Source organism: Vairimorpha necatrix, chromosome 9 (assembly GCF_036630325.1).
Source record: "Vairimorpha necatrix chromosome 9, complete sequence".
Lineage (NCBI taxonomy): Eukaryota > Fungi > Microsporidia > Nosematidae > Vairimorpha > Vairimorpha necatrix.
Genome location: NC_088824.1, coordinates 1,922 through 118,718, shown reverse-complemented (window position 1 = coordinate 118,718; position 116,797 = coordinate 1,922). Strand labels below are relative to the sequence as shown.

At 26.0% G+C, this 116,797-nt stretch overlaps 25 protein-coding genes across 25 annotated transcripts; 13 read left to right on the top strand and 12 right to left on the bottom strand.

The window, feature by feature from the left end:
* Positions 1–1,102: 1,102 nt before the first annotated feature.
* Positions 1,103–1,951, bottom strand: VNE69_09025 (exopolyphosphatase; the record flags this gene model as incomplete). The annotated part of the gene is made up of 1 exon (XM_065474543.1): positions 1,103–1,951. The coding sequence occupies one exon, from the start codon at positions 1,949–1,951 to the stop codon at positions 1,103–1,105; it is 849 nt and encodes a 282-aa protein (XP_065330615.1).
* Positions 1,952–3,520: 1,569 nt separating this feature from the next.
* VNE69_09024 (uncharacterized protein) lies at positions 3,521–4,216 on the bottom strand (the record flags this gene model as incomplete). The annotated part of the gene is made up of 1 exon (XM_065474542.1): positions 3,521–4,216. One exon carries the CDS (start codon positions 4,214–4,216, stop codon positions 3,521–3,523), a length of 696 nt encoding a protein of 231 aa, XP_065330614.1.
* Positions 4,217–9,367: 5,151 nt separating this feature from the next.
* VNE69_09023 (putative SP-containing protein) lies at positions 9,368–9,997 on the top strand (the record flags this gene model as incomplete). The annotated part of the gene is made up of 1 exon (XM_065474541.1): positions 9,368–9,997. One exon carries the CDS (start codon positions 9,368–9,370, stop codon positions 9,995–9,997), a length of 630 nt encoding a protein of 209 aa, XP_065330613.1.
* A 345-nt stretch (positions 9,998–10,342) lies between these two features.
* On the bottom strand, positions 10,343–11,077 carry VNE69_09022 (uncharacterized protein; the record flags this gene model as incomplete). The annotated part of the gene is made up of 1 exon (XM_065474540.1): positions 10,343–11,077. The coding sequence occupies one exon, from the start codon at positions 11,075–11,077 to the stop codon at positions 10,343–10,345; it is 735 nt and encodes a 244-aa protein (XP_065330612.1).
* A 139-nt stretch (positions 11,078–11,216) lies between these two features.
* VNE69_09021 (NAD kinase) lies at positions 11,217–11,951 on the top strand (the record flags this gene model as incomplete). Its single annotated transcript, XM_065474539.1, has 1 exon — positions 11,217–11,951. One exon carries the CDS (start codon positions 11,217–11,219, stop codon positions 11,949–11,951), a length of 735 nt encoding a protein of 244 aa, XP_065330611.1.
* Positions 11,952–12,162: 211 nt separating this feature from the next.
* Positions 12,163–12,840, top strand: VNE69_09020 (proteasome subunit PSA4 (PSA4); the record flags this gene model as incomplete). Its single annotated transcript, XM_065474538.1, has 1 exon — positions 12,163–12,840. One exon carries the CDS (start codon positions 12,163–12,165, stop codon positions 12,838–12,840), a length of 678 nt encoding a protein of 225 aa, XP_065330610.1.
* A 5,003-nt stretch (positions 12,841–17,843) lies between these two features.
* Positions 17,844–18,983, top strand: VNE69_09019 (putative SP-containing protein; the record flags this gene model as incomplete). Its single annotated transcript, XM_065474537.1, has 1 exon — positions 17,844–18,983. One exon carries the CDS (start codon positions 17,844–17,846, stop codon positions 18,981–18,983), a length of 1,140 nt encoding a protein of 379 aa, XP_065330609.1.
* A 1,801-nt stretch (positions 18,984–20,784) lies between these two features.
* On the top strand, positions 20,785–21,873 carry VNE69_09018 (putative SP-containing protein; the record flags this gene model as incomplete). Its single annotated transcript, XM_065474536.1, has 1 exon — positions 20,785–21,873. One exon carries the CDS (start codon positions 20,785–20,787, stop codon positions 21,871–21,873), a length of 1,089 nt encoding a protein of 362 aa, XP_065330608.1.
* Positions 21,874–23,820: 1,947 nt separating this feature from the next.
* On the top strand, positions 23,821–25,203 carry VNE69_09017 (ricin B Lectin (RBL9); the record flags this gene model as incomplete). The annotated part of the gene is made up of 1 exon (XM_065474535.1): positions 23,821–25,203. The coding sequence occupies one exon, from the start codon at positions 23,821–23,823 to the stop codon at positions 25,201–25,203; it is 1,383 nt and encodes a 460-aa protein (XP_065330607.1).
* A 612-nt stretch (positions 25,204–25,815) lies between these two features.
* Positions 25,816–26,403, bottom strand: VNE69_09016 (ricin B lectin (RBL1); the record flags this gene model as incomplete). The annotated part of the gene is made up of 1 exon (XM_065474534.1): positions 25,816–26,403. One exon carries the CDS (start codon positions 26,401–26,403, stop codon positions 25,816–25,818), a length of 588 nt encoding a protein of 195 aa, XP_065330606.1.
* A 168-nt stretch (positions 26,404–26,571) lies between these two features.
* On the bottom strand, positions 26,572–26,841 carry VNE69_09015 (ribosomal protein eL43; the record flags this gene model as incomplete). The annotated part of the gene is made up of 1 exon (XM_065474533.1): positions 26,572–26,841. The coding sequence occupies one exon, from the start codon at positions 26,839–26,841 to the stop codon at positions 26,572–26,574; it is 270 nt and encodes an 89-aa protein (XP_065330605.1).
* A 325-nt stretch (positions 26,842–27,166) lies between these two features.
* VNE69_09014 (ricin B lectin (RBL7)) lies at positions 27,167–27,787 on the top strand (the record flags this gene model as incomplete). The annotated part of the gene is made up of 1 exon (XM_065474532.1): positions 27,167–27,787. One exon carries the CDS (start codon positions 27,167–27,169, stop codon positions 27,785–27,787), a length of 621 nt encoding a protein of 206 aa, XP_065330604.1.
* A 225-nt stretch (positions 27,788–28,012) lies between these two features.
* On the bottom strand, positions 28,013–28,618 carry VNE69_09013 (putative SP-containing protein; the record flags this gene model as incomplete). The annotated part of the gene is made up of 1 exon (XM_065474531.1): positions 28,013–28,618. One exon carries the CDS (start codon positions 28,616–28,618, stop codon positions 28,013–28,015), a length of 606 nt encoding a protein of 201 aa, XP_065330603.1.
* Positions 28,619–29,036: 418 nt separating this feature from the next.
* On the bottom strand, positions 29,037–29,831 carry VNE69_09012 (polar tube protein 5 (PTP5); the record flags this gene model as incomplete). Its single annotated transcript, XM_065474530.1, has 1 exon — positions 29,037–29,831. The coding sequence occupies one exon, from the start codon at positions 29,829–29,831 to the stop codon at positions 29,037–29,039; it is 795 nt and encodes a 264-aa protein (XP_065330602.1).
* Positions 29,832–30,296: 465 nt separating this feature from the next.
* VNE69_09011 (polar tube protein 4 (PTP4)) lies at positions 30,297–30,866 on the bottom strand (the record flags this gene model as incomplete). The annotated part of the gene is made up of 1 exon (XM_065474529.1): positions 30,297–30,866. One exon carries the CDS (start codon positions 30,864–30,866, stop codon positions 30,297–30,299), a length of 570 nt encoding a protein of 189 aa, XP_065330601.1.
* Positions 30,867–31,278: 412 nt separating this feature from the next.
* Positions 31,279–31,482, bottom strand: VNE69_09010 (uncharacterized protein; the record flags this gene model as incomplete). The annotated part of the gene is made up of 1 exon (XM_065474528.1): positions 31,279–31,482. The coding sequence occupies one exon, from the start codon at positions 31,480–31,482 to the stop codon at positions 31,279–31,281; it is 204 nt and encodes a 67-aa protein (XP_065330600.1).
* Positions 31,483–32,581: 1,099 nt separating this feature from the next.
* Positions 32,582–33,322, top strand: VNE69_09009 (putative SP-containing protein; the record flags this gene model as incomplete). Its single annotated transcript, XM_065474527.1, has 1 exon — positions 32,582–33,322. The coding sequence occupies one exon, from the start codon at positions 32,582–32,584 to the stop codon at positions 33,320–33,322; it is 741 nt and encodes a 246-aa protein (XP_065330599.1).
* A 367-nt stretch (positions 33,323–33,689) lies between these two features.
* Positions 33,690–34,190, top strand: VNE69_09008 (cytidine deaminase (CDA); the record flags this gene model as incomplete). The annotated part of the gene is made up of 1 exon (XM_065474526.1): positions 33,690–34,190. The coding sequence occupies one exon, from the start codon at positions 33,690–33,692 to the stop codon at positions 34,188–34,190; it is 501 nt and encodes a 166-aa protein (XP_065330598.1).
* Positions 34,191–36,415: 2,225 nt separating this feature from the next.
* On the bottom strand, positions 36,416–37,729 carry VNE69_09007 (E3 ubiquitin-protein ligase NEDD4-like; the record flags this gene model as incomplete). The annotated part of the gene is made up of 1 exon (XM_065474525.1): positions 36,416–37,729. The coding sequence occupies one exon, from the start codon at positions 37,727–37,729 to the stop codon at positions 36,416–36,418; it is 1,314 nt and encodes a 437-aa protein (XP_065330597.1).
* A 3,666-nt stretch (positions 37,730–41,395) lies between these two features.
* Positions 41,396–42,139, bottom strand: VNE69_09006 (uncharacterized protein; the record flags this gene model as incomplete). Its single annotated transcript, XM_065474524.1, has 1 exon — positions 41,396–42,139. One exon carries the CDS (start codon positions 42,137–42,139, stop codon positions 41,396–41,398), a length of 744 nt encoding a protein of 247 aa, XP_065330596.1.
* A 3,207-nt stretch (positions 42,140–45,346) lies between these two features.
* On the bottom strand, positions 45,347–45,616 carry VNE69_09005 (uncharacterized protein; the record flags this gene model as incomplete). Its single annotated transcript, XM_065474523.1, has 1 exon — positions 45,347–45,616. One exon carries the CDS (start codon positions 45,614–45,616, stop codon positions 45,347–45,349), a length of 270 nt encoding a protein of 89 aa, XP_065330595.1.
* A 2,458-nt stretch (positions 45,617–48,074) lies between these two features.
* VNE69_09004 (uncharacterized protein) lies at positions 48,075–48,542 on the top strand (the record flags this gene model as incomplete). The annotated part of the gene is made up of 1 exon (XM_065474522.1): positions 48,075–48,542. The coding sequence occupies one exon, from the start codon at positions 48,075–48,077 to the stop codon at positions 48,540–48,542; it is 468 nt and encodes a 155-aa protein (XP_065330594.1).
* Positions 48,543–57,058: 8,516 nt separating this feature from the next.
* On the top strand, positions 57,059–59,290 carry VNE69_09003 (uncharacterized protein; the record flags this gene model as incomplete). Its single annotated transcript, XM_065474521.1, has 1 exon — positions 57,059–59,290. One exon carries the CDS (start codon positions 57,059–57,061, stop codon positions 59,288–59,290), a length of 2,232 nt encoding a protein of 743 aa, XP_065330593.1.
* Positions 59,291–67,080: 7,790 nt separating this feature from the next.
* Positions 67,081–68,302, top strand: VNE69_09002 (uncharacterized protein; the record flags this gene model as incomplete). The annotated part of the gene is made up of 3 exons (XM_065474520.1): positions 67,081–67,407; positions 67,805–67,940; positions 68,052–68,302. 3 exons carry the CDS (start codon positions 67,081–67,083, stop codon positions 68,300–68,302), a joined length of 714 nt encoding a protein of 237 aa, XP_065330592.1.
* Positions 68,303–70,331: 2,029 nt separating this feature from the next.
* VNE69_09001 (uncharacterized protein) lies at positions 70,332–72,496 on the top strand (the record flags this gene model as incomplete). The annotated part of the gene is made up of 2 exons (XM_065474519.1): positions 70,332–70,955; positions 71,027–72,496. 2 exons carry the CDS (start codon positions 70,332–70,334, stop codon positions 72,494–72,496), a joined length of 2,094 nt encoding a protein of 697 aa, XP_065330591.1.
* Positions 72,497–116,797: the final 44,301 nt, after the last annotated feature.

The following is a 116,797-nucleotide window of genomic DNA, read 5'->3' as shown; positions in this document are numbered from 1 at the left end:
TTTACCTCTGAATTCATCTAAAACTCTGTTCATTACTCTCTGCATTATATGAGGCGAATTCTTAAACCCCATAACCATACTATTCCATTCGTATACTCGACCATTCACTTCAAATGCTGTTTTGTGCTTATGGTGCTCCTCAATCTCAATATGATAAAACCCTTCTTTTAAGTCGATAACCGTAAATACTTTTGACCCCTGTGTGGCTCTCATAATATCCTTAATTAACGGTAGTGAGTACGGGTCCTTGTCAACCAAATCGTTTAACGCCATCAAATTGCTTACCAATCTTACGTCCCCATTTGGTTTTTCAAGTGCTCTTATTGGACTCCTCCACTCACTTTTGGAACGTCTTATAACCCCTCTATTTTCCAACTTATTCAAGTACTCCTCAAATTTCACCCTAAGGTAGTATGGCACATTCTGCCCTCTTTTCACAACCTTTTCACCTTGCTTAGTATTTATTGGACACTTCTCTCCTGTGAGATATTTTATCTTTTCTTCTGATTCTTTAAAAACTTCCGGATACTTTTCAATTAAATTTTCTAACTTATTTACTGTTTTACATCTTTTCCCTTCATTGTTGATAATTGGTTCTTTCTGTAAAACTTGTTCCTTTTTAATTTTATATTTTTCCCTACCAGCTACACTTTCATGACATTCTCTAGCGTAATGCCCTTCTTTCTTACATATAAAACATTTTGTAGTTTCTCTGATTTCTCTTCTTTTCCTATACATCCTAAGATTTTCTTTTCTTTCTTCCCTAAACTCTTTCAACACTTTATCCATAATCTCTTTAATCATTTCTTGTCTTTCTTCTGACTCTCTCTCAAATTCTGCTCCTTTTTGTAAGCCTTTATAAATTTCCTCCCAACTGCTCCTTCCGTCACAAAAATTTTCAAAAATATAATCCTGCAAGTTCGCAGATGCCAAATCCATAACATCTTTCCACTCAACTTTCTCAACTTTCAATATTAACTTTAGTCTCTTATCTATCCTAATTGCCTCTTTCTCTAATGTTCTAGCCTCTTGACTACGGGACTCTCTTGTTTCCCTGTTCATCCTTGTGTTCGCCATGTTAACCATTTATTTATTAAGGGTTCTAAACCCTACATTTTATAACAGAGATACCGTAGTTATAAATGTGCTCACTGCGATATTTATAATTTTTTAATAAAATAATGCTTGTACTTTGAAATTGATCATTTCTTCGTGCTTTTTTTATACTTTTTATGTTGTTTTTTAATTCTTTTTTAGACAAACAAGCAATTCTTTTTAATTTTTTATATTGTTCAATATCATTAAAACTAATCCTTTTTTTTAAAAAATTTGTGTCGACTATAATTGGGATTATAAGTAATGAAGCTATCTGAGAGCATAGTTTATTTGTGTTAATTTGATATCTTTTAGGTTTTTCTTTTACTTTTTTTGATAAATCATTTGATAGGTACATTGATACTAATGTAGCCGTTGATCCTACTTCAGGGTCAATATAAATAGTCTTAGATTTTGATATTTGAGGAACTAATCTATGACGATCTATTATCATTTTTATTGGATAACGATTTATTTCAACAGTAATTTCATTATGATTAACAAGTATTAAGCTTAAGTAATTTAAACCTATTTTTTGATCGCCCATTTTAAAATATATATACTCATTAAAAGTTCTTTTAAAAGGCCATCCTATAGGACTTTCTAGGAATATTAAATCGTCGATATTTATTTGAAATTTTTCGCAGACCCAAATCAATTCTCCTTTACTTTCAAATACATCTTTTTTCATGTTTACTACAAAGATTACATTCATAGCGTGGGCTAGTACTAATGAACTTATAAACGAGCTGAGATCGCATGACTGGTCGCCCATACAAATATCTATAGGATAACCAGTAATTTTTTTCTTATTTTCTTTCAAAAAAATCCCTATACTTTCTTTTATTTCAATCATTAGGGTAAATTTTTTTTATTTTTTTTATTTCTAGTTTATCATCAAAAAACGAATAAGTCTTGTATAATACTGACTAGAAAGTCTATTAAATGTTAAATATTGTTTAGACCATATTAGTGAATATTATTATTACTTTTTACGGCTAAAGTTAGCTTTAGGACGCAAATTTCGATATAGGTTTTTTTTGTTTTTTTTTGCCCCTTTTTTTTAAAAATGGAAGAAAGAAAAATGACAAGAGCAGAATTAGAAATAGTGTTTGAAAATTTAATTACTAAAAGACAAAATCAGATTTGCAGTGTGTGTGTGATAATAGAATGAGGTTTATGAGAGAACATGGTTGTATTTTGATTTGTACCTGGAAAGATTGTAAGAAGCAAACATCGATATGGACGAATACTTTCTTTGAAAACTCTAAACTCGATCATATCACAATTTTGCAGGTACTAAATTTGTGAATTTTTGGCTATTCTCGTAAATTTATTTGCCAAATTATCTGTTGTTCAAAACCTTCGATATCTTATTACTTAAAAAATTAAAGAAATTAAACCTCTATGATAAATATTTATCATCTTTAAGCAAGATAGGAGGAAAAGATATCATTGTTGAAATAGATGAAACTTAAATCGGAAAAAATAAAATTACCGAGGAAAATTAGTGATGGGGGTTTGGTATTTCGGCATGATAGAACGTACTATCGAACGTAAGATTGTGGTTTATACATTAAGAAAAGAGATAAGAAACTCTTACAGATCTCTTATTGAAATTCGTTAATACAAAAAGCACTATACATAGTGATATGTGGAGGGCTTATCATTCTTTGGGAACCTTATTTAAAAAATATAATATGGATAACCACTCATTAAACTTTCGAGATTCAAATACTGGAGTACATACCGATACCATTGAAGGTAATTGGCGTTCACTCAAAAATTCTATACCTAACAGAAATAGGTCTAAAACCAGCGCCAAACTTTATTTACTTAGGTATATGCTCCAGAGAAATTCCTATAATTCTGTTTTCGATGCATTATTAAATTTATTGTTCTACTTTTAATTTTTGTTCCTTCCTCCACATTTTCTTTCTTCCATTTTTAAAAAAAAGGGGCAAAAAAAAACAAAAAAAACCTATATCGAAATTTGCGTCCTAAAGCTAACTTTAGCCCTTTTTACAATTATAATATGTTGGAAATATTTAATATGTAGGAAATATGATAAAAAACAAATGTCAAAGAATAATTCATTGACATATTGACCCTTTAGTTTACTTGTGAACAAATTGTATGTTGAAAGGTCTCATTAAAATATTTGAATTTTGACGGGGCAAAAATCACGGGGCTACTTATGTGAAAGCTGCCTGTAGACAATTTTTGCCAACTGTTAAACAGATGTCAAATATCTCTAATGTGTCACCAGCATTTTTAAACAAATACTCCGTTGAAGGCGAAACTAAAGAAGGAATTAAGCAGAAAGTCTTAAAAAGAATAAAACAATAAGAAACACTTATCATCTTTAGAATGATCAGCTACTTGCTAATGACTAAAATTGTAAATATTTATATTTTAATTATTTTTACCTTTTTAATATCTCAAGTACGATTTTGTTTAGTTTAATACAATCTTCAAGTTTAGTAAATATCTTTTCCATGCTTTCATCTGCTTGTTCTATTAATTCCCTTATTGCTCTTTCATTATGGCTTTGACCTTTATTAGCGATTTGTACTATATACTCTCTTTTAAAGACTATATATTTTTCGTCTTTCAATCGAAATGCTTTTTCATCAACATATTGATGAAATGCTAATGCTTTCTTATAATTGTTTTTTTGATAGTTTTCTTCTAAATCGAAAAAATTAAAAAATTTTACAACATTGCAATATTTCTCGTATAGAATTGACGAGACGTAATTCTTATTAGCCTCGTAATAAATTATATTACCAAGCTCGAATAACTCCCGAGATATTAAAAGGCAGTAAAACGCTGCCCAGTTTTTTAGAAAAAATCCTTTTTTCTCGTCTTCGTTTTTAAATTTTAGTTTTATATTACCAAAATCATCATATAAAATCTTCTTGCTACCATTTTCGTTATGTTCCCAATTAAAAGTTTCAAATGAGCCAACAAATGTTAAACCTCCATGGGTTTTATCATATGACCTTAACATTTCTTTATAACAATCACTGTAAATTGGTCTAGTTTTAGGAAACAAACTGGAATCTTGTTCACTACTCAAATATCTTGAACAAGTTACTAATAAAATACATCGAAACATATTTAGGTCTAAAAACAATAGTAAAAATTTAATATGATCAATATATTAAAAACATTATTAGAAATTACATAATAAATAAGACAAGTTGTATTTATAAAGGATTCTAGCGAGTACTTTTTTCTATACGGTTCAATGTGAAAAGAAATTGTAAATTAGATAAAAGGTTTTGTAACTGTCATGCCCACGGGGATAACACCCGTCTTTAATATAGTTCTCTAATATACTTAAAATACTTTTATTTTTTAAATTGTTAAATTCATTATATCTTGACCCTTGTCCTGGTCTAGGCCTCTCTTGATTAATTTCATTTCTTCTCATTTCGTCTTACCCTTCTTTTTAAATTTTTATTTAAATATTTTTTGTAAAAAATGGTTAATGAAATTTTTGATAAAAATTAAATATCAAAAATTCTTGACATAGCATCAGGCTATGACAGTAACATTTTAAATTACATCTATAATCATCGTTTTAAATAGTTTTTGTTGTATTATGACGAAAATAAATTAAATATGCCGCAATGCTTACGTTTTTTGTATCAATTGAACCCTATAATCTCTTATTATATGTTAACCATTTATTTATTGAGTGTTCTAAACACTACATCCCCTGCCAGGCAAGTAGCCTTTTTATTTGTAATCAAAGCTTCCTCTTCTCTCTTTCAAATCATATTGGTTTTTTACTATTTTACCATCCCGTAGTTTCACAATATTATTTTTATCTCGTGCTACGATCCTGAGACCTGTAAATCTTCCCTTGTCTGTATTCACTCGTGTGCCTAAATTTTCTTTCTTAGCGAATCTTACCTCATGAGCTTCTCTGAATGTCGTCTCTTAATTGACCAGCATATTCATCATTTTACAACTTTAGCAGTTTGGCCAGCTTCGCTTACATCGGCGTACGTTTTATTGCTGTATGTAGTGTTTAATATGTCCTCTGATTGCTCTTTCTATCTTCTCAGCAATATTTCCATCATTTTGCTTTATATTGCATTTCTCGATTCCTACTCTTTTCTTTAAATCTTTACTTACAAAGTCTTTTCCGTTGTCTATCAAATATTTCTTTATAATTATATCTTCAAGTATACACTTTTGTAAAACCTCTATAATTTCACTACCCTTTTTGCATCTCAATTTCGAACTCTAAAAATTATATTAAAGTGATCAATGCCCTGTAAACAAGCCTATCCTCTCCACCTATGTCCATAAAATCTATTTCCACTTTCTTTAGTACTACTTAATCACAATTCTTAATATGATCTTTCATACCAGCCCAATACTGTCTCTGTTTACAATCCATTAATGCCTTTGACACTCTATCTTTTAGCTACTCGTGTAATCTCACGTTCTCTTCTATCTTGGCTCAGTATCTCTTTCACTTCCTGTGGAAAGATTCACAGTACTGTTTACCGTACTTTTCTTTAATATTTTATTAGTTTTTAGATCACTTCTTTTCTCTTGTTGTCCCTTTCTTTTTTTTTTTATTTACCTTCTACCTGATCTTTTGTCTACTTGACGCATCTGCCATCATTCTCCTTTTACATTCTTAATTGTAAAGTCAAATTCTTGTATTTGTTCTACACGGCGGGGTTTTCTGTTATTGTTAAAGTATGGCTCATATCTGATCTTGGCCAACGCGTCTTGATTCGTCTTCAATTTGAAATTTCCTTCCTCTCAAATCACTTTCAAACTTCTTTATAAAAAACAAAAATGACATCTTCTTACTTTTATCCCCTCACAGTAGGTGTCGATATTTTTGATGCTCATTGTATAGGAATCCATTTATTTTTTGTAATAGAAGTGCTCCTATCCCTGTATCACACGGATCAGTTCTTACTTTAAAAGCTTTTTCATATCCTAGAAAGTGCTTTCCATATCCACTTACATCTTTCTTTGAAGCCTCAGTATCCTTGCTGTTCTATACTCAAAGTTAGGAATGAAGTCTTTAAACCAATGTCAGTCCTAAAGATCTTCTTAGCACTCTAACATTCTCAAGTTTGCTCTCTAAAATTCTCATGTTTGCCTTCTAAGATTCTCAGGTTTGCTCTCTAACATTCTCAGGTTTGCTCTATTTCAGTGTCTCCTAAATCGTCAATTTATTCTGTCCCATGACTTCACCATTGAGATTGCTACTCCCAACAACATCACTTCTTTTTTTTTGTATTGTATTTTTCTTTGGTTGACTCTACACTCTTCAAACTTTCTAATTATCCTCTCTAGGAACTCTTCATGCACTCTTCCATATATACTTCCTCGTCTTTACCTCTGAATTCATCTAAAACTTTGTTCATTTACTTTCTGCATCATATGAGAGAAATTTATAGACCCTTTGATCATACTATTCCATTCTTATACTCGTCCATTCACTTCAAATGCTCCTCAATCTCAATATAGTAGAACCCTTTCTTTCTAGCGATAATTGTAAATACTTTCAACCCCGTGAGCCAATATCTTTAAATAACGGAAATCCGTACATGTCCTTTTCAACCAAGCTATCAAATTACTTATCTTACAGACTCTTTGGGGGTTCAAGTGCTCTTATTAGATTCACTTCTGGAATGTCTTATAAACCCTCTTTTTTCCAGGGGTTTCAAGTACTTCCCATATTTCTCCCTAAGGTAATATGTCCCGTTCTGCCCTTATTTCACACTATTCTCTTCTGAGATAATATATCATTTCTTCGGATTCCATAAAATCTTCCTTATAGTTTTCAATAAATTTTTTCAACTTATTTACCAAATTTATATTTTTTCCTTCGTCGTTGATAGCTAATTTTTTTCTTTAAAAAATTGTTCCTTTTTAATTTTCTCTTTTTCCTTACCAGTTAGATTTCATGACAATTCTCTAGCGTAATGCCTTTCTTTCTACATACGAAAGATTTTGTAATTTCTCATCTTTTCTTACATTTCTTATAAATTCATACAGCTTTTAGCTTTATGTACTATTTTTCACATACAACCCCTGCTTTCCTTCTCTTCTTTTTTATATTGATATTGTTTTTTTCTTACCAGTTCTCTTTTAATCTCATTTCTTAGTTTTCACTCTATTCTGTTAAAGGTAAGGTAAGTTAATGGCTAAATTTATCTATGTTATTCTCAAAATCTCCGCGCTAAATTTAGTACTGGGTGATCTAATTATCTTTACTACTTCCTACAATATGGCTCTCAAAATAAATTTATAAGTAAACTGAATAAAGGTTGCGCTTTACTCTTTCAAGCTTATCTTCATTATTGTATTGGTCTTTACGGTACTTTCGTCCCCTGTTATAATACATAAAGTTTTCGGGAATTTGTGTATTCTTTATACATGTCCTCCAAACAATGTGACTAGATTTCATCCGTCGTTCTCATTCTTAAACTACGACACAATTTCTTTTTTAAGCTCTCTGGATTTTTGAACACTGGTGGTTGAGCTATCTTGCCACAATAGCTTTAAATGTGAATGGTGGGATTACCACTACACTCAATCTCGACAACTCTTATGCTAGATCTTGTAAGGTCAATACTGTTTCTTCTAGCTTCTCTACGTCTTTTCCCTATCCGGATCCCTCGACCGATGCAGGCCATCGCCTTATCTTCTGTTAGACAACCAAATATTCCCATTCTAACATATACTACATTTTTTCGTCTCATGCCTTAACGGAACTTACAACCTCTTCTTTTGTTTATGTTTAGATTCAATAATTTTTATTCTCCACCAAGTTAAAGATAATTGTATGTTAAGTGTAAAATTTATTGAATATATATTCTCAACAAGTACTATAACTTTTTTAGAACTATGGATGTAAAACTAATTTATTTTTTATAATTAAAAATATTCAGGTATAAAATTTTTTGTAAATTGCGTTTTATATTTTCACATACAAATTTTTAATTGCATTCGTTTTTTGTTAATATTACATAATAAAATGTATTTTTATATAATCTGCAAATTTTGTAAAAATTTTTATAAACAATATTATTAATTACTACAAAATTATTTTAAGTGGTTATATTGTTTTAATTCGAGATATTATAATATGAACCAGAAAATTGTTATTAATTTATGGGAAACAGGTATTGAAGTCTAAATTATTTGTTATATAAAAGTTTTACTGTACATATTGAATTTTCATATACAATAAGCCTGATATTTACACAGTATACAAATTTGAAAAGTATAAATATCGCGGAGAAATTTAAAGTTTTATAGTTTTATTAACAGAAACATAAATGCGTACTCTTAAAAAATCAGACGGCTTTTATGTACAATACATGTTTATATTTATATGTATTTTTAATTTATCAAAATGAGCCAAATCTAGATAAAAACATTTGAATTTTTTTAGTTAGAATAATTAATGAGTGTATAAGTCCAATTATTTTAAGTCGTAAAAAGGCACTAAGCATGATTATAAGGAATGTATGTACAAAGAAAATCATGTAGGTGAATGAAGGCTTGTGAATTCTCTAACTCTTTTATGATTCTATAATTGATTTTTTTTATTATATAAAGTATGATATTAATGAATTATAAGCTATTATAATATTATATTTTTAAGTGTGTTATATAATTTTAAGCTATGTAAATTGTAATCATAAGCTATCTACTTAAAAAAATACATTCAAGTTTAAATACATTATTTATCTCAATAATAAATGAGTTAAATTTCCCTATTTATATTTTACTGACATAGTTCAGAAAGGTATAATCTTGCTCTACGATATCTCTTTCTTGTACTAAAATAGTCTGTCTATACGTGTAAAGAATGTTTCAAAGATATCAATAAAAGCGATTTTTGATCATTGTAGAAGTACATCAATCTTCCAAATTAAAATCATTTAATTGACTATAAATGCCGTTTTTGATGTTCTCATATATAATCCTTTATTTAGTTTTATATTTATTGTTTACATGTCGAACTAACTAATATTACTTTGTTATTATTACTTTAATAAATGTGATATTACACTACTAAATGTGATATTACTTTGTTATTATTACTTTACTAAATGGAATGTTACTTTGTTATTATTACTCTGCTATAGTAAGATTACACTTATAAATATGACATCATATTTCTATATAAATATCACATATAAAACATGTTACAGTGATCTGTTAATGTATCATACATTTATAAAATACATATAAATACTTCTTATACACAAATCATATGTATTTGATTATTCTTAGCTTTACTATTTGTTCATCTCTATCCACTAATATACATCCACTTTCTACTAATTATGAGTGGGATTACAACCAAGACGGCAGTAAGAAGATATTTCCCGGTCAGTTTGGTAATTTAATATTGAAATTTAAAAATGAAAATGAAAAAAGTTTATTTTTTAATATTCAGTCATTTGTCCTCAATTGGGCTGAATCTTTCGATAAGTTGACTAATAACATGAAGTCTTTTGTAAATGTTATTGACGAAGAAGTTAGAAATAATAGAGCTGATAAAGTTTTATATGATAAAATTTTTAATGTATTAAAAGTTTTTAGATCTTTTAATGTACACCAGTTTGTATCAAGTAAAGAAGTACAGTTTAATATTGATTTTAAGACAGTACTCAGTTTTCATGAGTATATTAAAGAGAAGATTGAGATGTTGAGTGATGAGATGTTTAGATATTTTAAGAATGAGTTAATGAGAGAATATTCCTTAAGGGAGATAAGTAAGGAAGAGATAAGGATTTTGAATATTGTGAAAAGACTAGAGGGAGATATGGAGAGGATATTTGGGAGTATTAAAGAAGTAAGTGACTTGAATGAGAATATACTTGAAATATTAAAGAGGTAAATAAAACTTAAATATATTACATATATTATATTATATTATATTATATTATATTATATTATATTATATTATATTATATTATATTATATTATATTATATTATATTATATTATATTATATTATATTATATTATATTATATTATATTATATTATATTATATTATATTATATTATATTATATTATATTATATTATACTTATATTATACTTACATTATACTTATATATTTTGTCTTAAATTAATTTACCCCATATTATATAATATATAGTATCTTCTCTATATTATAATCTCAACTTAAATATATTGTATTTTACATAGTATCTAAACTATATCAAATAAATATTCTTTATCTCAATTATTTGTCATTTCTTCTATGTCTTTGTCTATGGTCACTTTGTCCCTTATTTTCTTGATGAGCTCTTTGACTTGTTCTTTCTCCTCCTGCGTGTACACGCTGAAGATAGTCAAGTCGTCTCTCCACTGTATCCTCCCTAGTATTTTACTCATGTCTGTTAAGTCGTAGAATATGAATCTTCTACAGGAGTACATTTCCTCACTAGAGTCGTCTACTATTTTTATATTCCCAAATCTCTTTACTAATTTGTCCCTGTCTCGTGCGTATATGACAGTACTATTTGGATCTATTAATTGATCCAGGACTAGATGTTTAATATTCTCCCTAGTGCCATTTATAAATTTATGTCTATAAATAAACTTAATCTTACTAGTACTACTAGTCAGATTAGTATTATTTAATATTATGTGAGGTATGTCTGTTTTTATATAACATGCATCAAATATTAAATAATCTGAACTAGAAATAGTGGTAGTATCATTAGTGATTGTCTTTATGTCTTTATATTTGAGATATTCTAGTACTTCTCTGGTCTCTTTTACTCTGTCTACTGATAAATAATTCTCTATGACCACACTCTTCTTGTCTTTTACAAGTGGGTAGATAATATTCTGGTATTCCTTGTCAAATAGTCTCACTGGTCTGAGATTATCAAGATTGGATATTTTATAAGATCTGGCCTTACTGGGTTTAGATTTGAGATCTAGTCCTTTAAAGAGTATTTTATCCATAAGGGGGATAAGAAAACAACAACATATAAAATTAAGTAAACAAGTTCTTATAGTACTATAACGCTATTTTAGTATAAGAATAACAGTACTTTACTATGTTGATACTACTATGTTGTTTTTCTTATCCCTCTCTTTTTGTATGTTCTTGATAGTAACAAAGTCTGAAGAAACTGATCACTCTAAATTCAGGCATCTTACTAGTCATATTAGTACTCTACAAGACATAGAGTCCTCCATGCCTCTACTAGATAAATACAGAGCCATCATAGTACTAGGAGGAGACGGGACTATCCTGAGACTCTGTCAACTCTACAAGTCTCTACCTTGTATCATACCAGTAAATCATGGGACACTGGGATTTCTTACAACATATAATAAAGATCATACAGTAGAAGACTTATCTGATAGATCTATGATGAAGATAGAGAGAAGGCGCTTAGTAATAAATAGTACTCATTATTTCTTGAATGAGATCGTAGTCACTTCCAGAGTCAGGAGACTCAATACATTTGAGATTTCTATAAAGGACAAGATTGATAAATTAGTCCTCAAGGGAGATAGTCTGATAATCTCCACTATGACTGGGTCATCAGCCTACAATCACTCTATCCATGGGCCACTGCTCCTGACTGATGATGTCTACTTGATAAATCTAGTCGCCCCCTGTAAGAGTCTCTTCAGGCCACTAGTGGTGAATATCAAGGATACAGTAGAAGTGTCCTGTGAGGGGGGACTAGTCCTTATAGACGGGAAGGAGCATGAGATGAGCAGAGTCAAAGTAGAATATGATGGGAACAGTGTGTGCTTCTTAGCAGATGAGACTTATAAGAAGAATAAGAAGATAATAGACTTATTAAACAACACTAACTTATAACAACCATATCTCTATTATATCAATGTAGTGTGTTATTATATCTAATTGTATTGTATTATTATATCTAAATGTAGTGTGTTATTTTATCTTAATGTAGTGTGATATTATATAAGTAATATATACCATATCTTATTATCTAATACCATATCTTATTATCTACATTATTCTTATATTTCATACATATTGTCAATTTTTTATCCCCTTAAATCTCATGGAATATGAAAATGCTCTAGGAATATTCAGCCCAGATGGCAGACTCATCCAAGTAGAATACGCCCAACAGGCAAGTGAACAGGGATCCCTGGTAGTATTCAGCAGTGACACTAATGAAATATGTCTTAGTATAGAAACCAAGACACATAACAAAATGCTCATTGACCAGAACAAACTACTCCCTGTAGACAAAGATCTAAACATCTGGTACACTTTCTCAGGTATAAAACCAGACTCCTACAAAGTACTAAACGAGGCAAGGCTCATCTGCCGGAATTATAAAATCAAGACTGGTACAAATATTTCCTTTGATGAACTGGCCTATGAACTCAGTCTCTATAAACAGAAATTTACCCTTGATTCGTCTATGAGGCCTTTTGGAATACGGAGCATTTTACTACAAGTCAAGGATATGGCGAAAATATATGTACTGGAGCCTGATGGGAATTATTCGGAATATAAATGCGGGGCTGTGGGCCAGAAGAGCGTGAGTGTCTGCGAGTACTTAGAAAAATGTGAGGAAGAAGACATAATATTCAGGAGTGTGAGTGGACTGGGGACAGTAGTCCAGAGTGACAAGAATAAAGTCATGTCACATGTGATAAGCAAGGATGAGATAAGGCGAGTAGAAGATGAAACAGTGAGTCAAATAATATCTACTGTATCTGTCAAATAAACCATTGGGATATAAAAATCTGATATCATGTTTTCATGCTGTTTTTTTCTCTATTTATACTTTTAAAAAAGAGTTTGTTTGTTTTAGATTTATGCAAATAAAATATGGACAATTCTAAAATATAGTAAACCATAAGGTTTTAATTTTGAATCTTGTTTTTAAAGGACAAATTAAGCATACTGTAAAGAAAGAGTTCTTTTCTTTGGGCGGTATATAGTCTTAATAATTATAAATAAAGCTAAGTACTGTACATATACCAAGTGTGGTCGAAACAAACGAGGGTTTAAGCGCATATTGCTCTGTTTATTATTATAATATTGACAAAGAATAAACAAAATAAAAGAAAACTAATTCTAAGGGAAGTGCAACACATGTCAAATATAACGTGCCCTTATTTTTAAATATTTGACCCTATAATTTATTCATTAATAAATAAACTCATGTTTTCATTCCAACAATTACTAGTGAAATAAATAAACTAACTATAATCGAGAATTTAAAGATAGATAAAATATTCTAGTTAAGATTAGATTGTCATTTACATGGAACAAAATATATATATGGGATGGAGTGGTGACCAAATATCACAGAAAATACATCAACAGCAATAATCATTTAAAGACTTTTCAAGCCTATTGTACTAGATAATGCTTAATAGTCTAAATCTAAGACTAGAGGGGTTAAATTGAAAACTTTAAATATTGAATCGAGGCTCAGTGAGTCTTTATTTAAACCTAGAATACGACCAGGAAAAAGCTGGAGAGAAAGAAACACTACATAAAATGGCATGAGAATTGCAAAAGAATAAATGTGTATAGGATAAAATTCCGATTAATTATTAATCATTTTTCTGATTGTTGAGTGAAATAATAATTATTTATAGCCCCTATTCTAGAATAAATGTTTATGGTGGAGAATATGAAAACAGAGATTAGTAGTGAAAATATCTTGCAGGAGCTACAAAGAGCTTCTTTACTTTCCAGTTTTAATAAATTATCAAATGAGGAAAAAATTGATTATTTTATTCATAAAGCCAACATTGAGATACTAGATTGGCATAGTAAGTTAATGAAGGAGAAACGGAAATGTTCCTTAACATTTGAAATGTGGAAAGAGTTGGCAGAAACGAAATTTGACTGCGGTACTGGATTGTACGAATTATATACTTTAAAACAAAAAGAAAACCAAAGTATTGTGGAATTTATCAAAGATGTAGAAAAGAAATGTCTAAAGGAAAATATCAGAAATACGAATAAAAGGAAGATAATAAGAAATGGAATCCTATCAAGATATAAGGCTATAAAAATGGTATTAACGGGGCAATATGAAATTAATAAAGAATTCCTTGAAATAATTGATGAAATGGAAAAGGGAAATAACGATATAACAAAAATAAGACAACCTGCCTCCAATAACATCAACAAAAGATATTCATGTTATTTTTGCCACAAGGATGGGCATATCGCTAAAGACTGTTTTGCGAAGAAGAAAATAACTGATGGTAAACAACTACAGTATAAAAGGATAAATGAGATCCACCAAGAAGGCGGAATGTTGGATGCAAACTTTATTAACAATAAAGAAGATTTAATATATGTTTATAATGAAAAAATTAATGTAACTTTTGACTCGGGTTCTTACTATAATTTTATGAGTAAAAAGGCTGCTTCTGAACTAACTTTAAAAATTTATAGAAGTACAGAGGAAATATATTTTTTAACATGTTTAGAAGAAAGATTCGGGATTACAGAATATGTGATATTAGATTTCTCTTATGGTGGTAAAAGTTATCGTTCTAAATTTTTTATATTCCCTAAGGTGGAAAAATTTAAAATACTTGTAGGAAAAAAGACATTACAAGAAATATTGAAAAGGGTGTCTAGCAATAGAATTTGTGAAATAAATACGATAAAAGGAGAAAAAATTGTTGAAAAGGTCTATACACTACCAAAAAAGTTAGAAGAAGGAGTGGAAAAATCTATCAAAGAACTACTAAGGAAAAATTACATAAGAAAATCAAAATCAACGTGTTTGAATAATTTAAGACCAGTAATTAAACCAGATGGTTCTATAAGAGTTACTACAAATTTAGTTTCGTTAAACAAATTGGTAGAGCTAGATAATTACTCCTTACCACACATTGATAAGCTTTTATACGGGCTTCGTGGAAAAAAATATTTTAGTAAATTGGATTTAAAAGATGCATTTTTTTGTATAGAATTAGCGGAAAAAGATAGATATAAGACCGCTTTCAGATTTAAGCACCTATTATATGAATGGAACGTTATGCCAATGGGGTTTAAAAATGCTCCGGCAATTTTTCAAAGATTTATAGATGATGTTTTACAAGAAGAAATAGGGAAAAGTTGCTTCGTGTATGTGGATGACATACTGGTTTTTGGAGAAAACGAGGAAGAACATGATTTTAATTATGAGAAGATCATAACAAAGCTTAAAAGCTATAACTTAGGTATTAATGAGGATAAAACAATATATAAGGTTAAAGAACTTACCTTTTTGGGACATTTAATAGCATATAACGAAATTAAGCCAAAAATTACACGGGACCAAGCAATTAACGATATGAAAAGACCAATCAATAAAAAATCACTGCAAGAATTTCTGGGACTTATTAATTATTATAGAAAATTTATTCCTAATTGTTCAAAAATCGGAGGATGTTTATATGATCTTACAAAAAATGATATTCAATTTAATTGGGGGAAGGAACAGGATGCTGCTTTTAATACATTAAAGAAAATTGTATTGTCGAGCAGTGTGCTTAAACAGCCAGATTTTAGTAAACCTTACATATTAGAAACGGATGCATGTGACTCTGGTCTGGGAGCGATCTTGTCACAAGAAAATGAAGGGCATGTGTACCCAATCGCGTACGCTTCTAGAAGATTGGTTCCAGCGGAAAGAAATTACAGTATCAGCGAGAAAGAATGCTTGGGTGTCCTATGGGGAATGGAAAATTTTAGATATTTTTTATATGGAAATGAGTTTAAAGTAATAACTGATCACAAAGCTCTAGAGGTCCTAAATAAAGGCGAAATAAAATCGTTACGTATACAAAGGTGGCTTGATAAATTGAGTGAGTATAATTACACGATCGAGTACAAAAGGGGACAGATATTCCTCACGTCGATTGTTTGTCAAGATCTTATCTTAATGAGTTAAATACGGATGAAATAAATATGATTGAATTTAGCGAAGAAGAAAAAAGGTCTATCATAAGGAATAAACATATAGAATTAGTTCACAGAGGATCAAAAGTTATTGAAAATGAATTAAGGAAAAAATATCATTGGAAAGATATGTCGCATATGGTAAAAACGGAAATTAATAAATGTCTAAGATGTAAGATGTACAATCCACAAAGAGGAAAAAAATTTATATTTGTGACAGCATACGAACCTGGCGAAAAGGTAGCTGCCGATATTATAGGACCAATCAATGGAAGCTATATAATTGCGGCGATCGACTATTTTACAAGGAAAGCATGGGCTAAAGTCATTACTACTAGAGAGAGTAATAAGCTAGTGAAATTTTTTGATGAAGTTTATAATGACATAAAGATTAAAATACTAATTCTTGATCAGTCAAAAGAAAATTTGAGTATTGAGGTAAAACAATGGGCAACGAGAAATAATGTTCAAATTCATTATATTTCCCCTTTTCATCACCAATCAAACGGAAGAATAGAAAGATTTAATAGGACAATACAGGAAGGTATATATAAAGATAATAGTTTTGGAAATTTGAAGACAAAAACTAAGCGTGTACTAGATGTATACAATAATGTTAGACACTCCGCTCTTGGCATGTCGCCAGACGAAGCATGTAATCCTAAGAGAGCTCAGGAGATTAAACTAAAACAATTCGAAGAAATCGTAAAATTCAACCAACGACAGAAGAAAAGAGGAGCTGAATTTATTTTTAAAGAGGGAGATAGAGTTATAATTAGAAGAGAAACCGATTTAACAAAGGGAAAACCTAGATTTGAATCGCAAGGTATAATTATTAATATTTTAGGAAATAATTCTTATAACGTTAAGGTCCATAATAAAACTATAAAGCGACATGGCTCGCAACTTAAGCTAATAGTAGAGGATTATTTTGAATGAGGGGGATGTTGAGTGAAATAATAATTATTTATAGCCCCTATTCTAGAATAAATGTTTACTGATAAATAATATCACAGTATATATAAAAATGACATGCACCCCTTAGTAAAGATCTCAGATAATATATTTTGATAACATCTTTACTCGACAAAAATATCTGTATATATTTTTCTAGTATCGAGATTAATGTAAATATGACATTTACATGGTGTTAGTGCTCTATTTATATTTTCAATAAAGAGTTTGTTTGTTTCATATTTTATTTGTAAACTTTTTAAATAATAATTACAGTGTAAATTGTATTATTCCATGCTTCTATTTAGAGAAAGTCTCTGATAAATACGTGTAAAATGATACTCTTGTCTAAGACTTAAATGAAAAATAGACACATAGGAAGATACTATAAAAATGTTTATACCTAAGTTTTGTCGTGTATGTTTTTTAGATAGGTCGATATATTAACCAATACATTGTCTTTACTGGTGTTTTAAATCTACAACATTGATTTATGTGTTAAGGTGTAAAGGTATTAGAAATTTATAAAAATTGATTGGCATACTAAAAATAATAAAGCTTTTATTCGGCACATAACCGCGACATAAACTTTAAAGAATATATCTCGTAAAATATAAGGCATCTATCATGTCAAACTAAGATAATGCGGAACCTAAGTACCATCCATACTGGCTACCAAAAGATTAGAATTAAAATCATGATTAAATAATAATCTCGATCAAAATTAAATCATGTATTTCGATGTTTTTTACCTATGTTCTTAAACAAAAATCTTGATTATTTATTTATCATAATTTTTGAAACAAAAACATGTTTCATAACAAATATAAATTAATTAATTCAGTCTCATACAAGTTCATGTATTTGTTCTTTATCTCTAATATATTGTGCAATGTCCCTGCAAAGTTTAGTTTTAACAAAACTTTTGTCATTCCATACAATGAAGATGAAAAGAATGTTAAATTAAATGAGTATATACTTGTGTATTCCGATGATAATAGTCCGTATTTCGGCTTACTTACTAAAGATGGACAATCATTGACTTTTGATAAAACGACAAAAAAACTTAAACTCGAAAAAGTAGACAATAAATTAACTAATGAAGCTATATGTACTATAACCCACGACACTGAAAGTGCGAAGTGTAAAGATATTAAAAAGGCTAAAGAAGGCAAAGAGGAAAAAGAAAATAAGGAAGAGGAAGAAGAAAATGAAGAGAAAAATATAAACGAAGACGACAGATTAATATTTTATTTAAAAACTAATAATGCACACAGTGCTACGATAGGTATAAAAGGAACAAACTTCTGTCTACATGATAATAACGGAGAATTTGAGGCCAAGGAGTGTCCTAAACCTGGATTTGGAGGAGACAATTTCGGCGTAAAACTATATATTGAGCCTAATATTAGTGCACAAGAAGTACAAGAAAATGGACAACATAATAAAGATGATTTCGAGCATATAAAAAACATTGGTAAAGAAGAAGGTAGAGATTGGATGGAGAGACATGATAATCCACAAGCGAAATTTGTGGAAACAAATCCGCAATCTAACATTGTAGAAGAAAATCCACAGGCAATTGACATACCACCAAATCAAAGTCCTGGTCCGAAAACACGTAATCGATTTATGAGACGCTTTGATTCTTTTTCAAACTATGTGCAAAATAAGTTACCTACTATGAATCAACAACCAAATGAATATGTGCAGAACACTATACCTCCAGTTCAACCTAATGAACCTGTGCAAGGTCCCATTGTTGAAGATCCTGTGCAGGCAACTAATCCAAAGCCTTATAAAAAAGGCTTATTTAAAAATATCTTGCGTGTAGGCAAGAATTATTTTAGAAAACTAAACGAAGAAGATGTTTCTCAGACACCAGAAACTGTAAATCCAACAACTGCTGAGATGGCTCCTAGCAACAGAAATATTTTTGATCGTGCAAGTAATATTTATAATGATTATAGGCATCGTTTAAAGGTGTTGACCGCGTAAAGTAAATTAAAAAAAAATTATTTTATATCTGTAAAAACTAGCGTATCCCTTCCCGTTTAAAAAACGGAACTGGTTGATTTGTTTTTTTATTTTTTAATTTAGATTACATATGTAAAGTAAGAATATAGAAAAAAAATTACTATGTTTCGCAACAATAGTAGAAATTATTTCCTATGCAAATTTTTTTTATGTCTCCTAAACGCTTATAAAACACATTTACGAAATTATTTATAATTTTTAGATGATTAAATGTCTTGAAATTTCTCGGGGAGTTAAATGAATTCTAAAAAATTTTCTGACGATAATTTCGAATTAAGTTACACAAAACCAAAGCTGAAGGAAAATCTAGAGTCTATCTCTTTAAACGACGACGAGGTACGATCAAGAGAATGCAGTGGAGGAAGAAGGGGCTAGATTTTAAGCTCACTAGCAAATAAGGCTACTGCTGAAGAGGTGCTGTCGGCAATAGAGATTGTGCTGAAAATTTGGAGCTGAGAACAAAAAAATTCAAAAAAAAAACTTTAGTCTGTGAAGAGATAATTTCCACGAGCGGCACCAGGACGGGCTGTTCTACAAATATTAACTAATCGAAAAAAAACTCAATAAATCATTTATATTGAGAAAAAAATATTTAGTCTATGTATGAACATATAATACGATCTTATAATAGTCAGTGTTAGTAGAAGGAGAGATCGTTTTTTAGAATAGCTTTTTATTGGATTGAGAACTTTATTTATTTGGTATATTTATTCTATATAAGATTTCTTAAATAATTTTAGTTTCATTTCTAAACTAGCTAACTTTAGATCATTAACAAATGTTTCATCTTTCAGTTCCAGTCTTATTTTGGCGTGTGAAACACGGTTGGTAACAGTCAGAATCTTCCAATGGATCAATTTTATATTATATTGAGAAAATTAGATCAAATATTTATTTAAAAATTTCAAATCTCAAAAAAACAGATGGAAACATTTAAATAAGTTCTACTAAGAAAATGTGATTAATAATGAATTTTTTGACCAATACTTAACGATTGTTTTATATTATAATAAAACATTGGTTCTATATACCTGAAAATTAATTGAGGACACTTTATTCTTTATTTAGATGGTTTTTATCTTTAGATTTTAACCACAAAAATTATGCTTAAAAAAATCAAAGTTAAGACTATCACTTCTCACATTAAACCATAAAATCATATATATATTATGATAATTTTTTTTTTTGCATCATGTAATTACTATCATTCTCTACATTGTGTACATATTAACACTAATAAATTTTTTTTAATTTGTTTTGTTCATTTTAGAGATACCAGTTAGATATAGAACAATTAAATTCTTTTTTATTGTTGAAATTAGATATATCTACAGGAAATTTTAAAAAAAAAGTCAAATTTTTTTTTAATTCTTAATTAGCATATTATTTTTAAAATCAAATTTTAGGGTTTTCAATTTAATATATTTGTTACATTAAAAGTTTCTGTATTTTCTTCCAAAATGATCCTACTTTGACATTTCATTTTGAGTTGAAAAACTATATAAACACCTACAAAAAAAAGTCTGATGATACTTTTTACCTTTGTTTTCATAGTAATATTATTTTTTTAAATTTTTCTTTGCCTTACTTTTTTTTTAAAAAATTTTAACCTCTGTAGTTTTTTACACGATGATGATTTGTGCATTTGTGTTTCATAAAAATACATTTAATTTATTGAAAATTCATATTTATTTGATCATTATATTACATGTTACACAATGTTTCATAAAAAATATAAATAATATTTCCCATCAAATATAGTATGATTTTATTCATTATTTTTGGAATATTTGCCAAAGAGTTTAACAATAATTATAACGAGGCTTTTGTATTTCCATATAATGTAGATCAAAAAAATACTGAAGCCAATATCTATATTATTGTGTCTTCCAAAGACGACAATGCTCATTTCGCCTTAATTACCAAAACTGGGGAGTTATTGACCTTTGATAAGGAGACCAAAAAGCTTAAATTCATAAAAGTAGATATTAAATATTTTACTGAGTCCATGTGTACTATAAATAATGACACTAGTAGTGAGAAGTGTAAAGATGTTAAAAAAGCTGAAGAGGGCGAAGAGGGTAAGGACGAAGGAGAAAGCGAAGGCGAAGAGGAAAAAAAAAGCGAAGAGGACATTTTGAACCTTTTTTTAAGATTTAACAATGCCCACAGTTCTTCGATAGGTATAAAAGGGACAAACTTCTGTATTTTTGATGATAAGGGCGAATTTATCGCCAAAGAGTGTCCTAGGCCGGGATATGGAGGCGATAATTTCGGAATAATTTTGATTATAAAACCTAATGAAAATACACAAGAAGAACAAGAAAATGGACAACATAATAGCAATAAATTTGAGCAAATAAAAAATCTTTTATTAGAAGAGGGTAGAAATTTGCAAGTGAAAACTAATAATCCACAAGGTAATTATAGGAAGAAAATGATGCAATCTGATATCGTTGAAGAAAATCCACAGAAAACCTCCACATCTGTAGGAACTCAACATGGAGAACAGAACCCAATCCCCGGCAGGGAAACTAGCAGGGGTAGTTTTAACCGCCGTTACATTGATTTGTTAGAAGCTGAAAACTTACCACCTAATGATCCGTCTAATGAACTAACACGGGAGGAACTACAATTTTTAATGAAAAAAACTTTATTTGAGAAAGAGGCTGCTCACCTTAGGGAGGCTCATGAAACCCCAGAAGAATTAGGAGTTGGCACGCAAAGCTTTGTAAACCCCCAAGCAGTTGGTGAAAACGTGAATTATCCCAGCAAAGCAGTCGGATCTAAGCAACAATTATTTGGGCCATTTTCGCATAGGCAACAAATTAAAAAATTTATCGGAATTTAAATTTTTAAGACATATAATAAAAACTACAATAAAAAACAAATTACTAAAAATAATTATTTAAATATAAGGATTTAATAAACTCCTATTGCTTTAATATCTACTTTAATTTTGTTTCTTGTGAAAACGAATCTTACGTACTTTCCATTAAATAAACAAATGTTTAGATACGTTATATATGATGTAAAGGCCCTGAGTTTTATGCTTAAAATAACGACTACGTTAAAGATAATTTTGAAAAGCAGTCAAGCGTTTTTTTTGTAATATGAGGACTTAACAGAATAGGGGGTACGAGACTAAATACAACAAAGATAGTGTGACACAAGCTGCCTCCCTGGCTGCTCCGTAAGTCTAAATATGAGTTTTAATTAAATGTTTCAATGTTCTCTAATAACTCGGTGAGGGGCTAGAAATTTATCCTTAATGTTTTAATTTTAATAAATGTCAAACGCATCATTCATTTGAAGGAAATGATCTCTTGTATAGCATTACTTATTATGTTATTATTCACTAGAATAGACATTTTATTATTTTTCATTTGTTTGTTACCGATGGCGCGCTTGTTTGCGTCCATGACTTGGCCGAAATTAAGACATGACGGCCGCGGGGTTCAAGTCTTAGAGTCCTATTGGAACGTAATGGTTATAGGAAAGAAGTCGTGGGACATATAGTAATATATATCATTTATATATTTACTAGCGTAAATCCCGTTCAATAAACGATTTTATGTATTTGCGCATTGTATTTTTTTAGATCGACTATTTGTGGTGTTACCACCAGGGAGGCGGCCTTTTGTAAATAGAACTCTATAGTGCCCTCGATACAATATATTTTTAATTGTTTTTAATGTTTCTTGTTTATTTGCTCTTCAAAACTTCTCGTAGGTCCTCCTCATCTTAATTGTTATAAAATTTCCTTCTCTTCTCGTGCCTAAAATTCTAATGGGTAGAAATAAAACAAAATATTTATGTTGATATTTACAGAAAAGGCATTTGAAGGATGATTAAATGCAAATAAAATAATGTGGCGAATAATACCACACAATTTTTAGTTCGAAAAAAGACTAGAAGAGATCTTAATTTTGAAGCAGTAAAATTTAATTAGTAAATTTTGAGCACTAATTATGATTCAAAAAATTCTATGAATTCTAAAAGATGATTTTTATATATTTTAGGATTAATTTTTGACAATTATCTTTTAAAATCTAAATAATGTTTTTGGTTTTTTAGAGAAAGATGCAATAAAATCTAAATACTTTTCTGACGATATTTGAAATTAAGTTATACAAAAACAAATATTAATGTATTTAAACATATAACATACGCATTATATAGTAAGAATCTTCTATTATTTTTTATATTTAAAATTATATTGAAAAAAAATCTAATATTCCTTTAGAAATTGCAAATCGCAAAAAGAGGGGTAAAATTTTTAATATAATTCTTTTTTAATAAGAGATGTGGTGACGATCTTCAGTTCTTTTAGCATTACTAAGAACATTGATACTATATGTTCCCATTCAAGGCCCCCTTTAAGAGTCTCGATTTGACTTAAGTAGTCCAGCCACGATGCACTTAGGTCTCTTCGATTAGATAGCTTATTAAAAAAACTCATACTACAAAGAACAAAATATATTTTAAATACCTTGAATATGCACAAGTAATTTTCGAGAGCTAACTCAAATATTTTCAACCTCCGCATAAAATATTCTAGAAGTTGGAGATTGGCTGTTTTGTGATTGCGACCGCAACAAAATCCGTTTGATCTTAAAAGCTTTATTTTTAAGTTATGTTCTGTTTTAAATTTATATTACCAGATTGTAACTATGTTCAAAATATATTATATAATGTCAAACATAAACATATCAAAATATTTTTTTATGAATTTTGATACATGTTTCATGTTTTCTGAAACACAATAATAAAACTCCCGATTTTTTTTCTTTTATTAATGATTTTTTTACTAATAATCCACTCGGTCTTTTCTACCATATATAGAGCCAGAATAAAGAGTCTTTACAAAAATGACTACTTACAAAGGAGATCTAGTGATATAGGATTAACTAGTAACAAGAAATCCCCAAAAGTGGATTTTTTTATAGATTTGTCTGATACAAAAGGCCCTACCAAAGATGCTATAATATTCGAGCATGTTAAGAATAAAAGACCAAGATACTTGAAATACGATCTTAATATTCAAAATTTAGTGTTTACAGAAATGATGTACAAGTTCAGGCTTCATATGAAAAATGAGAAGAGTTTTAGCATTAGAGTTGTCGATGAAGGAAAGTGTCTTCATATAGAAGACAGAAAAATTTTACTGAGACCTTGTAGTAACCAGAAGAATCAAGAGTTCAAGATAGAACTTGTGGATAAAAGAAAGAGTAAAATGGAAGTAGAAGTAGAAGGAAAGGACAGTAAGGATAAAGACAGGAATATACACAGAGATGAAATATATGTAAATTTTTATAATGACTCATCGTCGTCATCATCTGAAGAAGATATGCCTCAAGGTAATATTTATAAAGATAATGCGGTAAGTACAGAGATTAAGAAGAATATTAAAGAAGAACCTGCCATTCTTTATAAAGAGAATATTAGTAATATTCTTCACTCTACATTGTACACTACTCTGATAATTAATTCTACAGAGACAGTGTTTACTACACTGTATAAGACAGTGACTAATACACTGCTTAATACAGTGGATAAGACCAATAGGCCATCCAAAGGGGATGCAGGGATAAATCCACTTATTAACATATCAGATCAAAATAAATATAGTCGAGATAGGTACGAAAAAGATAGGTATACTAATCGAGATAAAAATATGTACAACAAAGATCCCGGCATGTATGGTAATGATCCAGGTATGTATGGTAATGATCCAGGCATGTATGGTAATGATCCAGGTATGTATGGTAAAGGTATATACAGCGGCCGAGATAGGGATATCAACTATATGTACGATACTAATAAATATAACAAATATAATAAAGATTTATATAACAGAGGTCAATATATCAAAAATAACCCTAGTAAATATATGTATAATGAACAAGACTACACTTGTCAAAATCCTGATGACCCAGAGTGCGAATATTTCGAAAGAAAGAAAAAAAATAAACCAGTGAATCTTATAAATAGTGACGGACTACTAAATGAAGAATTTAAAAATACAAGAATGGATAATACAAGGAGGAACTTAAACATTAATACTAATCCAAAGAGCGCGGGACTATTACAATTTGTGGGGTTTAATGATTCTATAGGGAATGGACTACTAGACGAGAATGAAGAGGGTCTGTATTCCGGAATACGAATTGATATTTAATGCAATAAAATGTATAATTTGATGTAATTCATTATTATTATTTTTTATAACTATATTGTAAATGTTTTTTTAATGCTATATTAAATTTGAACTTAGTGAAATAATTATTATAGCGTACACTAAATGTTTTACCTATTTACTTAATTTTGTGACCAAAGTCGGCCTTAGTTACAAAATATGAGCAGAGGCATTTTCTAATTTTAGGCCACTTTAAAAAAATGCAAAAGTGTTTTACCTTCTGAAAATAAAAAAAGCGAAATTTTAAAATATAAAAAAAAAAACAGGTTTAGAATCATTTCATCGAGTTTACAATAGTTTTTGTTTGATTTTACTATTAGATAATAATTTAAGGTTTATTCTAAATTCATATAAATTCCTTTTGAAATCGCATCCCAATAATTTAAATGCAGCGTGCAAAAAAAAATCTCATTTTAAAAAAAAAGAAAGCTTTAGCTAGTCATACATTTACAAATATTACTGTAAGTAATATGCTGAAGGATTTAACAAGCATAAGGAGTTTATTTATTAAATATTATAAAGACACTAACATAATACAAATCAGGCATTTAAAAATAGTTTGTTACAAAACAGGCCTTTAAAATATATTTCGTTTTATTCTTCTTTAACATACGTGTGCGCAACATTCAACTCCTTATTTAGTCTTCTATACGCTTCATTGACTTCATCATCTCCTTCTGCAGATGCTCTTTCTTTATTATTATACTTCTCTACCAGTATCCTAGGTATAAATATAAACCCTTGATTGTCTGCCTGATTACATTTACTAAACTCTAATGGGTAGTATTCAACTTCATTTTTTTTATTAATTTCTCCTACTGTAAGACACAGTCCACCAGAAATAATTTTATAAGTATCCTCGGAGACATATTTTAATTTTAAATTAGTGTCACCTGGCAGCAAATTCTTCTTTGCTACTAAATGTTTTGATTCTTCAATTGATCTGTACAAAGGAGAATGAATGTTGACTAACCAGAAGTTTTTGGACATATTGAATCTTAACTGCCATAATTGAGACATTAAATTATCATTTGATATTTCTAGTAATCTGATGGGAAGAGTCAAGTCATTAGTGTGGTTTACGAGAGTGATGGCTTTATTGCCATGAAGTTTGTTGACTAAGACGAAAGATTCATTGAAGATGTCTTGGAATGTGTAGAGGAAAAGAAAATGAAGAAACATGTAAACAAAAACAAACAGAAAAAATAAATGGTATGTTTTAAGATAAAACACATTGTAAGAGGAATGATAAAATATATAAAAAAATCTAAATTCAGCTTAAAATACACTATTATTAAACTTATAAAGCACATTATTCTTAGATTCTTTTTTAAAATAATAAATATTTTTTTAATTGGCGTTAGATTGTTTTAACATGTTGTTAAATGTCGTCCCTGCTGGGGTAACATAAGCATAAGCTCCGCCTGCAAATTTAATCTTGCATGATCTACATGTCCATATTCCTACTACATCTCTCTTAACTGATGTCTTCCCGCATGCTCTACATTCATAAGTCTTCTTCTGTGTCTCTAAAACTTTCTTCATTCTTTTTCTTAGAGTTGAGCCATAACGTGCGCCGAATCTTCCGGAGATACCAACTTTCTTAGTTCCATTGGACATTTTAAGGGGTAGAAAAAAGAAATAAGAAGAAAGAAAAGGAAGAACAAAGTATGTGAAAGTGTAGAACTATGTACCATACATTTGTATAATAATAAACTTTTTATTTTTATTTTTACTCAATCAAAATGGCTATATAGGCAAAAAAATGCTAATATTGTTAGACAAGATACATTTTAACATAACAAAAACAAGAAGCAAAATAATATTGTACAAACAATGAATAATCGTCACATATATCAAAACATTTAAGACAATTTCGAAACATGAAGAAACAATGTTTGAAATTTATAAATATAATAAAAATTACTGATATAAACCACTCTATATGAGAAATATAAACACACAAATGTTCTTTACATTATTCATATCCTATATACTAACAAGTAAAATATACATAGAATCATATTCGGACACTACAAAAGCATTGACCCTCACAAAACTCAATAATGGTCAAAAAGTCTTTAACTTCCAAAGTATAAGACGAAAAGAAATGCAAGGAATTTACTGTCTATCGCCGATAATAGTGCCAATATCAAACACAGAATATAGATTTTACTATTGTGGCGACTTGATGTGCCTCAAAAATGGTAAACTGACCGTATGTGATAAAATCAGTAACGAGTCATCTTTCAATATAAAAAAAACAGATAATTATCATACTATAAGAAAAAATAATAAATGTTTACATGTGTACCAAGGGAAAATATTCTTGAGGGGATGTGATGACAAATCTGACGAACAAAAATTTATACTTGATCATGTACGTGTACCTACGGGAGATAATATAGACATTGAGTATGATAAAAGGGAACATTATGGAGGGAGAAAAGATATAGAATTTGATAATGTAATGAGACAATTATCAAAAATACATCGTAGTGAATTCATTGAGGATTTGTTTGAAAGCAGGAACAAAGAATTTTCATTATTAAAATCATCACAATAATTAATTTAAATATTGTTCATAAATACAATTTGCGCATTTTTTTTAAAATTTTTTTTTATTAATACTTATGCTTACACAATTCATATTTTATTAAAAAGATATAATATTTATGTCTAATTAATGAGTTTTACAATGACGCATTTTCATAAACTTTTCTAGTGATAGAAAGGCATTTTATTGTAATGTATAAAAAATGAATAACAGATATATTTAGAATAAATTTTATTAATCGGCTATAAAGTCCCTTAGTGGACCTTCTATTTCTGGATCTTTAGAATTAATTTGAATTCCATTTTTCGTTTGCTTAAAATGTCTCTTTAAATCAGTCTTCGATTTAGAATGAGTTCTTTTTATACTTTTAATACCCATTGGAATGCTTGGTTCATTGTCTGGTATAAATTTGAGACCACTAGATGGAAAAGGAAGATCTGTATCGTATTCTTTTTTAATTTTTGTAGCTTCTTCGGTTATATTAAACGGCATTGTCTCGACATTTTCAAGTCTGAATCTCTGTGTTAATGATCTAAAATCGTCATCATTATAACAATGGTCTAGTTGTATATTTTCAGGATCAACTGTTATGCATTCAGACATGTTGCTTATTTTATAACCATGTACCGTTTTTTCTAAAGCAAAAGTATCCTTGCCCAGTCTTTCTTTTACTTCTGGGTTTTTTATAATTAGTATAAACGAATCTGGGAATTCTTTGCTGTTAGTAACTATACCAATTGGAAGGTTGTGTTTAAGGAAGTCTGATGATAGATCTTTTGAAGCTAATTTTACTCGTGTAGTTTTTGTGAAGAATAAATACAATAGAAAGATGAATAACATAATTGTTTATGTAGTTTGAAAAAAATAATCTTCAGATGAAACAATAATAAATAAAGCAAATGCATATTTTATTTAAATTTACACGTATACTTAGCACTTGGGTTTACGTGTGTTAAAAGTATGTTTTAAATGTAAAGTAAAAAAAGAATGTAGTTATATTTTAACATACAATGTTGTTCGGCCAAATTTAGAATATTTAAAATTTTCTTTCAAAATATTTATTAGAATATGTTATTATAGTAACAGCAAAATTAACTTTGCAGACATATAATTTAACTTTTAGTGAATGTAATAAATCTGGGAGATAATTTAATGTAAATCTTCATAATCACGACTGTTAAACACAACACCGCTTAAAAAATTAGCTGTCTAACAAAAGACTATAAAATCGAGATTTTTCACTAATATAATCTATTTTTTACCACCATTTCGTACAAAACATTTTAAATTTGTACCCATTTGGTAAAGATATTCCTTTAAAACTATAATTCCACAAAGATCCCCACATTTTTTTCATTTTAGGTTTATCTTTAATACCAGGTACCAATTTCTCTAATACTTCATCTTCCGTTTTTTTATCATTTAAAATTTTTTTAACTTTTTCAGGATTTTTTTTCTCAACTTGTTTTAATAATTTCTTCATTTTTGCTAATTTAATCTCTTCTTTACGTGTAGTTGGTTTTTTATCAAAATTAAAATTTTCAAAACAACTCATTAATTCATAATCTTCAAACCCAAATATTTGATTTTTATGACCGTTACATTCTGATAATAATAATTTATATCCTAGAGTTAAACATTTATTTTTTTGTCTGATATTAAATCCAAAAAATGTTCTTTCTATTTCCCAGAGTTCGGGATCATTATTGCATACTTTTATAAATTTGTTTCTGCATACATCGCAATCTATTTGTTTGTATTCGTTGTCAGTACATTTGCCATCAGTAAAATTACATACAACAGTTGGATCATGGCAAAGATAGTAATTACCAATTTTTATTTTGTATTTATTGTCTTGTTGTTCTAACATAGAAATTTTATTAAACCCTTGTAGATCGTGTAAAATATTTTTTGTATGGAATACATTTGGGCTGAAATCGCTGATGTCTTCTGCTATAATATAATTGTCATATGGTATTGAGCGTATTAAGATTTTTTTATTGACTATTTTATTTATATTATAGCCGAAAATATAATATAAAAACAAAAACATGGTGATAAAAAAGTTATAATGTTATATAGTTTCATATCTAAAACATTTATTTAATTAGATTCACCTAGCAAAAAATCAAAAATTTTGTACTATGGTTTCATATCTAAAACATTTTTTTTTACACAGAACCAAGAAACAATTTAATGAGCAATAAATTTAAGGTTTCATATCTAAAACATTCATTACTATTAACTCATAACGCAAAGAACAAGCTTTGTCATAATTTAGTACCTAGAACATTTGTAAATGAACTAATTAAATTTATTGATTATAAAATACTATTTTGTTTCTCTTCAGACTACTAAAGCCGCGGAGTTTGTTTTTGATGTATTTATATTGAAAAATAAAAATGTTTTTTTACATTAAATTAATTATTTTAAAGTTTCATAACTATTAAAATGTAGAATATGCATTTATTTGTAATAAAAATTAACATATTGTATAGTTTTGAAATAAAACGTTTGTTTATTCATCCATGGTAAACTCTTCAGTAAATTCATCAGATACAGGGTTAATATTATTAATAGTATATTTTTGTACTCCATCTGATATTAAATTAACATGTACTGAATGTTCATCATTAAGTTTACTTTCAGGATTACAATCTGCAGCAACCGGTTTAAAAGAGAATAATTGATCATCCGTATCTACGCATTTCTGCATTTTTAATGTATCATCAATATCTTTTGTTATACAATAATCGTTTTTTGATATTGTATATCCAAAATTCTTTCTTGTAATTTCCCAATTTTCAGGCGTTGAACATTGAGCTATTCTGTTTCCTGTTTTACACATTTTCTTATTGCTAAATAATAATTCATAGTATGATCCTCGCTTTATTATTCTACATTTCGGATTAAATTTTATTTTTTCGAATGAGAGATATTTATTTTCAGCAAATAATTCTGATTTATCTTCTAGAATACCAAGAAATGTGGTAGGATAGCCCGCAAAATATATTTTTATATCTTTATTTATAAATTCATCCAGTTCTTTGTATTCACACAATGTGCGAAAAATAAATAAAAATATCATTTGTTTATTTTTTGTAAAGAAAATTATAAAAAAACAATCTGAAACTTATAATAAATTGAAAGCTCATAAAACTTATACAAAATTAAGTTTACAAAAATTAAAAAATTTAGATTTCAACAAATTATATTAACTTGAAAAACTATAATATGTGGAGATGCTAAAACAATTTGTATACAATTATGGAATGATGTATTCAGTATTGTGGTATAAATATTCACGTTTAATAGCTCTATTATAATTTTGTTGTGAGTAAGCTTCCGATATTAAACAATCTATCTAATATACATACTTTTTTTATAAAATTTAATAAATATATTGAATTTACAATAAAAGACGAAATAATATACAAGGAATGTGAATTAAAACAAACATTTTTTTTCAAAAAATAATATTAATACGTTAACATGTTTTTTTAATTAGGATTTTTCTCATCGTCCATAAATTTCAACTTTTCTATTTCAGTACTTAACTTCTTAATATCCATAAACAGATTTTCTACTATATTAGATTTCTTTTTTACGTCTTTCGTTTTGTCATCTTTCTTTTTTTCATCTTTAATTTTTGATTTAATTATTCCTAAGCTAAAAATTAAATTAAGCATATTGGTTAATTTCATTTGTTATTTATTATTTTGAAATTTTATAAGAATATGAAACGTTTTTTTATTAACAAGTTTGGGGCAATGGAATATATTAATTAATGTTGTAGTGTAAAGAATTTATAAAAACTTATTAACCTTTTATCAATGTATATATAAAATTATTTAGTTCCAAATGAATAAAAAAACTTATTTTGACATGTTTCAAAATCAACAATACAAATAAAATAGTTTATTTATTTTGGATGTTTCTGCAATTTTAAGAATTAGTTAGTCAATATAAATGTATATAGTATTAATTGTAATTAGACTTAAAAACTGTCAATATTAAAGGAGGTTTTTAAATTAAACTCCTATATTATCTAGAATATGGATATCTAAGTTAATAATCAAATTCTTTTTAATGCGGTAAATTATTTTAAGACGTGTCATCGTAAAAAACAATGTCTGTCATAAAAAAAAATAAAGCCAAAATGTAAAAAATTTTAGAGTAGAAAACTCAAAATCAATATTAACTATAGTATAAATATTTTGCAGTCCAAAACGGTCTGTTAAAAGATACGTTCCATGGTTTGAACACAATGTCAGATTTTTTATAAAAACATATATCAAAATCTACAAAAAATCTATGATCATTTTTCTGTCAATTTAAAGTGTTTATTTATAAAATCTGTTAGATTTTGAATTTTACAATGGAAGTGTTCTTTAAATATGGGGTCTGATTTTTATGATCAATGTTTTATTCGTTGACGAAAGGGATGATCAGAAAATAAACAATGATAAGATTTATTATAAAGTAAATCAATGAACTAAAATCATACTTTTTGACTATATCTCATCTTATTAGTCAAATAGTTTATTTATTTATTTTAGTACAATGTCAGTTAAGATACATAACTGACAAACAAAGTTGATTTGTTTACAGATCAATTTACTCTAAAAAACTACTTTTAAATATACATTTTTGGTAAATGAAAAATTATAGTCAATTCTATTTTATTTATATTGAAAAGTAAAATTTTCTTCTTTTTCAATTTTTGATTGTTTTTCTGTTTATTTTTTCTTCTCCTTTTTTTGACCGTTAACTATTTAAATAAATTTTTTCTTACCCCCCAAAATGGCCGGAAATAAGAAGTTAGTTTTTGGATTACTTGGATTAGCTGCTATTGGTGCTGGTGTTTATGGTGCTTTTCACTTTGGCTTTTTTAATTTTAATGGTAAACCATCTCTCAGTACAAAAGAATTCGGGAAAACCAATGTTAGTGAGCTGTATGCAGAATATAAAAAGTTGAATGAAACAGACACTGCTCTTAAAGAAGAAACATTTGGCAATTTGGTGAAATCTTTTTGGTATGTCAGCAAATTAGACAAAAATGGATTTATTAAGCTTTTTGGCGCAAAAGAGGAAACTACTGCTACTAAAGAAGCTGCTCCTGCAACAGTTGAAACAACCAAAGAAACTACTGAAGCTAAAGAAGCAAAGGAAAAACCTGCCAAGTCTGAAAAGAATGAGGAAATTTCTGATAAAGGCGAACAAGCAATGAAAAAGAATGAAGATTTTATTAAGAACTTCTTTGAATCAAAAGACAAGTCCAAGTCTTACTTTAAGGAAGGAGCTCTTTTCTCTAAGTTCACTGAAAAAGAAGGAAAGTTGGTTGTAAACGAGTCTGAACTTCAAAAGCTTAAAAGCGAATTCAATGAAGGAATGGAAATTTTGCACTCTGATAAACACGCTGACGAGCTCATTCAGAAAGATTTGAAAGAATTATTGACTAAGAAACAATTTGGAGACAAGAAAGAATATACACTAATTGATGTTGCTGCCAACGAATGGATAAAAATGATTACAGCTCAGTAAATAAATGGTTAGTTTATTTATTTTATAAGTATACTTAGAATTTTTACGTATTAATACACTTTTTAATTATTCTTTTATTGAATTCTAAAATATTAATTAATCAATTTTTTTATTTTATATGATATTTTTTAACAAGAGGTGGAAATAAAAAGAAGAGATTTTTGACACTTAACAGAAATGAGTTAAAGTCCATTTTATCTACCAAATAAATTACTTTTGATAAAATATTATCAAAAAGATTATTTTTTATACATCATATATTTGTATGGTTCATTTTTTACTCTTTTTGTTTCTTGAAATTTTATATATATTTATTGTATTATCCCGCCAAATTTTTATATTGTAATTTAAAAAATTTTAAGCCCTAATGAAGTTGTCTGTTAATATCGATAAATTTGAAAAATTAGATATTAAAAACAATGAAGAAGACATTCTTGATATCAAAAACAATGAACAAGACATTCTTGCTCTTATTTATGCTGCTAATGAAGTACGTAAAAATGCATACTGCCCTTACAGTAAATTTGCAGTCGGCGCGGCTATAAAAACAAGCACAGGTGAAATATTTACTGGTTGTAATATAGAAAATTCTTGTTTTTCTCCGTCAATATGTGCAGAACGATCTGCTATCGCCAAAGCTGTCAGTGCTGGGCACAGAGAAATTGTAGAATGTGCTGTGGTTGCATATCTACCAGATGCCTATGTTTATCCATGTGGAGTGTGTAGGCAGACATTGGCAGAATTTACTGATTATAAAAAAGATTGTTTAATATTTTTGGCTAAGCCAGATAGCCTCGATGGAGAATATCTCGCTACTAGTGTTAGTGAGATTTTACCCGGTATAGGGAAATTAAAACTAAGTAATTAAAAAGAATTTTTTGTATTGGGTTTTATGAAAAAAATTTCTATTGTGATGTTTTTATTTAAGGGTATAAAATAATTAAATATTTTTTAAATACAAAATATTGCCTAGAACAATGTAAAAAGATGTAGTTAAGATATTATAAACAAAGTACAAGTATATAGATTAATTTACATTATATAACTTTTTTAGTCATTTATTTCAATAAATGTAGAAAAATGATATATGAAATTTTTACGTGCTCAAAAATATTGTCAACATAAAATTCCTATTAAATTTTCTTTAGGCGTAATATATGACTTAGAAGTAATTATTTTGGTAATAAACATAAAAAGCTTTAGTTATATAATTTATTTATCTTATATTTAACACAATTAATTTCATAAAATAATGTAGTGGTAAGGAATCTGTATAAATAAGCTGTAATATTTTAACTTGTACAATAATTGCATAATAAATCATATGACCGGTCTTGTGTTCCAATAAATTGTCTAAAATATTTAAAAGGGATATAGGGAGAACATAAGAAAACCAGTGTTTTAGATAAAAATGTATTTACACGATGTTAGAAAACAGGGTTGCTTGTTGCCAAAGGCCTTTTTATATTGTCTAAAAGTTAAGAATTTTTTTTTTCACTTACATCTATATTTTAGTAGCTCCCTAGAAAAAATTGAAAAATTTGTATGTTTGTTAAATATTTATACTATTTATTATCATGTGCTTGAGATAATAATGAGTGTATTGAAATTAAAAGTTAAAAAAAACTTATTAATTTTGGTCATCTTTTACTTAAAAATGTGAATTAAAACAGCGTAAAAATAGAGGATATTAACAATTGCATTTAAAAAAAACTACCGTATGTTGTATTAGATGTCAAACTCAGCATTTTGACTTGTTTGCATCGTAAACATAATAAAAAAAGGTAAGTTGAAGTTTTTAACCCAAAGAGGGTGTAAATAAAAGGAATGTTATAATCAAGTTGATCTATTTTAGTTACAGTTATATTTCAATAGAAGATCACTATGATTCACTTGATGTTATTTCTAGATTTTTGAACATTTTACAGATGCAGTCTATTCTTCTAAAAAAAGAATCTTAAGATAAAGATGAAGGCTGTTGGGCAAGAGTCGGGCAACAAAATAGCAAAATTATTACTTAATTATGATTAATTAAAAAAAGCGCTGTAATACAAAAATATATAATCATGGGTTTACAGAATCGAGTTTCGCTAATTATATCAGACTCCTATTTCCGAAAAAATATTGTAATTTGATATTTGTCTTATATTTTGACCCGTTTTTTAGAACCCCTCTACTTTACTTCAAATTATATTAATTGTTTTCAACTTTACGAAAAGATTTAAATCTACTTTTTTAATGATAAGAGGTCATCAAATACGTGTTCTGTTAGATACCTAACATATCGGAAAGAATGTTTTTGATAAGTTTTTATATCCTTTATGCTTTTCTGGGCATTCGTTTCTTTTATGTAAATAGGAAAAATTATTATACATTTTCCTTTATAACGCATTTTAAAAGGGAAAAAATACTTATAGAATAGTATTCTCTGGTATTTTGGCTAGTCTTAGAACCGCAAGACATCCGTCATGTTATATTTTTGTCAAAGTATTCCACGTACTAAATTTACTTTTCGTGTTTATTCTTTACTTTTCTTTTTTTTTGAAAAAACTTTTGTTCTTTTTGTATTTTTAGTTTTTAAACGACATAAATGATGTAAAAAACCCAGATAAATATTTAGAAAAACAAATGGAAAGATAGCTGTTTTTATTTAGAAAATCAGCTATTCCTATTTCTAAAAAATAAAAAATCTTTATGTCGAGTGACAGATCTCCAGTGGTCCTAAGGGTACACCGTAGACCCGAGAATGCTCTTTAAGCATTCTCCTACTTTTCCCAAATATGTTTTTGGAGGGAAAATGTACAATAATTTCCCGTCTATAAACATAAAAAAAAAGCATATTCATAGGGCATTATGATGAAAATTAACAATTAATATTCTAAGTTTAATCCACATTCTCAGACTGATGAAAAACAACAATCCACATTTTACACTATAATTATTGGAATTTTATACTATTGCTAGGATGAATTTTTTTTTGAAAAGGGTAAATTTAACATTTTTTTATCATACAAACAGCATATTAAAGTTATAATTGAGTATAAAAAGAAAAAATACAAATTTTTTTTCCGCAATTTTTGTAATAAAGATTTATTAATCAACTACATAGTCGAAGGACCCTCCGTGTTCGACTATTATTGTCATCATTTTTTTTAGTATTTCTTCTGTAGGATACTTTGGAAGAATCAAAACATTAAAACATGTACTTGCCCATGGCAGTTTTGTTGAGTTCAATCCAGCCTCTAAGTCGAAATTTTCTGGTGATCTTATAGAAAAACGAATAATTTTGTTTTTATTGGTGAGTTTTGCAAATCCTCCTATTGGTGGTCTATAAGATCCAGTCACAGCATAAAGAATTTCACTTTTTTGTTTTTCATTAAGTTCTCCCATGAATTTCCAAAACCAAATGATTTGTTCGGATTTTTCATTATATTCACCTCTATATTCAGTATTTGCTTTCCAATCTTCAATGTCGATCTTAATTTCTCCCACAATCATTTCTTCAAGCGCGCTGGCTGATAATGTTTTTAATATTTTCCTAGGAATAACTTTATATAACTTCTTTTTTATCCAATTACATTCATTTTCTATACTAGTCACATACTTATATCTTAAATATCTAAAAACATAGTCTTCAATATTTGTCTCGTCAACTTTGATATTTTGTCCATTTGGTATTAAGTCTTCTCGTTCATCAGTCTCAAATCTCATATCACAGCTGTTTCGTGTATCTTCGTCTGACTGTGATCGCAACAAATCATTAAAATATTTAGGGTCAACTTTCTTGAGATCTATCATTGTAATTTCTTCTTCTAAAAGTATTTTGAAAATGAGTGGAGCAAAAAAAAAATTAGATGTAGCTCTATGCTGTATAAGTAATCCCAAAATCGTCCCCAACGCTTGAAATTTCAATCTTCTTTCATTTTTTTCCCTTATACTTATATTCTTTGGCATTTTAGTGGGTATAAATCTTGAATTATCTCCACCTGGTGAATAAAGTAAATTGTTATCTGCTGTAAAATACTCAATATTGGCCTTTGTAAAATATTCTCTTAAAAGACCTCCATAATCTTTTCCCCTCTCTTTTAAAAATTTTACTTGATGGTAATAAAATTCGGCATCACATGTATCAATAAGCCACATCGCCGGGACTATTGATAATATGCCATCTTCACGATTACAAAAAATATCATAGTTCTCGGTTCTCTTTAGTTTTATTTCTTCGTCGTTGTAATGTTCTTCCAATGTTTTATAAAATTTCGCAATTTCATTTTCAATTTTTTCTTTGTGTTGTTTTCTTGCAAGATTTTCGTCGATGGTCATATTTGTGCTGGATTGTTTTAAAACACAGAGAAAACACGACAAACTTATAAAAACAGTGCGGTTATATGAAGCCAAGAAATTCATTGGGGTTAGAAGTAAAATTTATTTCATCGTTTTTTATAAAAAAGTAGAATAAAAAAAAATTAATTTTATAAGTTTATTTGCGATTATTGTTTTCTAAATTAATAGCAAATTTTTTTTTTGAAATGTTATTAGCCGTAAAAAATTTACACAAAGTGAAAAAATACAAATAAAATTATTTTTTTTCTATCTTATGCTTTTCCGTTTATAAGCGGGATTCATTTCATGATTTAATATCTATCTCTTTTAATGTATTTTAGTTTAAATGTAGATGAAATAATTTTTAATGGAGAAATTATGATTTTAGAAGAAAACATTTTTTAAGATTTCACATAGAGTAAAATGAATCAAAACAGTTAAAAATTCCAATAAGATTATTACAAATATCTATAATTTTAATTTGTAACGCCTAAGTATATTTTAGAAAGGTCTATTGAGTTTTCAATTTTTTATTAAGGCGTTTTTAAATTTTAAAAAGCAATTCCGGGGATTTTTTAGTACTAAGTCTATCAAAAATAATATTTACAACGCAAACACATAAACATATAGTATATACACTTAAAATTACAAAAACAAAACATTAAATTACATTGGATATTTTTTTAAGAAAATGAGTTAGTGATGAATAGTTTAGAGCTTTAAATCATGTTAGAGGGGTAAAAAATAGTATAAAATTATTTTTATAATGTAACAGAGATATAAATAAATTTTTTTAATTTCCATAAATCGTAAATGGAAAGAAAAGAATTATTTTGATATGATTAAAAAAAGATTATATGCAAAAATATAGATATAAAAAAAAATGCTCTGTAATTTATTTTCATAAAAAAAGAAAGGGATTTTTCTTTTAATAATATTGCTGCAAGTAAAGATTGCCTTTTTTTACGAATGCGAGCATATTTTATGCAATGAAATAAAAGACGCTACTAATAACTTAATAAAAGAAAGGGATTATGAGTTGAAAATTCACTAGCAATGTATTAGCATAAATGTCTATACATATCTTGATGATAAAAGGATTATTTGAACGACGAATCTGAAAGCAATCAAATTTATAATTTTAAATTAGGATGTTCTGATGTTTATTTGTAGAGAAATTTATGACTATATTATGAAGTAAATGGTGCATTAACGTAGAAAAAATATTTATGACGAAATAAATATTTTATTATACTTTATACAAAACAAATTATATTTAAAACACACAATTTTTTAAAAGTTTGAAGATCGACACTGAAACTAAGCTAAAAAGAAAACTCTAAATGATTTATTGAAATTTTGTTCGAAAAAATCCACAGTATAAAATTTGCTACTCGATAATATTTGAAAAGTGAAAAAAATATATAAATCTAATAATTTAATGTTGCAGCCATATATAAAGTATTATAAAATAATTCAGACGTTAAAATTTTCAAGTCTCATATCAATATGTACAAAATACGTTTTCTACATTCTTTATTGGTATCTATTACTTAAATGATGTAAAATTGATATTGAGAATGTAATAACAACAAATATTTAACATATATATTCATATATACGATGTATCTTTTATAAATTTGTTATAAATAAATACGGAAGACATTTTATCATATAAATCTACTTAACAATATTAATATTACAGAGTACAATAAACTTTTCGAAATCATAGTAGAAAAAAAAACAGAATGTTTTAGATAAAATACTATGATACACATATTATAAGTCAAAAAAAAAATTTTAAATAAATTTTATCGGCAATTATTGTATAAAAATTTAAAAATTCTTCGACCATAACCAAAAAATACTAAAAGGATTAAATAAAACTGTATTAAAATAGCATATTTTTTTGAAGAATTAGCTAACATTAGATTCATTTATTTCTGTAATATTTGCAAATATATTGTTATTAGGAAAAGAAATAAATTTAAAGACTTATATTTATATAATTAGGAATACAGATAAATTTAAAAATAACAAGATAAAATTTGCAGCAAAATTCTTGATACTTTAAGAACTGGTTTTCATAAAACCAAATCAATTTAAACACTCTTCGAAGCAGGAAACATATCAAAATTAAAAATATAAAAATATTGAAATACTTTTTAATCATTAAATTACACTTGTGATTGTTTTGGATAAAAAACAACAAAAAGGAGTAAAAAAAGCTAAACAGTAAAAAAACAATTTATTGAAAATTTTTGTTTTAATAAAAATTACACAATGATAATCATGATCAGTAAATGTAATTAATTTTAAATATAACCGCATAATTTACAATATAGGATCTTATAGAAATTTGCAACAATACATTATATCAAAAATTAAGTCTATAAATATCAAGTTATTACAGAATTAAAACTCGAAACAATACATTTAGAAAGGAAAATGAAATTTTGGCAAAAAAAGTGAAAATTACAGAAAAATTAAAAGTCAAGGAATCATAACAATTTTAAAATCTATCCCACAGAAAATAATTTTACAAAGAGTTGACTATTATCATCTAAAAACTTTATGTTATTGTGGACTGTTGTATGTCTAACAGTCCTCGAAGGATCTTTACTATTAAATTGTTTATTAGATTTCTTCATGCCCTTCTAGGGATGATTTTCTTTTATGTTTATGGGAGGGAAAATGTGAAACATTTTCCCTCGAAAAAAATGTTTAATAAAGAAGAGAATATCTATATACAAGTATTCTCTGGGCTCTCGGGGTAGATGCAGGACCACTGGAGAGGTGTCCCGTGACATATTTAATTAAGGTAATAGAAAAGCTTATTGTGAAAAATATAAAAAAAATGCCGCAATATATTTAAAATTCTTAATGATTATTTTATATTGTCTTTCGATAATATAGCCTTTTACCTGTATGTATTCATTATTTTTACGGATAACACAAGTATCAGAATGGTTGGACATTATGTTAAACCCCGAATTCATTTATCATAACATTAAATATATTATTACCTCTATACAGCTTTTTTAAACATATACCACAAATTTCAAATAGTTTTTTCTATTTACATTTATTTATTTCGTATTTAATTAAATAAGATCGTCTAAAGTGTTTTCTTGCACGATAGACCATATGAGCCTTAAGGAAAAGAATGATTACTTTTTAAAAAGATAAAAAATTTAATACAATTTATTTCGATGTAATTATTTTCATTGTATTTTTTATCAAATAAATATGTTTATCCTAATAAATTTATAAGGAAAGCATATAGGATACGTCTGTTTTGTAAAAAGAATTCTAATATTAAAAATACACTTTTTTCTTTCAAAAAATGCTCTTACAAATTTATATGCGAATTTTTGTTGAATTAAAATTGTCTAGGCGAACATTTTTTCACTTTCTTTTTTTAAATACAAAATTTTAGAAATAAGGGAAAACAACATTTGATCAATACATAAATGAAGACCAGAGTTTGATAAAAATTACACGTATTAGATTCTTCATTTTTAAAATAATACCATAAAAACATGAGGAAATTGTTTATGGTGGAGTTCTTCTTATATGAATTATCGATATTGTCAATGGACAAAATTTTTTTGAGAAACAAAAAAAATTATTATTAATTAACGATTAAAATTTTTGTTTGTATGATTACAACTTAAAAATATTTGTATATATGTTTTTGTTAGTTTATATATCAATTTAAAATTATATACAAGCATTTTTAATAGAAAATTATTCGCATATTGAGTTTATACAAGCATCTACAATTTTGTTATTCGAATTATCTTCATTAGGCTCAAACAATATAGTTGCATGATCAGAAATATAATTCTCTGTAGTTGTCAAATAGTTTTTTTCGTCTAATTCACTTTTATAAAACAATATTTTATTCTTTATGGTTTCATTAACTACATTACCATTAAATACTTGTGTAATTTTTTCGTTACATTCTAAATCTATCTTTAATTCAATATTATTTCTTAAACTATATTTAAGTATAACTTTATCAGCCTTATTTTTAATTTTATATGTTAAACTTAAATAATATATTAATTTGTAACTCCCAAACGCCAACGCCTGAATAAATTTATTCACTTCTCTAGATTTTATCTTATGATTCCTACTTATTAAAAATAAAATAACATTAAGTTCGAATTTTCTTTCTAAATTTTTCATTTCTTCGTTATCTAGATTTTTTTGAACTTTAAATACCGAATGCAGTATTTCATTAACGGAAGAATCATACATCAATATTTGAAATACTATGTTTGATATTTTAGACAATTTATGGAGATCAATAGAATCAGATCGAATTATGTCCGCATTTTTTATGATGTTCTTCAAACATTTCATTTTATTTTGTCTTTCATCATAAAAGTATAACGTATTAGTATCATTCGAATTGACTTCACGGGAATTTATGAAACTTTCCAAATTATTTAAAGAGTTTATCTGTGGGATTATAACAAATAACATAGGGCAAATACAATTTTTTTATTATATTTTAAATTTGAAAATAACCATTAAAATATTATAGAAAACAATTCATGTTATTCATAATTAAAATTTGGCCAAAAGCTTCAATTTTAAGATCAAACCATAATTTTAAGATTTTTTTATTATCTGATAATAATGTTATTAAGTGACAAAATATATGATCTACAACAACAAAACATAACACGACGTTTAAACTACAAAAAATTAATAAACTAGAACTTTTTTACAAATTTTCTCTTGACATAAAAAGGTTAATCAAATATCAAAGTTTTCATTAACTACTTTTTTTTTTTACATAAAAGTATACAATTGTCGTTCTTAAACAATATCGTTTGTAATTCTGTAAGATCAATTTTTCTTACGTGTCCATATGGCCAATATTTATCAATAAACGGCAAAAAATCTAATTTTTTTTTTATTCCTTTGAAATTGCGATTTTAAACATCGAAGAACATTTGAACATAGCTAAAGTTAGCTAAAATTCTAAATACAGTTACAAGGATACCTAAAATTACATTATTTTGACTTACTTTTGATAAAATATCTATTGCTTCTAATAATTTAGAAATTTAACATTAGAAAAAAAACATAAAATCCTTTTTTATTTTCTACATTAAAAACTTGGTTGTTCGATCATATTGTTTAGAGCTCATTTCTCGTCTCAATATTATACTTGACTCTAAACCCTATGTTATTTTAGCTATTTTTCGATGTTTTCTATGCATCGCACAACACATATCAGCATTATAAAATGAATCATATGGAACGATATAAAATTTGCAGCAATTTGGCTGAATTTAATTTATTTAAAGATAATAACGTTTTTAGCTTTTCAAGCGAGACACATATGTTAAAATTGAAGATTAATCTGCATTAATGAGATTTAGGATTTTCTAAAATTGCCATATTTATCTTTGATATTTAGTTGATATTTTTTGGTAAATTACATATTTTGCTTATCGCATATGAAATATCGTATATTTGCACACGATACGCAGACTTTTTGCCTCTAATAGAATGAAAAAAAAATATTGATTTTTTATGTTAAAATAGACTTTTACTAATTAGATAATTTTTTTTCATACATTATATTTGCATAAGTCAAATTTTTGTTAGTTGTGGATCAGATATATTTTAATTACATGTTCAATTATGACTATGATTTTACATTTTATTTTGTTTGCATAGATTTTAATAAATTTCTAAAAATAACCTCCTTCTTAAAAAACATTATCATTAAACCTTTTCTGCTAAGTTTGTTATCCAAAGACTATTTTGTAATTTACATCACTTTATGATAAAATTATTTGTGATTCTTGGACGGTTTAAAATTTTTTACACAAGGTTATTAAACCATTCAGATGGGGCTAGTGGTCTAAAATACATAGTAAGAAATCATGCTTAAAAATGATTTAAATTGGAAATGATAATTATATAGTATATATGTTAAAAACATAGACATATTATAACAAGACAAAACGTAAACATAGATGATATTAAGAAATAATAGAAAAAAACACATATAAATCGTTAGTTAATTTAGATTAAAAGTTGTAAACTTAAATATATAAAAGAATAAGAAACACAATACAAAAGAAATATTTACATACAACTAAAAAATTATAGAATAAAAAATTTTCGGATATGCATGTTAATATAACGTCATTATGAGTGCGATTTTATAATAACGTAAATTTATTTATATTTTGTGGTTATTTAAAAAATATTGCTCTTAAAATGAGAAATTCGTGATAGAAATTGATATCAAATGCAAATATAATGAAAAAGCTCCCTCAAAAAAGAAGCATTTAAAACCGGATAAGTTTGACGAAAGTTTATAATAATTCTTCGCAGATTTTTTATTCATATCAGTGAATTAAAATATATTTGGCTGAAAATTTCCGAGCAAACATTTCAGATTACAGCAGCTTATTATTTGCAAAAAGTTATATGATATAAATCATTTTTTTATACGGAAAATTATAATGTTTTTAATATGATGGACGACAAAAGACGTTTTATTCTGAATATAAAAAAAAACTAATGCTAAATAAGTTTTGTTTTGGCAAAATAATTTACATTTTTTATAGATATTCTATACTTATTTTCTTAGAAAAAAAACCTAAAAACATTCATTTGATTCGTTTTATACATTTATGATTAACTATGTGAACATATTTTTCATAATGATAATTTTTTTATAATACTAAAAAGTGATACTTAATAACTAAAAAATAACGAAATCTTCTGAAGTTCATAAAAACATATTCGTTTATAACAACTAAAAAATTTATTAGCTAAATTCAAAAGATTTTTAGAAAACTTTAGAGCAGTATTCTTTTCATTTCTAAATCTCTTTAGTTGAATACTGTGTAAGTTTAAAACTATTGGGTCAAGTATTTGTACTTGAAATTTGTTTATCGTTGGTCAGAATTATCTTCTGAGATATAAAATAAATATATTTCATCTTTTTAAAATATATAAAACCTCATTTTGGTGGTCTACACGAACCAATGCAAAAAGATTTAATATTTTTTTAATTTTGAGAACATTTTTCCACTACCTCCCAAAACCATTTAACTTTCTTAGACTTTTAATCATATCTTCCATAGTATATAGTATTATTCTTCAAATCTCTCAAATCAATTTTGGTTTACCATAGATTAAAATTTTAAAGGCTTGGTAACATTTTCTATACATTCTCATGGGAACAATCTTGTACATTACTCTTTTGTTATATTCATATTGTTCGGATATTTTTTTATCGTATTTATTTTTATATGTCTCATATATATATATAATCCTCATGTTACTTTGCTACACTCATACATTTTTTCCATGTTTTATTCATTATTCTCCTTCTTCATTCTCAAAGCTAAGATCTAGAGACACAAGTAAAATTTGATCATTATTTAATTGGATTAAATGTTTTAATAGAGCGGATCAACATTTCCATAATCTTACATCTCCAAGAAATTTCTAAATTTTTTTTCTATACAATTTGGTAAAATCTAATACCGTAGTGATCTTTTTTTTGAGTATCAAGCCTATTAGTTTGTCTAGAGTTTCATAACCTAAATTTCTAAAGCGTTCATAGAATACCTATTTGTGTTATAATAAGTTAAGATGTATACTACTTTGAGAATAAAAAAAATTCATTTTCATTATTAAATATTTTGCAAATAACTAATGCAAAAAATTCCCTGATAGACCACAAGCGTCAATCCCAGGTCTTTCTATATAATGCAAAATCAATTGATGATTTTGATCCAACAAAACTTCTATTGTCCAAAGAGTAGCTATCGCGGAATACAATAAAAACCTACGGTCTATATGCATACTTACTTGTTCTGATGCTCTTTCTTTCACAAACACTCTATTAATAGATTCATCAAACGACTTTATTTCTTTTAGGTAATTGAGATATGATAAATGTCGATTTATATCTTCGATCATATTGCCACTTTTTTCTTCATAAAAAGTACTATTAGTAAAGTGCAAAACTGATAATTAAATGAAAATACTATGTTGAAAATTATCATATAAATCTAGAGAAGTCTCATTAGACAAATATAAGAAATATAAAAAAAATAAATTAATTATGGCGTAAACAATGTTAAAGCATACGATAAAAGAATTGATAATACACAAAGATTCGTATCTAAAATTTAATTAATCATTCTTGTAGTTTTCATTTCTTTTTAAAAATTAGTTTGTTCTAGATAATGTTACAAATTATAACATTATGTTTATTTGGGCAGTTTTCATGCGTCAGAATATTATAAATACAACTTAGTAAAAATTTCAATGAAAAATCAAAAACATATAATACAAATATATAAACGAAAATACTCATAATCTTATAAATAAATCTAAGCTTGTCTTTTCGTGAAGGAGCCGAGTTATTTCTGAAATTAAACTGAGTATTTAAAGCGCCACATAAACAATCTAATATATTAATGCAAAACAAGTTTATTTAGAAAAATATTTCTAAAAAATTATTAAAACACAACAATTTGTTGTAGAACAAGGGGGGTTTCTGTTAAGTTATAGATTGTAACGAATCTTTATTAATCATATATTTTGAATATTGCGAAGATTTTTTTTTAAATTTTTAAATAGAGAACTAAGCACTAATATTTTTTACTTATAAAAAGTTTATATCCGATTCATTCAAATGTAATTTTATATTTTTTTTTAAACGAGATAACGCTTATTTAATAATTGGTTAATTAAATTACAATGGAATTTGCAACAAACTACAAAAACCAGAACTCATATAATAACAAGTTAGCAAATAATTTTAGACTATTTTCATTTTGATCAGTCATTAATATGTATCATTAATTCATTGAGCTCAAAAATTGAAGATAAAAGATAATACATGACAAATATACAGATCTGTTTATATTTAAAATCATCATTCTTTTGTAAAAAATTTAAAAGCTTGTATAATCTATATACAAGGCTAAAGAGCAACGAGGTTGACTAAAAAATTATTAAAAGTATCTAATAAATACACATCGTTTGAATAAAATAGTAACATGTATTTATGTAAAAAACATATTATTTAACAAATTTAAGCAAGTAAAGTGACTATAAAATTTGAGTAAAAAGAAAGCTTTTTTTTATTAATATATTTAATGAGGTTATGAGTATATAGTCAAAGCTTTAAAACTTCGGGATAAACTACAAAAAACCGGATAATGTTATGGACTAACAATTGATTTATATATTAATAATGTTATATTTAAATATAAGTAATTAAAATAAAAAACCATGAAAGATTTAGGTGAATAAAATATCCAACTATAAATATGATGCCTAAGAATTTTCAGACTTTCCAACTAAGCATTGTCTCTTTTTTGAGTCCCAAAGATAAAGTACAATTAGCAGGAAGAAAGGAAAAAATACAAATTTCCTTTTTTGTTGATGATAACATAAAGAAACAAATATGCATATGCTCGATTAAATTTTAATTAATGATTATGGTCGCGTTAAACAATAAACATATGTTAACTATTTTTATTTTGTTTATTTTATAATGTTTTGCTTATTTAAGAAAAGATTTTTTCAATAAGTATACGGTAAATAGAAATAAAGTTCACACATAAAACCATTTTCTCACAGATTTGCATTCTAAAAATCTTTTATCAATTAAAAGAAACATTTCAATAAAATCAAACCACAAAAGTCGATAAAATATAATGAAAAGGCAATGATTTATTTTTGCTTTAGGTATTGTGCACAAATATATGCATATTTTTTTTTTCTTAACAAAAATGGTTAGTAATTTTTGTTCTTTGTTGTTATTTTTTGGAATTTTATTTTTTAAGGAAAAAAATAAAAAATGAACGATCCCTAGAGAAGGGTCTGTTAATATCCTCAATGACGATTATTTCCTGTTTATTATGACGTGTTAATCTTTAATTCTTATACAACAAAAATTAAAAATATCAAATCTTAGCAAATATAATTGTACTTTATAAAATACATGTCTAGTCTATGTCAACGAAGTAGTATTTTTTAAGTTTAATCAGTTGTCTATTGTATTGTTTGTTCGCATATGATATAAAAATTTTTTGTTTGCTCTATGAGACAATGATTTGGAATCTATAAAATAAATAATGTATTTATAATTAGTTATAAAGACATTTTGTTAACTCTTTTAAAATATGCCCACTAAATGATATTGACATTTTCTATATTTCCTGCTCAAAATATTTTGCTATCGAAAATGTCGATTCTGTAAATTTTATTGAAATAGATAATTCACTGCAAAAAATGGTAAACCCGTTGATGAAAATTTCTTTGATTCAAAGCCAAAGTCATTTTTCAATATACAAATGGTGAAAAAGATAACACCGAAAATTTCAGCTATACGATAGCCATCAACTTTTCTATGATAAACACAATGAAAAAACATATTATAATTTGCGAAACGTGTTCGAAGAATGTGGTGATTATAGATTTTTCTAGTTTAATATCTGATAATTACAGAGACAACATTTTACCCACAGAAGAATTATTTATTAAAGATAAAATACATAAAAAAGATTCAAAAATTGCGAATATAAAAATAAATCCATGTTCATCTCAACAGGATGATGATATAGTCAACGAAGACTTTTTTAAAAAATTTAATATAGAAAGTATAAGACCTTGTTCAGCTTCAACCATTATGTCAACACTACAAGCCCAATCAATTCAAAAAAGTACAAAAAAAAACACTATAAGTAGTTTAATATATGAATGTTATATACAATTAAATATGGACAAAGAAAAATTGGACAAAAAATATTTTTTAGTTCTGATTTCTTTACAAACATTCCAAAATTCAGTGACAGAATTAAAGACGCATATGATAAAAGTAGAATATTGACAAATGTGTTTTTTCACTTAAATGGGTGCAATAAATAATATTTAAGACAAACGAAGAAGATAAAACTAAATGAAATAAGAAAAGCTTTAAAATTATTGGATAATTTTTCAGATATATTGCGTTGGGGTTGGAAGAAAGAGAGAAGAAAAGCTTGGCTTATATTTTGCACACTAATATTACAATTGAAAGAAATAAATTTTTGGATTGAGATACTGAGATTATTTGATAAAACTTCACTAATTACTGTGCTAAACTTATTAAATAGCCAACTATAATCTAAAGATGATATAAATGAAGATTTTGTCAATTGTTTTGACCTTGTACGAAAAACATTTATTGTTATTGATAGAAGAAGGAACTATTATTTAATAGGGTTTAAAAAATGAATACAACTTTAGATACTATATTGAAATGAAATCATCTAATATTTTCTTTCAATTCCTTTATAGATGAATTTCTTTTTATTTATAAGATTCTTTATTTACGCACTTAAATTTATTTTTTATTTTAGCCGCTTTAAAGTATTTTTTCTCCGGATATATAGGACTTAGAATAACAATCTGTTGTCATTAATAAGTCCAAATATATTTTTTTATAAAAAACTTTCATTTATAAATGAATTTTAAACTAATTTTCATTTTATTAAATTTTTAAGCGAACAACTTTAATGTATGCCCTATGCTGCAAGTTTTTTATAGACTGTTCTAGAATGTATTGTTTTATTTAGTATTTTTAATAAAATTGCCTAATAAAAATAATTATGCAATTACATATAGCATAAATATGGGAAGTTGATGCTACATAAACGAAAACCAAGAGATAAATACTTCTATATTCCTTTTTGTATTTCAATCATAGTAATATGCAAATATCTTTCTTGCCTGAAAACTTAAACAGTTCCTTTTAAATTTTTTAATTGGGATTGTAAATTTTATATTTAACATAAAAGCGATTGTTAAGATATATAAAAAAATTAAGCACCATTCCATAGATTCACACTAAAACTACACGATTGCCGTTCGTATCTTGAAGTATTTTTTTTACAACTTTAATATACTACTTTTTAGAATATTTATAGTTAAATATAATTAACTCATGGATAACTGTAGTTCTTACTATTATTACTAATTTATACCAAGAGAATAAAATGGCCTGAATGTTTCCTCCAATAATATACAATTTTTGATGTACAAAATTATTTATACGCATGTGTAGTAGTGTTTTACGTCTTATGATGATTATTAGAAATATTTACTGCCCCCAAAAATCTCCTTATAATACAAAACAATTTTTTTGGATGTTGCGATTATATACGCATAATAAAGAACTAGTAAACTTGAAAACGTACAATTTAATGTTTTATTGGCTTTAGTGCGAGCTAGAATAAATAGAAACATTGTAAAAAGACATTTCAAGTATTTCATATTGTCCTTACGTCTAGCTTATTGTGTCAAAAAGTAATTTAAAACACAAAGTTTGCACCAAAATATGTGGTCATTATAAAAGTAACCTAAATATTTTGTTTGAAAAAAAAAACTAAGCTTCATACTGAATAGAAATATCATATGAAATTTTATGGTGCAAAAAGTATTTGTTTAAGGACCAAGTAGCATAGATGTGTGCAAATATGCAATTAAAAACTAAAATACTTTATAAATGCTTTGATTTGGTTGTAGAAATTATTTTTGAAATATTTTTTATCATTAAAGTGCTAATAAACATATAAGACGGTAAAAATAATTTTAAACATGTCATTTATTGACCATACCAAAAAAAAATATAACGATAAATTTAGTTTCAGGGCCAAAAATGAGTAGTTGTATTACAAAAGTATCCATAACAAATAAATGTTTTTTAAATTTTATAAAACACCTGTGTTCAAAAAAAAAACTAGTTACTAAATGTGTTTTACTAAAAATAAAATCATTCTTTTTGTAGATTTTATATGTTGGACAAATCAAATTAAGGATTATCGTGCATCATTATTTATTATGAACATTTTATATTGTTATATATAGCGATTGATTATTTCAAGTGAAGTAAAAACATTATGTATAGCTTCAATAAAATTGATATATCTATACATGAAAAAACTAGCTCAGATAGAATACTAAATATAACTTAGAGTTAGTATTTAAAATAACCTACGTTTTCTAAATACAATAATTACGCTTCTTGATATCCATCGCAATATAATTAATGAATTGTCGCTTTACCTGAAGTAGATTAGATGATACAACAAATTATGATTTGAAATCAATAAAAGTTAAAACCGTAATAATATTATGTATTTTTGCACATAAATGTCTATCTTTAAATAAGCTATCTATAAATAATATAATAAGACGATTAAAAATGAAATTTCTTTTGAAGCATCACAAAACAAGGTATATTGGAAGATTATTTGCCGGCATACCCTGTTATTCTTTTAAAAATTTGGCTAAAAACATCATTAGTGTAAAAAAATGGGGGGGGGTCAAAATTTTTAAAAATTGCCCCTTGTTTTAAAAAAGATTGGGAATGCTGAGTAAAAAAAATAAAATGAATTTAAGATATAAAAACGTAATAAAATAACTATTAAAATAAGTAAAATATATCAAAAACATTATTTTAATAATGCTACAAGACGTCTTGACTCTCTTATCTTTAAATCATATACAAAGTTGAATAGATTTCAGAAAGATTATGTTCTACACCTATTGGGCATAGAGGCCTTTAAAGACCTCCAATTCCCTTCGATAATGTTTGTGTGGACACCTGTTTCATTATTTCTAAATGTTTAACTGTGATTCGCAGTTCTATGGTCCGTATAATAGCTTTTTAGTGTTATATATGCCCTCCACATATCAGAATGAATTATGGATTTAAAATTTACAAGCTTAAATAAGATTGGAAGCAATGTATTTTTGTTTTTTTTGTTTATTATAACAACAATTATCTTCTTTTCTACTGTTATTTATACCATAACGAAACACCAAACACCTTAAACCGATCTTCCTCGAAATTTTTTTTACCCATTTTGCTTTCATCGTTACTATAATATTTTCGCTTCCTATTTGATTTGTCTTTGTCAATAGATTTATTGTTGTCCTTCATAAAAATTAGGGGTTTATAAAATTTAAAAATAAATATCAACATCCCCCTTTTTAAAACATATCGTCAACTATTAATTTTAGCTGTGCAGCATGCCTTTTAAATCTTCTACAACCAACATCAATTAAGCAAGGGTCATTATCAAGCGAGTCAACTACCATTCCTTTGTACGAATACTTTGAAGCGCCTTTTTTATTTATGCCTTATTCCTTGTCATCACTATATCCCCTTTTCGAAATTGTATTCCGTAGGTTTACTTTCGTGCTTAGTTTTGGATTTTAGTATTAGTCGTGGTTGTGTTTTTTTCAATTTCTCAGCATTTTCTTGCTTACATGCTTCTGTTGAAGTCATTATAATTCCTGTGTTAAATGTGGTGTTGTATACGTGTAAGGAACGTGTTAATCTTTGTGTCAGTAGTTTTCCGTCAATATTTTTATAAATAAGATCCTGTAAAGTCCTGTTAAAACGCTCTACCCTTCAATTTAATTGATGATGGAATGGTGAGGTATAATGAAGACCAATATTCTTGTCGGCACATAATTTTTTAACTAAATTTCCCGCATTTTCTTTCAATTGATCTAGAATTAATGTTTTTATCTTTAACTTTTCTGGCGTGTTTACCGGGGGCTTGCCTGTGGCAAGGAAGCATTCAATGATGCTACGGTTTGCAGTGCCGTGAAAACCGAAATTTAGATAGTTTGAAGACAAAAAGATTGTTTATTGTTATAAAAAGAGGTTTGCTTATCTAAAGTATAGAAGGAAGGGTGCTTGTTAGTGTTTGAGTTATGTGTCTTGTTAACAAGATTTTTCTTATTTATAGTTAGAGTAACCAATAGAAGCAAATATGATATAACTAATTAATAATAGCTGCCCATCATCGATCGGTCCGATGAAGAATCAGCGTTTTAGTTTCCATTAGTTAATTATATAAGCTGTGGTATAATCCATTATACACCATTATCATTGATCTCTTCAATAAATTCTCAGACTTTTGAGGTTTCTTCGCGATTTAATTATCTTAGCAAATCCGTGCCTTGTAAAATAATCAATTTCGGTGATTATGTATTGGTTATTAATAGGGCCAACAAAATCAATATTAACCTTCTCGTAAGCTGTTACATATAGAAAACTTCTTTTTTTAGATTTTATTTTGCACAAATAGTGCATCTTTTAATAACTTTTCTTATCACCTCTTCCACGTTTTTACCTCAAATTCCCTTTCTCGATTTCATACTTCATAGATTGTATCCCTCTATACAAGAGCGCTTTATGGATTTGCTCTATCTGTTCTTTCAACTTCACTTATCGTAGGCTGCGAATCGAATTGTAGGAGAGGGCTAATTTCTGATGAACAACTGGTAGGTTTACGGCTCAGACAGTCTACGTGTGGCATCTCCTTTTCTTTTTTATACTTGTTTTTAACTAAAATTCGCATTTCTCTAACCATCTTTGTATTCTTAACGTCTTTATTTCTCCCTCATTTAGTGCCTCTAGGGCTTTATGGTCCGTGATTACTTCAAAATCAGTATCATACAAAAAGTACTTATATTTTCAATGCCTTGTAGTTTTGCTGGGCATTCCTTTTACTGATGCTGTATTGTATTTCCGTTTCCTTCAGTCTACTGGATGCAAAGGCTACGGCTTTATCTTCACCTTTGAATTTTTGGAATATATCTCAGCTATCACACTCTTTGACGCAACAGTCTCTAATTTAAATCGCTTATTAAAATCTGGCTGTGTCAATTCCGTGCTATCTTTAAGTGAATTTATGAGGGCTAGGAATGCATTGTTTTCTGCTTCTCTCCAGTAAAACGTTTTATCGGCCTTTAACAAATCATAAAGGGGGTCCGCCTAATTTTCACAATTAGGAATGAATTTTCTATAGTAATTTTTCAGCCTTAAGAACTCCTGACTTTTTCTTTTTAACTTTCGGAGGCTAATGATCTTCGAGCGCCTGTGTTCGTTTCCACAAGGTAGAACTTTATTATGGGTTATTTTGTGGCCCAAAAATTTCACTTCCTCATTTTTGACTAGTGCTTTGTCAATATTGATATTCATATTATATTGTTTAAGTATATCTGTAACTCTCTTATGTGCCTCGTCATGTTCTATCTCATTCCTACCAAAAACTAGAATGTCGTCAACATAACAATAACACGACTTAACGAGCCTTCTATTCAGAACATGATCCATATATCGTTGAAAAATAACTGCGTTATTTTTAAATCGTTGTGGCATTACTGTCAACTCATATAGCACATGTTTGTATCGGAATGCTGTTTTGTGTCTATCTCTAACGCTTAATGGTATCTGGAAAAATCCGTCTTTCAGGTCGATCGTAGAAAAAAACTTCATATCTCTTAAATTGGATAATATTTCGTCGATATTTGGTAATGAATAACGATCCAGTTCGACAAGGTTGTTCAATGCCACCAAATTAGTCGTTATTCTAACCTTTCCATCCGGCTTTATTCCTGGTCGAAGATTATTTAACCAGGAGATACTCGACTTACATATGTATCCTTTCTCAATAAGTGCCTTTATAGATTTATCCGCTTAAACTTCTAGCTTTTTGGTAAAAGGTATACCTTTTCCACAACCTTACATCCTTCTTTTGTTTTTATTTCACAAATATATTTAAATTGAACTTTGTTCATCACATATTTTATCGTGTTTGCTCCTATCAGAATTTTCTCAGATTTAACCTTTGGGAGGACTTAAAAATCGACCGTACATTTAATGTTTTTATATTAAAATTCTAGTGAAACATGTTGTTTGATACTAAATCGTTCTTCCAAACAGAATCAGAATTTTTTCCTCATTCAGTTCTTTAGGTATGAGTGATAGTCTTTGTATTACTAAGTAACTCATAAAATTATATGTTCCACCAGTGTCAAATAAAACTGCAACTTTTTCGCCTTAAACATAGATAAAACTCTCTTTATTTAAATTTCTGCAATATCTTTGCTTATACCATCGATTCTCCTTGATCTATCGGTCTCTTTTCCGTTATTTCTCACATTTTCACGATACTTTCGACATAACCTAGCGAAATGACCCCATCGTCCGCATTTATAATATCCTGTAGAACTGGAATTTTTCGTTTATTTTTAAAGCAGTTTATCTTGCTAAAAGAGAATTTAGGTTGTTCTTCTTGTCTACTTGTTTCTCTTTTTTCTTTTCTTCTTCCATGCCATGAATTCTCTGGAGTTTTAGAGCTCCTATTGAATTAACTGACCATAGACATTTTTTTATATCGCTATTCTCTGCAAGCAGTCCTTCTGCGATGATGTCTACAATATCTAAATCGCTCAACTTGTAGAAACTAGCTTTTTCTTTGCCCTTTCTATATAGGCTATAATGCCTTCGTTCTCATCCTGGTTTAATCGGTGGTATATCTCACCCAGGGAAATCTTTTTCTTAACTAATTCTGCTTTGGCGACTCTAAACCATTTTTCATACATTAGAGCGCATTTTATTCGCGACTCTAGATACTCCCTATACCATTACATAAATGCGTACTCTGCTCTTCCTACGATGTACTCGGTTTTTACTTAATCGTTTTTGCTAATAAAGACGACATTTTTTTCTTCTTGAAAGTAAGAGGTAGGAATAACTATACATAGGGACCAGAGGGAATTGGGTGTGATACTCATCCAATTGGTACTGTGAGATTCTTACTCACTAAAACTCTTATACAACTTCTCAGTGCAGCAAGCTCCGCCGTATCCATTATACTTTGCTCCAGGCGAACACTTTCAATTTATACCTCAAATCGCGTCCAGAGTGACCTCACAGCGGATATACTTAACGGGCATGGTTATATATAGCCTGAGGAGAGACATCATCGTACTGACTCAAAGGTCCCTACAATCATCTGTATTGCACACACGGCTCCTTACACGACCATATCACCAGCTCGGCGTTTTTATTGGGCTGCGTTGATCACAAGTTTCGCACTAGTTTCGGCCACCGTGTTACAGAATCTTGTGGGATAGGGTCCACGAGACCTTCTATTGCCCTACTTCGTCTAGTCTCTTAGTTAGCTCTAGAATCCTACTCTAGAGTCACCAGCCATGGGCTCCAACTAGGCCGTACCCATTAGATACTTTTATGTATCATTACGTCACCACAAGGGTGATACTGTTTTTGGCCTTGAGGTGCGTTTCTACACTAGATGCTAATCCCCTTGTGGCTGGACACACACAAGGTTTATTGAATAAACTTAATGATTATCGTATACATTTTCATCATCTGAGTTGTTCCAACTGAAACATAGAAAGTAGAAACAATTTTGGTGCCCCTGGGAATCGAACCCAGCCGTTGCTCAATGGAAGCATTGCCTTCTACCACTGGGCTAAGGGCAGCTGAAAGACATCATTCCCAATCTCTTACATTCTTTAAGTTGTTTTCTTTATGTTATAACCATGTTTATGGGCTTTGATGTCCCATTCTCCACCATGTCAATAGATTTATTGTTGTCGTTCATAAAAATCAGGCGTTTACAAATTTTAAAAATAAATATCTACAGTCTTATTTAAATACTTCTCAAAAATTCTTAATTTATACAATTTCTCAAGTGTATAAGTCACATTTTGAATATTTTAATCCATAGTTTAGAAATGTGCGCTATTTTAAGTCTCATTATCCACAGATTAACAATTTTCAACAAAAGAAGATGATTTATCTTACTATTTGAAAACAAGAATTATTTAAAATTGAAAATCTCTATCTGCATTTGGGGAACTTGCATATAAATAAGCTGTTTTTTAAATACTCAAGACGTATTCCAACCACAAATTGTACATTTCTGCTTATATTTCTTGTTTAGCAGACGTTCGTAAAAATCTTCAATTTTTTTACTCAGCATTCCCTTCCATTTTTTAAAAATTTTGACCCACATTTTTTTTACACTAATGCTGTTTTTAGCCAAATATTTCTTTCAAAAAATATCAAACATTCTCATCTGACACATGTCAACCCTGTCAAAAGAATTTAAATTTTTTAGTAAAATTTTAATTATTGGCCGAAAACTGCAAACAAGTAAAAAACGTCCTTAGATTTTTTAAAAAAGTTTACTTAAATTGTGTTTATAAATGTATTCTGATAAATATTTTAGAAAATAAGTCATTATTGACTAAAGGAATTTAATGAAAATAATGCTCCTTCCCAATATTCCGTACATCGAAATTAAATCTCATTAATTATGACTTTTATATTTTGCCATCAAATTTTAATTCTATTTTTACTTCAGATTACCTTGCTCATAATTTTTTTTGCGTTAACAAATTATAATGATTTTTGATCACAAAAAAAACTAGTTTTTTATATGAAGTAAAAAAAAATATATTGTATAATAATAAATCAGCTAATTTTTTTAAGTATTTTGATTAACTTTTAAATAATTGAGAATTCAAACCCATATGGATGTCGTTAAATTTGTTTTAACTATTTTATTTATAAAATCATGTCAATATGTTTTTAATCAGATAAATTCGGTACTAATAAAAAAAGTAGAAAGCGGGGATTATACTACAATTGATTATGATAAACGATATTTGAGAGTATTATTGCATTTTGATATCAGACAAAATAATATTAATGTAGAAATTATAGTAGAGATCAAAGGGTTTCAAAAAAGACAGGAAACTAAAAATGTAAAGATTAATTGCACTAACAAATCTATTTTAACTGTAGTTAAAGAATTTAAACACATTATTTTATTGGAACATAGAAATTATTTGGCTGATTATAACGTTTTGATTTATAATCCGTTATTTTTCCAAGTTCGTCCTATTTTTAAGAGCTTAATTGAACATATAAAAAACGAAAATATCAAACAAAAAAAACTAAGACTCAAGGATGAACTATTTTATGAATACATCATGGGAAATGATGTCCTTTGGTACAAAGTATTTACAAATTTAAAATTTAAGACTAGCATTGTCCAGGGTAGATTATGTTTTCCACAATCTCCAATTTCTTATATTAAAAGGAGCAATTCCCGCTACATATGTATTTGTATAAATATAGACAAGGTTCATTATTTCTTTGAATTAAATATCAAAGAACTTGGTTCTGAAATATTTATTCCACATAAAATTATAACTAGAGAACATATTAATGAAATTGACCACCAAATATGTATCAACCTTAAAGAATTGTATAAGTTTATATACGTTGATAAAATCGTTAAGCGTAATATATCTTATTTTTCAGTTTGTACATTAGATAAAATTGAATTTAATTACAATATATTCAAAATTAAAATGGGTAAAGATGAGATACGTTTTACACAAAATTACAAGGAATATATATATTCTTTACAACATGAAGCCATTTTTACAAAATCGACATCTTTGGAATTTCAAGAGTTTTTTAGAAAAACCTATTATATAAAGACTTTAGGTGAATGTCATAACGAAGTGGAATTGCTTTTTAGATTATTAGAAACAGATGGCCGAGCAGAATTCTTTCTACAAATGATCTTTAATAGAAGAGGAAGTGCAATTTATTTGATTTTACTTCATATATTATTGTTTGATGAATTGATTAAAGAAATTGAGCTAAGTAAAATTTTAAGAAACGAAGAACTTGATGAAACATCAAAAAATCTACTTATAGAAAAAATAATAACAAATTTATGCAATTGTAATTTTTTAGCGAGTACTTTCCTGATAAAAATCTGTTTATTATTGGAAGTTGAACGTTTTATAAATGAAAATGATGTTGGTGATAAACCAATATTATTAATTTTGAGCAATATCGCCGCTCTTATCAAGAAAAAAGCAGGGGTTATACCATGTGATAATCAATATAATGTTACTAAAAATATCGATTTAATTGAAATATTTCACGTCGCTGTAAAATTTCATCTTAAAGATATTCAGACATACATGAACAATTTATGGAAGTACATTTTTTCAATAACATCATTATATACAGGATACGAGCAAAATTTGTGTATACTTGAATATGTACATTTTAATGTAAAAAAAGACAGAGTTCTTGATTTTTTTTGCTTAAATAATATTTCAGTTGAAAATAATAATGAAATAATAAGAAAAAAATTATCAGAAAACACGAGAAATCAACGTTTTAACGAAGCAATATATCGTTATAGAAAAGAATTGAAAAATATTGTTTATAGTTTCTATGAAAAAAGATTATCTACGGCACTATGTAAAATTAAACATGATGCTTTAAATAAAAAAATTAATTATTTATATGATAAAAATAAAACAAAAATGTTTGAAAAACGGTTACGTCGAAACGGAATAAATGTAATTGAAAAGATCTTAAGTAATAAATGTTTGACAGAAGATTTATCTAATGCATTAGCAGGGTTTAATGCCGAATTACTATTCGAATGTAAAAAAGACGAAATTGAAATTTTCTCTCGAGATTTAAACAAGTTAATTAATTTAAATATAAGAAATACTATAAAAAATGATTTTTTAATATCTCTTGAATCTCTTTTGGACAATGAAATTAGTAACAAAAAAATTTTTAAAGAATTTGCGGAAAAAAAATTTCAAAAAATTCGAATGTTGTTGTGTGAAAATGAATTATCTGAAATTCTGAATGATTACAACATAGGGTTGAAATTTCACAGAAATTTGATCAGAATATTGGAAAATTATGATAAAAAATAAAAACATACAATATTAGTTTTTCATTCATTAATAGATTTAATTTCAGTTTTTATGATCAAAAATTTACACTTATAGATCTCAATCAATTATTGCAGCATTTTCATACACAAAAAAATAACCTGTTTATTGTCTTTAATATTTTCGATGTTATATATGTACTTATTTTATGTATTGCTTAGCGATTGCGCAACAATCGCTTTAAATAAACAGATGTTCTGAAAACGGTTTTAATAATTAGATTATTACTTAAAACTTTTGAAAAATATATTACATCTTTTTTAAAAGATTTTTAAAATATTTAATTTGGTAGTTGTAATAAATGTAATGATTGTTACATAAAAAATTACAAATGACTAATATTATATTGTACAAGGTACAACAGACTTCCATGTTCGGAACGATTTGAACATAGTATTTTATAAAAACAATTCCAGATACAAAGTCTATTTTAAAAATGTCCCACGCATATATTCTTTGTTCATAGTTACTCACTCGCATTGATCACAAGCTTCGATTTAGTTTCTCCTTGCAAACATTCAGAAGAAATGAATATAATGTAGAATTTTTTATGTGAATGGAAACATCAGATGGAGGCAAAACATAAAACGTAACCAAAATTATAATACAAAATCAAACGGATTTTTGCAATGTTTATTAAAAGTCTTTCATATATTATAAATTTTAAGGTATAATTTTGGAAAACTAGGTTTTAACAACTAATTATTCTGACTCCATAAGTTATATTAATTTAAACTGTAAGAAATAAACGTCACAACATGTGCTTTTTATTATTTAAATGTAAAAAATTTACAATATATTATAATATATAACCAATAAGTCGTATATATAATATCTACATGAAAAAATTACAATCTTATTGTAGTTTTAACTCTTAAAACTTATTTTTAAAATATTCAATACGTTTTGAATTTGACATTTTCGCTATTAACATAAAAGTCTATATATATATATATATATATATATATATATGAAGTAATTTTTATTATTATTATAATTGTATATAATTTGATAAATAACAAAAAGGGGTTTTACAGGTTAGCACATATTCTTACATGATTGCACCAAATATATTCAATAAGCATACATTCTATTTATTTGTGATTTTTAGTGATTAAAATGGCTTCTGATATTTTCGTTTTCTATAAGAAAACAAAAAATCCCAATAAAACTAATAGTATCAATTAAGCAAATAATTAAAATAATATTAAACCATATATATTATCTCACTAAATTTATTTACTCGGTATACTTTATTCAGAAATTTATATATAATTATTGTAAATTGTATTCGTAAGTCAATATATTGATTCTAATTTTTTACAACTATTTCCACATTCTTTACAAAATTTTAATGCCTAAATGCAATTAATAAACTTACCCTTGGTATTTTCTAACTCGAATTATTTTAATGTAATGCTTTCAATATTTTTGAGACACATAAAACAATTTTGATTTATACAATAAAGCGCCTTTTCCAAAACAATAATTACAATGCTTTTTCATACTTATTCTTTAAATAATGCAATCTAATCCTGTTTTCTATGATACCAAAATAAGTCCAATTATAGCTTTGCAACAAGCCACATAGATTAGTAATTAAATTAAAGATGAAAATTAAACAGAAATCAAATTAAAAATGTTAAACTTTATTGTGAAAAAGTATGTTTGACAAAAATATGAATAAATAAATTAAATTTTTTTTTCATGTATAAATATATGCAAAAAAACTATAAGCAATTAATTTATCTTAGATTAAAAATTAATCCATTTAAAACGCAAATTATACGATCATGATTAACAATTTTTATATTGAATTCGATTTTGTTGTCTTTGACAAAATTTTTGATACTTAGTATTATTGCATGTTTAGAATTGTACTATTCAACAAATTATTTATCAATGCAATAGTTACTTACATTTTTGGGCAATAAACAAAATGAAGTGTCTAAATCCGCCTAATATACTTATAAATAAATTTTTAACACCAGATTGGTCTGATATAGTACTTCGTTTTGATTATAACCTTTCCTAAAAAAATTTAGATAAGATTGCAAATCTTTGGAAAGCTTATTTTGTTATATCCGTACTTTGCTATTGTTTTGTTTTTTTTTTTATAGTAAAAATTTTAAATTTAATAAATAAATGTAATAAAAGAAAAATATCTAATAAAAAATCTTTGAAATAAATTCTATACCCAAGAATATTAAATTTATGACTAAAAAGTCTTTCTATGTTATTAAATAAGTTTTTTGTGTTTTTAGTTTTTAAAGCTGTATACATGCTTGTATAAGTTTTAAATTGCTCAAACAAGAGTTTTGCGAACCAGTTATTTATCAAAAAATCCCTTTGTGCCATTCTAATTAATTTAAAAGTTAATATAAAAAATCTCTTTAATAAATGTATTCTTTTTTTTAAATGCCTTTTTATCCATGAACGATTCATTATCTTAAAATTCTTTTTTTTGTTATTAAACTACAATAAAAATATAAATTATAAATGTTTCCTATCAAATAAATGTATTTTACATTTGTGTAACGTTGATAAGAAAGACAGTAGAGAAATAATGATGGTCCATTATACCCTAATATTTAAATTCTATCTAATTACATGAGTACATATTTATACACGATAAAAATTTTCGAAATTTTTTTATTTTTAAATATAAACTATTGTAATGATTTTATTTTGTGAAAATTGATATAAAGCCCCTTAAAATACGTTGAAGAACGTTAAATTGCAAAGAATGAAAAATAACAAACTACTAGTTTTTATAAAGCTTTTTTAAAAATTTAATGACTAATAAACATAGAAATTAATCTAAGATTTTTTCAGCTAAAAACAATAAAATATTTACATCTAGTGATTTTTATTACATAATATTTCGCAGATTCTTTATTATTTGTAATATGTTTTTTTATTTCTTGTGGCCATATACTTGCCAATTTAATTTAATTATTGTTTTATATAAGAATAAGAAAAAATTAAATTACATTATATCAATAAATTTATGTATACAATAAAAAATTAGGTAGCTTTCTAACTGATTGTATTATAGAATATACAATCACAATCTTCTCGGGTATTATATAAATACAATAAGGAATCATTGAAGCACGATGTCTATTTATTTATGTTAATTGCATCATTGACTTGATCTAATTATATTTTTTCAAAAAAATTAACTAATATAACTAATTTAATATTATATCAAAATTTATATTCTAATTTTATGACCGAATGGAAAAAACATAAAATTAAAAATTATAATTTTCCCCAATAGAAAAATGCATCTTGTACTAATAATATATTGTTTATATAAAAATTTGGAATTTTTTTAGCATCATGTAAGCTGTTATAAAATTTATATTCTACTATGACAGGACATACATCCTTCAATTTTTTCGGACAAAAAAAACTGAAATTTAGAAATCCTCGAATAGATTTACCGTAAAATTAAACATGTAAGCAATATAATAATGCACAAAACAAACATATTATGATTTTATATGATGTTTTGAAATTTTTTATATTATACACTATAATAACACCGACTGTATGTATTTTGCAACTAGAAAAATTGATTTTCAAAATTTACATTTAAACAACCCCCTACACATTATTTATTTTAAAAATAATTTTTATATCTGATTGATTTCAGATTGTTAAATATTGTGAGGCGATTTCTCATTCTTGCATTTTTTTTATATAAAAAAAAATATATCTAAAACAAATTGTTCTTAGTAGAATTTGTTTATTTTATTGAGATCAGAAATGTATAATTTAATCTTGCTATCTAAATTTGGTATTTTTTTTATTAACAAAAGAAAATCGAGCAATTCCACGCAACACTAACATATTAGACGGAGTTTAGAATTTTAGTGCTATTAATGAAAGTTTAATCGTTGGAACCAGAAGAAAAACGAATTATAAATCAAAAAAACAACACAATCACTATAAATAATTAGTTTTTTTGTATTTTCTATATTTAAATATATAAATTTTTCATTTACTTGAACATGACTTCTTCTCCTTATTCTTTATTATGTATATCTATTGTGCCCTATACGATTATATCATAATGAATATGTGTATAAGTAAGTTATAATGTTAGTAATAAATAAATAAATAAAGAAAATATAAGTATACAAATATATAAAATCAATCTATGAATAAAAAATAATTAATAAATGATCTTTTTTTATAAAGACTTATGCACGTTTAAAAGATAAAAAATAGATTTTCTTACTCCTCGAACATATAATCAATATTTATATTCTAAATAAATAATTAACTTTTTAATAAGGAAAGATAAATAAGAATACATAAACTATTATAAGTTTTAAAAATAGATGAAGCTATATTTAACTAAACAAAATTGAATAATAATGACACAAAAAATCATATCGAATATCAAAATTTTTATATATCTAACAGCATATGCTTCCCCGTTTTGAAAGAGAATTTTAAAGTTTTATGGTACGTACCTCCTTTTTTTGAGTTTCCATTTTTGGTCGGAATATGAAAACAGAGAGATGTAATATTGAAACCCCAATAATTGGTTATCTAATTTAATTCGAATAACAACATTATATCGCTTTATTCTATATCTTTCAATGAGATGACTTCCTTATGTTTTATATTTCAATTCATACACTTTTTTTTATTTGAATGAACGTTATTATATTGCTTTGTGAAAGATTTAAGTAAATTCTAAAAAACAATTCCGACCATATTCCGAAACAGAGTTTCCCAAAAAAAATAAACTAAATACATTTCTATATAGATAAATTATACACACTTCATACATCTAATTTGTAACATCGAACCTAAGTTTAATTTCATATTGAGAAAACAAGAATAAAATAAGTAGATGAAGACTTCAAACTTACAAAAAACGAGGGTATAAAATTAAAAAAAATCTTATATTGTACTGTTAAATATCTCACTGAACACTAGATGACAAACTTTTTTAAATTTCTTTTTTACAATATTTCATATATTCTTAACTAAAATATTTACTAACGTAACCATACCTTCAACTATGTAATTTACTTATTTCCGCATTTGTTGGTTTCGATATTAAAAAAGGAACAAAAATAAAAATCAAAATTTGTATAAATATTTGATGGTTATTAAGTAAAGATTAAACGAGAAAAAATTTACCTCCTCTTATTTTTTGGTGCAACGGTCTATGCCCGGACTTTCCCTATTTTTTCACGTACTGAATCCTGGCACAGACCGTAAAGTGGGGAAATGGATTTTTACTAACCATATCCCCAAGATTCGAAATTACAGTATTGTTTTAATTTCATTCGGATTAACATTTTTTAGCTATAAACTTTTTTCTTTTTTTAGACTATTTTTTCAAAAATATTTTATTTTTATGATATGCCCAGAGCTGATTGACAGTAGGTCAAAAATCCTCCAAGACTTAATGAGGCAATATGTTGGCTAGTGGATGAAATTACTAAAAATTGCCATAGAATGTACGATTTGTCCTGGGATAAGAGTATTCCCTCCGAATAATTCGTACATAGGCTGCCAACGGTTTAAGTGTAGGGGAAAGGGTGGATGTTTAGCTAATTTGGAGTGTTTGATAAAACTTCCATTTCGAATCCCTGAATACCTAAACACAATTATTGGTATATTTTGTATTCATCGAATAAAAAGCAGTCTACACTAAACTTAATAAAAATTACGTGTGTCAGCTTCCAGTGTTTTCAGGACTAAAAAAAAAGTATATGAAGCACTGAGAAAGAAAAAAAATACCAAAAAAAAGGAGGGGTTGAAGAAGTGACACAGATCGATGAAGCTGCTATAGTAAAAGGGAAATTTGTCATATTTTTGTCGGAAAGATATGACACAGTCAAAATTGTACATGTTTTATTGGTACAATAGAAGAGCGAACGTTTGAATTAAGAACCGAGAAAATACCTAACCGTACTATACAGACGATGACTAAGTCTTTTAAAAATACATAAAAAACGAAACGACTTGCACATTGGAAGAGCATTAATCTCATCCCACAGCAGTAAAATCTATCAATGAAGATCATCGCGTTGTAGTCCATGATGGCGGTTTTATCCACAAAGCAAGAGAGACCAGAAATATAATAAAAGGAGTCTGGTTTAGCTTAAATGTGATACAATAGCCAGAAAAGAATTCCAAAAAATGCAATCACAGATTTTTTTTTGAAGAACTTATTTGGAGAATATGCGCTATATATTTTAATATCAAGAGTTGAGAATGTTTTATATAAAAATCAAAGTTTTCTTGGAATAAAATGTTTTATTAGAATTATTTTTTTAGTTCTCTCCAAGGGTCCCTTAGGAGAAAGAAAGTCCAGGCTCAGACCGTTGCGCAACTCGAGAGATTACACCTTAGAGTTTAGCAGCGATATTTTTCAATCCAAGCAATAGTTTACTTGAGATGATGTAAAATTTATCTACATTTTTCGTTGTATAAGTTACGTTTATAGTTTGATATAAATTCTTTGAGATTAGCGTACACAAGTTACATGAATTAAATATTTTTGTAAATACATACTATAGCATGAATAAAAATACAACACATTTTTTTAAAGCAATATTTTTCAGTTCTCTTTATGAATGATACTTTTATCTATTCATTAAAAATCAAACTTTCAACAACTAAACTACGAAGATGCTTTTTTTCATTATAAATGTATAATTTTGTATTATAAAATAGAATACAACTATATTATTATGCATTTACAAAATCATTATAGGTATACTAAATAAATTTTTGTGAAAATTGTTAAAGAGAACTATAGGAAATTAAAAATATTACAATGCTTATACTTACAGTTAATATATGAATATTTAGATGTATAAAATTTTTGAATGTATCTAAAATAAAAAAATGATGGCAATAACCATTGTTTTTTAGATTAAAAATTAGCAATACATGTATTCTAGAATGTGACGAATCTCAGATTTAAAATTTCCTTATAAAAAGCGTTCCATTGCATTTTTTAGAACTTAAAAAATAAAACTCAAAAAAATTAGACTCGAAACATATAACTAAACATCTATATTTTATGGATTAAAGTATATAATATAATTTCACACAAGTTTTTATGATTCTATATATTGCTATATTTTTATCATTAATTCTACTAATGTAAAACTATGTTAATGAGTATTATTTGTGTTAAATTGTTTAATATAGCAATTGTTTTTTTAATTTAACGTCGTTTCAGCAAATAGGGCTATTTCCTCATCTTCGTCTCATAGAATTGTCCTTAATAATTTTTGTATGCCCGTGTTCTTTCTTTTTTGTTATTGATTTACACTAGTTAAAAAATACACTCTTAAAGAGTTTATTTCTTTTGCATTTCCTTCCTTTTTATGTTTTTTATGCAGATGATAAATTAGCTAAAGAATATAATATAAATCACAAAGAGGTTAAATAATACCATGTCCAGACAATAAACACTTTTTGCAAATACAACGAATCTACTTTTTTGTAATAGTTTTATACGACGTTTTACTCAATAATTAAAAAGATGACTATTAAGTTTTTTTCTGATCAGAATTATACATGTATGAGCATTTTTTTATATATTAACACCTTTTTATATTTAGAATTTATATTATGTTTTATTAACATTTTATTTTAAATTGTAATAATAATAATATGTTGATTTTTTATGTTAATTATGACAAAAAAATTAAATGCATGAGAATGCATTTAATTTAATAATTTCTTTTTGTTTATTTCTGTGCACCCAATTTCATTTGCCCTTAATGTTTTTAATTTTTACAATTATTTTTTGTTCCTCATTAAATATTAATAAATGTATAGAAACTCTTAATTGTCAAAGAGATATAACTGAAAATTTTGGGAAAGCTGAGAGTTACGAAGAAGATGTTTATAATGTAATCAATAAAAATATATTTGAGGATATTGAAACCTATAACTTAAAACAAGAAATGGAAATGTATATCAATGATAAAGATTTTAATAAGTTTATTGAAATTGACTCAATAGAATTAGATGCGCAGAAGGCCTTGGATAAACTTGAAAATGCTATTTTAGAAAATAACTTCGTAAATCAAAACAAGAAACTTCCTGTGGTATTATTTACCACATTACTTATTTTTATTTCATTTTCCCTCCAAGTGAATTTTCTAGAAAATATTTTGCTATAAATATTTTCTTTTATTTTGACCCATCGATTTTTAGATGAGAAGAGAACAGAGAGTCTACAACGATAACGGGAGGGTATCTTACACCCTACCCCCTCACATGAGGAACTATGAAAGCCCACAGGGGCAAGTTAATAAACATAATTTAAATAAAACTAATTTAGGTGCAGGGAGAAGCATTCTTGAATGCTATTTACATTATGGCCATCTCCCTGGTGGAAACACCACACTTCCTTTTTATAATTCCTCCAAACTCTTGACTAATTGTCAAAAAAGTATGAATGAGTTTAAATTCAGAATAAATAGGATGAAAAAAATTAAGTACTTTATAAATTTAGACGAAGAATCAAACGAAATCCTTAAAGAGTGCAATAAAAAGATTTATATTTTTTCACAATATATAAAACTTCAAACTAAAAAAGAATTCGTCAAAACTTTTGAAAAAATAGAAAATTTATGTTTATATAAAAGAAACTTATAATTTAATTACACAAGTTGTAAGTATATTTAAGATTTTATGACACTTTTTGATTTGAGGAGAAAATATGGCAGTAATAAGATATACTCAGCATACAACATAATTTCAACAAATAATTATAATAAAGAGGTATTGTTATTATTTAATTATATACCAATAATAAAAACTTTTCAAGACGTGGAAGAAGAATTGAAACATAGTAAATATGAGGATATTACAAAACATTTAGAAGTACTTACAATTATAAATTCATTATTAAGAAAATTACATAGAGTATCTTTGAGGACAAATGAATGCATAAAAATCCATGAATTAATAGATCAAATATATAGAAAGGAATAAAATATTATTTTTCATTTCATACAATGTATGTTCGAAAATTATATATAAGTGAAAAAACACTACTTTTGATATATAATTTATATTTGGCTGATATTATTATCCAAACATCATATTTAAGTTGACTGAATGTTAATAAAAAGAATTCTATAGATACAGCCCCATTTAATGGAATTTCTATTTTAATTTTTTTAATTGTAATCGCTAATATAGGATTAAGCTATGTTAATTTGTTTGATTCATATTTATATATATATATCGAATTCAAAATAAACATAAAATCAAGATTTTTTGGATTTTAAATTTAGTTTTTCTATAGTAATTCATCATTTTAACAAAGGTATATCTAAATAATAATTTTAATATTCTTTTAGATACAAAAATTTCTTTCGTGGTCTTTTCTTCGTAAATCTTTTACGTAACAAAATCTTTGATCATATTGTTAAATATAGGAGTTCCCCATGCAAAATCCATCTAGATGGAAAACATCAATTTTTGGAAATAATCTCTTTTAAAAAAATCAAAACTTAAAATAAGGAGGAGAAAGACCCTTAATAAAAATTTAAAACAAAACAATAAAAACCCCGTTATCAAATATTTATTTCTTCATTTTAGCTTTTTATTGTGTTAAATACTTGATCAAATCTTCTCTTCATTATACATTTCAATAGATCTTGTAAAAAATTCCTTAAATATTTTCAATAAAAATTTACCAAAACTACATTAGAATATTGAAACGAAGCTATACAAGAAATATTAAAAAGTTACAATGAAAATAGTCTTGTACATGTTTATATTTTATAATTTACTATTTGATGTTATATACAACATATGAATGTTTTCGAGAATACAAAAATGAAATTAACTTTTTTCAAAAACTATAAAAAATTAATAAACTAAAAAATAATACAATTAAAGGCTAATAACAGTTTAGCAGAAAAATTTCGATTTAGGGGGGTTTTGCCCTTTTTAAAAACGGAGGAAAGAAGATTTTAAGAAAAAAAAAAACCAAAAATATATTAATACATCAAAATTAAATTTTAATAATATTTATAACAATCATATACTCTTAAAAGTTCTGATTTAATTTTTTCTTATGATAATAGGAGATCTTTGTTTAACTTTTTTTTAACGTTTAGTAAAATAGCTAATTCGATTAAAGAAGAGAATATTCATAAATCATTTGTAATATAAGAATTCTACATATTTTACAAATAAATATAATAATGATAAACTAGTCAAAGTTCGTTATTTTTATTCTGTTTGAACGAGCACATACCCTTTAAAACGTAAAATCATAAAAAAAAATTACATATTGTGCACTTTTGTTAGGTTATAATGCATATAATATTAATTGATAGAATATTTCCAATTCTTTTCTTGAAAGAATTTTTTCCTACGTTTTAGGAAAATGGGCAAAAAACTAAAAAACCCTATATCGAAATTTTGTAGCTAATGCTTACTTAGCCCAATTATTTTATACTTTATAGAAAAAGTAATTTATATTAAAAAAAAGCCAAGATAAAACAATACAAAATGATAAGGAATTATCAATAACTTTGATTAATATTTTAATAATACAAGTGAATAGAAACTGGTTTTACATATTAAGACGTATATTATAAACATTTTTTGAGAAAAAAAAAACTATAGAATGGTTCATATGATTATGTTTTTCATACAATATGATTAAATTAGAACTATTTAAACTATTATTGGACTGCAAATTATTTATTTTCTTCTTTTTTTTTGATTTCGAATTTAACAAAAAAAGAATATTTTATAATAATTGTTATTTATGTAAGGGGAGGAAGTAAAAATCGTCCTACCTTAAATGTTATTTGGATAGATTGCTTTATTGTTTATAATAACAACAAATGCCACATTTAAGTAAAAACAAATCTAAAAGGAGACAATAATAACTCAATCATTAAGTTTATATGCAATCTCTTTTAATTTTTTGTTTTTTTTTCGTATGATCAAATTTATGACGTAAAATATTTGTATAAATATTTATTTTTTTTAGCCCATTATGAAAATCTCTATAGTATTACTTATGTGTTTGTCGGCACAAACTAGCCATCCTCTATACGAAAAAATATATGAAAGTTTTATAAAAGATATAGAAAAAGGTAATTTTATATCATACAATCCTTTAAATCCAGAAAACAATATAACTATCTTGGCGGACTTTTGTAGATCGACTGCTGGGTTTGGGAAGTTAACTTGTACAGTTGAAACATTTTACGATCAAAATTTGGGCGAATTTGTTCTTGACACAAAAAATAAACCAACAGAAGATATCATAATTGAAATGGAAGAAGAAATAGAAAAAATATTAAATGCGCCCAAGCATTATTCAATAGTGCTTTTATGCTCTCCTTGTCGCCGTGAAAACCATCACATTATATCGAAGTTTGTGTACAAACTAAAAAAAGCAAACAACGAAAGAATGGCAAATAACTCTTTTTTTAAGATACACTATAAAAAAATATATAGTGTAGAAAATGAGAATACGAATTATTATTTTCGAATTTACAATGAAAGCAGTAAAAGTTATTATAAAAAGCTTCAGCCTTATATTTATCATTACGCAGACTCTTTTACAGAGAGTTACAATATTGTATTGAGAATTGACATTGAAAACATTTGTCATGTAATGGAATTTTGTGTTGATGATTTTTATCACTTAGTTTTAGCAGAAATTGACATTCAAAAATTTTATAGATATTATTTGCAAAAAAACTTCTTGATATCTACAATTTATACCATCACGATATCATCTATAATTATCTAAGATATCATAAAAAAGAATTGAACTGTACAATAAATAATATTAATTTGAATAAACATGGATACTGTTTTGAAATAAAGATTGGAACAATGTATGTAACTTTTGATATCGACGACAAGAGATATTATTTCTTTTTAGAGCATTATAGAGGCTTTGTATCTGACAATGTTTACATAAGCACGGATTGCTACAGAAAAATCCAAATTATCTTTTCTGCCTTATCCAGAAAAAGCATTGATGACGGAATTTGGTTTTTTTACAAATTATTATTTAATAATGAAAATTTGAATTTTTTAATTCAAAGAATATTGCTTAGTTCGGGATCAGCAATAAATATCACTTTTAGTCATTTATTGTTGTATAAAAAGACAATTGATGTCCATATATATAAAAAAGTAATTAAAGATAAAGAATATGTTGAAACTAATTTATTTGAACTATCAAAAAAAATAACTTTAGATTTGAAAAGTAACTTGTTTGACGATTATTTATATTTAGTTACCTTTTGTTTGCTATTGGAAGCAGAAACATATTTAAACGAAACTAATTCAGTCGAAGATAAATTTTTTATAATAATAAAAGACATCGGGATTAATATTTTAGCAGAAAAAAACGAAAAAGATAGAATCAAACATATTGATTTAATTGAAGTTTTTAGACAAATTTCAGCTATACATAAAGAGTTGTTTTTGAATAGCCAGCAGGAGGTGTTGAAAGATATCTGTCAAATAGCGATATTATTTACAGGATTATACACTTTTGACATACCTGATGCATATATGCTAGAGTTTACTAAGATGAGCCAAGATGACGTTATTACTAAATTCAAATTAGATAAAAATTATATTTTAAAAAAAAATGAAAATATACGAAAAAGAATTAAAGAAAAAAATATTGAAAGCACAATGAAATTTGAAAAAATACAAATTTTAAAAGAAATAATATCAAAAACTAATATCGAAGAAAAGTTGAATAATTTACATTTAGAAATTATGGAAAGATACAAACAAACGAATCGATATGAATCAGAAAAAAAAATAATTGAAAATAAAGGCAGAATTGAAATAAATAATACTTTTAGTGAATGTAAATCGGTTCTATTACGCATGAATATAAATATAGAAATAATTAACGAGTATAGAAATATATTAATAGATAAATTCATATTAAGCCTAAAGAAATATACTCCTGAATATATAAGATTGTATAGAAAAGAATTTTTATATCCATCGATAATGAACCTGCTGAAAAGTGAGTTCATTGATGATGAATCTGAAAAATCAAAAAGAAAAGGATTTTTTCAAAATATAAAAAATATGTTGAACGAAAGTGAAGTTTTTGGAATTGTAAATGATAACTTAAAATTATTTAATGAAATAATGGACGAATTGAAAAAACATTAAAGCTCTATACTTATATTTTTAGATTACAAATATTAATGCAGATCAAAACACTAACAAAATACCTCTGCATACGAATTTCTTATGTTATTTATGTTTTTTAATATTTTACCGCAGGGCGTTTTCATTATTAATTTACTCTACTTTCTTTTTTGACAAAAAGTTATGACTTTTGCAAAAAAGCTATTGATTATTCGTTTAAATATATTATTGTGTTATGATACTTTAAATAATCATTTTTTCTTTCTTTATAATAGCAACTTTTTAGTCATATCGACCATTTTACTTAGAGCTTAATATTTATTTAGTTTTGTAGTCTCCCCAGAATCCAAAATTTGACACAACAACCGAAATAATAACAAACCCTCTCCCTGAGATACAAAAACAAGGAAGAGAGACAACGCACGATGACATAATACGCCTTTATATGACCAACGTAGCTCACCACAAACCAATAAAAACATTGATGATTTGAATGAATTATATTTGTTTGGGGGTAGCTCCCCTGGGATTCGAAAAATTAATATTTGTATATTAAAAAATTTTTAGATTTTTTGTGCAAAATTTTATATTTTTAAAAATAGCCAAATCTATATTTTATAAAATGTGATTACTATGAGTTTAATACTGTGATGATCATAGAGAATCGTAAAAATTAATGTGTAAAGAAACATAAGTAATAATTTTTTGACATAAAAGAATATATTGAAATGGTATAGAAAATAACCCTGTAATTATTTCTTTTAAAATAATCAAAAAGCAAGAGAAAGGTCAGAAATCGTGGCATAATGGTAGTGAATTTTTTATGACATCGTTAGTACGAACGTCAGGGAAAAGCCCCGGGTTGGATAAAAGTTAAGAAAAAAAAATTCCGTTCTGAGCGTACGATAGGGAGAATGATTACTTGTGAAGGGTAAAAACCAAAAAAAAACGTTGGCATTTCTTTGTAATAAAAATTCATCAATTTAAGCGCATGAAATAAAATTTGGTACATGACCGTTTGGAACCCGCTTTGAAAAATTCAAAAAAATAAGAAAAAATATAAAAAAAAAGACTTAACGATTTATTTTAAATATGGAAGAGGACGATTTATCTATTGTTTTTTATAAATTTAGAAAGCCAAGAGGAACTGTAAAAGGTGCTCACAGTGTTCATCCTAAATTATTCTATGTATAGATCGAACATTCATTACAGAAATAAGCCCAAACCAACTTAATTACTTGGTATTAAGTCGTAGAATCGCTAGGGGTTACAGAATTGATAAAGTGATTCATTGTACTATTGCTCTCCCCCCTTTGCTTGTTTAATGTGACCTCATATCCTACTATTGATTAGAAAACAAAATAGAAACAGGTTTTACAGTATCTTGTAGTACCTCAAAGAAATAGCAGTATTTCTACTAGTTACAGAAACGAGCAAGGCGCACGCCGATTCAGCATCAAATGTTTCCAAAATACTTTATGTTTGGTTTTCATGATTATTTATTTTATCACTAAAAAGTTCATCAGCCTCACAAACATTGTTTTGTCAATTTTGCAATTTTTTGAAAGGGGGGTCCTTGAAAATTTCAAAGCGGGTTCCTCTCGGCCTTGTATCTAAAATTAAATAACAATGAAAGACAAAAAATTACTGTCTTTTTACAGACTGGTTCTGTTACAAAAGAAAGGGAAGAAACGTGAAAGAGATGCTTTTAGAAGAAAGTAAAAAAAATGTTCCTTTTCATGGATGTAATTAATGGTATCACGGAGCTTACAGTGAGATTTAAAGTATGTCTATATAGATCGTAAACTTTCTTACAACCAATGAGTAACGCTTTAAAATAGATCTACGTCTCAAACGGGCATGTGGGATGGAACAGATTGTTTACATCATTGCAAACAAAAGTCTACGACGCAACCCAAAAAGATATTCTAAAAGTTTTTAACAGCTGTGATATATGTAAATCAAAAGGAAATCTAAAAACAGTTTGTTATCAGACCAATTGTAGGAGAAATACCCAAGGGAAAGATATGTTGCAGACTTGATTGATCTTTGGCTGTATCACGAACTCAAAGAAAGATATAAATGGCAATAGAATATTGATTCTAGACCAAATACTGTTAGACGCTGTCACTGCTTGACAAAACAGGTATTACAGTGGAGAAATGCCTTCGAAACATTTTTTGAACATTTAGTTCTTGTTTTATACTTCATACTGATAAAGGCAGAGAATTGTAAATCAAATTCTCTTCGATTTACGACAGAAATATAAAATAAGACACATGAGGGAGAAAATCTAGATGTCCATGAATACAAGGACAGATAAAACGATGCAATCAAAAAATATTGAAATAGAATAGATCTACTTTTGGGACAGAAATAATTTGATTCAACGAACCAAGGTACGATATTTAGTTACCTGATCATATAAATATTTACAACACTCCACCACGCGACACTTACATTATTTATAATGTTTAGTAGACACATATAGAACATTACAGACGAGTCTAGTTTTACAAGATATCTTGATTCGATTTATATCGAAAATCACGAACAAGAATTTGGGACGAAGAACGAGCAGAAGAAAGTTTATCAGATGTTCTAGATTTTTTATAAACTGGAAATAGAATAATTATATGCTCTGAATAACACAAACCTTTTTAAATGAAATTTATTTATGATGCAGCTAGAATTCATACACAAACTGCTGCAGATAGAATGACACCTTGAAGTATGTAAAGAAATGATTTCCTAGAACAAAAATGGTAGCTAAAATTTAAAATACCTTATTTTACAACAACATCAATACCAGAAGACATTCTCTTTATGAACATTTAGATGCAGAAGTCTAATTTTAAACAGACATAATACAATTTAATAAAGTAAAATTATGCAGAAAAAATAATAATGTCATTATAATAGAAGAAATAAGTACTAGAGGTCTAACGTTGCTAGTAACGAATAAGTACTAAAAATTTTGTTTATTTTATTTTTCTCCTTTTTTCATTATTCCTACATTATTATAAAAAAATAGCAAAAATTTACCCCTCAAAAAATCGAGACAAAATTTGGGCAATCATTGAAGACGAACATTTATTTGTTTTTTTTCTTGTTCGCCCCTCACTAAAGAGATTATTTAATTTTAAACCCCCTGGCGTCCGCTCAAAATGGGCGTTCGTTTCGAACTGTGACATATAATTCATAGAAGAGTAATAATCAAATATTATTTATAGAAGGTAAGCGGATTTGAAGAATAAAAGGCATTAAATGTATAAAGGATTATGAGAGGGTGTAATTATCTACTATAAAAAAAAGTATTTAAACATGCCAATAAAGCAATAAAAAGTAAAAATTGGCGAAATCATAACTTTATTATTTTTAAATACTTATAAATAATATGTAAAATGTTATTTCATGATGATATTGACACAATTTGTATAATTCTATTTTTCGATTACTTCCCAGATAACATATATTACAAATAAGATGAGTAAATTATCATAAAAAAGTAAAACATATCTAATATAACAATTAAATTAATATGCATTGGAATCACAAACCTCAATAGGTATCAAGATATACGGTCCACAATTATCTTACCTAAATCATTAATGATTTGTATGGAAGAGAGATACATTATGTATAATATAAAAGATAAATCTTGAATGAAAACAAGAAAAAAGAACAGGTCTCATAAACTCTGCTAAAAATGCAATAAACACTATTTTTTTGAATTTTTACTCTACCTTATTTTATAATTAAACAGCTTATTTTTCGCCTTAATTTCGTACTAGTACTAATTGTCTATAAATTAAATTTTTATAAAAAATCCAAATTTTTAGAAAATTCGTTTCTTCAAAAAAAAAATATTATAAAAAATAAATACGTTGTGAAATTTCTTTTAACGTTATAATTGTGCTAAATAATAAATATACTTGTTGTACCATTCCTTAATTTTTAAGACTAATATTTCTAATATCTTTTTTTGGAAGAAAATGAATTTCTAGGGGAAAGATTATCGTGACATAATTCTCAAAAAAAACATATTTCGGGGGGGGGTTAAGCCATTTACAATATTAAAGATGACATATATTTAAGTTAGAAAATTAATAATACATAATAAAAGAAAAAAGTATCACTGAAAAAAAAGCATAATGCAGATTTTTACAATAGGAAGTTTACATTTTCTTGTAATGGACAATATCAAATCTGTAATAAAAGAAATAGAAATCTTGTCATGAGTATTTTTCGTTTGTAAATCAGACCAATAACAGTTATCATAAAATAAACATAAAATTGCGTATTTTAAATTCATTTAGTATCATTAGGTTTTAATAATTGTAATTTTTCTTAAGAAGAGATGTTTCCGCAATCCTGAAAAAAAAGATCAACCCCTTTTAAAAAATAAATATAATATATCTAATAAACCCCAAATGTATTATGCCTACTATGTACAATATTGTCGAGTTTAGATGTCATAATTGCTCTTGAATTTAGAATATCATAATTTTTCTTTCTATTGTATCTATATATACAATAGAAAGAAAAATTTATAAAAAAGTTCATTAACTTCAAAGCATATTAATGATATAATATAAATAATATTTTCAATAATTAGTATAAACGTCACGTATCTACAATGATCAATAATTACATGCAAGAGCAAGTTAAATATCTAACTGTTACCACCTAGAGAGCTTGGGGCAGATGAAGTTTTGGTTTTAGAAGTAACAGATTTATTTGGCATATTATTTTAGGGGCCCTTCTTAAATACTTTTGTTTGTTTACATTAAAAGTGATGGCAATGAATAAAATCTAACAATAATGTTAGAATTGACATGTTGTTTCTTAAAATATCATTAAAAAATAACCCATATGATTATTCCAACACATAGAATTAAATATCTATGAACAACAAAACATACGGCTAGATCAAATCTAAATTTATCTAGACCGTGTTATCAAAATGAATAATATACAAAATCAAAAGGTATGACTGTTACACTCTGGAATACAGATCTATTTGGAGCAGTTAAAAGATTAAATAATTTGATCAAAGAGCTTCTTAGAACCATCTTACAATTCTATACTTTGTTGTCAAATAAGAAGACCAGTGATCAACACAGTTGTAAAAATTAAGATTAAATTGTGATAGTATTAGGGTGTGTAAAAATTTAAGTAAATATTACAAAGACTTAAGTGTGTGTAACATGATGTGCCTGGCTTGGGCAATTCATTATATCCATTGATCTTAGTTTCATATCTACTATTAATCGTTACTCATATTTACTAGGATGGATGATACATATTTATTTGTACAAAAAAATAAATTTAATGTGTACTTTTGCTGTTAAATTTAATGGAAATGGATACTACTCATAAATTACCCAAATTAATTGCAAAAGTAATGAAGTCAATATTTACTCGACTCTAAGTAGTGATTCTTTTTATTTACCTTGGAAGAAAATACAAAGATTAAAATAAGTAATTTTTATGTAAAATAGATCCTTAATGTAATTTAAATGAGTATTATTTATTAATATCAGTCTAATTTTAACAATTGAAAGAAAACTATATATTAGATGAATAAATTATATTATATATGAAATTGGTAAAATATGCATATAATAATCTATGAGGTAATGATATATTTGTCGTTTAAGACTACACTGACATAGCATGTGACAAATTTTTAATCAAAACATAAGCGCCTTTTATATGTTAACCTATAATTTTATATATACAAGGAGTAATAAAAAAAAAGAATTACATTTGAAATTCAAAAATTTACAATACAAATATTATTATAGAACATAAATATTTCAAAAGTTAAATGGCAATTAAAAGAACTCACTAAAATACTAATTGTAGTAATGTCATTTTATAGTAGTAAAAAAATTAAATATTAACATAAATTGATAACTAAGTTTACAAAACTTTATTTTAAATATAAATACCTATGATAAATTAATTGAATGATTTTTTTTTCTAAAAAAAATTATCAGTATGTGATCAAACTAAAAATACACTAAATGTCCTATAATATTATGGATAAATAGAACAATCAAAGTTAATAATGACGAGCAAAAATTGTATCGTCATTGAAAAATAATCTTCTAAAAAACAATACCATAAACAACTGATAATTTACTAAAGTCTATATAAAATCAACAGAATTTGATGATAGTATTTAAATATTTTTAAACAATGAAGTTTAAATATTTTTTAAAAAATAATAATGAAATAAGATTCTTCAGTGATTTTAAAATTTCATTTAGGGATGATTATTCAATCAGTTTAAAATTTTTTTGTCCTATTAAATTTTTAATAAAATTGCTAATTACCACATATTCTGATTTGACAAAAGCATATATAAAGATGAGAGCCCTTAACGACTTCGAAAAATTTAACTTGTCAATCAGACATGGGCAGATTCTGAGCAGGAAAGCGTGTTTTAAGCCCAATAAGAGAATTTTAGAAACCATCTCGGGAACAGATGAAGAGATTTTGAGGGCATTTTGTGAAGGTAATCAGTAATATGATATTATACACAAATTGATCATACTGCTTTGATTAAATAATAGGGAAAGAAAAAAATATAATATATTTTAAAATGGTATATATTAATATGGTAATAAAAAATGATAGCTATTAATCGATGCTTATAAAATCTTTAATTAATGCTAATAAAATAAGTTAATCAGAAAAAAGTATCTTAAACAAAATATGACTTTACTTTTTTTAATTAAATTTTTTTTGTTGTGATGCACTTATATTATAGAAACACTTAATGAATTCTAGTGCAAAACTTTTCGAAGTCAAATTAATTAGAAATCGAAAATTTCTTTCTTACAAATTAAATAATTTTTGTACATACAATATTTTTAAAAGCCTAGGTTCTAGTACATTCGTAATTTCCAGATATATAATATTTAATTTTAATCAATATTAATAGCGTATTACATATAGCTGATTATATTATAATTAGTCATAAAAAAATTTATAGAATTATGTAATATGGAAAGATGAATTGCTTTCGTAATTTTATGGATTTATTAACATCTATACGACCAATAAAGCTGTTAACCACTTAAGTTTGTTGTAAATCTAATATCTAACATGCGTATAAATTGTTTGTAGAATCATTTAATTATATTATATAATGTGTAACGATATTATAAGTCAAAAATTTTAATTATAAGATTTTAAAAAGCAAAATGCAAATGTAAATGATAGAAGTTTTAATGTATAAGAACGATCCTTAAATAGAAAAAATTAATAGATTGCGCTTACCATTATGTGTTTTGTAAAAAATTTAATAACAGAGATGAAAATACTATTACATATAATAAGAGGATTCAATGCACTAAATACTATTTCGAGTACCATCTTCCTAGCAGATAATACAAAGTGAATAAAAGATTTAACGATGATAATCTATACGCTTTTAATATATTTTGAAATATTAGTAGATAATCATAGAGTTCATTGTGTATAGATAGGATAAATTTTTTCAATTATACAATATTTTAAGTTGCTGAAGGAGATATTAAAATTACCAAATTTAAAATCGCAAACAACACTTTGTTCGATTTTAAATAAAAATTTACGAACTTTTTTATATTCATAATTTCACTATTATTAAATTATTTAATCTGTTCATTATTTTTGCATTTGTATTAACAAAACAAATGTTTTTTTAAACTAATTCAATAATTTAATGAAGCACATCTGAATTATAGAGGAAATTATTCATCTTAATGATCGTCAATACTTACAAAAGTATGAAACGCTTAAATATCATATTGCACAATCTTTTAACAGTATATTTTACTATATTGAGAAATAAATGATCTAATGTCTCGAAAAAATAGTATTGTAACAAATTTAAATATCTTTTGTTAATCATCAAAATTTAATTTAGCAATCATACATACCAACCCTTATGCCAGTACATATTTTACATTATGAGTAGTCTTTTATAAATATACTCCCTAATTTATATTGGTTGTGTATAATTATTTATCTATTGATTAATTTAAGCAGGACTTTTTCGTAATCAAAATTCAAAAGCATATATTATATATCATAACACTTACTTAAAAATGCTCAAAGTCAATACAAATATGCCGAAATATATATTATTTCTTTCTTATATTCTACCATATATTTTTTTATTAATAAAATTACAAATTTGTAAAATTGTGCATATTTTATAAACAACTATACAAGATTCTTAACCAGAGTAAGTTCAGTATTTCTATAATTAATAGGTCATTAATAAATTTATCTAATTGATTACGAAAAATTCTTAGTCTTACGTTAAAATCTTTCGAAATATTAGAAAAACTTAATTGCTTGATCATTAAACACACATACAAGCAAACAAAAGGTCTTTATATATTTAAAATTTATGTAAAAATCCTATTTAATATTTTAATACTTATTATATACTTTCCTATTATTAATCTATTTTTCTAACTTATTTCTATGTGTGATCTCACGATATTATAAGGGCTCTTATTTATTGCCATAAATAAACAAATGGAAATTCGCGTATAAATCCTGAAATGTGTAAAAAACATTTAAGACTATTATAATAATTATAGATATGGAATGCATAAAAATTCCTTCATCAGTATAAATTTATATAAAATAACCATTTATTAACCAAATTGATAATCTTGTAGTTAAAGTATCAAAAAACATCTTGTCTATTACTTTTAAATTTTATTCTAACAATATATAATTATTTATGTTAAATTCAAACTAGAAAAATATATTTACGCTTGAAAAGTAAAATAAAAACAAACAAATATAAAATAAATAATTATGTCTAATCGTTTTTATATTTAAAACGAAAAAATTTCAGCTGTAAAATATTTTATAAAATACAAATCATTTAAAGATAAAAAGAAATATTTATTTTTATATGCCTATAAATATTATATGAATTTTAGCATATAAATTACGTTTTATTTTCTTACATATCAACATTCTAAAATTATGGAAATTTTTCAAGCACTTTGGACTTTAGTAAGATACTACTTGTGGTATTATTTACCACATTATTATATTTTCCCTCCAAATGAATTTTCTAGAATTTATTTTTTAAAAATATTTTCTTTTTATTTTTAACACACAAAAAATATGTCGAGAAGAACAGAGGAGTCTAGAGAACAGCAGTATCAATCACTGCATCCCCAGAAGAGGGAAGACAATGATCAAGGAGGCAGATTAAATAAATACAACATTAATTATAACCAAACTTTAATACCCGGGAGAAGCATCATAGAATGCTATCTGAGGAACGGCTAACTCCCGGGTAATACCTCACTACTGCAAATGATTTTAATTAAATTTTTACTAAATATCAATTGTGCTGTCAAAATAAATTTTCATTTGTAAGAAAATAAAAGTTTTTATATAATCAAATTTTTACTGTTATATAAAATCGAACACTCTAAACATATATATTTACATATTTCTTTTTAATTTTCACAAAGCCTTGTATTTCTCTTCTTATATTTAACTAGAATTAAGGGTAAAGATTAAAAAAAATAAACTTTAAGAATTAGTATACATGCGTTTTATTGCAATATTAATACAATATATAATGTATTAGACATAGATGTGAAAAAAAATATTGACATGTCACGTGAGTTGATTTATAATTAACATAGTATTTATAATATAATCTGTATTTACTATTATATCGCTCTAAACAAATTTGAAAACAAAATTTTAATTGTATAAATTGTAACTCTGTACATATTGAAAGGACTGGTTGTTACAGTATCTGATGAAAATGTAAATTGCCTTTAATACAACAAAACAAACATTATGTAGCCACAGTTTATTATAAAAAAGCCGTAATTTAAAAAATTCGTTCAGGATCCTCTTAGAATGAAAAAATATATAGATCGAATTTTTAAAATTATGTTAACTTAATAGTTTGTTAATAATACAATGATTTTTTTAAATTATATCAATAATATTGCACAAGGATTTCTCCAAATTTGTTTTACTATTATGTTTTTATGTAAAATTTGATTCTTTATATAGATACAATTAAGAAGTATAGGTTTAAACGGCTATTTATATATTTGTGTAGGCTAAATTATTTAAATATCAGAGATAGCAAATATTTTATAAAATTTTTAAAATAAAAAATTGTACATAATCTTTTATGACTCTATTACTATTTGCAGGTTATTTTTTACAGAAAAGACCTAGTATTTGTATTAAAACAGAAAAAATTATACTTAAATAAAGGTCATAACAAATCTACCAAAAAAGCCATTGTAATGCACAAGTAAATTTAATATAACACAATCATGAACATATAAAGTAAAGATTGAATTATAAATGCGTATAATCCGTAATTACAAAAAAATGATATTAAAGCTACTTTATTTCAAAACATGTTTATATTATAAAAATCAAAGTGTTTATAAGAACGTCATATATATAGTAAAATCTAATATACTATGTTTTCGTTAACTTTATAAGTATTGTTAACTCTAATTTCGACACTAACGAAAACAGCCCATGTCATAACTCGTTTTCATAATAATTAAATCATTAAAACAAAGATATTATTGTGTTTTTGATTGAATTTAAAAAAAATGCCACGATAAATAGAATCAATATATATATATATCGTGTTTGTTTTGCTATATTTAACTTGTCATTACATCGGAATAACTTTTTTGTATTGTCTTAAGACTTGCTTAAGGCTTTTTTAGTTACTTTAAAATTACACCTACCACGCTTGTACAAATGATTTAATAAATTTTTATATTTCTATTGATATTAGAAAATTTGGTGCATCATTTATAATAATAGTACTGAGGTAAAATTTTTTTATAAATATTGCATGAATATTTTTGAGTTTTCCACTACACTATATATTTTATCTATCTAAATTAGCTTAAACATGATATATTGACACAACACATAATTAACAAACAACATTAGCTTTTTAACTGTATGAAAAAAATTTTAAACGAGAAAAGGAAAAATCAGATAATTTTTCTTATTATCGCGGTTATAAAAATACTTAAATTATATTTTCTTGTTTTAAAAATATAATTTATATATATATTTAATATCTCCTTTAAACCGATAAGTATAGAAATACGATGTTTTTACAAACGAACTGTGCTTAGTATGGTTTTAAAACAGAAATAATTCCCTACATAATCACCTGCGACGGTATAGTGACTAAGTTTTACAAATCTTTTACAAGTGACTTAGAATCCCTAAGACAGTACAAGCTTATATCTAGACTATCAAGCTAAAGAAGATGAAAGAATGTGTATCTCTGAAATTACTAATTCGAGGAGACGAAGCTGATGTTGAAAGGACCATAGAGCGGATGCTTCCTACAAGCAGAAGACGCCAACTCAAATCATATTCTTGTTTAATTAGAAGTATTAACACTAGTATACACAAATTAATTTTATTATGCATATTTTCTTTGTATAAAAAAAACTTTCTTACAAATTAATTTGAAATACGTTGGGACTTTTCTAGAAAAACCTATAAGTTGTTATTTTTGTATTTTGATTCAGGAAAATTTATATGAATAATCTTCTCAATTACTTTCTTTTGTTATTTAAGAAATTAATGTATCAGAAATTAAATAAAATTTTATAAGTTGAAACTTTAGAAACACAATGAATAGATTACTACATTTCATATAAAAAAAAATTTCGTTATATTAATTTTTTTTAAAACATATACTTAGAATTTCTAAGTCAAGAAATATTTTACATACAAACGGTGTTTATTATGAATTTTCAGATTTAAAACACATGTTTTACTGAACAACTTATTATTAATTTTTTTCTCAACTTAATGTACTACTAATTCTTTTTTATTTCAATTATATATTTCATATGATAAAATATGATTATCTCATATATATATATAAACACAAAGTAATAGAATAACAATGCTCATATGACTTATACCCTAAACAATGAACATTTTATACACTTCAAAGTAAAATTATAATCAAATATTTACAATATGTATTGTCAATATAAAAAAGACAGAAAACCTAAAAAATTAATAAATTAAAATACTAATTTTATCATTGAAAATAAAAACAATAAAAATTTAAAAATAAATAATAAATATGTCGCATTTTTAAATAAATATCAAAAATAGATTTTAAAAGTTTAGTAAATTAACTAAAAATACATCTATATAAGTACCAATTAGAAGACTAAGTATAATGTTGATAGTAGCCGTTTTTTATGAATAATTTAGTATGCAGTAAAATATAAAGTTCTAAATATAGAGTGATTTTTGAAATATAAACTTTAAAACATATAAGAGCACATTCACAATACGAATTGGTTTATACTTTTTAGAATCGACTATTCATAATGTAAACTTGAGTACATTAGTCTGAACTATTTTAGATTTTAAAAGAAGCCTATACAATAAAATAATATCGAGTATTATAAAACAAAACTTATATTCAGCAACAATGATAAAGAGAATTAGAACACATCAGATAGTCGTTATAGATATCACGCTAAAAAATTAACCGAATAAAAGATTTAATATTATTTGATACTGAAACGAAAAGAATATGCATACGAGTCGACTGGTATAAATTATACACATACTACAGTACATAAAAAAACATAAGATAAATTGTTTCAAATATCTATGGTAAATTTATTTAACTTAAATTCATATTTAAATAAACAAATTACTAGAAGCTATAAATTCTTTAAAATCTTGCAAATCAATTTATTTTATGGCAAATATATCTTCATTAAGTCATATAATACATCAATATAAATATACATGAATAAAAATCAAATTTTCTGATTAAAGTTAATAAAAGATATTAAAAATTACGCTGTATAATTATGATTTAAATATTCAAATTATGGTACAATATGTTTAAAAGTTAGGTATTACCTAATTAAATGTATTTAGATTATATTGCCTTTACGAGTGGTGTAAGATTGAATAAATTTAATAACACAAATAAAAAAGAGTTTATAAACAGAGAAAAAATTTATTAGTAACAAAACAATATGATATTTAAACAAAATGAATTTTTTGAATCTAAAATTTTTTAACAATGAAAATAAATCCTCATAGACAATAAAGCATTCAAAAGTTCTTGTATGGACAAAGAATAGATAAAGATATTGTTATCGAATAAGTAATTTGTGATGTTTAAAGATCTCAAAATTTTCATTCAAATATTTGAATTCGTCAAGTTATATTGAAGTAATTAATTTTTTTTGAATAAAAAAGGGAAGAAGTAAATTTAAAAAAATCGAAATATTATATACAAAAGGAATTGTTAAAAAAATAAAATAGAAATTAATATAATTACAAAAAAATATATATTAAATTATTTCTTTTGTTACTAGAACTTGTCTTAAAATAGTCGTTGTAGCTTAAAAACTGCGAGCTCCATTATTGACAGTTTAATATTTTTCAAATTCACAGTATTTAAAACTTTTGTATTTATCTTAAAGCAACATGAAAAGAAAAGTATAAACTGAAAGACATTTAAATATTAAAAATTGTGGTTTATATTATCTTCATTTACGGAAAAAAAAAAGTATATAAAGATTATCAAAAAAGACTTTTTATAAAAAACAAATATGAACGATCATAATAGTAATAGTATATAATAATTTTACTAGAACTTTGTAATGAAATTTTTTTTCTTCTGTAAATTGGCTTTAAAAAGTTTATCTTTATGAGAAACCTTTTTTTTTTTGTATTTTCGTGTTTGTTGGTCCGTATGTATTTTCTTTTTTCTGATCAAAAGTCTGCAAAGTGCACAGAATTTTTTTGTTTAAAATATATATGAGTTATGTAAACAATATATATACGATAAAAAGATTTATCTATGAAAAATAAACTAATTAAGTAAAAACAAAATGAGTACAATTGTTTTGACGTTAAAAAATATTACTTATATTGTTTTTAACCAAAATAGCAAGACCAACGATGAAAAATTTTACATCATATATATGATAAGTAAAACATGCGTATAATCGAAATACCTGTTCTTGTACACATTTAAAGTTTAATTAAAAACATAAAGAAATAATAAAGTAAATGCCCCAAATACTATAGGAAAATCTAAAAATCATATGAGATGGAAATTGAAAATTAATAGAAAAATATATTATACATATCTAATAATAATATAGAACAAATAATGTTTATTTTTATATTACATTTCTTGATTTTATATGTTTGCTTTATATAAAAATGCGTTTTTAAAGTCTTCTTTTTATTAATGCACATATTCGTAAATTCAAATGTATTCATATTTAATTCAAACCCATTGTTTCGGAATTATTATGCTAAAGATGTCAAGAGGATAATCTAATTCGTCCAGAACATCTGTCATTTAAATATATGATTTTAATGTTTTTTAAGATAAGACATTATGACTGCAGAATGAATTTAAAAAATAAACTTATACAATAATAATACGATAAATGAATCATTTAAACATACAAATTTAACTTTTATTAATTTAGTGATAACTAACATCGCTTATAGATATTACTTATTGTTTTTGAACTGCTAATATTAAAAATTTTATCATTTTTTTGTTGAGAATATATATTTAATAAATTTAACCCTTAACTTACAATTATCTTTAACATGGTGGACAATAAAAAAAATGATCGAACCCAAACATAAACAAAAGAAAAGGTTGTAAGTTCCGCCGAGGCATGAGACGTAAAAAAAATGCAGTATATGACAGATTGGGGTGTTGGATGTCTAACAGAAGAGAAGGTGATGTCTTGCATATGTGAAGACTTAGAGTAGCTATGGATTGTTATTTGAAACAGTTTTGATCTTGTAAGATCTGACATAAAAGTTGTCGATATTGAGGGTAGTGGTAATCACCATTAATATTAAAGCTATCGTGGGAAGATAGCTGAACCACCAGTATTCGAAATCCAGAGAGAATTAAAAACAGAAGAAAAACAACAAAAAAATTGTGTTGTAAATAAATAATGAAATAGATAGATAAAATCATGGTTCCAATGTTAAGAAGACATGTTAAAAATAATCCCATGCCCATCGATGAAATTTTTTTTACGCGGAAAAGAAAGAACCGTAAAGACCAAAACAAGAAAAGATATTAAGATGCAAAAGAGTAAAGCACAGCATATGGTCTGTTAACATAATAATGCACTTCTTTTATGAGAGCCAAGTAGTGAGCGAGTTAGTAGAAAAAAATATATAAAATACTTAGTTGTAGATTCAGCGCGGGATGTTGAAAATATATATTTATAAATTATACCCTTCACATACAATTTTCTTTAACAATAAGCCTTAAATTATGTTATTTTTTCTTGTTTAAATAATTTTTTATAAATATCACATTAACACACAACTATTTCTTGAATTTTTTCCCTATTAATCTTTATTCGCCTTCTTGTGCATATTTTTTATCCAAAAAATGAATCTGCTACTAAAATGTAAATTACAAACCCCCTCTTATATATTATATTAAATTTATTTGATTCAAATTTATAAAATATTATATAAAACCCATTATAATTCTATAAATTATATATAAAACAAGAAAATCTATAATAAAAGAAACATTTCATTTTTTATAAATTTAATAACAAGACAAAACAAAATTAAATTGTTACTCAGAAAAGAAATTTATTTTCTTAATTATGATATCAAGAAAAATATTAGAAATGTAAGTTTAAAGATTTAACAAATTTAATTAGATGTAATGGATTGTATTTTTGTAACAATTCGATCATATTTAACAAACCTTATACTAAAGTTCAATTAAAATTCTAATCTCTACATTTATCTCCCTCTTATATGACCGAAACATTTTTTTGTACTATGAGGACTGACACATCCTAGGCTTTCCAAAATCCTATCAATTATATAACTGTATTCACGGCTTTATGATCCCCTGATTTGGGTTCAGTAAATACTAGATCCAAATGAATCAAAAAAATCCAAAATCGCAAATACAATAGCGTTAAGCCATACATGTAAGTGGTATTTTTTACGAAAAGAACTAGTTCAAATATGAAAATAAAAGCTGCAATTCTTTAAAAATTGTAGATATTTATATATTAATGTTAATTGAAAATTTGTAATGGACTAAATTATTGATGAATATTGTATAGTGAACATAAACCTTATATTAAAGATATATGAATTCAAGACTCATTTAAAGATAGAAAAAATATCTGATTAAATCTAGAGTAATCTAGAGAACAAGGAAGTGCATTAAATTTATCTTTAGTATGTGTAACATACATTTTATTAAAATTGTTAATATTTGTTAAGAAGATATTCAAGAACAAAAAAAGATCCTTTGTAGATAATGTTTTGAGAGTTGGTTAAATGTTTAGATAAGTAAATGATTGCTATAGAAGAATATTTAAGATATCTACTTTTTATTAGATAATTTAATGTATCCAGCAAAATTTAAAATAAAATGCAATATTAATACCATAAAATTCAGTTTACAAATTATTTTTGTTATCCATACAATTTATAAAAAAATAAAGAGATAATACAATTTACATTTATATACATCTTACCTTCTTTTTTCGTTGCTGTGCATATACAAATAATCATAATATTAAAAATCTCAAATTTTGCTATCTATTATAATGAAATTTTTTTTTAAGAATTTGAATTATCAAAATGACTTTTAATTTGATAGATACAGGTTATAGAAAGTAAAAAAAATTATGTACTAAAAATCATTGTGTTTACCGGAAAAATAAAACTATACATTTATTTAAAAATATAATAATACATTATTTTACGACTATAAAACTCATAAATATAATAATTCAATCTGATATGTCGATATTTTACATTTATACATTAATAGATTTAATATTTTACATATGTCATATCTGCTTGTCTTTAAAATCGTATACTGGGAGTTCCTAACAAATCTTACAATGGACTTCAAAAAGATTCTATTTTATTTGCGCTTCGCCTTACCGAATTAGTTCTTATTAAAGTTTTATTATCGAAGGATAGTAATGTAGAACTTTTTGTAATTTTTTAAATCTCTGTTCTATATAGATGACTTAGTACAAAATTTAGCTTGGGTCTATTGCATATATACTTAAAATATACATTATTTTGTTATAATTCAAATAGTTTATCTAAATGAATTAGATTAAAACGCTACAATAGACACTTCTAACATAAAATTATATTGCAATGAATGATATAATGTCATTATTAATGAATACAGCTTTATGATGAAAATTATTTTTTTATTATTATTATGCATTAAACACTAAATCTTACTTTTAGAATGTTAATAATTATAATTGATCGAATTATAGACGATACTTTAAATAACAAATTGTTTATAATATAAGTACGTATTTCAGGACAAATTTAATTTTGAATTTTTTTTAAAACTCAAACGAGAATGCATTATAAGAAATACGGCTAATTTAGTTTAGTAGGTGATAGACAGGGTAGTTTAGATAGGTTAGGTATTTACTATCTAGAAAAAAACTAATTTATAACTTTTGAAATAATTAAAGTCCGCAAAACAAAGCAATGCAAAGTATTTTCTATTTATTTATATTTTTGTATATTTAGATGATCAATTATGGTTTGTTAGGCCCTTTAAATTTTTAGATGACCGATGTATGAAGAAGTTGTGCCAAAGAATTAACCATATTTTTAATAGTTAAATATAGGAATTCAACCTTTTAAATTGTAATTATAAAACAATAATATACTATATACACTATGAAGCCAAATTATTAAAAAAGCTTTAACATAACGTATTTTAACAACAAACAGAAACATACTGTATCGAAATATTGGTTAATATAATCAAATCATTGGGGTACTAAGAAAAACAGAACTTATACTCTTTTTATAAAACTAATTGTAAATATGTATATGTATATATAAGAAGGATAATGAACTTGAAAGAAGAAGAAAATTAACTTTACTTCTAAACAAAAAAAATTAACATGTATAGTATATGTATAAAGAGTTAAGAACTATGGGTTTTCTTGATGATATTTTTAAGAGAAAATAATTTTAGTTAATTTTTATAGATAAGTAACTATAACTTTATAAACATATAAGAAGGAAATAACAATGTCGTAAAATTTAGAACATCTAAGACTACATATAAATCTATATTATTGGTATATAAGTGAACTTTGTGTGTCTTTTTTTGTTTTTGAGCCATTTAAAAGATTTGTTATTTTTTCATCTCCTTCCTGTATATATATATAAGAAGACAGATCTTGAAAAATATGAAAAAAATTTGAACAGCTAAAAAGGCATATAAATTTACATATTGTTATACAAGGACTTTTTGTGTGTCTTTATTTGTTTTTTAAGCATTTAGAAATTTGCCATTTTTCCATCTCTTTCTTGTATATATATATATATATATATATATAAGAAGACAAATATAGAAAAATATGAAAAAATTAAGAAGAGCTGAAAATGCATATAATTGTACGATCTTATGTGATAACAAGGAATGTGTGTATATATATGCGTACTTTTTAGTTTATTGTTTCATCTTTTCTTTAAGTAAATCAAAGTATGTCCTTATTATGAAGATTTTAAAACAGAATGATTCTAAAAGTTTCTAATGTAACCGTGGGCGTTTTACGATTTAACATTCTAACATAAGAATAAAATTAATAAATGTATACTAATTGGTAAAAATTTTTATTATAATGATTAAATATTTTAAAAACTCCCAGAAACAACCTATATTTTAATTACAATTACATCTAAATATATATACAAATCTTTAAGTATCAGCAATATTTCTAATTTTTTTGGCAAATGGAAAGTATCTATGTATATTTTACATGAGAGAGATAATGAACAAAAAAAGGAGAAATTGACATCTCATAAAAACTAGTAAAAATAACATATGTAGTATATGTAAGTAAATTGTGAAGTTTTTTATTCTAATTAAAACCTTTATTACATACATGATTTAAATTTTTTTAAAAAGTATCTATCTGCACATATATATATATATATATAAAAGTACAAAATAGAAAACTTAAAAATCAAGAAAAATATACATAAATATTAGTGCAGTGAAATTAATTGTATTGAAATAATAGAACTTTCTATATGGTAACATATAATATATAAGTATTTTTATGTAATTAAAACATTCAATTATATAATTTTTGCCGGTATCAACACATAGAATAAATAGATTTTGAATTAAACAAATCAGAATATAATTTGTGTATAAATCAATAACAAAGATTTTTTGAATCTATAGATGAATTCTTTATTTGGAATACATCGAGGTACATTAGAAAGAATATAATCGTGGATAAAAAACAACCAATACCCCATTGGAAACAATACTTTATAAAAATACAACACTTTAACATAATATAAAACGAAATTTAAATATCATGAAGATTTTATATTTTATTTATTTAATACGAGGGAGCGATTATATAAATGTATCGAGAATAAACACAATTTCTATTAAGAATAATAGCAAAATCTCATAAGTACGTATGTATGAATTTAACATTGAAATTATCTAAAAATTATAATTTTTATACATAAATGTAGATATTATCGTAGCCAATAAAATACTGATCAATCATATTCTCACAAATTGACAGATTTAATTGGCTACAAAAAGTATTTAAAATAATTTCCAAAAGATGGCATGGAAAATAAAAAGAACAAATTGATATATTTCAAATAAATAACATCTAATAAAATCAAGATACTTATATTATATAATTATATATAATTTTTTGCATAATTTAATGAGAATTTCTAAAAAAATAAGCTTGAATAAGAATTGTCATATTTATAAAAAATATGTTATGTCTAAATAACATCCAGATGATCACGCTACAAAGCAGGTCTCTGGACTAGTGAAGGAGAGGATACGAAGCAGATGTGGAAAAGACTATGAAGATAAGAAGCAACCTACAAGCAGGAGACGCTAACGCGAACCTATCCTTGTTAAACTATAAATATAAGTTACAATAAGCATATCCTAATTAGATTCATTTATTTTTATGTCGAAATATAACTATATTTCAACGATATCTTATTGTACCATAACATAGAATTTCGCGACCCAATATAGGATATAAAATTAGTTAAAACATCTTGATCTTAAGATATCTCATGATTTTACGAGATCAAAATTACTTTTAATAAAGGATAGTTTTTGAAAAACTTACTTTCAATATATGATAATATTGGCAAACCTGTTCAGGAGATGAGTAGACCACCTGAAATTAAAACGAAATATATATAAATATATCTGATTGTTATGTTAGTATCTTTCTATTAGAGAAAATATTTTACATCTGATCGTATAATATTTACTCGTTAAATCAGTAGTAGATCAAAAAAAAGTAAAAAGGATTCAACATTTTGAACTGATATTTTTTGTATATATTTTATATAGAAACCTCATTAATAACAATTTCTATTGTATATATAAAATACTTTTTTGTTTAATATTTTGTTTTCGATATTTCTAAAATTTTATCCTTATACATCTGTTTTAAATTAATAGCAAATTGAGAATTAGGGATATTTATGCATACTTCTTAATTCAAAATATTCATTGTTAATCGTATAGTGTTATAACACTTAATATGATATCGTTTTGAATTTTATCATTTATTTATATCAGTATATGGAAGGGACACATAAAATATTAAGCATTTTAAAAGTTTTCATAAATTATCTTTTTAAATTCTTATAATCATTAATTAAATACTAGAATAATCATCAAAATATTCTTGTTTTTACATATCACACAATTCAATGTTATGTATCAAATTCATCAGACTGATGTTCTATGAATAATATTAGTAAGTAGGATTATTAAAATACTCGAAATGTCTAAAATTGCACCTTTATTCTACGTAAAACTGTTTCTAAATAGTCTAATATTTATAATTTGATCTTAATTCTAATATCCCTTTTAATAATTGAATTATTTATTCAGATAATGCTAAACTTATATCTATAGAAGTTTTCGCATACATTCATCACAATGATTATGTAATAATCATACTTATGTTTGATTGGCAATAATTAGGTATAAATGCGATTATTAAAATCATTATTTTCTACGGACTAAAAATATATGACCGGAGAAACCTTATGTTTATCAATAGATTATATGACTAAATTTAAGTAAAGCACATGTAGCGGAAGAGCTTTTTTATAATTATAGTAAAAAGCTGCGATTACAATTCTTGTGACAGCCCGTATTTTTTCACTGTTAATGTAATTTTTTTTTACTTTATGCTCATGATCTTATTTATCAGCTAATGATTTTTATACAATTTAATACTTCGGAAATTTGAGTATACATCTGTATTCCAACTTTTCAACTTCTCGCGACACGTGGGATGCGCAAGCGCTATAAGGTCTTGTCCATTGAAGTTGGTATAACTAACGGGACTCAAATTTCTGAAGTATATAATTTGTATAAAAATCATTTGTTGATAGAAGATCATGAGCATAAACTATAGAGATTATTACACTATCAGAAAAAAAATTGACTGTCTTGTGATGTGATATTGTATAATACTCTATTTATAGTAGTATTAATTTCACAAAACTTCATTGTCATTCCAAACTTGTCTTATCTCTTTATTGCACCAATCCAATCTTTGATTTCTCATTGCCCATAAACAAAAAAATTTTATTTAATATTTTAGGAGGGAAATTTAAAATAAACAAAAATTTAAAAGAGCGTAGATTTTGAATTTAAAGGATTTAATAGCAAAAACAAAACAAATTTTACTTTATAAATTAATTAAAAAATATACAATCAAAAACTAAACAAATATGTTAATTACTCTTTATTCAATGATCTTTATTTGAAATTTATTATTAATTTTTCTTTGTCTATAGAGTAACAACTCAATTAAAAAGATGATCAGATGGTATTTTTTAAATAAAATACGGCCTTTAAATTTTTTAAATTCTCTGGCATTTTTGAAGAAATTCAAAATTTAATTAAATTTTTACTAAAAATCAATCGTAATGTCAAACTAAAATATTTTTTCCAAAATAATAGTTACAGTTGTAAAATTTTAAAAGTTTAGGAATTCATTATTTCTAAACTATATAATTATTGTGTAAATATATATTAATATTTTAAAATCTTATTTGCATTCTGCAGAAATCTAAACATTTCTGGAAGCATACATTCAGTCTAATGTGATGAAGAAAACTCCAGAGTCCATCTCTTTGGAACGACGAACAAGATACGATAAAGATTATGCAGGAGAGAAAGAAGTAACTAGAGCTTTAAGCGCAATTGCATATATGAAGAATGTTGAACAAGTGATGTCGGTATAGGAGAATGAAGCTAAAAATTTGGAGTTGAAAAACATAAATAATTCCACAGAAACCAAAGTCTATGAAGAGCCGAATCTAGTGAGCGATACCAAAGTAAACTGTGCTAATCTAACTTTAATGATAAATTAACTCAATAAATCTTTTATATGTTGTCAACACTAAACACAAACATTGGCGTACTTACGAATGTAGTAACGACCATGGAACTTTCGTTTGATTGTGTGACCCAACTTGACATGCCTTTCAAAACGGTTGACATATTTTTGACATCTGTCCATGTGTTGTAGTAATGTACATCACAGTATCTAAGAAAAACAAAATCTCAATAAAGAATATTAGTTAAATCACATAAATATGTTTTTATAATTTTGTATTCGAAATTATTAAAAGAATGTAGTTCATATATAGTTGTAGCAGATCAAATATATATTAATCATATTCTTACAAATGACAGTTTTAACTTGTTGAAAAAATTATTTAAAAAAATTTACTTTAGAGGGTATGGAAAATAAGAATAACAAAATTGCCAGATATAATAGAGAAATTGAAATAAGAAGCCAAGAAATCTTAAATTGTGCGGTCACATATGAAAGTATTTTGTATATAATATAGGACATATACTTGTTTTTGCAGTGTAAAATGTTTACTATTTTTTAGTATAACATGTATATATATATAGAAATGTATATTTGGATCAAAGAAAATCTTATATAATTTATTTTCCAAAAGAAAGCATAGAACTAATATTGTAAATTGTTCTATTATTTGTTTCATTCGATTTAATGATCTTTCAATATGACTAATATGAAATGTTTCTTTGTGCATAGAAAGAAAACTAAAATTAAAGGAAGTTAAAAATATAATTGGTTTTCTTAAACGATAACCAAAATTAAAATACGTGTGCTTGGCAGAATGGTTGCACCTTGATTTGGGATATTGAAGGTCCAAGGTTCGATTCCCAATGGCAATAAAATTAAAATTTATATTCACTGTGTAGAAATAGATGCTGTTGGGCATACAGACGTCTCTAAATATAATATTTCAAAATTGATAGACTAAACAAATATTATGAAAATAATTCTTGAAATGAATTGATTAGTAATTTCTGAAATATATTCACACTTTAAATTCTTATTACATATAATTTGTTTTTCTGTGTTTCAAAATACCATGGCTGTATATTCTATAGGGATCTAAAAGCTGATTATGGCCCTCTTGATGTAGAAATTTATGAAGTTGATTATTATACAAACAAGATATAGTATAAGATGGAGATCTGTTCAATTATTTTATTAAAGACAAAGAAGTTTAATAAGTTTGCTTTTAGTGTTCTGTGTAAGAGAAAGGGCCATCTGAATTCTAGATGTTTTATTTTTATATAGACATTATTTTAATCTGATAAATCTATACAGAGGTTTTAAAACCTTTATTTTAATATATTTATTGATTTAATGATGCGATTAGAGGCTTGTATATAAAAATATTCTTAATTAAAAAAAAATGGTTGCGTCGGAGATAGTGAAGCGCAAGTATTCGGTAATAGTTAAGTGAGTAGAAATACCCTATATCAATTGGATTGTTAACTTAATTTTTTTTGAGTTCATGTATAAGATTTCATCTTGTCTTCTACTCGCCGAGAATACGAAATTTTAAATTAAATAAAGGCTATAAGTCAAAATTATGTTTTTTGAACTTTTAAATTTTTAATTATTCAAAGATGACAAGTATATATATTCAAACACCAAGAATAAGAATAAAATCATAAAAAAAAAATTATCTAAAATGACATAATTTTGATTTGTTTTTTTCATTGATGAAAAGAATTTATACACATTTATAAAAAATAAGAAGTTGATAAAAATCATAAAAAAATTTTGTCTAAAATGCAATAATTCTAATTTTAGAGTTTTGAAAGTTTCATTTTTTAAATGAGGAAAATTCTATATACATATATATATACAATAAGACTGAAAAGAAAATCATGAAAAAATAATTAGTCTAAAATGCAATAATTTCTAATTTAAGAGATTTAAATTTTAGATTTTCCAAACTTGACAATATATATACAAATGTAAAAAGAAAGAGAAGAAAATCATGATAATTAATTGATGAAAATAATCACCCCAAAATAATTCATTACAAAAGAACTCAGCTATATCATGAATGTTTAAAAGTAACTATTCTTGACATTTTAAACGATCAACTAATTATTAAGAAGAGATGCACTTGTATATGTATATATATATTTAAGAAGAGATAATAATATTGACAAGACAAAAATAATCTGATATTAAAATTCGGAATAAACAGTATTGTAAGTACCAAACTTCAAAAGTAGACTTAATATTCTTTGCGATTAAAAAATTCTAATTCTATCTATAGCTTGCAAACAAAGTAAAGTTAGTATACATACTAGAGAAACATTAAAAATTAGTTTAATCATTTTTTCAACAAACACTGTTAAATACATTGTTTTGGAGCTATTTATCTTAACAACCGAACTAGATGATTTAAGAAATTTTTATTTCGAACAGATTCCAATTAATACTACATAATTGAATAATCTATGTGTGATAAATTATTTGCACACTGAGACGTGGCCTGCCCTGAGGATTAGCTATTATTGACTGGCACATCGATAGACAAAAGAAATGATTGACTTTAGATGGCAAAATGAGCAGGTATATATCTGTAATGTTGACATATAAAGATTTATATAACAAATGTTTCTTGTGTTTTAAATATCTCCAATTATTCATTAGCATTTTACTTAAATAAGACACTTTTGGGGAAAGACTAGGAAAGATTACTTATTAAGGATCGAAAAGCACAGAAAAAATTAGAACATTAAAGAAAACAACAATATTCCCTCTTTAGGGCGTAAATCAACCATGAAATCTATATATAAAATAAAATAAAAATTATATAATACTAGAAATTCAAAATGCCAACAAAATTTATAAATTTACACTAAGATATGTGTAGATATAATAAACATGGCAAGTGCTTAATATAAATATACATAAATATACTAAGAAATAAAAATCGTATTAATAAGAGCATATTTATTGCAACATTCAGATGTATCTATGTATAAAAGAATGAAATACCCCAGAATCAATTACATCATATATTTTATTCGTACAGACTTGACATAATGAACAAAAACGTATTTTAATAATATAACATAAGATAATTTTGAGTTTCTGAGTTATGATAATTTCGACAAATTAATAAAAAAAAAATATTCCGTATGTAAAAAGAATAAACAAATTATATTAAAGAACCCAATCGATGAAAATTAAGTATTGTAAACATTCAAACTATTGTTCTTTTTGGCAAGACAGATAGCCCAAACCCCCAAAAATTAAATAAAAGACAAATTAAAAAAAAATTTTACGTATCTTATATATTTTAAAATATAATGTCAGTGTAAATGTACTATTATTAATATTCTGTAGACTGATTATAGAGATTTTGACCTACAATAAATGATATAAGAGAAATAATATTTTTATTAAAGGGTAAAATGAACAAAAGTTGAAAAATAAAAGAAATATACATTGGGAATAACGAGATTATTATTATTTTTTGATTTTAATTACAAGAAAAAATATTTTTTTACGCCATACATACAATAAAATAAAAGAAATCTGCAAATTCATATTTGATATGTTTAGATTTCATTACGTTAACATTTTTTTTTAAATTATATAATCTTAACAATGAAAAATTTATATTTTATGATACTATATTTTTTGAATATTCCAGAGATGAAAATATTTTTCAAATATGGGGTGAATGATCATTTAAATATAACATTTCTAAAAAATAATTAAATTGATATATTTTTGAATTACACCCCTAATAGATATACTTTTTGTTTTCATATAATTAGACTATCTAAATCATAGACAATTCAAATAGAGAAGAGAACGATATATAAATAGAAAAGAAAACAAATAAAAAGATTACATATCTAACAATAGTTATAAAACTGTACACTAAATCAAATTTATTGTTCACATTAGAAATTATACCATGGATTAAATAATTGCAGACATAAATTTTGACTGAACCTTTCTGGGATTGATTTGGTTGCAAATTAAATTTTTATAAAAAATGCACATATTTTATTTATGTTCTATAAAAAAAAGTAAAAGGACATTATATTCACATTATAAGTTACTTTAAAAATAATTAGACAAAAAATAAAGTATGCATGAAACAAATTAACTCGTTTCATCCTTATTTCTAATTTCTAAAACCAAATTCCGTACACAATTTTAATTTGGCAGAAAAACAAATCCCTAGATGAAAGATTATCGAAATGTCATTTCTTACAATAAAAATTTTGATGTTATGTTCAAGCCATTTATAATATTAAAAACGAAAATATATATATGCGAGAAATTAATATTTACAAAATTAAACAAACAATTTCTTTAAAAAACAGTTCAATATTTATTTTAGATGAATCAATAGCTTTCATTCCTCGTATAAAGGACAAGGATCATATATATCATTATTAAAATAGAAATACTGTCATTATTATTTGTTTGTTCCGTAAATCCGAACCAAATCCTCTATCGTATAACAAAACATAAGGTTACACATTTGATAATCTTTATGAATTTTTAGATTGTAATTTAGTACTGTTTCCTTAATAGAGATGTATTGTTTTTTTTTTAAAATATCAGTTGTTGATAAAATTTAGACAAGAAATTAATATGAAAATTACCTTATAAAACAAAGATGAAATACGCTTAATACGTACAATTCATGTCGAATTAATATAATCAACTTGTTATAAATTAAGAATATTTTGTCAAGCAACATGATTCAATGTATCTGTGTAAAATCAAAAATAAGATAAATTCTTACTCAAAAAATAAATTATATAAAATATAATAATTTGAAATATTTATATTTTTCAATTATTATTTTTAAATGACAAGAAACGTACCTATATTAAAAAGATAATACAAGCGTTAAAATGATGTGAATCTAATACACTCTTTAAAAATCAAGACAACTTGCATTTTAGACATAAAACTATGTATGTAGAAATTTTTAAGTTAATAAATATGAATATAAAACTTGCATCAGCAATATATATAGAGTGGATAAAAAAAATATTAAGTTTAAAACAAAATAACAAACCGTTTTTAATACAATTTTATAATCAATAGTGTAATATAAGAAAAATTTACATATAGAGTATAAAATAACTGAAAACTAATGTTCTATATATAAATTAGAGTTGATTATTGTATAAAAAATAATAAGTAATATTGTATAAAGTAGCTTTTAATAACTATTTTTAAATGTTATATTTTTGTGGTAGACACTGAATATTTAGAACATTTTGAAAATACTTATGAGATATAAAATGAATATCCAGTCCTTTATCTTTAAGATTAACGTCACTAGAAAAAAACATTGTAACCAAGCCTTTTCCATAATGACTATTAAGATTTACTTTTTTTGAAAATTTTTTTGATCCTTAAACGACGAAGTGTATTTTGGAAATCATTAAAAAATTTTATGTAAAAATGAGCTTTAAAAAATGAAAAAATAGAACTTTACTATTAATGAACAACTTCACTTACAACTAGAAATAAAATTGATGGATACATCGACCGTGTTTTCAAAAAGAGGCCAGGTTTAAAAAAAAACATTACTGATGCAGTGTTTAATGAATTTTGTTAATATCGAATTAACGTCTAAAGAATTTATCTAGGATCATCTTTTTTTCTTTTATACGATTATATATCCCCATTTTTCAAAATTCGAATAACTGGTAGTCAAAGAAGTCCGTAGAAAGCAGGATCAAATTTTAGTAATGTTAAATGTCGAGTAAAAGATTTATGTAATGATAAGTGACATTTGTGTAAGTTAATTATGTACATTATTTTGCAATTTAGAATTTAATTAAAGCTTTGTTTCTCATTAGCAGTGAATCTTGACGATGTAATATAAAGATAGACAAAAACATATGTTCTGAAACGAAAAAATTACACAATATGTACTTTCTGTAGTTTTTTTTGAGAATTCAAATTGGTATTTATGAATAAACTTCCTACACTAAACGTATGAGAACAAATTCATTGTTAACAAAATTCTATGTAATGGTTCTCTCTTATCTTACATGGAAAAAAAATAAAAATTAGGAAGAGTGTAATTTTATGAGAAAAGAAGAGAATGTCTAGAAATATTATTTTATGAAGGATCATTAACATTTACGAAAATTTTAAAACAATCGAAAAGCGAAATTTATCAGATAAGAAATTTAGCATATAATAAAATTTGAAAGTTTGGGCATACGGTAATTGATTGCAATTACATATCTGTCATATAAAGTATATATTGACACTGATTCAGACAAAGTTTAAAATTAGCTTTGAAAGTCTTTATTAGTTAACATTCAACTTTAGATAATATATTAGTAATAAATAGATAGCAAATTATCATATAAACTGTTTACAGTTATAATTAAGATGAATCAGTAGAACAAAATATTTCAAATGTAAAGTTATAAATGATTAGAACATTATATAAATACCAAATTAAAGACTGTCATTCTATTATAATGAATAATTTTAATGAGTGTAATAAATAAAAATATCATAAAAACGAATATATGATAAAAATTTTTATAAATAAATAAGAATGATTATTTTATATATATATATATATATATATATATATATCAGTAAAAATCTAGATTTAGTATAAAAAAATGGTACATGACCGTTTGTCACCCGCTTTGGGAAAATGAACCCGCATTGAAAAATTCAAAAAAAGGGAAAAATAAAAAAAATTATAAAAAAAGAGACTTAACGATTTATTTTGAATAATGAAAGAAGTCGATTAATTCTTTGGTTTTTTGCTATTTGATAAGACCATAGAAACTGTAAAAGATACTCATAGTGCTCGTCCTGGTTTATTCCATGTATAGACCGAATATCTCTCTTCGAAAGAGACCAAAATCCTTCAATTTGTTGAGTAAGTGTCTCGGGATCGTTAGGATTTACAAAATTGATAGAGTGATTGACAGTCCTATGCTCCATCCCTGTGATTTGTCTAAATGCAGCACCATATGCTCTCCATTGATCAGTGATCACAATATAACCAGGCAATACATTATCTTGTATTAACTTAAGAAGCGTAGCAATATTTCTACTAGCTACAGGGACGAGAAAGGCCTTTCTAGAACCTCTTTCAACTCCTCCTACATACCACTGACCTGTGGTATGATTGCCACGATTATATTTGGCACGAAAGAATAGACTCTCGTCGATCTCCACTACTTTAGGAATGCCTAACTCATCACGACCTCCTAACCTCTGGCTATTATTGGTCACTTCCTCGATTATGCGATCTCTGCAGAGCATACCATATGTACTTACGGTTTTTCTGTCTAGCTCAAGATCATTTGCTATATCGAGAAAGGAAACTCTTTTGATATACTTATATATCATTCTTATAATTTTATAAAAACTTAATTTGGTATTTTCAAAAATAGAGTCTTTTCTGACAGATTTAGAAGTAGTACAAGGTTTCGTGAATTCCAAACATATTTGTCTAATAATCTTATTCTTCTAATCAATTTCATTGGCCTTTCAGAGCTGCATACAGTACAAAAAAAGTTGTTTTGTATTAATGAACTGCGTGCCAGAAACATACACGCTGTCTCAGCATCATAAAATGTTTCCAAAATAAAATTTTCATTTATTTCCATGTTTAAAAACATTTCATCACTTAAAAGCTCATCTTCTATAACAAAATTTGTTTTTGTCAATCTTGCCATTTTTTGAAAGGGGGGGGTCCTTTAATTTTTCAATGCGGGTTCATTTTCCCAAAGCGGGTTCCAAACGGTCATGTACCAAAAAAATATATTTAGAAAAAACATGTTGGCCATGTAAAAGAAGGTGAGTAGTAATTTGGTTGTCGGTAATGAATTTTGATTTTTTTTTATTAAGATAATTAAAACAACGGATTATATTACAATAAATACTAAATGAAGGATAAATCATCAGATCAAGCCTTGTAGAATTCTAGTATTTTTTATCGATGTAAGGTTCATATTAATCTTGTCTATTATATTTAATGAACCTAATCTTTTTGTAATATTTAATTTATATATTTTGGGATCTGAAATTATCTTCATTTAAGGAAAATATTTAAAAAAAATATTTTAAATATATTATGATTAAACAAAAATGATATATTAAAAATTTAAATAAGATAACTTATAGAGTATAATAAAAAGATATATATATATATATTTGAAAAAATGAGGGTAAGGACAGAGCAGGAGGAAGAAACCGAAAAAATTACAAAACAAACCTCTATAGCAAACATAGACAAAGTAGACACAGAAGAGAAAGAACAGGGGCCAGAACACACTAGTGTGCCCACTCATCTTCTGTGGACAAGAGGGACAATGTCCCCATTGTGGATCTCATAGGAAGACCGTGGATCATTTAGCTACCAAGTGTGATCGAATGTTGGGTTTTGATTATATGAAAAGACACAACGAGGTAGTTAGATGCATTCATCTCTTACTATGTATTAAATATGGGTTTAAGAAGACAAAGAAAATACGTGGACACTCAGTACAAGAGATCATGGAAAATGATCGTGCAGAAATAAGAGTAGATACGAGAATATCCACTAATATAAAGGTAACCCATAATAAGCCTGATATTCTTGTGTTTGACAAGAAGAAGAAAGAAATTTTAATAGTTGAAGTTGGTATAACCAACCAGGATCGACTTACTATAGTTGAGAATGAAAAACTAAGAAAATATGACCTTCTTGCAAATGAACTGGGACTAATACATAAATCCCGGACAAGAATAGTTCCTTATGTAATGACATGGGATGGAGTGGTGACCAAATATCACAGAAAGTACATCAGGGAGCTAGAAATCCAACCCTACCTGGAAGCATATATCCAGTCTATTGTGATGAAGAAGACTCTAGAGTCCATCTCTTTGGAACGACGACGAGGATACGATCAGGAGGATGCAGGAGAAGAAGAAGTGGCTAGAGCTGTAAGCGCACTAGCGAATATGGCGACTGTTAAAGAAGTGGTGTCGGCAAAGGGGAATGAAGCTGCTAAAGTGAAGTTGGAAAACATTAATAATTCCACAGAAACCAAAGTCTGTGAAGAGCTGAATCCCATGAGCGATACCGGGGAAAGCTGTGCTATGAATATCTAAACATAATTGAAAATTAACTCAATAAATCTTTTATTTTATATTTGAATAAAAAAATAATCTAATAGTAATATTGTTGTGTTATATAATATAAAAAATAGGTTAAACTATCAAATACTCTAAGAATTTAATAGCGTACATCAAGATGATTAACAGAAGACAAACTAAAGCATTCCAATAGACTACAAAAGAGGTGTGAAGGTTCCGATTTAAAAAGGACTAAGAGCCGTGAAGCTGCCTACAAACAGGAGATGCTAATGCGGAACCTATTAAGAATATACTAGAATATAAAACACCATTAGCATATCCCGTATTAATTCATTTTTATTAGAATAATAATAATAATTATGTTTTATATATTTATAAAGATTATTTATATATATTATAACAATGGTATTTATTATGTTATTTTCTGGAATAAACTATATTTTTCCATATTAAATATGAATTTGTGGTATTATTTACCACATTATTATATTTTCCTCCAAATGAATTTTCTAGAATTTATTTTTATATAAATATTTTCTTTTTATTTTTACCCCCACCAAAATATGTCAAGAAGAACAGAGGAGTCTAGAAATCAGCAGTATCAATCACTGCATCCCCAGAAAAGGGAAGATAAAGCCCAAGGAGGCAGATTTAATAATACAACTTTAATTATAATAAAACTTTAATACCCGTCAGAAGCATTATAGAATGCTATCTGAGGAACGGCCAACTCCCGGGTAATACCTCAATGAGCTCATTAGTATTAGAAAAAAGTAATAATACTGAGAAATAAAATGATGATGAAGCATATACCACATTTGATAAAACCATAGAAGGAACTACAATAGTGTTTAAAGAAAAAATTGAAAAATGTAAAACGTGACTGCACCATAAATCATCTCGAGCTGTTTGAAGAGCTAGGAACGGCCAATAAATGGACAAATGAGCAGATGGGACTCATCTACCATTCTTTGATTGAAGATTCTAAGGTGAAAGATAAGCTAAATAAGAAAAGCTTTAAAAAACAAAAAAAAGAACTACTAGAATTCAGATATCCAAAAAATGATGTAGCTTTATTATTAACAGAGATGGAAACTGTAAAACAGGTAAATTATAGAAGTATAGCAGATTACTTCGAGAAAATAAAGTCGATGATTAAAATATACGGACTATCTATAAACCTATCGAAAAAGGAATCTGATGTTAGATTGAAACAGATTTTTGAAAAAGGATTAGGCAGATCAACTGCCATTGAAGTTTTAAAATCAGGAATGAAAAACAAGGTAATGGACGAGCTATTAAAATATTCACAGGATCTGGAAGAAATGATTATTTTACAGGTGAAACTGGAAGGGAGACTTTATCTCAATTTATATCTAAGAAAGAGAATTATGAAAGACCTGAAGAAACAGGAAGATACTTTAAAAGTGATAAGTGGTGCTCTATACATCGAGCAAGATCACATGATACACGAGATTGTCGTCTACAAAAACCAAAAGCCAACGATAGAGAAATAAAAAAAGAAGGAAAATCGTTAATGATAAAAAAAATTCCTAACGATGAATTGGATAAAAAAATAAAAAAACCGACTGCCTATTAATTCAGAAACAAAAAGAAAATAAAATCATCAATAAACAGAAATGTATAAATGAAAGAATAAATAATATAGATAATTGTATTAAAAGGAATTTGAATAAAAAATAGACAATCTTCTAGCTAAAGTCTTAACTAATATAGTTGACTTTGTGAAAAGGACAGGGAATACGATACCATCAGATGATATATATTCAAAAATATTAAAATAAATAACAAAGGAAGAAGCAAGCCTCCTGATAAAATTAAAGATAACCATCAACAGGTAAAAGATTTGGCAACATCTAAATATGATAGTTATCAGAATAAAAAAAAAATCTTGGAACTTTCAGAAAACATTGCCTCAAAAATAAAATGCAGCAGATGCAATTTAGCATATGTAGATATGGAGTAAAGGGCGAATCTGAGAAGCTCAAATGTGATAAGTTAAACTCATACCTTGATTCGAGGTTTAGAATATCCAACCCAGCTATTTCTTAGAAACGGCGAAAAGAACTATTTGATGATTTCGGAGGAATCCGTATTCTAATTTGCTGATTTTTTGCAGGAGGTAGTATGTGGTATTATTTGCCACATTATTATATTTTCCCTCCAAATGAATTTTTAGAATTTATTTTTCTATAAATATTTTCTTTTTATTTTTACCCCCACCAAAATATGTCAATAAGAACAGAGGAGTCTAGAAATAAGCAGTATCAATCAATGCATCCTTAGAAGAGGAAAGATAAAGCCCAAGGAGGCAGATTTAATAATACAACTTGCATTATAATAAAACTTTAATACCCGGGAGAAGCATTATAGAATGCTATCTGAGGAATGGCCAACTCCCGGGTAATACCTAAGAATTAAACATAAAAACAAGAAATAAATATATGACAAATTAATAATTTTTTTTTCTTTAGGGAGTATCTACACATCTTATATCCGGCATGAAGCCTGATCCGAAGTTGAAGTGATGAGTCTAAATTTACATATTGATTTATATTATTTGTTTGTTTTGCTGCTCATCGGAATTGTAGGTCAGGGGTAAATTCCGTTTAAATAGTCAATCAGATTAACTGTCAAACTCTTTGAGATGTAATCAAACAAACATGAAACCGAAGTTCTACTGAATTAGTAGTACTTCATGTGACATGCACTTGTCTTACTTTTAGTTTGTGAATGTCAAACATGTCTAATGTTTATTTACAATACTCTTAGACGTTTGACAGTACCAATAATCATTGTATAATTATAAACAAGATTCGTCAGTGCAGGTCTGCAGCCTCACACATCTGAAGAAAATATTAATATTGTTATTTTGAAAATTATTTCTTGCACTATTTAGTACATTTTTTTAGAGGTTGCCAACGTATGTATCTGTATAATTAATATTTTAAGAAATTTAGATTTATTTGTCTTTTCATATGAGTACGTAAGTATATAATTTGCTGTATATAAAATAATTATGAAACGCATTATGTGCAGAATCGACATAAAAATAAAAAATTGAAGTAAAGTTAAACATATTAATTCGGCTTTGGACAAATACGTTAATTAAACGCAATATTTACTTCTTTTTGCAAGGTAAAAACATATTTTTCAAAACAAGTAAATTAGATTCTTTCAAAAAGAAATTAAAACACAATCATTGAGTGATTTAATTACAAGAAATGTCTGACACTATATAACAATCATTTAAGACATATAATTTAGTCTAACAATATATTTGTTGAAAGAATTAGGACATATTTATATACAAGAAATAAGATTATAAATCTATTTAAAATAATTTATGTATATGCATTATAGCATTTAAATAAATGTTAAAAAACGAAAACTTGATAAACTAAACACAAAGGTTCATGAAAGTGTGTATTAACGATTACATCATAAGAACATTTGTCAGAGTTTACATTCAAATATTCACCAACCACGTTTCAACACACCAATAATACAACAAAAAACAAAAAATTCAATATGTTTATCCATGCAAAATAATTAACCTATAACTTACGTGGCTAAAAAATAATTACAATAAAAATAGAATTTTAATAAGAAGTTTGTATATGAAGGGCAAAGAATATTTATGAAGCAAGTACACAATCATAAAGTTATTAATAGCGAAATATTTTTAGCCTTCTTACTTAAAAGTAGCAAAGTTTTATCTATGAAAAACAGAAAATAAAGAAAAAATAAGAACGAGCATATTGGTTGAAAGAAAAAATATCTTTTAAAATTTAAACGAACTCTACAATCTATCTAAATTTACAACATAGGCAATAACAAGATAATTTAAATTTGTTTTTTCCTTTTTTCATTTGGTATAAGTACAACAAAAGAATGGAATTACTTACGATCAAAAATAGCACTGTTTTAGAAGGGATACAAATAATAAAAATTTATTATAACTAGATAGTAGAGGGATTATAAAGATAAACATATGATTCATACATATTGCTTTGCAAGATAAATACATAAGAATTCAAACTAAAGATATACGATCAAGATATTAATTGAAATGTAATTTTCTTTTATATTAAAATCTACGCCAAGATAAACAAAAATAAATCCCAATATTGCATATAGTATTATTTAAGTACAATTAAAACAAATAGATTAGTTTTTTAATTATCTGAAACATATCAGACGATTTTGTAAATGAAAATTATACTGAAAAATCAACTATATAATATTTATATTTGATAAATATGTACACGTTATTAAGTATAATAATTACTAATGGTAAAAAACGAAAACAAATATTATATAAAAATTTTAAACGAATTTTGATTAACCTCGTATATTACATTTTTTGATTTATAGAATTCTAAAGAAGTTTCAGTTATGAAACATTGTAGACTTTTGGAATCGAAGTTGGTAAAAAACAAATGTCACAAATATTAATTTGTTGTTTACAATCATATTGACCACACAAAATTTGAAATTATGACCAAAAAATTCTAAAAAGTAAAATCATCAATACTAGTATTATAATTATAAAAATATATTATTTTATTATTAATTTCAAATAAATAAGAACAAATCAATTCAAAATTCTCTCGGTTAAATATTTGATAATCGCTCTTTTGTTATATATAATACTTTATAAATCCGTTAAGTATAATATTTTTATATAATAATTAGATAAAAATTTAGGTATGAAGATCGAAATATTATAAAAAGAGTTTTTTGACGAAAGAAAAAAAAATTTAAAATTCAATCAACAATTATCGTAAAATTATATAATCATTAGAAAATCATTTATTTAATTATAATTAGAAGAATTGATGAAAATTATTTAAATTAACAATATAAAATAAAACCTATTCATTGTAAAATCGTTCAGCAACAGTAAAAAGAATTTTACTTAGAAACGACATTTATGTAATTGATTTTAAAAATCCTAGGGAACCCCTACTTAAATATATTTTCCATATTATAATATAATAAGAAATAATAAGTTTATTTTCAATTATGAATAATTAAATAAAAACAATAGCTCATACAATTTAATATAAGGTTGACGTAAAATGGGTTCGAGATTTTGAAAAAGGCGTCGCATATCTCAAAAAAATAAAACAAAAATAATGAGGGGAGTAGAATAGAAATGCATATAAATCCAATACATTTAATACAAAAAAAAAATTAATTATGAAATGCTATATTTATTAAAAAATCTTTTATGCCATAGTTACACGCTAACGGAATATAATTTTCAATATTTATATATTTAAGCAGAAAATAATTTAAAGTAAGATAAAGAGTAATAACATAATATAAAATGATTAACACTTGCTTAATTTAAATTAAAAAACTTATAAAAACACGTTAATTTAGAATAAGTATTTCTTAACTATAATACTATATAATATTTCACCTGGACGTTTTCAAGATTATTTACAAAAAAATAAAAAAATTCGAAAAGTTTGAATTGCATATATTAAATATTAACAATATGATAATACTTCGGGAAAACAAATAAGAATCTTAGAAAAAACACCTAAATAATATTTATATATCGTTAGTTTGAGAAATTTACAAGTATTCTTAAGAAATTAAATTTTTAGAATATATAAGAATTCATTTACACATATTTAAATAAAAACAAAAAATTTATATTATTTAGCATAAAAATGAAATATTATTAGTTAAAAGAAAAACTTAAAAATTCCTCTTATAAAATAAAAAATTTTGTTCTTTGTCTTATAATTATCAGATATTTAAATTTTTTGAATCAAAAATTTTATATAACTGTTATAGTCAATATTTTTGAAGAAAAATTGAAATTTAATTTTGATATTATATATTGTATAGTTCAATAAAATGCGTTAGATTAATTCTAAGTATGAAAAGGTCAAGAAAAGTTATACTTCAATATAAATTTTTAATACACAAAGATTGACCTACAAGTAAAATAAAATAATGCCAATAAAAATCTTTGAAAAAACTAATATATTTCGAAATGCAATTTCAATAATGATATTTGAGGTTAATATTACAAAAATAATTAAAAAAAAATATATTTAAAGTAGTAGGATAACTTTTTTTAAAAAAAAACGTATTGGACTAAAACTCGTTTTGAAAATTAATGTTAATATCTAGAATAGTTATAAAAAATATTCAAACTAAACGTTAAAAAAAATTCTAGATAAGTGAAAAGAAGAAAATTTTTATACAATTAAATTTTTACGACTTTTGAAGCGCGAAGTCTCAACCACTATAACGAAAATAATATTTTTTGATCATTAAATATAATTTTATATTTTCAAATTTCGCTCATAATAATACACATACGACTGATTAGTATAAGTAATAGTTTTAGAACATATAACGACTTTATCTTTTTTTAAAAATAATGTATCAATCGAAAATTTAAAATGCAATATATTACACCTAGATATTAAACATGATGATATATACAACCTACACGAGAAACATATGATTCAATAACGAAAAATTTATAAAAATACTAAAAATAATCTATTAAAAATTTTTATATATTTGTATTTCAAAAGAAACCATATCACGGAGGGTTTTAGAAAATTGTAGATTAAAAATATTAAATTACAATCATTATTTCATAAAGTTTTAAAAATGATTTAAATTATTCTTATGGTAAAACATTAAATACTATTTATCGCAAGGAAGCATTAAAAAGTTCTTTATATCTAAAAACTCATTTTTTTATGCTTAACTTAAGTTTTTAAAATTATTATAAAAATGTAGCTTATATAAACCAAATAATATCAAGAAAATTCATAAATAAAAATTTAAAGTCTCAAAGAAACATAAAGACATACGACGAAAATAAAATATAAACATATATAGAGGAACACAACAAACGACATTTCATTCTGTTATCATTTATTACAACAGTATTTTGAAATTTTTGGTTATAGACTGTAAAAAAATTATAAAATATCAAAACAAAAAATTATTTCAATGAAAATAATGATAAATAATTAAGAAATAAATCTAATAATGGTCAGAAAACATATTAAATACATTTCAAATGATAAGATAATCAACATTTATACAAATTGTAAATTTATACACAAAAGTAGGCTGGAAATAAATTTCGTATTTCTTCATTTGAATTTTTCTAGTAAACATCATATATTCCACGTATTTATTATTAATACTATAATTATGATAAAATTAAAACAAAACAAATACAGAATTGGTAAATTTATTAACAAATATTTTACACTAACCGAAGAATTAAAAAAATATAAATCAATAAGAGCTTGAAGGGTTAATAAAAAGTATAAACAAACCCCAATGCAACTAATTAATAGATATTTATATAAATTTAAGAAAAATTTAATGTAAGAACATATAAATTAAAAAACAAATCTTATCTTTAAAAATGACAGAAAATATTTTAATGCATTACCCCGATTACATTATAAATATAGATGCAGTAGACGAATTCTAATAATTATAAAATTTAATTTAATTTAAATATTAATTGATTAAAAAAATATAATAATATATTGATAAATTAAATTCCAAATATGAAAACAAAAAAATCTTTATGAATTTTTTTGGAATAAACATTTTGATTTTTAAAGAATGAAATCAATCTAATGATTTAATAAAAAAATTAAAATTTTTTAATAATACATGAATACTTTTATTCATAAAAAATAACATTTTAACATAACACATTATGTAAAACATTTTTATAGATAATAATAGGTTACTTTTAAACTATTCGCAATTTTTTACGCAAAAATTTAACAATTTTAACTGGTTATAAAATATATCAAACTAGTTCTCTTCATAATTGAAATTATATGAAGATCAAGCATGAAGTAAATCTTACGGTTATAAAAGAAAATTTATAAGTACAAACAAAACATATCCTGGGCATTATGATCACATATCAAATATATTTTTTATAGGATGTATTTTTCAATTATCCAATAACTTCACTCCCTCTTTTTTTTAAAATATTATATTTTCTACCATAAAAAAATTAATCCCAAAGAGAACATAAATAATAAACACAATAACATTTGTAATATTAAAAGACTTTTTGGACAGTTCAAATACATAGATAAATAGAATTGTACATTAGAAGAAGCCTCATCCTATGCAGCAGCCAAGTAGATATAAATATTCATAAAAAATTCAAAAGAACAAATTTTTGCGAAAATATTTTATTTTATAAAAATTAATTAAATCATATTAATCTGATAAATCTTAAGTACTTCTATTGATCTATTTTAATATAACATAATTTTATACTGAAATATACAAATGTAATTAGTTATAAGTATTGTATTTTCAAACAAACACTGGAATCTTTCCTTAATGTTAACAAATTGTTACGTCCTTTTACTTTCTATCAATAATGATCAAATTTTTTTATTCAAAGTGATTATCATAAGCTTTCCTAAAGAGTATAAGCTTTTGTGTCTGTATATATGCGTTAATACAGCATTCGAGATTTAAGTTATTTGTATAATTCCCTAAAATATTTTTTTTTAGTATAATACGAATATTTCCAGTAAGAAATATGTTAAAACACAAAAATGACTTTTTTTTACAATGAAATATATTACAAATTAAAGAAGTAATTTCATACTTTTACAATATATTATTACATAAATTTATTCGCAAAATTACACCAAAAATACTTTGTGTTTTAATTATAATGTTAAAGTTGAACCTTTTATTAAATAAATGTATAACATGGCAAACACAAAAGACGAAAGGGTAACAAGTGAGACCTGTGTTTAAGAGAAGATAAAATTACTAAAAGAAACTCAGAGAGTAGAAGCAATCATCAGAATGCAGAAAGAAAAAGATGAGACAACGAAGCAGTCGATAAAACAAGTAAATTCTGAGCTTCAGGATTTTATTATTGATAAAAATTTAATCATTATGATTAATTGGAATAATATTATTGATGAAATTGATAAATTAGTTATTGAAGAGGAAGAGAATAAGAACAAGGAAAAAATAAGGAGTAGAGAACTAGAAGATATGGTAGAGGGTATGAAGGAAAAATTAAAAAGAAGATGAAAGGATAACTGACTAGGACTGTAGCAGTGTCAGGAAGATACTTTCAATATCAAAGACGAGAAGAAAAACATTGGTTTATATGTGGGAGAATTATACATATAGCTAGAGGTTGTATGGAGCGTAAAGGAAGACAGGAAGAGAATAATGAAAATAAAAGTGTTAAATATTTTGGCATTTGTGGAAAAGTAAAATGAAAATATTAAAAATGAAATGATTTTAAATTGAGACTACCAGTGGAGGTAAAAAGAGAGAACTCAAGAAACAGTTTTTATGTAAAAAATACAAACCAAGATAAAAGAAGAAAAAATATTAATAAATATGAAGAATTAGAAGGAAAATTTTCGAGGTATTGTGAAAAGACAGAGGGAAAAGAAAATACTTAACAGGGATAAAATGTTCTTTTAAAACAAAACAATGAGTAAAAGTAGTGCAAAAGAAACAAAATATTCCTTATAAACTCCGAGAAAAGGCAGAAAAGTATATTAATTTATTAGAAAGTAGAGGTATTATCAGAAAGACAAAGAGCAAATGGAAAAGCCTAATAAAGCCCATAGAAAAACCAAATGGTAAAGTACAATTGAGAAGCAATTTGATGGCTTATAATGAACTGGAATAAAAAGATCCGTATGATTTGCCATTGATTAGAGACATATTAAAGCAACGCAAGGTTCTAAAGTATTTATGGTTATAGACCTAAAGGAAAGATTCTATCATATAGAAATTGAGAGAGCTTACAAACATAAGACAGCTTTTAAGATAAATGGTAGAGTTTACGAATGGAATGGCATGGTAAAGGGATTAAAAAATGCTCCCCATATTATGCAAAGAGTGATGAACGGAGTTTTAGATAAGTTTAGAGGCAAGAGTGTTGAGGTGTACATGGATTTTATTATTTATGCATGAGATAGTAATATACAAGAAAATTTTTTAAAACAAGTAATTCGAAAATTTAATGAATGTGGATTAAAAGTAAACTCAAGAAAGATACAATATAAATTAGGAGAAGAAAAACTACTTGGAGTAACAATTAACTGAGAAGACATTAAACCGAAAAAATATATAGGAGTAGACATTAGAATACAGAAAGCCTAACAACATAAAAGATCTTAGAAGAGTTGAGGAGCGGGCAGGCCGGTTAAGAGATTTTATTCATCATTATGCTTATCGGTCAGCGCTTCTTACAAGAGCACTAAAAAAAGATAGTAAATGAAAATGGTCCCAAGATATGGAAAGAGCTTTTATGGATATCAAAGAGGATTTAAAGGATGTGAAAAAATTAAAAATAGAAGATAGATAAAAAAATATTTAGAGTAAGAACGTGTGCATGCGATAAGGGAATTGGAGTTATACTTCTGCAAGAAGACAAGGAAGATAGGTAGATTCTGATACAATGGGCATCAAAAATGCTAACACCAACAGCTAAAAAGTATACGATTAGTGAAAAAGAGATGTTGGCAGTGTTATTTGAAATAAAGAAATTCGAGTCAGATTTGGGGGAAGAAAATTTCAATAAATGACAAATCATAAAGGAATGGCCGAGATTAGAAACAAACCGTTTTTTAATAATTACATAATTAAGAGATGGATAGAATATATACAAGAGTTCGATTTTACTATTGAATATGTAAAAACAGAATTGATGATGTATGTGGATGCTCTTAGTAGACAATTTAAAAATAACGAAGTAATTGAAAAGGCGAAAGAGATAAACGCACCAAAAACAAATTAAATGGAAAGAAAAAAAGCGCATGGTTAAAAGAGAAGGCAAAAACTATTGGAAGTTCTCAACAATAGAAATTATTAAATACAACACAAAAAAATAAATGAGAACAGAAATTCGCAGAGTTCATGAGGAATTAAATCATCGTGAAGTGAAAAAGACCTTATTATAAGGAAAAACAAAGATTGTACTGACCAGCTATTTGACCAGATATCCACAACGCTAAAAAATTGTGGAATATAGTGCATTAATAACAGAAAAACGACTGGAGGTTGCAATTTTGTAACTATATTTAAGAAATTAGAAAAAGTAGCTTTACACGTAATTGTTATCGAGGAAAACAAAAAATACCTGCTATTAGGGATTGACTACTTAGAAGAAAAGTATAGGGCGCAAAAATGGAAAATAGAGGAAGTGATGTTAATACGAAAATTTTAGGATATTTGATAAATGAAGATGGATGCCCAGATGAATATTTCGGATAACGGTAAGAAATTTCTCAGTGAGAAGTTTGTAACTTGGTGTAAAGAAAACGGAATTATGCAATGGAAAGTAGGTTTAGAAGCTCATAAGAGCAATGGAAAATTGAACGATGTATTTGAACAATAAGGGAATCATTGATTAAATAAAAAGAAGGAAACCCAGAGTAAAAACTAGAACAAGCTAAGAACCTATTATAACATTTTACACACAGCGATAAAATGTACACCAATGGAAGCATGTAAAGAACAAGGAAAAGAAGTCTTTATTGAAAACGTTAAAAAGGGTGTGTATGCAAGTAATTTTAAACAAAGGAAAGAGATAAAATTTGAAGTAGATCAGGCTGTGAGAATCGCAAGATAAAAAACTTGGGTAAACAGATGAAATGTATGAAAGGAAGTTTTACAAGTGTTGGTAAAATGATGGGAAAGTGTGAGAATGATTTTTATATTGTAAGGACTGATAGCTGAAAATACCTTAAGAAACGACATTATGACCTAAAAGATTATAAAAATGATAAATTAGAAGCTTGTAACGTAGAACTACCCGTTTGGAGGGGGATGTTAGGGTTGAACTTTCCTATTAAATAAATGTATAACATATAATCATTAATCTGAAAAAAAAATACTTGAATTAATAGATATTTAGTTAAAATTTATCTAAAAATTTTCATTTTTTATTTATTTTAGTTACATATTGATGTAACTGAATTTTTTTTTTAAAAAAAAGATTCAGGAAGGTTTGAGGGCTAAAAGCTGACGTGTTAGGTAGGTTAGGTAGGTTAGGTAGGTAGGTGGGTGGGGGGTGTGGTGGTTAGGGTAGGTAGGTGGTTAGGTAGGTAGGGTGGGGTAGGTAGGTTAGGTAGGTAGGTTAGGTAGGTGGTTAGGTAGGTAGGGTGGGGTAGGTAGGTTAGGTAGGTAGGTTAGGTAGGTAGGTTAGGTAGGTAGGTTAGGTAGGTTAGGTTAGGTAGGTTAGGTAGGTAGGTAGGTAGGTTAGGTAGGTAGGTGGTTAGGTTAGGTAGGTGGTTAGGTAGGTTAGGTTAGGTAGGTTAGGTAGGTAGGTAGGTAGGTTAGGTAGGTAGGTGGTTAGGTTAGGTAGGTGGTTAGGTAGGTTAGGTAGGGTAGGTTAGGTTAGGTTAGGTTAGGTAGGTTAGGTAGGTAGGTTAGGTTAGGTTAGGTTAGGTAGGTTAGGTTAGGTTAGGTAGGGTAGGTAGGGTTAGGTAGGGTTAGGTAGGTAGGGTAGGTAGGTTAGGTAGGGTAGGTAGGTAGGTTAGGTAGGGTAGGGTAGGTAGGTTAGGTTAGGTTAGGTAGGTAGGTTAGGTAGGGTGGTAGGTAGGGTAGGGTAGGTGGGTAGGTTAGGTAGGGTTAGGTAGGGTTAGGTGGTGGTTAGGTAGGGTAGGTAGGTAGGTGGTGG